Here is a 107,385-nt window from a genome sequence, read left to right as displayed (position 1 = left end):
GTTGCAAGATGCTTATTGGGTGATTGATTGCAAGAGTGATTAGGATAATATCCCAGGGTTTTGGCATTGTGGGCAGAGAGTAGTGCTGTACAAGCAGGGTGGGGGGGGTAGGGTGGCTGTGTTGGCAGGGTGAAGGAGTGGCATGTTGCTGTAACCATCTGGTCCTCTGTAGCACTGGTAGTGGAGGCCTCCAGCTGCTTTGGAAGTTATTATACACACAAGCTGGCATGAATGAGGAAGTATGGAGAAACAAAGGAGCATAAATCATGCACTTAAAGGATTTCCACAAAAGGGGTTCTCGAGTATCCTACTGTATTAGCACTATGTCCGGACACCCTCTTTTCTCTTTAAGGTATCTTATTGATGTGATGTCATTGTAGCAGACAACTTTCAAACAATTTCGTAACTTTAAAAGTATGAGTGGAAACTTTCATTTTAGACTACATTTTCTGTGTTGGTGCCAGCTGAGTGATGTTTATCTTGTTTGTGTTGTTCACAATTTGGCCACCAGGTGCAGCATCAGGCCTCTTAGCAGCTCTCTGCTGTAATTAAGTATTGATGCACAACAGGTGTGGTCCGTGATGGCACACAGCATTTGACAGTGATGGATGTGTTTTGTGACCGACGTGATTTATGTGTTTGATCATGCGTTTTGGGACATTGCACATTAAATGTGAATTAGCTTTTGGGGGTTTTATTACTTGATTGATCTCCCTGCGTTGTATTTTTATGTCCTTCATTAAACACATTATATTATTCAAAGGAAGTTACAAGCCGAGGCGTTCGCTTAATTAACTTGTCAAAACGCACACAGCTTCCCAATCAGCAGAGTGGCTTTACTGGAACAGGTTCAGAGTGTGTCTCTCAATTAATTTTTAAATATATACTTCAGGAAACACTACGATCAATAGCCTTCCTCGGAGCAGCAGGGCTTTGGTTTTGGTTTTTATACTAGCATCAGAAAGACATCATACAGCCCTGTTTTTTTCACACCATGTCTTCGCATGCCTCCCTCCTCCTCTTCATCATCTTTGAGGTCTTCGAAGGAAGACAGTGAGGAAGCAGCAGGTGGATAAAATGAACCCAGGCCTGTGTCTTCTACAAATGGCACGCAGCCCAGAGTCATTATCAGCCTGATTGGGCAGACTAATGAACTGCTATTAGAGGGAGAGTGCCAGTAACTTTGGCCCGCTACCATCGTGTGCTGAGCCACGATGACTGTGGCGTCGACGGAGGTTTGGCATCAGAGTTTCAAACCTCCAGAGACACCGTATTTATATGGTTATGTTTAACAGCAGAGAACAATGTAGGTAATCACAATGTTCCTTGTTAAATGCAGTCGTTCATGAAGTCTAAAATGAAGGTTCAATGCTTCTTTTCTCAAAGTTTACCAAAGATTATTTTATTACTTTTAATAATTGTGTCTTGGAAAATGGAAACAGATTTGAATTACATGTTTCGCCCAGCTCATGTCATTCTATTAACTTTTTACATAAAATTGTACTCAAGATTCAATATTGGGAAACTATTCTAATATATTGCAATACATATGAGCTCGTAATCTATAGAGCCAAAAGCAAATGCAGTTAACCATGAAATAATGAAGCAATTTATCTGGCGTGGGCAACTTGTAAATGTGGGGCAAATGCTACAGGGGCTATTCAAACTTTTTTGACATTATTAAAGTTATTTGATTATTATTATTTTTTTTAAATGTGTTCATCGTAAGAAGAAGATGTTGACATTTATAGAAAAAAAAGTTAATAGTCCAGTAAAAATTAGTTTAAAATTAATGTTTTCGTTGTCTCTTTAATATGCGCATATCTTTGTGTCATCCTCAAACAGATCGAGTGCAAATGTTTTTACCAGAACACTTTGTCAACTCCGGCTGATTGTCTGCACTGTCAATTATGTTTGTGCTCTGAGTAGGGCTTGTACTGCAGGCACTGCAAAAGCCAAAGCCTTGTTATGCTCTGATATGGAATATTAAACTCAATCACTGGATTAATGCGAGGTACACTAACCTAGTGTATAGGCCTACTTGCGCTTGCACAGACCATTAATAAATACTTCAAAGTCTCAGTGATTATTTGGCTCAGGACAGCAACCTTGAAAGCTTTAGGCTGGTGAATGCTCTGTGTTTGATGCACAAGGTGGCTCAAGCTTGCTAAAAGCCTTGATCCAGAAAATCTGACACGATCTAATACACAGGTGATCGTTGGTTTGCTATACGATTTATTAGTAAAATAATGATGAAAATAATCTCAAACATATGATATAGAAGTTAAAATAAATGTATCTTTATATTTGTATTTCAATGTGTTGTTTATCTACTATAACAATGTGCCCTTATTGGTGACAAAATGCATCATTTAGAAATATGTAATCTGATTTGGATTCAAATGTATTCATATTTGTTATCGCCTGTGGAAACCGGCTGGATTAGGGCGGAAGGCCTACTGTGCTAATCTTAACAACATTGTAGACACAAATTGCAGAACTTCACCAACTGATCTTCGTCCAATCCCACACCATATTGTATGGCGCTTTCATATCTCCCATGGAAATATTCATGGAGATGCCTGGAATAACCTCCATGAACCCAAAAAAAAACAAATTAACTAAACTAAATATATTTGCCCTTTTGGTTATGCAACCATGTATGTCGCGTAGCAGTAAAGACTGGGTGAAAGAGAGAGGCATTGATTTATCTTTGCCAGAGAGTGCTGAGGATGATGCGTTGTTGCCTGTTTAGCTTCACCACATTACTCGTCCCCACGGACTGGCTGTCAGGTTTGAGGCACAGAACACATTTATACACCCTCCGCCATTAACACCGTGGTTAACTGGCGTGTTCCCGCCTCGCCTGATTCACCGCATGTGTTTAAAAAGCCCCACAGAGGCGCATGGGCCATTAGGCACGGCGTCAAAACAAACTGTCCCCTTTTGGTGCTTTAAAGAGCGTTTCAGGCTCCCCAAGGTTGCAAATATATCCTAAAAAGTAACATCGAACTGCTGTGTCATTGTTTACTTTGTGGCACCATAGGATTTGAGCGTGTAAAGATAGTGATGAGTGAAAATACTTTTTAGGATATGTGGATATAACTGCATCTTCAATTACTGTTCTCACTAAAAACGTAAACTCCACCATAAGTACCTGATTTTTTGGGAGAAACTAATAAGCAGAATTGGCTACAATCAATCATAATCGATCCAATCACTATTTGAGTTGCTAGCAGACTATGTGTGGCCTGTTATTCCACATTTGACAGTGATTTTATCTTTAAAGTAATGTAATCTAATGCAAAGGTTGACTTTGGCCTCCAGAAATAAACCCTGAGTGTAAATGTGGCAATTGATTTGGTGAGCATGGGGTTTAATGCCACTAATGAGAAAATCAATGTTTTATGCATTGTTTTCATCTTTCCTCAGAGATCTGCGTAAATCAATGTCAAGATATTCAGCTGTATGTCTAGAAGTCATCTTCAGGTACTGCATGTGAATAGTGAAACAATAATCGAGTTTGTTGTTGTTTGTTGAGCCACTTGAATGGGCCCAACACTGAGTGATCAACCATCGCTAAAGTCTCCCATGTATTCAAATATTCTATAGCTGTTGACACGTGAACTTGAGGACATGAAGCATAGATCCTTGTTCTCCACAGCAACAATGTCATAGTGGGTTTGCCCCCCCCCCCCCCCCCTTATCTTAATGGCATCCACTGCTATCGGGAGCAGCAGGGGACAATCGACCTCTTCCATTGCTTTATCAGCAGCGCTCCCCCCCCCCCCCCCCCCCCCCCCCCCCCATACGATTGATCTATCACCCTCTGCTATCTATCATCTTGTTCCATTGCTGCTATGCTTTTGCATCAATGTTATCCGATCTGCACTTATTTGGGGAGGAGAATTTTATTTTTATCTTCTTTTAAATCAAAGTAAAACCTTTTAGTCCTGGTCACAAAGACTTAAAGTCGAACAGACCTTTTTGTGGTTCTTTTGACGCGTGTAGGCTACATGATGCACGCGTATGGGCCTGCAAAATGTGGACCGCGAGGGACGTATTGTTTTGCTACGGGTTCTTCTCCTTCGCCGATGTCAGCAATGTGGTGCTATGAACTCATACCCCGCTGTGACAACAGTTACTTTGCGAGGAGATGCTGCGCAGAGCACGGGGCCTGAGGTCAGATAAAGAGGCTATGGTTTCGCCTCCTCACAGACACTCACTTTTATTTATTTTTTAAATGGAGATTCATTTGTTCATCCCCTTGGACCTTGGGCACGTCCTCTTGCTGAGATAATTTTATGGATTACATTGAACAAAAAATGATATCAGTGGGAGTTCATGGCGCTCTGGATCGTAATTTGTATAGGATTTTAGATGGGTGTTTTGGGACTCAAACCCTTTTGCTCAATGTGAATATCAAGTGGCACTTTATCGCAAGTGTGATCATGCTTCCTTCGCAGGAAATACACATATGGCTTCAATGGCAGAATCACACTTTAATAATATCTCACCCAAGTAGTTAGATAAATGCTGCCCTCTACAGGTAAAGTCAAGCAGAGATAGGCATCTACCTGGTACTGGTGCTGGTGCTGCATCTAGTTATTCCCGTCATACCCTAGCACTTCCCGTCATATCCACCCCCATTAATACTGCTATCAAAGTTGTAGCTCTCAGGCGCCACGAGAGTTTATCACCCTGCACCATGCGCATATTCCCATAAATATGGTGACATGGGAAGAATAAACCTTGACTGAAAAAAAAATAAACAACGTTGTGTTTTGAGCGGGTCCATAATGACACGTTTGTAAATCGCAAAAGCAATGCACTTTCTTATGTTTTTGTTATTGTGCTCCTGGTTATCGCTGCCTTAATAAACAATGAGGCATTCCGGCAGCATGCTGTAATTGCCTGGAGCCCCCAACAGTGGCTGAGTAATTACACAGACAGAGAGGAGTATATGGCTTCATGACTGTCACCATTTAATGATAATGGGGCACAACTGCGGTCAGCTAATCACAGCGAACTGGCTCGTACAGCTCGCCATGCAAATGTGACGTGACTGGAATACAGAGCAGCCGCTCGCCCCCGCGGCTACACCACGCCGCTCGCTCGACAGGAGACCATGCATAATATCATTGTAGAGCGTGACCCATCGCCACCTGCAGGGCTTTGATTAGTGGCGCCGCGGACGGACAGGTTTAATTTTAGATAAACTATATGGCTTATGTCTGCCGGCACAGACCATGCAGCACAGGCCTACTTATGTGTGCATTGTCTCAAAGTCGCATCGGATCTTAGAATCCTGTGGAGAATGGCACAACGGCAACCAACTCATCATAGCAACAAAAGTTGTGCACAGTAGGCTACATTTGGCCTACTGTTTGGTTGCTATTTGCCCTACTGTATTTTTTGTGATTCAGGTTTCTTAACCTGCAATTCTGCCTTGGATTAGGATTAATGTATTCTTACAGTTGTTACTCAAGTGTAAACTGCACTTTCAAAGAACAATACCAAAAGAAATACTAAAGGATCTGCGCAAGTTTTAATATGCCTAAAATAATAATTTGATCATACCGCTGACCATGAACACCTGATTCATATAAATCCTACTTCAAATCATCAAAGTTAGTTGTAATGTCAACAGAAGTTACCTCACACAGTATCACAATATTAAGGATATGACCAATTATTTCAAATGCTATGCACTTTTAACTCACAACCCACTGCCGTTTTTTGTTCATATACTCCTAAACTGTATGGGGTAACTGGCAGTATGACAACAATGTATGTTTAGAGTGAGATGCTTAAAAACGCAAACCAGTGGCTCTTTCTTTGATTTATAGAAAACAGTGATTGTCCGCCTACCTATTTCTTTATTGAGGGGGAAGGACGTTGATGATCGAACAGATCTTGCTGTTTTTTTTGCATAGTTCACTTAAACGATGATGTTTGTTGCATTGTCCTGCGTACTACGGTGACGGTTTCGGGCGCCCTGGCGATTGCTCCCGCGGCCCCTCCGTTCTCCGTTTGTTTCGTATATTTTAATTGACTAATTAAGGGCGCCACCAGAGGGCGCCCCCAACGCATTTGCCGGTCGCCGGCCCTGAGTGGTCACTCATAACCCATAATTGGGGTTATGAGCGACACTGTCCAACGATGAGACCTCTGTGAAAAGCGTTTAATGCTTGTAAATTTTCTAAATGACTTTAATGCAGTCAAGCAAAGAGGTGAAACCTTAAAAGAGGTTGGCCTTTCACCCTCGCTGTCCAAAGTCTCGCGTGAAACGGCGCCCTCTCCTGTTCATTTAATTTCCTGCAAATTCAAAGGACTTTGTCAAAATAATAACGTCACATAGCTATAACAGGTATATCTCGCGTAGATATATATCCATGTATTGACCAACTAATTAAATTATTTGTTTGTTTTTTTGCTTTGCCCTTAGTATAAGACTATTATATAAATTCCCACGTGTATAGAAATTAGCTACTCAAATCGACAGTGAGTTCAGAACAATCGGTGGAATACATTGTTCATGATTTGCGTACTATTTCAAATTGGCCGTGGTTAATAACTCATTAACAACGTTTAACAACCAAACGCCCAACTTCACAATCAGCCGGAATCTGCCACTTTAAAACCCATGACGGCGGTGTTGCACTCTGGGTACAACTCGTCTTCTGGCCAATCACGTCAATGTTGTTCTTGCGTTGTTAGGGAACTGAGGAAGTTTCTTCTTTTTCAAATGACATATAGCACTATCGATCTCGTTACTTTGCTCCTTCGAAACACGTCCGCATTCGATTGTGTTTGATTAAAGGCACGATGTCCTCACCAGATGGACCGAAGGCGTTTCGAGAACACAATCAGTTGAAGGAGCTGAGGCAGCAGAGTGAATGTTTGCAGCAAGTTTGTAGCACCCATCACACTGGCGGTAGAGACCATGGACACGGAGAACACCCAGATGCTGTTGGCTTTATTGAGGGGACTCGTAGACATATAAGAACGAATCCCGCTAAACATGCCGTAAGTTTCGCGGCGGACCTGACTTCAAGTCAAACCATGACATCACAAAGCAGAGAAGGTGAGGTCATGAATGGAGACAGCGCCCTCTCCTCCAGATTATTCATCCATTTACAGAGAGGCATGCAAATAGCAGGATTGGGTCATTGTTCAAATTCTGTGAACACCATGAATTCAATACAATGTAAATTTTACACCCTTGTGTCTAAATGGAGAATAAAATGAAATTTCTGCTATTTTGTCAGTCAATAATCCACCACCACCACGTCACGATAGAGACATGGAACGGGTGAGTACAAACTTTTGTTTTGTTGTACCTTTGTACCACTAGATGGTACTATAGACATCAGACATAGACACTTGAGACATGTCCACACCTAAATGTAAAAATAAACGATGCCATGTTTTTGTTTTTATAGAGGCCGGCTGAGGTTAGCGTCACATTACATTCTCCTGAACAGGATGAGTTGACTCACTCAGAAAGTCACCACTACATGCCACCTTTACTTGGATATGATTGGATAGCAGGTAGGCCTTCTCTTCATACATCTCTTCTGTGATATCTCTGGCTTCTCTGTGCACATATGCATACAAACGCAAGATTATCTTCCTAGGAGTCCTGGATGCGGAAAGTTGTTCGATGGAGCGCTCTGAGCAGTTCTTCACTAACCTGCGTACATTTCGATCCATGAATAATGACGAATGTGTCTCCAGGCGGCCTGTGAGGTTAGTTGCGTGAATTGTGACTGCTCTAGTCCCGGATTATGCCGCTTGAGGTCAATATTGTCTTCACAGATGGATACGTTTGTATATTGGCTCTTTTATCGTCTGCTTAATAGATTGTTGGAGGACGGCCCATCTGCCCAGCTGCTTTTGACGGACAGGGACAACACGGAGAGCACCACGGACACCCATCAATGTATGTTGGGTGCTGGAACTCGATGTAATCCCTACTTCCTGGCTCCCTTTACCTTTCTTCCTTACCTCAGTAGATCGTTCCTTCCTAACTTTCTTCAGTGGGGTTAGGGTTATCCGTTCATTCACAAACTGCCTAGCCCCCCCCCTACCTTGCCGACCTCCTCCATCACCATGCCCCCTCCCGGTTCCTCAGGTCCATCTCTGCCAACCTGCTACAAGTTCCAAGGACTGAGCGACGGATTTAGGGTGATCGGGCCTTCTCAGTTGCTGCCCCCACCCTTTGGAATTCACTCCCCTCCCACATCAAAGTCTCTCCAACCCTCTCTTCTTTCAAATCTGCCCTCAAAACATACCTTTTCACACTTGCCTTCCCCACCTAACTCCCACCTTATTCTTCATGTTTAACCTCTGTTTTTCTTCTATTCCTAGTCTGTCTTACATAGTTTTGTTAAGGCAATATGTAAAGCGTCTTAGAGTACCATATTAAGCGCTGTATAAATTTAATTTATTATTATTATTATTATTCATTCATTCCTACATTCACCACAAGCCAGAGTTTAAGTGTGCCTGCCCCCCTCCTCTCTCCAGGTACGTTCTGTTACAGGATCAACAGCCGACTATTCCCTGTCCCCCTGGACCCTCATGAATGTTGTCCAGTGTGCAGAAAACCCAAATCCACTGTTCCCCACACGGCCACCCAGCCTGCATTAGTCAGGTAACTATGATGTCAATATGCTTAGTGGGAGTTTACCCTGAACTTTAGCACCTGATTTACATTGTGTGTTAAAGTTACCGTGGCCTCATTATGCTCATTAATTTAAAAAATGGGAGTTACCCTAACCCATTAACTTACAATCACGTACTTAAAATCCATAGACAAAAGTGTGTCCCATTTGCAACCATTTCTGTTTATAACAAGGGTCATTATTTTCTGGGCAATAACTATTACCTGATTATTGCCTAATCTCTCAAAAATCAGATTTTAATGTTGCCTTCACTCCAGCATTCCGATTGTTTGTCGGTGTAACATGTTCTGAACTTTTCCTGACTATAAAATTGTAATGCAGTTAACATTATTGGCACCAATAACAACCCTATCTAGTTATAATTGTTAATAGTTACGGTTGTCCAATTGATCTTATAACATTGTTGCCTAATAAGATGTATATTTGTTTTCTAATCAGGGTCAGCATCCCACACTCCACAATCGGGCCAGCATATAAGTATAAAGCCCATCGCCGTTGCAGTTTTGATCCATCTGATAGTTTGGGCTTACCATCAGTGAGTGATGTTTTTATTATTATCATTATTTCTTTATTTTACTCGTAGGAGTTTGTAGTTACCTTAATCATTCCTTGATCAAGAGTATTATCACTTTGACCAATTGGACATGTTCTCATTTATTCTAATGGCATGCGTTGTTCTGCTCTGCCCTAGCACTGTCTGGCGGGCTGGGCCAATACAGGCCAGAACAAAGTACCAGAGGCCGATAATCTGGATCTACGAGGCAATCTCAACGTGAACAAAACCCCTGACCTCACGCAGACTGAGATGGTAAGAACGTTGACGAATGATCCTTGGTCAGAGTTGGGAGAGTGATAGACTGATCTATTTATTGATAAAACCTAGCAATACTTTTAAAGACAATAGTTGTTGTAATTGTAATTATAACGTTTGCTAATGGTGTACACTTAGGCCTACTACTTGTAGGGTAGTGTAAAAGTAGAAGCTGTTTATTGGCTTTAAATGGATCAAGTAATGATTGAATCTACTGGCTGATCTAATTTAACAACATGCTTATCCAAGAGGCCAAAACCTATTTTATTTTATTTGGAATCACAGTTGATATGGTGTATGTCTTTCGTCAGGACTTTCCACTGTCGGGGGTGTCTGGCTGTCGGCGTGGTGACCAGACGACCACTGTATCACGACTGGCTCGATACAGCTTCCAGCACCTCTCCCCCAAAAGGAAATACATGCGTGATACATCCTTCCATGTGTACTGATTAACCTCTTTCCTTTGATTGTTTTATTTCAGATGATGTGTCACTTCAATTCTGTTTTACAATCAAACTAGCACCATGGTATATGTCTTATGAAATATTTAGAATCTATACACAATTTAGTGTAGATCGTAATTTTGTAACTATTAATTAAAAGGTTAAATACCAATACTAGCTGCCATATGCGATTGAGTATTTTTTTTATGGCCCTCTGCCTCTATCCTATCTGTTCTGTATCTGAGAATAACACAAGTGGTGTCTGAATATTTGAAAATGCATGATTAAAGTAATAACCATAGTTCATGATAACTTTTGAATAATTTGGGTGAGAATGTGAGATCCCATAAGTCAAATAGAAGGTCACTTCTGTTTTTAAACTTCCCTTTTAACAACGCAGGGAAACTCACGAGTTTCATAGATTATTTTAACCAAGTAGTTGTATCCCTGCATCGGACTCAACGGAAGCAAACCAAGACCCTGAAGTGTGTGCCAACACACTTCCTTTCTATAAATCACAGAGTTAAGAGGTTCATGCTGCCTTTTTATAGTGGCATAGTAGGCCTATATATTCTATGTACAATGAACAGAAATATTCACTTATCTTTTATTCTAGATTTAATACTTATCAACGTCCTTGAGTTGCTTTGCTGAAGGATTCCGATAGGAAATGGCCTTCCTAGCAGAAGTGAAACGGATGACAAATTGACAAAAAAGACAGATAACATTTGTCATCCACGGACTTCTGTTTATACCAGAGTACATGGGTTTACCAAAACATATCTTGTGGGACGATTCTGACAAATAAAGAATCATCGGATACATTCTCAAATGTCGTATCGGTATTATACTATTATTTAAAAGTAATGCCTATACTTGAGATCGATAAACGTATCCAGATCAACACATACCGATTGTAATTCAATAAAGTTGTTAAGTTAATGCCTGTTCTGTTGCACAGATAATCCTCTTATTTAAAATACTACGTTTTAATTGGCCTATGGTTTAAAGGTCACGTTCTGGCAAAACACTTTCGGTTTCTGTTTGGCCTGTTAGGATTTTTGAGAGGGAGTCATTCCTGAGTGCCATTAGACTGCCTCTTGTACTGGCTGGCTTTTGATCGCCTAAACCACGCCTCACCGAACCAGTCGGTGAGCCGACTTCACTACACGAGCAGATGCAAATCGCTGTGTTGTATTTACCTTGACGAGAGATGAGGGGCGCAGCAACGCTGGTGGCTGTCCTGTTGTCTGCTACCACATATCAGGTAGGATGTGATTACCTGTTTGTGTGCTAGTTATCTCATTTGTTATATATCTCTTGACAGCTGGGATGTACGCAACTGTGATGTTCGGTCATATAGTCAGAGGTTTGCAATTACTGACGTTGCCAATTCAACAAAAACGACTAAAGTTAACGCTCAAACCTTTCCTGAAACCTTCACTTATTTTGTCAAGTAAAGTTTGCCCTAAATGTATAATGTATCCTGCCTAATGCTGTGGGGTTTTATATAGGCTTCACTTGAACTAGGCCTACTCATATTATAATTCACTGAACATAGCCTAACCCAGTGTTTTCAACCGTTGGTGGTCTGTAGGTTTGTGCGCTGGATTTGTTTCTTGGTTTGGCCCCATTTACAATAACGGAAAAAAATATTAAGATAATCAAAAACATATATTAAGCATTATGTTCAGTAACGTTTTTTTTTGTCTGAATAAACACACTAGCATAAGCAGTGTAGCAGCTATAGGCAGTCCAAACTAACCTTGAGGGAGAGTACACTGTGACGCGCTTAGTTAAAATAATTCAGTTCTTCTTGGTTTGCGTTCGATCATTTATTCATTAAAAAACATGTAAAAATACAAACTGGTACCAGTTACTGAACTCTCTCTCTCTCTCTCTCTCTCTCTCTCTCTCTCTCTCTCTCTCTCTCTCTCTCTCTCTGTCTCTGTCTCTGTCTCTCTCTCTCTCTCTCTCTCTCTCTCTCTCTCTCTCTCTCTCTCTCTCTCTCTCTCTCTCTCTCTCTCTCTCTCTCTCTCTCTCTCTCTCTCACCTGACATAGCCAATACCTCGGAAAAGGTAGTCTGACGTGTATGTAAGTCAAAGGTTGGGAGCCACTGACCTGGCCAGCTGCCAACATCTTGTCTTATTTAATATATTAGGTCAATCTGTAAGTGTACCGTTTCTTACACAATGCCATGGACATTTCCTAGAGAGAAAATTGTATACAGAGAGAAGGCTGATCATATAGCCTACTACTCGTCTCGTAGCCTCCTCTTTTATAGCAATAAAAAAATAAAGTTTTGGAATGCAGCCAAAGAAAGTGGGAAACAACAATGTACTTCCTCTAGTTCTATTGGGGAAAAGAATGTCGCTTAGAGGTGTGTCTTTATCGTCAAACTATGAACATTTCCTTGAAGCAACAACACTCTGGGCCGGACTCACACTTCTACATCAATTTCCTGTTAAAGAAGGCATGCAGTTGCAAGTGGTATTGCAAGACATTGCTGCTAGTATCAGACTCGATACAGAGCTGATTCTAACCACATTGTACCTCCTCCTAACCCTGTGTGTGTGTGTGTGTGTGTGTGTGTGTGTGTGTGTGTGTGTGTGTGTGTGTTTGTGTGTGTGTGTGTGTGTGTGTGTGTGTGTGTGTGTGTGTGTGTGTGTGTGTGTGTGTGTGTGTGTGTGTGTGTGTGTGTGTGTGTGTGTGTGTGTGTGTGTGTGTGTGTGTCTGCGTGCATGTGTGCAGAAATACAATGTATAATTCTGCCCTCAAGTTCAAGTTCTTTATTAATTCAAATGCACGACAAACATGCAATATATAGGGTCCATTGCTGGCAATGGACCCTTGTTTTTTAGGATTTGTTTCTAGAAATGCAACTCTTAACCAAGTACCATAATACAGTTCTCTGTTTCTTTATGTCGATGCAGGTTGACTCTAAGGTGCCATATCAGCTCACCTCAAGTAAGCAATGTAACAATGTGAAGGAAGAATACCGTGCTCCAATACCAATGGCTGATTGGTGCTGCAGTCGGTGTCCCCCAGGTAAGAGAATAACACCACGTACACACACACGCACACATGCACACACGCACATGCACATGCGTTTATCACCAAAAATCAATAATTAAAACACAAACACACGCTCACACACTGAATCACCAATGAGAAGGAGTCCACTAATTCATCATACAATCTGCTGATTGTAGAGATATCAATGCATGTCAGTGCACGTTGTGGAAAGGTAAAAAAAAGGGTGAGGATAATCAGCCATATGTGACGTCATTGGGATTGCATGATAAAATTCCCAAAGAAACAGCTGAAATGCTTTGTTTTTATTCGTTCATTCCTTTAACTACATAAATAAAACATCATTTGGCACTATATGTGAAAGGAGATATAAGTGAAACATGTGTAAACAAGACTAATCTGAACTAAATCGTCTCTCAATGAGTTGAAAGCCTTTATAATAACTCTTTGACACAATGTATCTTTAGTTTATGGAGATCTTGGCAATGGAACTACATCTTCTACTTCAATGTCCACAAGAAACACCAATCCGTATACACTTCCTTTTGATTGATGAAACATCCACATGCTGGTGTTAACCTTTGATAACCCAGCCTCACGTGACAGGTGGTTAATGTGGTAATTTTCTTGCAGGAACCATGCTGAAAGTGAGCTGTAATGAAACTGCTGACAGTGTGTGTGAACCTTGTCCGAGCGGTCAGTTTATGGAGAAATGGAACTATAAATCATCCTGCTTTTCATGTCGTGAGTGTCGAGAAGGTGGGTGATGAGTACATATCTTATCATTCCCTAATAGTTCAACACTGGCTCAACATTTATGACTTCATTTTAAGTTTAAAGACTTTAGCGTCAATTTGTGAGAAAATATATCGAACCACCTCTGTCCGACGGACTTTATAGAGTTCTGAATCGTCAGAAAAAAAACGCTTTTTTCTTAGGTGAATGAGAGCGAAAGTTACCTGAATGTTTGAATGTTATTCATTTCCAACCCCATCTACCGCTGTATGTAATATTTAAAAAATACATGTCCATTCAGATGCCGGTTTGCAATATTGGCAAAAATGCACTACCAGCAAGGGCTCCAAGTGCGCGTGCCAGCCTGGATGGTACTGTGAAACAGGATTTGTAGAGCCCTATTGTGCAGGTTGTGAGAAATACACTTTGTGCGAACTTGGTTGGGGAGTCTCTGAGCAAGGTACAGTGGCCTGCTATTTTTGATTCTATAAAGTACATCAAAAAATTACATCCAGACTTTCTTGGTGGCAAGGTTAAGACATGTAATCTTCACGGCTAACTGTGAAACTTCTTTCATGGATTTCAGGGACTGGAGATTCAGATGCATATTGCTCACCTTGTCTTGATGGAAAATATTCTGACGTGGTCTCTCACACTGAATCCTGCAAGCCTCATACAAGGTGAACAATACCACCCGTCTGCATAAGTCGTGACTGCTTAATTGCATGAATCTCTAACTGCGATCAGGTTTCTTTCTTTCCTTCGTTCTTTCCTTCGTTCTTTCGTACTTTCTTTCTTTCTTTCTTTCTTTCTTTCTTTCTTTCTTTCTTTCTTTCTTTCTTTCTTTCTTTCTTTCTTTCTTTCTTTCTTTCTTTCTTTCTTTCTTTCTTTCTTTCTTTCTGCCTATTTCGTTTTATGTTATAGCCTGCCGTAAAATTGTATCAATTGGTTAAAGAGACATTTAATATTTTCAGCCATTTCAAACCGAGTGAACACATAATGATACCGGCAAACAGGAATACAGTTAGAAGATTGCTAATCTCAATAGCTCATTGATAGCCAATTTGGTTCAGTCGTGTTTTGCATATATTTCTATGTTTGCCACAGGATGTTAGGTTTAGTTAAAGGAAGGAACGAATAATGACGAATTAGGCTGTTGAGAACTATAGCAATAATCTTCGTGCATGGTGATGCGTCTGTGACACAAGAACGGACATTTTATTGCATTTCTGTCTGGTCTATATTCCTACATTTGAGAGACAACTACTCGCTCCAAACAGTAACCAGGGCTAAGGTCACCACAGCCCACATGGCCCACGCTTTGGCCCAACCTCTGCACAATTTGGTGCGTTTGAAATGGTAATGACAACTCAAATCAGCAGGGCATGGTTTAACGCAACAAGGCCAAATGTGCTGATGGAAAGAAAACGCCTACCGTCTTCTATCTCTCTCAAACTCTCTCTCTTCCTCTGAAGGTGTCAGAAAGCTGTGGTGAAGCAGGGCACTGCTATCTCAGACACAGAGTGTGAACCGACGACGTCCGTATACTCCAAGACACCACAGAGCCCCTCAACAGAGAAACAGTCTAATGTGGTGGATACAACTGCCTCTATTGTGGAGTATACAACCTCCGGTCTATTAAAGAGTTCAATTCCAATGAAAACCGACTCCACGTTGACTCCCATCCAGTCGGCCCTTCCAGCAACTAAAACGGCAGCAAGCACTGGTGTAAAACTAGGTTGGCTTATTGATTTGATGAAAATAACAACTATAACATTGTAATCGTATCCCTTTTTGAAATATTAACATGTGTGTTTCTGTGTGTGTGTGTGTGACTAATACAACAACTGTATTAGTTACAATTGTCGTCCCTAGTGTCATCAGCTGTGTTTTGCTCGTCATCGTCCTGGTTATCCTGGTGCTGTGGCAATCTAAAAAAATCAACAGGAGAGGTAATGCTGGATGCTGTATGATGTAGTCATCCTTTAGGTTTTAACCATATTCAAAGTTCTAACCTGGGGCGATTCTAGGTTCTGACTTTTGGGGGGGCTCAACCCCAGGAAGCCACAGGGGTATATGAAGTATAAAAAGTCCTGTCCAAGATTTTTTTATTCCACAACCTATATTTTATTAGTTACTATGCTGTTGTATGTCTAAGCCAAAAGCTGGCAGTGTCAGCTAAATAATGCAGTTCTGAATCACTAAAGTGATGAAAGGGAAAAAGACTATTTGGATGAAGGAATAATCAATGGATGTGAACTGTAATAACAGATTTGAGGTATATTACATTTCCTTTATGTAAGTTTCACTCAAAAATTACCATATTTCCCCCTTTTTTTTATTTACACAGTTACTGAAACACATTGGTACAACATGTACGAGATTAATAATATGAGAAACATACCACTATTTCGGGAGCAATAAACTATGTTGTCTCACTGTCAGGGACCCATACATTTTTATAAAACTTCTGATGCAAAAAAAAAGGGTGCTAATTTTCAGTTAAAATAAAACCGCTGGCATTATTTTATAAGCTGTGGGCGTTTTCATTGCCATAACAACGTGAGCTAAGTACAACATGTTCTAGACTATTGACTCTCAATTATTTTCTGTCATTCCCATAGGAGACGGATATTTTTTCACGCTCTCCCTGAATTGAAATAGCCTACTATTGAGAACCTGCTAATTTTTATTTATTTAGATTAGAAATTATCTGAGATAACATCTGCAACAACTTAAAATAATTTCCAAGTTCAGTTTATTAACTCAATTTGTAACATTTAAACAAGACTGCTAAGTCTGTGTGAATCTCAAAACAGAGAAACAAGAGCATATGATTCACTGGGGTTTGCATTTAATTACAAATATTTTTAAACAGTAAACATTGGTCACAGCTTGTTCCCTTTCAAAAAAATTAATATATGTTCATCTTTCAAGCATGAATAAAGACACCAAGTCCCTCTGTCATGACTCTGTAAGATCATAATTCTTGTAAAACTTCTGACCCTTGGTATTATGTTTATTTAAAATAAAATAAGTAACTTATTAAAATAAATAAATAAGACACATTCCCGTCTGCCGCTCGCAACATGTTGTACTTGTTGATTAGCTCACGTTGTTATGGCAATGAATACGCCCTCAGCTGATAAAATAATGCCAGCGATTTTTTTCAACTGAAAATTAGCACCCATGTCAACTTTTTCTGCTCCTTGCACTTTATCATGCTTATCATGCTACGCAGCATTACAAGCCCCTGCCGACTAAACATGAAGCAATTCAAGAGGAGGCATAGATAGAATCGCCTTGTGGTCAACTGTCATTTAATGGTCATCTGACAGATTATGTCAAGGTTTTAAAATGATTATTATTATTATTATTAGCTGGTCATGTTATAACACAGCTGGAAATCGTGGATTTTCTGATAAAGACTAGCAAGCCTTTTTGACAGACAAAACAGCAGAAACTATGTTAAGTGTGCTCTTGCTGCCTTTTTGGTTTTGTCAAACAGGAGACGCCCTGCCACCAATCAGAGGTTAGAGATTCCTGCAGGAAGGTTGCGCTCGAATTCACTAGCCCATTTGTGCCTGTTCATTACAGCATCTATTATCTCATTGCTTGTGTAAAAAAAAAGGTAGAATATTAGATTTGAGGACGAAATGATAGGGCGGGCTAAGGCAAGTTTTGGGTGGGATTGAGCCCACACAAAAAAGGTCTAGCTTCGCCACTGGTTCTAACTCAATGAAATTCTGACTTTTTGTTCTTGAGTCGATAAGACATTCAATTATTTGTACATAAAATCGGATTGAAATTTTGTTTGAAAATACAAATAGATAGTTATATATAGGTTGAAAGATTTTATGAAATGTGTTGACATTCCATGAATACCAACTGAGATTGTGCTGTATACACTATATTTCAACATCAACTAGCTGTCTCTATCTGTCAAGTACCAACTCATTGTTCCTTCCTCAGGAAGTCAAAAACACACTATGTTGACAGATGCAAATGGAAATTCCGAGATGGTTGAAAGCGTAAGTATGCTGATTTCACCACTACTTCAATGCACACATGATTATTTTGTATTATGGAGACTGTGACCTTCCCTCCTCTTCTGCCGGCAGATGCATCGCAAGAACGCTTTGGGTGCTCAGATCACATCAATGGCTGCTGAATCCCATGCACTGCTGGCTTTGATGGATACTCAGGAACCCTGGACTGGCCACAGTAATGCTCCCGATAAACCTTTTGCAGGAAGGAAAGACCCCCATGTCATCAAATGTGATTCTTTAGTGTAACAATAGTACTGAATGACGTTTTTGATTGTGACACACACAAGCAGAGGGTGCCTTTAGGCCAAGGTCAAAGTTTCTGGTTGCCCCTGGGGCACTAGTTAATACCCGTAAAAAAGAAGAGGTAAAGAAACTGATGCACAATTATTCCTGCACTATATTGCATATTTATGCAACCAATACATATCACGCGCCGTTGCATTAGTGTCTGAATTCCCTCGATGGTTATTCTCCTTATAGCGTCCTGTATACTACAGTCTGTAGGGAATGAGGGCACAAGAGCAACAATTCCACTGACTCCCGGGCCCGGGGGCCTCTGACTTCGCCCTGCTCCCAATGTCAACGTTGGTATCACTTTGCACGCAGCAAAGGGCTTCTGCTGCTGCCTTCCCCCGTCCCTCTTGTGCGTCAAACGCTGAGTCAGTCCAGGAAGATGCTGACCTCCCCATGGGGCCAGAAGTGGAGGGCTCAGGCACCAGGCAGTCTGGCTGTTGGAGAACAGTGGTGTTGGTTTTAACCAAATAAGGGGAAGTGCATGTATTTTCTTTTTTTACTTATTTTTTTACTGTGCAATAAGTTCTGTTGTTTTCGGGTGAGAGGAGCAAACGTTTTAGCAATGTATTGAAGGACTCATCAAAAGTTAGGCATTTCTTAGTTTTGTGGCTGAAATAAGTAACCCATGCCTTTCATTCCCGGCAAGGAAGCTACTTTTTGTACCCATGTTAGATGATGGTGACTTTATGTGTATGTTGATATCCAAGACCTCTGTAGGTGCCAGATGAGGTTTGCAACCAATGCCAAAGACACCATTCACCATTGTATTGTACCAGTGTTGTATGGAGATGGTTGGTTTTCCTCAGGGCTTAAGGCCCCTTTTTATTTATACTAATTTTTTATTTTTTTTTAATTTTCCCACCATAGCTATGCTTTTTTTTACTATGTACTATGTCCGGCTTTTTTTAAATGGCTTAAGATTGCAGTGTGTACAAGGCGAAAGCAATAACTTAAAATTAGGCAATTAATTGTTGTTGTTGCTTAGCCTCACCAGTAAAATGACATCCTTGACTGTGTCATTCTAGACGTTAATGTATTTCCTTGTATTGTGTCTTGGAGTATTTACGTTATGTATTTTGTGTGTGTTTAGGTTTGTGCTTCCATCAGGGGTCTCATTGTACAACTGCTGATTGTAGTAGTAGATTTTTATTTAACATGGATATGACAATATCATTGGACGAAACCAGATGCATTGTTTTCAGTGTATTAGCATAAATTCTAGTTTTCAACACCTGTCAACAGGAGGCTAATATATATTTGTACAGTAAATAAAGGAACAAAGACGCAGATAAGGTGCACGTGTATATGGACCATATACCTATCTATAGTTCATATTCATGAAATGTATTGGCAGGTTCTCTCTTTGGACAATCGCGCCCCCTTCTGGTTCATAAACCACTGTGAATTTGATATTAGCATTGTTTAGCTAATCTATATGAGAAAGGTTTGCATGAAAACTGATCATGTTATCGGCCTATAAATTAATATAATACACTTAAAATGTTTTTGTATAAACGGTTGCAGCGCATATCAGATGCCGTACAGTGTTTTCATTTCATTTAAAGAGCTCAAGACCAGAGGTAGTCAGCTGAGCTCAAGAGCGAGCGATGGGGTTGAGTCTGCGCCGTACCATTATCGGGTGAAGAGAGGATCCACATTTCCAAGATTTTCAACTATTGAATCCACACTTTATTTTACAGAAGGAAGAATATTAATTATTTATGTTCTTTAATATATTTTTAACATATACATTTTGATAAGGTACTCGTAGTTACCAGTATTTCTAAACATTATTTATGGAAACACCCATTGCTCGGACAGTTGGTTTGTTCTGTTGCCGCTGTTTGTTGTTCCTCTTCCTGAAGGAAAAATCAAGCGCTGGGACTGCCCGTGTCGGCATCTGTGAGCTGGTGAGTTGAGTTTATTTTATTGTTTTTATTGATGACTGGTTGTATAATTTGGTTGAAATAAAGTATTTTGCGGTACCAATGTTGCCAGTTAGCCAAGTGTCTTTACTGTCAAAAAGTACAAAAAGTGTTTTTCCTTTATTTAGTGCCTGGCATCTACGTGTTGTGGTCCGTAGAAAGGTGGTGTCGTGGGTTGGCTCAGATGTAACATTACACTTAGGAAACAGCAAGGTGCAACGCGCCGGTTAAATTGCAGTCTTGCTAAAACGGGGATAAACGTTTGACGCTTCACGATTGGAAGCTGCTTACTCTTTTGAAAATACAATACTTGTCGTTTTGAGGAATTTAGGAATCTGTCAGTGGTCAGGACAATGAGAGCAGGAGAGGTTAAATGCGGCAGGTGCTCTCCTAGCCTTCTGTATGGGACAGGGTTTCAGAAGTAAAATATGCTATCCTTTCATGGTTTTCATGATGCTCTTTTACTTCTGGAGAAGGACAGTGTCAATCAATTGTTACGACCTTTCATTTAAATAATGTCGCTGCAAGTTTTTTTTATATTCATACAACCATAACGTGAATCGAAGGTATCTGAAGTTTGGATCCACAGATCATCTGACATTGCCTTGACAAATCGCAGTGAACTTTAAATTCTCTAGTAATCCTTACTTCTTAATCCATTTAATGGTAGCATACTTGTGGAGTAAAAATGAAAGACATTAAAGCTAAATAAAATAATAAAATCACCAATGTTGAAAGAAACGACATGTAGGTTAAAACAACGCTAAATTATGTATTCTACTTTGATAATATCAAAAAGATGAATTTGCAATAGCTATGACTTCCTTAAATGACTTCCTCATATGCAATGACATGTCATTTAAGGGATGGATCAGCTTACCTACCTTTTTGTTTATATTCTCAGCAGAGCTATTAAAAAGGAGAAACCCCCTGATTCTCCAGAAGTCCAGCAGTCTACCAAGACCAAACTCAAAGAGCTGCATAAGAAGCCAAGGCTATTCTGCATCCGGTAGAGCTGTCTGTTTTAGATGCGACCCGCTCTCTGCGTTTGCTAATGGCTTGCTGTCTGAAGGACGAGCTGCTCTGTTCCATCTGCCTGAGCATTTACCAGGACCCGGTCAGCTTCGGCTGTGAGCACTACTTCTGTCGGAAGTGCATCACCGAGCACTGGATCAGACAGGAGCCCCACGGAGCACGGGACTGTCCGGAGTGCCGGCGCTCCTTCCCTGACCCGCTGCTGTCGCCTAGCCTCAAGCTGTCCAACATCGTGGAGCGCTACTCGGCCTTCCCGCTGGACGCCATCCTCAACGCCCAGAGGAACTCGTACCCCTGCAAGGACCACGAGAAGGTCAAGCTCTTCTGCCTCAGCGACAAGAGCCTGGTGTGCTTCTTCTGCGACGAGCCGGCGCTGCACGAGCAGCACCAGGTGACCACCATCGACGAGGCCTTTGAGGAGATACAGGTCAGTGTGGGGACTTGTTTTTGTGTTATTTTCCTTTTTCTTTCGTTTTATCACCTCAAAAACCTTTTCACCTATTCGGGAAGAGAATCCGCAGGGAACTCACACTATGATATTATAATGTTAGTATATGTTTTAGTCCCTGGGTCATTTGTATTCGATCCTGTATATTTTGTGTGGTTTAATGTCGTGGTTTATTTAAGGTCCTCCATTACATTTTTTATCATATATATATGTGGCGAAGCGGAACTGTTTTTTCTGACTGGGCTTATTTAATGTTATGCTGACAGGTCGAGTAAAACCCCTGGTTCCAAGTATTGGTTCACTCGCATTAACGTAGGTGCATCATTGATGAGCCATTTACCTTGACAACTGCTCCAACAACATTTTTCTTTGAAGGATGTTGGCTATCAAATTTCAGGTCATGTAGTTACAAGAAATGGTAACGCAATTGTGGGAGTACATTTAAATTGATTTGCTTCAAAGACGGAACTCTCATCGATGCCTGTACGATTAATCATCATTCCAATGGACACACCATGGCAGTTACATTACATAACGTTCTATGTGTTTATCTGATGGTTTTGCGACAGTGACAGCATACATTTTCAGAATCATTTTGAGTACATGAAATCAGCAAAGCCACTGCTATTAGCTGCAGCAATTACTAAGTGCCACAATATAGAAACAGCAGACCGAATTGTATTTCTTTATTTGTTTTTCATAAGACAAGATGCATCCTGAATAGATGAGTTTTCAGCCTGCGGCAGAAGACAGGTTGGGTGTCTGCTGCCCTGATGTCATTGGGAAGGAGTAAGCCATTTGGCACTCCTGTAGCCTAGTAAACGGCTTCCCGTAGTGTGGGAGAATTCGGGAAGGTTGTAGTCCAGCCGGGAATTCGGCATTCTGGACTACAGCAGGGGACGAATGGCACATGCAGGCCTACCAGCGGGAAGTTCTAGGTGCGAGAGGACAAGTGCCAGGAACAAAACCTGGTTGGCCTTCTGGGTGAGTCGAATAGACGTATCCTCCTGATGTCAAACAGCCGGAGTCTGCAGGAGCGGCTGGTCGCAGCAATTTTGGCAGCGAAGTGCATCTGGTCATCCAGGGTGAAACCAAGATTCCCTACCTTCTTAGTCGCAGCCGCAGGCGCGACAAAGTGGTCGATATTGATGGAGAGGTCTTCGAAGGGAGATGCCTTCTCTGGAATGAGGAGCAGCTATGTTTTGTCGTGGTTGAGCGTCAGATGGTGTGTCGAAATCCACTGGGAGATGTCGGCCAGACGCTTAGAGATTCATGCTTCTACCTGGGCTTTAGACCGGGAAAAAGGACCGAGTGGGTCATCTGCATAGCTGTAGTAGGAATGGTCATGTGGTTGAATGACAGAACCCAGTGACCAGGTTTACAGACGGAAGGGGATGGGACCCAGTACAACCCTGAGGGACCCCAGAAGAGAGACTAGAAGGATGATCAAAAGGCTGATATGTTGGCTATACCATTCAGTAACTTTATTGTTATCTTTTTCTCAGAATATTTCAAAATCTGTTCGTGAACCATTATCCAGAGCTTGAATTTATGTATTCGGGCCGGCCTTTTTTTCAATTGTATTGCGCAAAAAAGTCTTATTTTCTTTCAACTGATCGCCAACTAAGATACTCTGCAGCTGTATCATGGCCAACCTTGTAAGGGTGTTTTAGCAAATAATAAAACCTGGTCCACTGCTCCAATGGAGGACGGCGGGGCAGAGGTTTGGATAAGAAACAGACCAACATGTTTATGGTTAAAAGCGCTTTGAACATTTTGGCGTGTTGCTCGACTCCCCAAACCAAAGTCGGGAAAGGAATGGGCTTGCATTGTAATCTGTAGCTCCTAAAAAATGCACACAAGATCTCTATTAGGACAGAACACAATACCGTATAAGTACCATGTTTTTGTGCAAATATTATCAGGTCATCAAAGAGGGTGGGAGACTGCATTTGTACGAAGTCATATTTGCTTACAATTCTGACTGCATGTTGGAAACCCGAGAAAAGGTCAACACTGTTAAATCTTTGTGAAACACAATTAGGTCTGTTGCTTTATTTTTGGACGGAACAGCGATATGCTGCTTGGGAGTTATTTTCAAGGCAGCGATTTGGCATTATCTGGTGCGGCGGGAGGCTTCTGCAGTGAAGCCCGGCAGCGGGAGTTCATCTGCAAACAGTCATGTCCCACCCCCCCCCCCCCCCCCTCTGCCCCCCAGTGAAGAGCTTGGCACACGAGCACTTCAAGTACTTCTAGGGCTTTTCTATGCAACTTCTTATCCAGCCCATTGGAAGACTAAGTTGGAGATAAAAACGTTGTTCTAAATGACTTGTGACACTGTTGGCACCTGTTGAAGTAGGAGCACAGTGAAACGAGTTGGCAGAGGTGTTCCCGTTGTAACTAAGTGGTCCCCGTATTGAAGGTGTTGGATTATTATTTTTTGTACAAAAAGTTGAAGAAAGAGAGGGATGGGATGAGTCGGGATCACTCACGAACTTAACTCTTAATACTACCGTGCATATTCTCTAGACTTTTGTTTTTGATCTACTTCACGAATGGAACCTACAATAAACTGGAGGCAGGTTCTGTTGCTTGGCTGGGGCCAAGCAACAGAACTCAATATAGGCAGGCGGAAATCACCAGATGTTGGCAATGTTTTTCATTATCCCAAATGTTGGGTGTTTTCTATGTCAAAAAGCCTTACCGACCAACATTCAATTCTAAGAAACTATGGAGATAATTGCTGTTGTTCCTCTATTCTGGTTTAGAAGGTAGTGCTCTGTTTATTGATTTCTGCCGTGTGAACCTTTTTTTTTTTTCTGAGGAGAAAACGCTTTGTTCTTGTTTACACATATAAACCATCAAAGCAGAGTCTGATGCACGTTGTTTATAATAAACCTTAAGACTTTCACAATTTACACCATCGCCCACACCACTATGCCACTTATTCTTCTCACCATCCACCATGGGTACAGAATGTATATATATTATATAGAATATCACTAGTGTATGTTGATGTTGCGGATACATATGCATATGCACACGTATCCGCAATATCAACAGGCACCATATTCACCCTGGTTTGGCTTATTGTTTTGGATTACAATGCAGATCCGTGCAACAGTGCATGCCAATAGAATAGTGTATCGCTGCTATCTATTTAGAAGCACGGTCCAAGCATTACAACTCGATATTCGTGCACGCTGAAGATTACATTTGCACAGCCAGTGTTCTGTATTCCCCTAGCGCAGCTGATGCTCGGTTCTGCTGTCGTGAGCCCAGCTGTGGCGCGGCGACTCAGCCTTAAGTGTGTGTTGACATTGCATTTGTCGGACGGCGGCTGATGAATCCAGGCTTTGGCTTTCACTCTGGCAGGGTGTAATCTTCTTAGCCTGGCATGCTACTCCCCTGACCTCTGACCCCTGTGGGTATCGCTTTGCCCCCCCCCCCCCCCCTGATTCTGTCATCCTTTTGCTCCCAAGGGAGCATCTGAGGCAAGAACTGATGCGTCAACCTCCCCCCCCCTCCAGAGTTAGTGCATGTTGACACAACTGCGTCTGCACGACAGGGACTTTCTCACTATAGAGGATTTAAATGTGGTGCATGTAAGCTTTTGTTTGTGGCTCTTCCATTTGCTCAAGGAGAGAGATTTTGTAATATTAGGTTTTGACATGTGTGTGACAAGTTAAACCCAGACACCTCAAGAATCCACCTTCAGATCATTTGTACTTGAGTTCAGTTGTGAGTGTTATTATGTTTGTACTACAAACAAGGTCTATTTTTGGAATCCCAAATGACTAAATGTAATCATGAGGACTCTTGATTGTCATGGTTATGAGTGTTTTACAGAGGGCTTGGAGATGACATTGTCAGCATTTCCATTTCCCTAGGAAACCTCTGTTCCTGTTTGCCATGTCATTAACGGCTAACTCCAGAAGGAGTTCCAGTCCCTCGCTATGCAAACGTATACAGTCGTACTCCACAGTGCGATTGCAAAACACTATTACTGATGTTCAGGCATTGTGGACCCATGTGAATTACGCTTATAGTGTAATTCACAATTAGTATGTCAATTACAATTCAATAAAAAGGTTTTAAAATGGTATTTTACAGCCCAATTCCTAGTTTGGTTTAGTGGAGTAAAATACCGGTCAGGGTTGTTTGCAGCAGATGGCTGCACTGCGCTGATGGTTGAACTCCATACTCTGTAAGGCTGTTGATGTAGGAGGTCAATCTGAGGGAGCAGCTGTGACTATACTCATGTTGAAGGAATGCCTTCATACCGCGAGCTGGAGTTGAGGAGCGAGCAACTAACATTGAGGCTCTTTGTGGAGCTATTTGATGATCTCGCAAGTTCACATTCTGTTTATCGTGCAGATCAATCTGGCCTTGAGCCAGTTGACAGCCTCTCCCAAAAATGTGGAAATGATATTACAATCAGCAAAATGGAGAGGGAGTTTCAGTCCATAACGAAGCATGGTGCGCAGCAGTGTGCTGAAAAACAAAAACAACAATGGCGGTGCCAAAGGAAGAGTAGAAAATGACAGCAATTAACATTTGTCAGAGCAGATGTTTTTGCCTTGCTTCTTATCAAATTTGACAGCAACATCGGAACAAGAGTGTCACTCGGTTATTCAGTCTGACTTGACTGGAGTTTTGTGAACTGCCTAAGACCTCGCCCATTTTCGAAATTCAATTTGCTGCCCAGCCAAGGTCAGACCGATGTTCATCGCCAAATGCACGCTTGAATATCTGGATGGTCACACGAGACTAACGGGTAGCAGTCCTTCTGTGAGCAGGCTGTGGTTCGCTCTCGGTCAGAGCTCCACCCACACAGTTTCCTGCTGGTCTGTCCTCAGCACACAGGGACCTTGCTGCTGCTCAAAGGGCAACTTCAAGGGCAGGGCCTACGGATGCTTCCTCTTCCGTGGTGTAGGCCCTGGTCACCGTCCCCCAGCCGCTCCGCTCCTCTCCACTTTGCACTCTTGGCCTGTCTATTCTTTTATTTTAATCTCCTTCTAATTCATAAGGTATGTGCATCGTTGAATGCCAACGACGTCGCTCTCACACACATTTATTTCCCACACACGCATACACGTGTGCGCCGACTACCAAATGAGTAAAGCCATCTCGCCGGTCAGCCAACGTGGCGAGGCAGGGAGTGCATGCATAAACAGAGCTGTGGGGAAATGCAGATGTGTCATGTTCTATTAAAAGGGAGCTCATCCATTTTCTACCCTCTTCTGGAAAGATTCAGTGGTGGTGGTGGTGCTGGTGGCGCTGCTGCCGCTATCTCCTGGGGCGTTCCAGACAGAGAAGGACTGGCCTAGGTACTGCTAAAAGTCCCTTGTGCCACCCTTCCCTCCCCTGTTTGTGGACACATCACAACACAGAAAACAACCTATAGTCCCCCGTGCCGTTGCAATTCTACGTTATTTTGTGCTCTGTAGATAGAGTTGATGACCTCCGGTTGTTAATGTTTGGTAAATCATATTCTGTGGTAGTACTGTGGTGCAATACAACCGGTTTTTATCAGCTTTTTTATTCTGCGTTGACTACATGGTTGCATGACTCTTTTATTTGATCTGCCTGTTTATCTCCATAACTTCAGCGAACCAATTATTTTCCATCTCTCTCCGTTCTTGTTCTATTGTGTATGCGAAGATCAATATTCCAACCAGGCGACGCCATTGAACCTCATTGAACGCTCGCAAGATCTGTAAACCGTGCGATGACTCATCCCCCTTTTAGAGCGCATTGTACCCTTTTTAATGACAACAATGGAGCCGTTTCAAGCTGTTCCACCTGTGGGGTTGCCATGTTTGCTAAAGAGAACTGGTCTAGGCAGGCCAGGGAGGCGGAGATGAGGGCTTTCTAGGTCATCGTGATCATAAGCGAAAGTGGAAGTAGGGATGCAGCTCGTGATGGCTTTTCTTGTGTACTTTTATTCAGCCTGTTACTGGTGACCTGCACCAGTAGTAATGTAAACCGACCTCTGATCTTGGTTTCCATGAAGACTACATACCAACTGGTATTCCAAATGTGAATAAATAACTCTTTGATCGCAGATTGACATCTACAAAGTCTAACCTTACTTTCCAAAAATATACCTATTAATACATGATTAGCATACATGATTAATTGCAAATAACTGATTTTCATTTTGCCCTGGCAGGGACAAGGCTCTGGCTTCCCTCTTGTTAGATAACTCTGCCCCAGTACATTGCCAACTGGTTGGATATGACATACCATTCAAGTTATGTTAGGATCATCAACAAAAGATTAAAATATATATATATATGTGTGTGTGTGTGTGTGTGTGTGTATATATATATATATATATATATATATATATATATATATATATATATATATATATATATATATATATATATATATATATGTGTGTATGTATATTACAGGATGGTAATCCACAGAGAATATTAGCAATTTAAGTCAATTTATCATTCCACCTTTTTTATTTGTGGTTCAAATTTTCATTGCCTTGTAGTTTTCCATGGCTGCCTGTTCTGTCATGCAGGTTAGATTCTAATCATTCTGATTGGCTCTGCATAGCCGGTCCATTGGACTTGTTACTCCGTCTACAACTGTCTTCCCTGATTAGCTGGGGGTATTAGACCAGATTAAAGAGCATTGTTCCACGGTCCAGGGAGAGGGGCCAGTTCCGGCCCATATAATCACTTGTAATTCCCTGTTTCCATGATTCGCTGCAGATGAATTAATTAGACGTGCTGCTGATAAGAGTCTTCTTTTAGTGCTTCCCATCAGCGAGACTCAAATCACATCCTTCAAGGAGCCTGCTCAACGGCAGCAAGAGGAGACGCAAGGAATTTTGAAGAATGTGTGTTGTTTTTGGTTTTACTGCCTTTCTATGCCTCCACGTGTCTTCATGTTGGGTTGCCTCATATTACTAAGCAACTCGTAGGAAGTCTGACTTTCCCTGCCCTCTTTCAAAGCATTGGCTCCTGCACAACCATTTCTGTGTGGACTCCAACCAGACATCACCTGCATAGGATTACTATTAGAAGTTTAAACTTAAGTTTTTATTATAATCTTATATTTAATTGGGTATCCCATGTGCTAAAAATGAAACGCAATCAAAAGGACCTAATTACATCAACACAGGTAAAAAGTTATAATATTGATGATCATTAGAAAAGACAACAAAAATCAGGTAATGCATTTACATGCTTTCTCAATGCAATCTCATTGATGTGTTTTCTAGCTTAAGCTAAAGACCTGAAGACCATTGGATCCAAAAACATCGAGATAAAAAATAATAATAACATCTTGGTAGAAGAAAGGCACATGGCTGCGCAGTCATTTAATCATTTGAACTTGTATTTGTATAATGTTCCTGGTAAACACGATGACATACGTACTAGGTCCAAATTCACAAACCAATACTATTTGTTCATACGAACCAGGTTTAAACAGTTGAAGCCCTGCAGTGTCTCATGGGATATCGTGGCCGTTTCATCTGGTTTCCGTCATGTTGGAGTGGAACCACGCGTTCCCAGGGAATTGTCACCTACCAGTTCTGCTCCTTTGTTTATATTTTACTAGCTTTTTTTGGCTTGGTTGCCAGCACAGCCCTAGATGTATAATTGAATAGTAATGCGTGGATGACTGAGCAAGAATCAGCAATGACTGTTGTCAGTCTGTAATAATATGTTTGTGTACCATATGAGGGGAAATCTTACAACCCAAATATTTAATTTAGCAGCATTGTCCCTCACTCGAGGGATTGAGATAAAAGTTGATGCAGACATTTTATTTGGCCGGCTAGTGAGGCTGAATACCGGCCAAGTGTTCATAGAGACGCATGCACCCACACCGGAGCATGTCCTATTGATTTTTCAGTGTGCCAAATGTAAAAGGTTGACAGAGAGAGCTATTCGACTCCCAATTGGTCCCCGGGGGACATGTCTTCTATGAGGTGGTGGGTATGAATCATGAATCAAGAATCAAGAATCATCAGTCTTGTTTTCTCTTTTTCCAATAAAACAACTTGTTGACTTTCCAAGGATTGCATAATCCTAGAGGGCGTTCCTCAATAAAGATGACATGGCCAGGTTTTGGGCTTATGTGATCCTCTCCCTACAGTCAAGCAGATCTGAGGGTCATGTTTGGACTGTGTTAGCTGAATAACAAACCTTCATGTGTGCTATTTCATCAAGCCGTGTTGTGATGGTGTGCAGGCTAAATTCAGAGGTTTAAGGTTTGGCTGGAAGTTTACCTGAATTATCTCCTTCTCTACTTATAGCCTTGAGCTGTTGACCACTTTATTTAGTGATTACAAAAGTGATGCACCGAGAGCTGCTCTGTACAAACCTAATATGTAATACAAGATGAACAAATTCCAGCCCACCGTCGCCCCTAAATTCCTCTTTTATCAGCTGCCTGTAGGGATGATGCATGTCCCCCCCCCCCCCCCCCCCCCCCCCCCCCCCCCCGTGTTTCAGGCCTAGCAACGGACCCCCTTATGATTAATGGCGTCTTGGAGACGTGTTCGTAGTTCTGGATACTGCTGGTGAAACCTCCCTCGCTTTCGGCTCCACTTGGAAGGAGTGGCTATGAAAGCTATAAGAGATTCAGTAAGCGGCTGCCTTCCTCGGTGCCCATGCAACAAGTCCCCCCTGCTTACCTCATTTTCATTAAGCCCCTCACATGGGCTCATACCAATGCCACGTCTCTGGGCTTGTTCTTCCCTAATTATTAAATGTACCGCGGGACCTGAGTGACCCGGCTGTCATTTTAAATCCTGGTGGCTCTCCGTGGGTCCCACGTCCCCTGACTTCGGCTGACTGCTGTGCTAATGGTCCGACAACCCCCTGCCGCTGTACCACATCCGTTAGTGCATGTTCTCATTGTTTTTGCAGCACACGCATGTGTGCCCCCCGGAGCATCACAGAGCAGCAGAACGGAGTGGAAGCGCTCCACGGTGCAGGTTCTTGCGAGGACACCACGACCTCCCTCCCTGTCCTTCGCTGTTCTAGAGCGCGGAGCGGGACGTTGGTAACATTCATCATTTACGTGACATGGCCTACATTTCTGCGGCCGGGGCTGGCCGGTGGCAGTGAGGCGGTGGTTCCTTTCAGAGGGGCTTATACAGTGCCTTGATGTCTGCTGTTAATATCCACAAGCTCCCGGGCCGCACTTCATTATAAGCTCCGACAGCTGTCGTCGTTTTCAATGTCGTTTTAATCATAATAATTAATTACCATGCACCACCTGGGGCTACACCTTGGTCCCACCAAATGAAATATATTTGTGCTTCCCCTTTTTTTTTTTTTTTTTTTTTGCAACGTTGCCATTGGTTTATTCATTGGTCGTATACATGCTTCGTGTTACTGTTCCACGTTATCTGGAAAGCAATCCGGCTTAATCAATGATAATCCCTTGTGCTTTCAGTGTGTTATTTGGGCTCTTCAGCTTCTTTGGTTCTACCTGATCCAGCTGCCTTGTCAGCTACAAGAATGGAATGACAAACATCAAGGCCACCAAATCTCATACTTGGTCGAAAGAGATTTTTTGGGTGCATTTGTAACCTTGTAGTTCTACCATCGCCTGTCAACAGAAATGTCTGTGTAGACCTGTGGCAGTGATGCTCTGCCTATCGAATGTACAATGAGGGGGCTTCCAATAGAGCTTGCTGTGGATAGTTCTTCCTATTCAGCTGTACTGATATTTGATGAGGACATAGTCAATGTCATTCAATTATACTTATATTTTTGAGAACACCTAAAAAGTAAAGGGGTACAACTTAAGATTGGGTACCTTGCCACATCAAATGTATGCTATTACTGTTCTGCGGTTCAACTGTACCCTAGCATATAGGCCTTGTTTAGACACAAGAGTCTGCGGTTGTATCGTTAGTGTTGATTAACATTAGCCGACTGTCAGACAGTTGCTCTTCTGCTGCTTCTTGTGCAGGCAACTGACTGCTGTATAGTTTTAGGAAGCATACAGTTTCCAAAAGAACCGTGCCTCATTTATGACCCAATATTCTGTATTTTTACACTTTTTTCTTTTAGTTTCTGGGTCACAGATATTGCACGTTTAAGTTATTTCAACTCATTTTCTGGGGTATCAATATGCATTTGAAGATATGCTGATGATTCGCATGTAGTTCCTTACATTGGGCGGCGGGTTTCGTTATCTTTGAGTTCCCTTCACTTCCATCACAGCGTCTACCATGAACCAATTATTTTGTTTTGAAGATCGTAATGACGGGCCTGCTAGCTTCACTGATTCATACCAGGCATGTAGTGAACATATATCTACGTCAAGGGACTATGTCGTCTGTGATTTTTGTCAGCATAAATATATTCCATCGCATCCCCATTCATTCTGAGTAGCTATCTTTAATACATTATATATGCTAGGAAGTCCCATATAAATGCTTTCACTTTTTTAAGTCGTGGTAATATCAAGTTGAGCATATACTATATCATAGTGGCTTGTTGCCTGTTAGAGGATCAACCCTGGTTAATATTTACTGAGGCGGGGGGACAAAAGTAATAAATCAGCTCTGCGGAGTTGCACGAGTGGGGATTAATAATTAAACATGTATATTACCAACCTTGGAGTTACTCCGTGATCACTAGAGTTCTTGTAGAAACTGACATATTTTAGAAAGCAGCTGTACTTCTCTTCCCCGAACGAACGGAGGCCTACCGGCAGAGAGGGCTGTGGCCTTGGTTGGGCTCGGCTGGCTGCCTCCGGCTCTGCTCTCTGTGGGCCGATCTGATGGCAGCTGCTGCAGCAGCATCAGCATCATTCTACCCAGAGCTCTGGGCGGATGCTGGGGCAATAGGCCCTGAGCTGCTCTGGGGTGGTGGGTGGTACAGCTCCGGCGCTGCTCCAAGGGTCCTCTCCATGAGCGCACACTGGCACATTTCCCCGTGTAAACTCATTTTGTTTTCATGTTTGCCTTGGTCCCCGTGAGGAGGTGATTGCCTCAGGTCCAGAACCATTGAATGTACCCCCCCCATTCGGCCAAAGGCTTACCTAAACACAGTGCCCCCATGCTCCCTATAAAATGCACATGGAAATGTGTTTTTAGAAACAAATTTTTTTTCTGCTACTTGTTTGACTCAGCATTTGACTTTCATCCATTCAATGAGGACATGCGCACGATGTTAACAACTATTTAGGAAAGTCATGTCAATATTAAGCTTAAACTCCCAACGGTGGCTGGCATTTTAGATTCCAGTCCAGTAAGACACAGTTTGCTTCCCTGTAAAAGCAAGCCAGCCGGTAAGGACAATAACCGAGGGCTAATACAGCTACGAAACATTTATTCCGTCCCGTGCATGGCCTCACACAAACCCTTCCTCCACAACTTAAGAATGTTACTGAGCCTGATTATTCACCTTGGTTCATTCACTCTGGGTAGTGATGGTCTGGTGTCAGCTCAGTCGGCATTAAATGTTAAAGAAAATAAATCTTGCCCCTCGAATTGCCATGACCATGCACGGGCCGGATTTCAGCTGCGACCCCCACCTGTGTGTGTGTGTGTGTGTGTGTGTGTGTGTGTGTGTGTGTGTGTGTGTGTGTGTGTGTGTGTGTGTGTGTGTGTGTGTGTGTGTGTGTGTGTGTGTGTGTGTGTGTACATTGGCTTAGTCTTATTAGAAAACAAGCCACTGTGTATGGAGATTTCAGTGGGAGATTAGGGTCTGTCAGCACATAGACTTTAATCTCTAGTTTCTCTGCGTGCTGTTTGTATTACATTCTCTGCCTGTTTGGGAACTCATGCTCCATGCTGGGTTAGCTCCAATCCACTGAAATAAGGAAATCGGAGCACGATCTCAATGTATCTTCACTAATAAAGCAAAATGAATTGAATACATTGTCTATGCAACTTTTTAAGTATATACAATACATACTCTTGTCTATCTCCATGTTCTTCCTGTATCTTTGTTATCCTATTAGCTTGAGTTGTTCACTCTCTATCCGACACCTGGAATGACCGACAAATCCACATTCTATACTCACAAGTGACACCGATACTGTGTGTGTGTGTGTGTGTGTGTGTGTGTGTGTGTGTGTGTGTGTGTGTGTGTGTGTGTGTGTGTGTGTGTGTGTGTGTGTGTGTGTGTGTGTGTGTGTGTGTGTGTGTGTGGGGTCCTTGACTTGCAGTAGGCCTTTGTCATCCCGGTGGTGAGTCCTGTCTCCGGGTAAGTGGGTGGTGTGAGTACGGTCGACTGAATGACAATAAGGCAATAAAGCCAGGTTAGCGGAGGCGGCTCTGCAGCTGGCTCCCAGCCCACCATCACCTCCCAGTCTACGGCACCTGACACTATCACGCCCTGGGCCTATGGAAGGTCAGGCTTTACGGTGCTTGTGAAAGACACTCACAGGGTGTTTGTTGAGTGAGTTAAGGCTCCTGCCGACAGGTTGGGTAACCCTGTGATAAGCAAGTGAATTCTGTGGTGGGTTTGCATTATTTATTTATTTTGACTCAGGGGGAATATTTCCAATTCTACACGCACAGGAGGTTACCTATTCAGAAAACCTTGAGCGTGGCCTTTGACGAGAGTTTTTCTAGAGGTGGGTGTGTGGGAGAGATTTGAGGCTTTTCATTTCTCAGGCAGCATGTTGTGTGCTTCTCGTCTATATCAGGGCTGGCAGTTTGCAGCCAATATCCCTCCTTTACCTCCTCAATGAGCTGCTGAATTTAATAAAGGTCGCAGCTGTGAGGAATGTTGGGGAATTTTAAGCCGTGAATGAATATTTGGAGAAAATCAAGGATTTTTTCTTTTGCAACGGGAAGAATAGGTGTGTGTGTGTGGATTGATGGAGTCTTGAGGTTTAGAATGCCACAGCTGTGTACCCTGCAGCGGGACGCTCTGCAGAAATGTCAGATCAGAACACGGTTCGTCGGATGAGACGGCGGGGCGGAGCACTCCACCTACACTCAGAGCCCCCTGATGAGGTGGGTTATGTCGAGTTTAGACCGCCCCCTCCTTCATTGTAATGCCACATAATGAAGGTTGGTGGGCCTGCGATGCAGCTTTGCTATGGTTTATATTAAGTATTAGCAATGGCTCCCAGAGTCGCAATAAATTCATGAAAATGGCCCCATTATTTTTAAATATCACCCCATACAACACACTATATTTCCACTATGGTTAAATTGCTTGCACTAAGTATACATGTAATTGTCATTTATATTGTCCTTTCCGCTGTGATTTAGAGAAGTATCTATACCTAATGTAGATTCGAAAGATGTTTCAAATTCAAAAAACACTTATCTCTCTCCGACAAAAGGTTACTAACTATTTGTCATCTTAACAAAGCAACCCCCCCCCCCACGCTGTAGTGAAAGTGAAACCAATATCTGAGCAGGCTTTCTCCAGGACGAGCTTATCGGAGATTGAATGCCGCAGAAGAGCAGCATGTGTTCTCTGCCAGTGTGCCAGGACATGTCTATCTTAAACCATGGGAGCATTCCATCACCTCGTGCAGACAGGAGCCGTGATCTGTGGCGAGTCTGCACATTCTCCTGCATTCTCCACACTGCACTCTCTCTCTGTATCCGTATGTTTCTCTGTCTTTCGGTTTGTTTCTATCAGTCTCTGTCTCTCTGTATCTATCTTTCTCTGTATCAGTCTATTTCTCTCTCTCTGTCTTGGTCGCTGTCTCTGTAATATTAGCATGTAAAGTCATACTTCCCCACCCATACGCTGGACCATTATTTTTCCTTGTGCTCTGTCCTTGAGAAACTAACAGGGCATCTTTCTGCACATGTTTTCGCTGGACCATGCATTATGCATAATTTCTAATCGAAGAAACCGTTTTATGTAACTTATGGACATTAACTCGAATGGCACTTGATTACCTCAACCACTGCCGATACCACCTTTTAGGTCCCATTTAAATTCTTCAGTTCCAGTAGAATTGGATGGGTTTAGGGTTTGTGATAATTTTGGTGAATAAATTGATTTGGAGAAAGGTGGTTCAACACTAGTTGTCTGTAAGGGTGTCCCTGTTTGATCCAGAAGGCTAGGCGGATTAGATAGCGATTAACAAGTTCTGTCTTGAAACTATAAAGGTAAAGGTGCCAACCTGTGTTGCACATCCTCAATTCAAATGTCCCCGAGCTAAACGCTACATGCGAGACGCCAACTGCCAGAGCTCCGTCAGTCACTCAGCGAGGCTACACGTCAACATTCAAGCCCTGGAATCAAATGGGTCAGGCTGCACTTAAAAGTTGTGTTCAGTGGCCCGTGTTCTTGCAGGGCCTGCATGGGCGCCGCTGTGCTGAGCCTGGACATCAGAAGGCACCTATAAGAGCCCGGGGGGGCACCTGGAGGGAGATTCTCTTGATGTGACAGCAGCTACCCCAGCTACCTGGCGCAACCGGAGACTCGTTCTACCGGCCTCTGCTGGATGACGATGCGCTGTGTCTGACCCTGTTCATTCCATGCCTCTCGCTAAAAATCTAAATTCAAATTTAACGTTTTGGGAACTTCCATGGTCACATTCGTGTCCAACCACATCATGATAACCTACCACTACTCTTTGAATAATGTATAGGTCTACCTGCGTTTGTGTTTGACGGCTGTCATCCATTTTAAATGAGAAGTAAAGCCCTCATCGGGTGGTTGAGCTGCTGCAGAGCCCGGTTCCCTTCGGATATCCAACATGCAGTTATTAGTCAACTTGGAGGAAGAACCGTAATAAAGAGTGTGAAGACATAATGCAATCATTTTCATACGGAGCGGGATAAGTATAATCCCATCGCTGCATTGCAGCAGCCATGCATCTGGAGGTACATATTAACACCAGGTGTGGCTACTGCAACCCACCCAGAAAAGAAACCGATGTGCACCAGGTCTGTGGTTCTCTGTGGGCCCCTGCCCTCTCCCCGGGGTACCTCAGCCTGTTTATATCAGGGTTGGGGACGCGACCACTGGGCTGCTGGCGCATCTCTAAATAGATCTCACCTTGATCAATAAGTCCATAGGAGCCTGTTAGCTGGAAGGTATCAGAGGAACCTCACCCTCCCGCGGCGCCGCAGTGACTCTGATCTCCTGGAGGAGGGCAACCTTCAAGAGTCCCTGGGGAGTTTGTTGACCTCCCATTACAGCACAAATGATCTGCAGAGAAAGACGTCACTCACACCTGCGTGTGTGTATGACCCTTTGCTATGGTAAATGCTAAAGGGACTGCATTTATATAGCGCTTTCATCCAAAGCGTTATCAATACTTCCTAACATTCACCCATTCATGCACACGTTCACACACCGACGGCAGTGTAAGCCACGCAAGGCGACAGCCAACTCGTCAGAGCATTTAGGGTTAGGTGCCTTGCTCAGGGACACCTCGACACTCGGGCAACCTCGCGGTTACAAGCCAAGCTGCTCTCACTCCTGAGCTACTGCCGCCCCCCGCTATGCTATGGAGATTTTTCTCTGTATTGTATTACATTACATATTTTTGAGATTGTGAAGCTGATAATGAATGGAGGTCACTCACGGAGCACAGCGCGGCCCGAGCGTCATTGTGTATGTAAGGAGGGGACGGCGGGGGCGTGCGTCGGTGCCAGATGCTGACTCGGTGTTCTCTGTGTGCGCTTTTTGTCTTGCAGAGGGAGATGAAGGAGCAGCTGGCCACCCTCCAGGACAGCGAGCGAGGACACACCGAGGCCCTGCAGCTGCTCCAGAGACAACTCACCGAGACCAAGGTACCCGCCCCCCCTCTTCCGTCGGCGCCGGAGCGGCTCGACGGCTCGCAGACGGGATGTTCCACTCGTTTAGCCGTTTAATATACGCTCACAGGCGGTGCCGCCGGATTGATGGGAGAGCACGTGGTTGCCAAGCCCTCCCCACAGCGACACCCCGTATCTGGGGCCGGGTATTAGAAGGGAGCCCGTCACACTGTAGACCTGGATAGATGGATGGGTGGGCGGGCATCAGCCGGAGCGCTGCAGAGGAGCAAGGTATTACCAGAAATAAGCAATAAGGTTTCTCCCTGGGAAAAACACAACGTAAACAACAATCCTCTCTGAGAGAGCCGCTTGACGGCCGACTCACAAATTGCTGTGATGGGGTGGGAATGTAGAGCGAGAAGTTTCCAATGCAGCCTTTTTAATCACTCTCCCCCTCCATCTTCTCGCACAAATCTGAAAATTGGTCTATCGAGCGGGTCTTTAATCTGTACTTCTTGTTTTAATCAGCAGAGAGAGTGAGCCTCCAGTCAATACGTGGCAGCCTCTTGCAATGCCCCTTAACACCCACGCATGTGTACACACACACAGGGCGCACACGCACACTCGCATGCACATAAAAGGGCACACACGCAAACACACTCGCGTAAACACACACACGCATGCACATACGCATGCACATGCACGCACACAGGCACACATTTCTCAGCCGCAGATCTTGTCGTTCTCCTGTAGCGACGCTGAAACCATAGAGCAAGGGCAGCTGCTGGCTGATTCTGCCGTCAGTGGTATTTGTCATTCTGGAGTGCATCTGCTCTCTCTTTTTATTCTTTCTTATTTTCTCACTCTCTGTGTTTCGCTCCTGCTCTCGCTCTCTCTCTGGCTCTTCCTCCCCTCCTCCTGCTCAGCTCTACCTATGTCACCATAGCCCTGCTCCTGTTTGGTCAGACTCTGTGGACACTGCTGCAGTGCAGGACACTCGCAGCACACCAGCCAACCAATAGGAAGCCAGACCTGTCCGCTGACATTGAATCAATCCATCTCATTATGGGGGTGCATCATTTTATTTTGTGTGGGGTAAAATTGTGCGTGCGCACATAAAAAGATGCTCGGCATTGGAAAGTCTGGGCTCCCTTTGTGTTTAGGGGAGCTGACCAGACACTATCCTGGTGCATTCAGTCCTCACTGCCAGAACTGCTGCAGTCTCACAGGTTGCAGATGTTCAGCGTTCACATTGTGTCCATCTTGTAATAGGGAAGGCATGTCAACCTGCTGTACATGCAGTTTATGTAGGGTCTTTTGAGTGGTTGAAATGGAATTGTGTTATTCTTCCTCTTTGAAATGAAAAGGGTTTAACGATACACCCTCGCGTTCAAATGTATTTTGAGGGGTCGGCTCTGAGGTTCAACCCACTGATGCTCTGACCACATAGGCTATGCGATCGCAGCGTCCCAGGTTCAAAGCCGATATCTTGACCTATACTACACGTCATACTCCCTCTCTTTCATCCCATTGACCTGTCTCTGACTACTTTCCTATCCAGAGGCAAGCTTCTCTACAACACCAGGCAACCAGTGCTGCAGTGTTGGTTATTCTGGCCGGCCTTGAGAGGGACTCGGTAAGGAAAACATTGACGTGCCAGTACCCCAGGGGGATTCTCTCCCCATCAGAACAGGCTGGTCTCATGGTGTCTGTGGGCAACCACCACATCCGTGGTTCCCTTGTGCAGCCTGGCCAGACAGCAAACTGTTCAGATAGACCGGCTCCTGTGTGCGACATACAGACAGACAGACGGGTACATGACCATTAGGGCTTATGCAATATAACATTTTAGTGATATGAGGTCAGATTTGGTCAGCTACTGATATTCTCTGAACCAAAACCATTGTATGGTGGTCCCATTGTTGTCATCACCCTAATGAAAGTTGACAATTTACGCACGCACACGAACGCACGCACCACCAAACCACAACCTTCTTCCTTCTATTAGCGAGCCATCAATCCTGACCCGGGGAGACAGCTGGGACAAGGGCCACCTTACCTCCCCGGCTGCCCTGCCTGTGGAGGAAGGAGCCATTTTTATATGTCCTGGCTGTCAACGAATAAGAATATCTCCCTGCCCTCTGGGAGCTGAGCCAGGACTCCGGAGACAGGCTATTTGACAGAAATAGATGACACTTTCTCCTTTTTTTTTCCCCCACCTTTTTTTATTTCTTTAGGGGTTAGTGGTGCAGAATACTAACGAAACATCCGTGGCGTAGTCGCTACACCAGAGGGACACGGAAAGCCTAATCTGGAACCACTGGCACAGAACGGCCCGTTTCCTCTATCACACTGACACATTTTAGAAACGCATCTTGAGAGATTTTGGGCCTACATGTTGGGCTGTAGTTCATGTTCAGTCTGAACTGAAGTCGCCCGTGCCGTCATTTTAATTGAGTGGAGTCTGGTAAACAGCTTGCCCTTCTAAGCCCTCTGTCTTGTTTGGCTTCAAGACAGACGCTGATCAGATGATTAATTCCCTTTTTAATGTCAAGCATCCCCATTTTTTTCCTCTTTTGGCTGCAACTCAAGACTCTCCCCAAAGGAAGTCATTGTATCTGTCTTTTGAAGTTCATAGCACCATCTCTTCATTCCCCAAAACAGCTTGATCCATAACGAAACAATATTTACTTAAAAATAAACAGCTGCCCCATCTTTTTCAGTGAACAACCCTAGTTGTGTTTTTTATTGTGTGATTGCTTTTTAATTTGGACCCACAGTTCAGGGAGTGGGGGGGGGGGATTGACTGCAAGCGATGGACACATCAGAGTCAGCTAAATACTGAGTTGGTTCCCTTGTTTACACAGGGCCACGCTGAAAGTGAGTCTTGCCGTATGGAATCAATATGATGCCGTGGAGCAGCATCTTTAGATGTGCATCTTAAAACCCCTCGAGTAGCCCCATTATTGTGGTGTACAGAGGTCTACCTGCAGCCTTGATTTCACGCCTCTCTCTACCCGCTCCCTCTGAATTCCCCACAAAAAGTTATTTTTGGCCTCAGCATGTTATAATTTATTTTCCACATGTGCCTCCATAGTTGCCCACTCTGCATTCTTGTACATTACATAGCGCTGCTGTCACAATGCAGATATTTCAGTAAGGCGTACAGTTTGCACAGCCCTATTGAGCACACACCCCCAAACCTTCTCTTCTCTCTCTCTCTCTCTCTCTCTCTCTCTCTCTCTCTCTCTCTCTCTCTCTCTCTCTCTCTCTCTCTCTCTCTCTCTCTCTCTCTCTCTCTCTCTCTCTCTCTCTCTCTCTCTCTCTCTCTCTCTCTCTCTCTCTTTTTCTTTTTTTCTTTTTTTTTTGCAAAAGACTCAAATGTTCGAAGTTCACCTACACTCTCCATAGCCTACCCCCTTACCGCCCCACACCCCTCTCTCGCACTAATTGTACGTTGTATGTCCTGGCACTTAATGTACGCACTTATTGTCTGTTGTACGTCCTTGCATTTAAAATGGTACTTAGCATTGTGTAGCATCTTATCCTAGCTATCATTGTTGTATACAGGCAAGGGTTTAACCTAACAATTATGAGTGCTTGGCACTTGTATGTCACTTTGGATAAAAGCCGCTGCCAAATAAATGCCCTAAATGTAAAACCTCTCCCCTCTCTTTCTCTCCTCCTCCAGTCCTCGGCCAAGAGCCTGCGTGCCACCATCGGCGAGGCCTTCGAGCGCCTCCACCGCTTCCTGCGCGAGCGGCAGAAGAGCATGCTGGAGGAGCTGGAGATGGACACGGCGCGCAAGCTGGCCGACATCGAGCACAAGATCCAGCGCTACAGCCAGCAGCTGCGCGACGTCAAGGAGGGCGTCCAGATCCTGCAGGAGCGCCTCCACGAGAGCGGGCGCCACGACTTCCTGGAAGGCGTGGCCACCACGTCTGAGAGGTGCGCCACCTCAACTCCCTCTGTCCAAACATGATCCGTGGTCCCCCATGGTCCCTTAATACCTCTGTGTAAGAGGACATCCACGTGGCTACGCAGAGACCTGTACGACTGAGAGGCCTGTAAGACTGAGAGGCCTGTACGACTGAGAGGCCTGTAAGACTGAGAGGCCTGTACGACTGAGAGGCCTGTAAGACTGAGAGGCCTGTACGACTGAGAGGCCTGTAAGACTGAGAGGCCTGTAAGACTGAGAGGCCTGTAAGACTGGGAGGCCTGTAAGACTGGGAGGCCTGTAAGACTGAGAGGCCTGTAAGACTGAGAGGCCTGTAAGACTGAGAGGCCTGTAAGACTGAGAGGCCTGTACGACTGAGAGGCCTGTAAGACTGAGAGGCCTGTAAGACTGAGAGGCCTGTAAGACTGAGAGGCCTGTAAGACTGAGAGGCCTGTAAGACTGAGAGGCCTGTAAGACTGAGAGGCCTGTAAGACTGAGAGGCCTGTAAGACTGAGAGGCCTGTAAGACTGAGAGGCCTGTAAGACTGAGAGGCCTGTAAGACTGAGAGGCCTGTAAGACTGAGAGGCCTGTAAGACTGAGAGGCCTGTAAGACTGAGAGGCCTGTAAGGCTGAGAGGCCTGTACGGCTGAGAGACCTGTACGGCTGAGAGACCTGTACGACTGAGAGACCTGTACGACTGAGAGACCTGTACGACTGAGAGACCTGTACGACTGAGAGACCTGTACGACTGAGAGACCTGTACGACTGAGAGACCTGTACGACTGAGAGACCTGTAAGACTGAGAGACCTGTTGTACTCGGAGACCTGTGCTCAGGGACCTGTGGGCTCTGTACTCTGAGACCTGTACTCCGGGACCTGTGCTCAGAGACTTGTACTCAGCCGTTAGGCTTGTTGCAGATGTGCGTGAAGATGGCAGTCCTCCCGGAGCAATATCCACCCTTAAAATAGCCTTGATGTTACTGTGGGCCTCAGGGTAATGTCTGCTATCTTAGCCTTCAAAGGATCAGCAAGGATTTGCCTGGCTCAACGTACACAAATAAATTCTACACTGATTAAAAAAACGAAAACAATCATTGGTTCAACAGGCAATCTATTCCTATTTTGACGTATATAATAAATAAAATGCAAGACGATGACAGTGGAATATTAAAATGAAACATGACCACTGAAAGCATTTATGTCTAGCAATTAGCAACCTATTAACATAGACCTGCTATGCTAATAAGCTATAGTGGACTATCGACATCTCTGCTGCAGTAGGATGTAAAAGGTTTAAGTCATTAGTGTGACACTGCAGTTGCGGTAGGAGAATCCTCCTTCCTCAAAAGAGGCCCACTGACATTTTGAAGAAGGTGCGCAGATGAGCAACAGCTTGGGCTGATCCTTGAATCGGTTGTTATCCCACCTAGACTGGGATTTTTCAGGCGGTGTTCAATTAAAATGTCTTCCTATCTTTTAGAAAGCTCTGTGGTGGATTGCGGAATAGCCATTGTTTTTCCCTTTTTAAAAGCGACTGGTGTGATGGAATTGGCAGTGGAAAAGGTGATATTATTGGTTTAAACAATGATATATTAATCCTGCCGGCACGGCACAGATTTAAGAGGTTAAGAAATATTGATTTAGATTTTAGGTATAATATCACTGAACTGTAGTTTCTGTTGAAACTGAATTATAACGATTACTCTCTACATTCAATAAAATCTCCACATTCCTGTCACAGTGGGTTTTAAATCACATTTCAGGTAGGCATTGAGGTAAAAGCCAAACAAGCACACAGGGAGCCGTGAGTAATTCTTATTCATAAAAGACTCCATTGATGTTCACCTCAAGCTCCTACCGCCGTACAAAACATCTGCACAACACTGCTTCACACAATTCTAGCTGTGCCTAGTGATCAGCTGCCTCGGCTGCCGCTGTACGTTTTTAGAAGCCCATCCTTCCGTCCTATTAGTTGCTCTGAGGACTCTAACCACCTGCCTCCCCACTATCTACGTGGGCTCCCGTGGGAGCATGTGATGGGATTCATGTCAGGGGGAGCTGATGGTGTAATCACAGTTCTCCTCCCATCCTCCCCACCCATAATAATCTCCCCTCGCTGTCAGAGGGAGGATCAGGCCAGATGCAGCGTGGCTCAGAGAGGCGGAGGGAGAGAGAGACTGAGGGAGAGGGGGACTGAGGAAGGGATTTAGCTACAGGGAAGGCTGCTGTGGTAAACAGCATCTGGAGGAGTCGGGCTGAGTTGTGTGGAGAATGACATTGAGGCGTGTTTCTTTCTGTCTTAGGATCAAGGGGAAGATCCACGAGACCAACCTGACGTACGAAGACTTCCCCACGTCCAAGTACATGGGGCCCTTGCAGTACACGATATGGAAGTCCTTGTTCCAGGACATCTCCCCAGGTATAGGATGACTGCACCCGCTGCAACACTACCGTACACGAGTCCGGCAAACGCATTAGCTGTGGAATGTGGTGTGGAAGGGCCGACAGACAAGGATGTCGCGCAAGGGGAAAAGATATGGAAGCGCACACCAGCAGAAGCCTACATTGGATTGGGATGAAGTCTTTTTGTGTGGCATGAAGTAATCCTGGCTTGTATTAAAATTTCAGAGACGCTTTTGAGCTCTCACTCACACAATTGTGATGAGAAATGGCATCGGGCCCAGCATGGCCCAATGCAGTGAAGGGAGAGATGCCTTTCTCTGTGTGGGGGAGTCTCTCTCTCTCTCTCTCCCTCTCGCCCCCCTCAATCAATTGGCCCCTGTGTAGCCCAGGGCCAGCCGGGGGTGAGACGGCCCGGCTTCAGGGCCTCCCCTGCCTGGCTGCCAAATGGAACAATTGGTTCCGATCCATCAGCCGACGCTGCCAGGGAGACGAGACAAAGGCATTCCTCCCATCATGCCTCTCCGTGATGGGTCTTGGCGGATCACTGTCAATGCTCAGGCCGCTGCCACACATGCAGCATTAACGGCAAGAAGAAACAACCACTGGCGTCGGATGCAGTGGTTGTTTTTTTGGCAAGTGTGCTCCTGCAGTGCACACTTGTGTGCGTGTGAAACAAAGAGGCACTCAGGAGAATGAAACTAATGAGTGGAACGTAAGGCACACCGGTCGTGTCATTGGCCGCGGGAGACGTTGTCCTGCTCCCTGGCTGGCGGCCAGACTACCACCCTCACCCCGCCTGCTGCCGTCGGACTCCCATTTCTGCCTGCTCATGGAGATGAAGGGGATGTGGACCTCCAGGGAAAGGCCTCTCTTGTTCCAAATCGTTCCTCAGTCCATTGTATTTCCAGGAACGTGTGTGTGTGTGTGTGAAACGGGTCTCTATTGTTTTGCATGACCTGAGGCCAAACCTCCACAGAAGTGGGGGGTGGTAGTGTAGGCTTGCTTGTCGATGGCAGGTAGACCCCCCCCAACCCCCAGCATGACATGTCTCCCCCACCCGTCTCCATCCCTGGCTCTCTGCACCGGTCGGGATACCTGGCCCAGTGCAGCAGCACCTGGCCCGGTGCAGCAGCACCGGGCCCTCGGACAGGAGGGCACTCCTGTGTTGCTGGATGTTGGGTCATGCATAATGAAGGGGTGAAAGTACATGCATGCACTGACATCCGAGAGTACGTTAAGAGCTGCTTATAGCCGTGCACACACTCACACAAAAGTGATTCTCTTGTGTCAATTTCCTGGAACAGGAGAGGCTGGTCGGCAGGGCGTGTCCCACTAATAAGCCTTCACTCATCACTCACCCAAGGCCAAGACTGGCCATGTGCTCCTCCTGCTGGCTGCTGTACACTAAACCTATTAACCCTGCTTTCCTCCCCCATCTCCCTCTCATCAGCTCCCCTGGAATAACATCTTCCTCAGTGGGAGTGCTTCACCGTTGGATATAGAGGCAGAGACAGGAAGTGTACAGATGTGAATTCAATCATGTCATTTCTGTCCCAGGACCCAAAACAAATATGCTGTTGCTCCATCTTTTTTTTTTACTGCATTTTTATTTTGTTACCACTCCGTCATATACACTTTTGACTTGCAACCTGATAACATTTTTCATGTTTTTGTTTATGAGGTGCAACGTCTTGTCAGCAGCATCTATGCTCTCTATATTATCTATATCTGCTTCATCTGTCAAGAGACGTTATCTTGCAACAGACACAGAGCATTTGCTTATCCGACACACAAGGACCGGAATCACAAGTACTAACTGCATTCTGAGGACAATATACCAGCGCTTCTCCGCTCCTACCAGCATTTCTTGCACAGTGAAAAGAAACAGACATTGGAAACATGTAAAAATAGTTTGCTAACGAGACAAGACGCATGCATGCTGCTCGCATAGCCCCTCATGAACACAAACGTACGATCACATTCAGTACATTTTCAGGCCTTACCCTTTGAACACCACTCTTTTTAACCCCAGATCCGCCCCCCCGCGGTATCCAGGCTAAATGCTCCTCTCACCCCTCCCCCGCTCAGTGCCGGCGGCGTTGACCCTGGACCCCATCACGGCCCACCAGCGGCTCATCCTGTCGGACGACTGCACCATCGTGGCCTACGGCAACCTCCACCCGCAGCCACTGCAGGACTCGCCGCGGCGCTTCGACGTGGAGGTGTCGGTGCTGGGCGCCGAGGGCTTCGCCGGCGGCGTGCACTACTGGGAGGTGATGGTGTCGGAGAAGACCCAGTGGATGATGGGCGTGTGCGGCGAGACGGTCAGCCGCAAGGGCAGCATCCAGATCCAGCCCAGCCGCGGCTTCTACTGCATCGTCATGCACGACGGCAACCAGTACAGCGCCTGCACAGAGCCCTGGACGCGGCTCAACGTCAAGGCCAAGTTGGAGAAGGTGGGCGTGTACCTGGACTGCGGCAAGGGCCTGCTGGTGTTCTACAACGCCGACGACATGTCGTGGCTGTACACGTACCGGGAGAAGTTCCCCGCCAAGGTGTTCCCCTACTTCAGCCCGGGCCAGAGCCACGCCAACGGCAAGAACGTGCAGCCGCTGCGCATCAACACTGTGCGCCTTTAAGAGCCACGCACGCACGCACGCACGCACGCACGCACGCAGACGGGCTCGCGCACACACATGCACGCACACACATCAACGCGCACATGCATACATGCGTGCGAGAGCGCCCGTGCTGAAGATCCGCTCTGCCAAAAGAGTTGGTTGTGTCGCCAATGGAATTTTCAGGAAAATTTGTTAAAAAATTAAGAAATATGTAGAGGTAAAAGAAGTGATTCAAAATAAATAGTTTAAACAGGGTGTGTAAAGAAGTGTGTTTGGTTTTGGTGTTGGTTTGTTTTTCGCGTAGTGCTGCTTTTAATGACTGTGTGCCGTCGTTGTTTCCTGGGACCTTTTGGAATTTCCCATGCCTACACTTACGGCTGGGCTGTAATTACGAAGCAGGGGGCACCACTGAAGGTGGGAGGGGGGGCTAGACCAATGAAAGGTCTGCTGTCTTTGTTCAAAGCCCAGCTTGAGCAGTCAGTCCCCTGTGTCTTGCTCCTCCAGTCTGGCTCCTGGCTGGAGAGACCCGGGCTGTCTACCTGCCACCTCCAGGCCTAAGGACTCCGGGGTCTTCTCTTCGTCTCTGTGCTGTGCAGTGGGCTTTAGCTGTGTCCGTGGAACGTGTCCAACCGGCACCTTTTTATCCTCCTCTTCCCAAGGCTTTTTTTTGTAGCCACAGTTCCAGCGAGTCAACGTACGCTTGACAAAACCTGTCGGCACTTTACTTCTGCCTGCGTATACCGTAAATTATTATGTTTTACCAAAACAACGAAAAATGATGTCACTTGTTCACGGTATCCCAAGCCTTTTGCTACGACCACCTCGATGTGCAGTAGTTGTTGTTAGTGACATGCGTGACGGTTACGGCTACAAGTGTATGTTCTTTGTGTTCACCAATGGTGATCCGTGTCAGATTTTAAGAAGAAAAGACAAGTTGAATGAACTGAACTGAAATGTCCTTAAATAGATTTCTCACTTTCTAACCTTTTCTTTCTGTTATTTTTTATTTTTGCTCCCCACGTCGTCTACTCGTGTGTGTAGTTTGTGTGAGTGTGTTTCAAGGGAGCAAAGTGGTCAAGAACTACGCTGCTATTTTGGGATGTGGAAATTAGGTGTTGCATGTCTGTCAACATAGTATTTATCCAAGATGTATGATTTTCCTTGTGAGTAACCTATTGATTAGTTATCGGTTCAGGTATGATTGGGTTCCTCATGAAGTACCCCTGTATCTCTTTGAATCGATGTAGAACTCAAGTACATTCCAGCCTGTTTAACCTGCTTCCCAATGTGGTCTATTTATGATTTGTGATGGGGCTGTTATCATTAGTAATACTGAAGCACTCAGTAGTTGGCCATCCAAAACTGCAATTGCTAACAAAAGTGAGATTGTACTCGTTATTCAAAGTTTGTGAATTGAGACCAGCAAATTCAGCCGAACCTTGTTTGTTCCATGCAGCATATGGTGGCTGGATAATTGATTAAAGCTGCATAGTCCGGCTGTTATTGGCATCTACATGACTGTGTGTTACATACAAAAAAAGTGTGACTAAATATGACATCTTTCTGAGGCTTTGTTTATATCTCACTGCTTGGCCTTCATGCCAAAAGAGATCTGTTGTTCACAAGCCTTTCAAGTGTGTGTGTGTGTGTGTGTGTGTGTGTGTGTGTGTGTGTGTGTGTGTGTGTGTGTGTGTGTGTGTGTGTGTGTGTGTGTGTGTGTGTGTGTGTGTGTGTGTGTGTGTGTGTGTTGGGTTCTGATATTTGGGGAGGATGGGTCAAACATGGCCAGGAATCGAAACTCCTACCAGCCTTGGCTGCCTGCACTTGATTTAAAAACAAGCAAGTCCCTAGTTGTCTTCCTCACATTTACCTGAACTAGCTGAAAGTATGTTGGAAAGAGAAAAGCATTCTGTTTGAGCAGGCCTGTCAACACAGATTTAGACCAGAAGAATTCCTCACCTTACCACTGCGTTTCTATGTCTGTGTTTTCTCATTGCCATGCGATGCCCTGTTTATTTGTATTTGTTGTATGCTGTGTTAATGGGACTTAATCATGATATGACTGGTCTGATGGTTTGCGTTTGTGTTCAAACATGCTGGTATAATTAATGAAACGAGATGGCAAAATAATCTCACCATAATATTTAACATAATTGGTATTAATTAGTATCAGACAGATGAGACAATCGGTAATGTATTCAAAATGTCCTTGCTTCGTTCTTCCAGCCATTTTTTTTACAATGTCCTGTGTGTTAAGATGGATCACATATATCTGTTATCATGCAAATTGAATACTAGTTATTTGCATTCATACGTGTCACATGGTATGTAGGCCATCTCTCCTGGTACTTGACCTATTAGCGGATGTTTCTGTACAATTTGCATAAAATATGAGATTAGTGTGTGAGGATGAGGTGGGGTGATGGCCGACGACGATGAAATTAAAACTATGGATGACTGCAAAGATTGTGTTTGGATGATGGTCGCAGTGCACCCATTGCCGTCAGGGGTTTGTGTGACATGTTTTAATGTTCTACAATAAATTACTGCGAAAACCAAACGTGTGTGTGTGTGTGTGAGAGAGAGACTCCTACTAAGGACGCAAGACAAATAGCTTTTTTCGTTGGGTGTTTTCTCTGAACGTGTCAATAATTTATCCATTTCCACGCCATTGGTTATCAGAATCCATTTTGTTTTACTTTCATTTTCTACTCATTTTAATCTTTCCATTAGGTGGTGGCTAGAGTGACTCGTGTTAAACCCATTAGCGCTGAGCTATAAAGAGGCTGCAAAAATCACCGTCACCAAATTCGGGAGAATGATCGATGGGTTAACTTCAGACCAATTAGACACGATCCATTTTTAATTGGGAAATGCGTCGAAGATTAAGCATGTGATCCCTGCAAAAGCTCAGGCCATACGTCCAAATCATGTGCACTACAGAAGTTGGACACTAGAGGCTTCTTGAGTAAGAACGCCTCGCCCATACCATAAGTCTCCTTTAAGTGACACACTCTGTGCTATTTAATAACAGAAACACACTTGAGTTACCGCTGGAAGCCTGAGGGCAGGCGGCCTTTGCTATGTTCGAGATGCATCGAACACCACCCTCACTCGTCGTTTTGATCCGGGTGCTTTTCTCCCTGTTTTCTCCCCGCGCTCTGCTGTAATTGACAAGCGCCGTTGCTACGGAATTCCCCCGCGCGCGCGCGCGCGCACACACACACACACACACACACACACACACACACACACACACACACACACACACACACACACACACACACACACACACACACACACACACACACACACACACACACACGGAAAGCGCCTGTGCGCACACACCCGTGTGCTTTCCTCTAAGAATGTGTCCCTCATGAGGCAGGAATGTAAGCCTTTACCAAGATGTACTAAGTTATATGTGGTTATGAATATGAAACCAATTTAGTCTATTTTTAATATTAGTATGGATGCAGTTAATGGTTTATTGTCTGTGGATTAATGGGAAGTTATGCAAATGACATGTTTGCGTCCTTTATTCAACAAAGTGTCTAAGATATGTAGGAAAAAACACCCTATTCGTGTAATTAATGTCAACTCGTTGAAATAAGTGTAAGAAGCAGGCCACTTATCCGTTATTATACACAGGGATTAATTCAGTGCAATTTGAAGGTAAATAATGGACTATGTGCCTACTTGATTCTGAAATGAAGTGTAAAATTCCTGCACCGAATACTAATATCTTGCCAAAAATAATAAAGTGCCTTCATTTAGCTTAGAATCCAGACAGACCGTTCAAAGGCATGTCACTTTATCTTTCTTCTGACGACCTTTCGATGTCACAATGGTGGAAGAATTTAAATAGGCCTAATGTTTAACCAAACGTTGTGCCGCTAATGCCTTGGTTGGTGCTTTTAGAAGTCTTGCTCAAACTTGGCTTTTTAGATGTGGTTGGAGTATATGTCTGTACATGTTTGTACAGTCATATACTCCCCCCCTCCTATTTCACCCGAAACATTTCTCTATTACAGGTCCTAATTGAGCCAACGTTTTTGATGATGTATAATTGTCGGGAGGTCTAGGTCTGGACATGTTACTGTATAAGGGTGCCCTCTAGTGTTAGTCTTTTAAAACAGTCCCTTTGTGTTGACATTGTATAAGAGAGTGTGCCACTGGGCGTCTGACATTAAAAAGGATACAAATGTTTTTTATTTTACTTTATTTTCTCATTGTTATATTTAACAACGAGGTATCATTGTTATATGATGTCTAATTGTTAGCGTTCATGGAGCTTGCACAACATTGGAACAATCAGCAACTCTGGTTCAGTTAAGTGTCTGTCTTAGTGCAGAGCACGCCTCAGCCTGTCTCCTAGCAATATTCGTAGCTTGTGGCTACACTAAACCAGCTTACCAGGGACTTGGCTGCTTTGAAGAGTTTTATTTACAATTGACATCTAACAACCCGACCAGCTGTTGTTCCCCCCCCCCCCCAAAAAATCCACCTAGTTTTCCGTCCACATCCACCCACCAAAAACAAAGCGTGTCCTTAAAATCCAAGCTCTGAAATAGTGGTGTCACAACGTCCTTAAAACAGTCGACCTGCCCTCTCCCGACCGCCACTGTGCTAAGCAGGTCTCCAAGCAACCTTCCGCCACGGCATGCATCGTCTGAACCAGCAGCACGTTCACACTGAGGACCAGAGGCAGCGTGCACAGGGAGAGCACTCCCACCAGCCCTGTGGTGATGATCAGCCCTAGGCTGGGGACGACGTGCTGTGGCCCAGGCCTCCTGTGGCCGCACTGCGGCCCCAGGCCTCCCTCCGTCTCCCGGTCCGGCCCTCGCCGTGGATCTCTGGGCGCAGACTCCGGTTCAGGCAGGGCGGGATGGGAGCAGTGAGCCACTGGTGCCTCGCTGGGCCAGCCGCCGGCCGTGGGAGCCATGCAGCTGCTGCTTGTTTCCTCTGGGTCAACAGACCCGAGCTCCGGCTCCACTACCAGCCAGGGCTCAGTCGTCGGGGACAATGGCCTGACAGGTGCTGGGACAAGGTGCTGCCAACGGCTGCTCTTATTGTTGTTGCTGTTTATGTTGTTGTTGTTATCACCCACATCTGTGTTGTGTTTATCCCGGCGCACCCAGGCAGCCAGCTCCACAGCCAGGGAGAGCAGCAGCAGTAGGCTGAGGACGGCTTCCCCCCAGAAGGGCTCCACGGGGAAGGGGAACATTCTGGGCAGACAGGCGCTGAAGGAGCCCCTTGAATGTAAACACTCGGCGACCCACAGCTCCTCCAGACTCCGCCCGCTCCATCCCACACACAGCCCCGACACCATCCACACAGCGAGGCAGCACAGGTAGCCAATAGCGTGGCTCAGCTGCTTCCATTTCCCCTGCCCTCTGTCCGCGTCAGCAGCACCCAGTGGGCGCGCGTCGCCCTTCTCCGAGGCTACGCTACTCTCTAGCACCTCGCACCCTACGTCATCCATGCTCTGGCAGGCGGCGCCGTCGCCGTCGCACGCCCACACTTTTCTCAGGGCAATCTCCGCTGCAACCAGGGGCGTGGCTAGGAGCAGCGCCGCCGCGTAGGTGTGTCCGAGGAAGAGTAGGAAGCGCAGGGCGATGAGGTCGCTGTGAGGGGCCAGCTGGGGCGGCCAGGGATCAGCAGTCCACAAGAAGAGGAGGAAACCTGCCGAGCACAGACACAACCAGGCTGTGACTGCGAGGGGAGGAACGTCACATGCAGAGCGGGGGGATATTTTGCCTCGTGGCTATACGGTGTTGGGTTCTGAGTCAAAAAAGGTCCAGGGTCTGGCCTTTGGCCTCTTAAGCAAGCCACACCCCACCCGATGCCTAAGAACAATGGTAGCGTCCAAAAGACAACTAAAACACTTAGATAAAAGCCAACGAAAACTAGTAAAGTGCATACAAATAAAATGAAGTAGAGTGGATGGCAGTGGACTGGAAGACTGGAAGACTGTTGTTTGGTGTGCAGACGCCTACCTGTGACCAGGATATCTGTGAACATCAGCAGGCAGCAGAAGCAGAAGCTGATGATCCCCGGGATGGCAGACAGGAAGAACAGGCTGCAGGCCAGTTTACACACTCCCAGGACCAACGCACCCTCCAGCACTCCCGCCATGGCTACGGCGCAGTCACAAACACACCCACAAAAAACAAAAAGAGGAAACACGAGAAAATAGTCACACAATTAGCCCATAGACAAACCACACAACACACAAGCCAACATGTCTACGTGCTGCAACATGTAGTAATACGGTTTAGACTGTGTGCTGGCAGGTCAGAGGCAGCTTACCTTCAGTGGTTCACATCATTTGTTTGTAGACAAAACCCTACCCAATCAATATTTGTTTGTGTACATTTGCTTTGGACCCTGAACAGCACCTCCACTTGCGTTGCAATTATTTCTTGGTGCCTCACAATAAATAGTCCCACAACGGGGTTGTATACAGTATCTTCTACAATTCCGGCTATTAAAATGTGATGCATTGCACACTGTTTGACATTATCATCCAGCATCAAGAAGAACAATAAAAACGTCCTCTAGTAGGGAACTCAGCAGAGAGCCTCATACAAACTCTGTTGCCATACCATGATTCCCACGGTATTTACTGGTCTTTTGGCTCTTTATGTAAACTCACGCAAACACAACATGTCATCAAACTCTGACATTCAAACTCCTATTGGACTGCAGTGCTCAGCCAGGAAAGTGTTTTCTACATGGAAGGTCTATGTTCTCAACATTGCCTGTCAACATAACAGCTAGGCTGATACTTTACTGTGAAAATAAGTGTGTGTGTGTGTGTGTGGTGTCTGTGTGTCTCTTACCTGTCCTCACAGGAGCCTCACAGAGAACGGCATGTCAATATGAACCTCAAATGGTTCATCCTCTTTCTTCCCATCCCCTTCGCTCCGCCCTAATACCCACCCCTCAACCCCGCCCCTAAACACACACACACACACACACACACACACACACACACACACACACACACACACACACACACACACACACCATGGTGTGTGTTTGTGTGTGTATTTCTGCTGTGGCTGCACCTGGCCTGGGTTAAGGTGAGAGCACATATGCATTGTGGAGGGTGTGTGCTATTTGAGAACAGCACTGGGAAACCTGTCCAACAAGAACCGACACTGTGCATAATGTGTGAGCATGCACGCTTGCATGTGTGTATGCATGTGTGTACGTTGATGTAGACATAGTAGTAATTTAACTATAACATTTTGGGAAAATATCAAGTTGTAGTTGGATAAACACCTACATAGTTTTGCAGGTGCCTTACCTATAACCAGGGCCGCCGCTGGCCGTTTCGGTCCCCTATGCGGGCGGAGGGGGGGGGGGTTATACAATTAAGAACAAACAACGGTGGGCCTCTTCATAACTTATTTACATATTTTTCATTCATTAATGTTTTTTCTTTTTTGCAAACCTCAATTTTTGGTGCCCCCCTCAGGTACTTGGTGCCCTACGCACTCTGCGTATAGGGAGCGGCGGGCCTGCCTATAACATAATGATTGTGCGCAAACTACTCAATAGGATTACTCTGTTGAGAGGGTTCGAGTAGCCAACAACACAGCACTGCCATCTTCTGCTGAGCTAAGCATAGAGCATATTAGATGATGCTTTGCAGTCTGTTTTGGTTTTGAAGCAGCTGGTCGGATTAGACTTCATATCATTATGTAAATGTCCATCGCACTCACAATTGTGATGTTGTTGAAGTACTAAACGTTGATTTAAATATGTGTAATTATTTAATATTTGTTGAAAGAGTGCGTTTTATCAACACATTTCACAAGCATTTCACATTTTTCGCGATTTTCTAGTGAAACAGTTAATCACTTAAATGGCCATCTACTCCAACACATAAAGCTTAGGTGACCATCTTGTGCGATTCACTGCACAACACCTGAACTCTGTTCAGGTGTTGCAAAATAATTCAATACGTTTGCTGTTCAGTGAACAGCCAACGTTTCGTTTGAATTATTATCAAAAATGTAGTTCTAATGTTAGTACAATGGTGGGGATTAAGGAGTCATATAGGTTGCATAGAATGAACCACATTTCAAATGTCCATTTGGTTACCCCAAAACGGGCTAAACAGTTTGCTGTGAAATCTTTCAACCTACTAGTGAGCGATGCGGCGCTTGCAGCACCCAGAAGTGAACAGCAGGCGACCCGGAAGGTCTGAACTCCGACTGAAGGCGAGCAGTAAAAGAACCAGCAAGCTTTTATAATTTGTATCTTCTATCAAGGGTTCAGGTATGTGCTTCTGCCTATGCATTTATCGTTGCTATTTTAGCCATGTGTGCATCATGCAGTTGTCAACGCTTCGTTGTGGATATTATTTGAGGAATAAAAAGTTGAATTTAAATCATGTTTTTAAAACATTATATACCATGAAGACTGCGTTTTCTCCAGTAATGCGAGCAGGAAGATTGGAATACGCTAAATTAAAAGGACAAGCAGTTATTTTAAAGAGTGGCTCGGAATGCAGCTGCAATTATGATAACGCAATGCATTCTGTAAGGCATGGTGATTGTTGTAGGAAGTGTCCAGTTTTTTTCTCTCTCTCAAGCCGGGCTATTCAAATCTGCAAATCAAAGTAAACAATCATCCCTACACTTAATGCAAATAGACGGGTGACACACCCGAGTGCAAGACGATCATTTGAATACATCAGGCTATACATCTTGTATAATTTGGGATCTGCAGAATATGGCGTCCTGTCCTTATAAAAATAAGACAGGCTGCCATTTTTGTTTTCCTTTTGTCTGAATTTTTTAATAAACTGTCTGAGAATGTGGGAGAGGCTGTGAGGAGAGCCGATGGGAGGATTGTATGTGTTTGGCGCTCCACGATGCTTGATTTAAGATGCTGCCGAGTGTTGGTGTGCATTTGTTTTCTATCTGTTGTGTAGATTCATGATATGGTTTTTCATAATAACCCTTGCATTGATGGTAACTATAGTTTTTGACGCGTTTATGTCGATCTGTATTGAATATGTAATATAGATAACTATGCATGCAGTTGGTGATTCGTATAAGTTAAATACGTTAAATTCACGTTAATATGACCGAGTTTTACACGATGTTAGTGGGATTTTGGAAATTGACATACGCCTGTAGTCAGACACAAAATTAGCATATGTATAAACTCTCCTATAGGTGGATTTAGTGTAGGCTATCTATTGATTGACCTATATTTATAGCTTTTTGGTGATAGATATTGGTATGTGGACATTGGACAATAATGTTATTATATCCTCCAGACAAAATGCTTAGTGCCACAAATTATTTCATCATTCCCTTAATATAAATGCATACAATAATCCATATAAATACTTGGGACAGACAATAAAAACAACTTGTCAAAATCAAATCTAGTAGTCTATCAGTATTTAGGAACTTTCTCCTCTGTCAACAGTACGAAAAAATAAAAGAAAAAGGTGACCACTTTATGCAGCTTTCCTAGTTCATTTCATCCAGAACGGTCTTAACCTTAAATATCCCATCTGAAACCCTGTGCTGCAAGTCGATTCCCACTACAACGAGTCAACAGAGCTAGATAAACATGGCATATTGGACCCTGTTGATTCTTCTGGTCTCTTCTGGGACTTCTCCCTGGAGGCACAGAACCTCCAGGAAGTGAAATCGACACCCACTGGCATCACTAGAGAAATATTCTGTGGGGTTTACGCGCGTACCCCTGGACATATCATTTTTGTTTCTCTTGGCTCAAGGCTACGGGCGCTGCTACGCTTCTGCTAAGTCAAACAGACTTTGGAATGGCAAATCGTGCCAAAGAAGGCAATGCAAAATGTCATATAAAGAAAAAAAAATTGTATAATGAAAGGCCATGGAAAGAAACAACAGACCATGGAAGGAGATATATTTTGAGCGTGCAGCATTGTCTGGCCTGGGCTTTTTCAATAGATCAAAAAATAAATGTATACGGAATGAATTCATTTTGATCTCCATTTATGTTACGGAAAATATTTTTTGGGGTTTTCGTGTCGTGAAATATTCATAGCAAGCTATAAGCCACAAATGAACTGAAAAAACCAACATAATTCTTGCCACCATCATTACCCAACACAGTAATGTGTGCGCTACATAACGGCCTGTCTTTATCCAAGTTACAATTTATTTCATCACTGACCTCTTGGCAGAGTTAATACGTCATCAAGGTCTTTGTGATGCTGTGTTTCTAAGGTAACTCTTTTAGGGGAAAACGAGTCCACCTACATTGGCTGGTAAAGAGACGAGGGACTCCAGGGCCTGGATAAGGGTCAGGGAGACCTGGTGAAACACTTTAGATAACACTTTAAAGTATTCCACAACTAGCCTGTGTAATCTTTCAAGAGCTAATCTCTACAAAGAGAGTAACACATATGGTCGTGGTAAGAAATCCCAAAACAAAGGGCAAAAGCAACTCACCTGGCAAAAAGGTTACAACATTATATCCCTGTATTACAAACTGTAAAGTCTTGCTTTTCAGAATTTTGATCTGATTAAGTTATTCCTTAAGACAAATGCATGAATGCAACTGTCCGCATTTTGATTGGAACAACTTGTTTAATGCAAAAATAATAAGATTGATTTTTTTTTTTCTATTTAAATCTATCAAAAAACTTGCAAAGGGAAATTCAGAGACAGAATTACAGATGGTATTAGATAAGATAAACAGCCGCTGTGCCACAAAACGGATGTTTAACAAAACATCTCACAAATTGCACCAGAAGCATGCTTGCCATTTGTCTAATGTACCTCTGAAATGTCTGACATGAATAACTATTTATCCTTATTAACATGCCATTCATATTTCAGAATGGCTGAACCTCGCTTTAACAACCCCTATTTTTGGCCTCCACCTCCTTCAATGACTGGCCAGGTAGGATTCAGGAGTCTATGTTCAATTCATTCATAAGTGAGAAACGATGAACCAAAAAAAGCAAAGGAATTAATTAAAAAAACGACAGTATATTTGTGTTGCTAGGATGTTTTGTATAGAGTTCTCCCGCTTTAACTGTGCAGACCTTGATTCCCAGGAGGTCAAAAACAATTCAAGTAACAACCAATAGAGCACACACATACCAAGACCACAAAACTGATGGCTATTCTCTTGTCACAAATGTTGCTCCCTGCCTGTCAGCTGGATAACCTAGTCTTGATCAATAAAATCAAGGAGCAGCTGATGACGGAGAAGATCAGGGCCCAACACCTGCCGCCCGCCGCCGTCCCCTCCCAGCAGCCCTTGCTGGTGCAGACGGACGGCGGCCAGCACGTGATGTCCATTCCTAAAGCCCAGCAGATGCCGGGGCTCCACCCCCACAGCCCTTCCCCACCAGACATTGCCCTGCACGCCCGCCCCGCCTCCAGCTCCGTCTCAGGTGCTCCTGCCCCCCCCCTCCCTTCAATCCTGCAGCCATCAATGTCCTTGCCACGGGGCTCTGATTTGTTTTTGTGATTTGCATGAGATTTAAAGATTTATGGAATGTCTTTAACATCCGTAGCTGCTTTGTATGTGATCACAAAGCTCGGTGGTTAACGCTGGAGTGTGTGTGTGTGTGTGTGTGTGTGTGTGTGTGTGTGTGTGTGTGTGTGTGTGTGTGTGTGTGTGTGTGTGTGTGTGTGTGTGTGTGTGTGTGTGTGTGTGTGTGTGTGTGTGTGGGGAGTCTTGTGGGTTTCCTCCTTCATGCTCTGGGTTCCATATACCTCAATACATGTTGTTGTACTTGTACTCAAGTAATGTTATGGTATCTAGCATGTTAGGGTACTTCACATGATAGGGTACTTAGCATGGTATGTTACCTAGCATCTAATGCACATGGAATGTTACTTTACCCGACATCTAATCCTTCTTGACGCGTTAGGGTACTTGGCATGATAGATTACCTAGCATAATGGAGTACCTTGCATTTTTTGGTTACCTAGCATGTTATGGGACCTAGCACGTTAGAGTACTTGGCATGTTATGCTACTCTAAAGATGGTGATCAATCAACCCATTCATGGTATAATCTGGATCTTGGCAGTGAAGGCATTTTGATATATGAGGTCCTTGTCTGGTAAAATGTGTTTGTCTAATGTTGCTCTTCTTCTACAGGCAGAATCCTGGGAGACGTAAACTTAAATCTGGATGACAAGGCCGCTATCAAAGCCAGAGGATTGTGGGAAGACTGGCATTTGCGTCAAATCATTGAACAACCTTCTAGAACAAACCACCTATCAGGTAAACTGGTCATATTACTTAAACCAAGTAGTTTGGTACATTAGATTTTTATTTCAACATTATTTAATCAGGAGCGGTTGACTCCACACAAGCTCCTCTTTGTAAAAACAACATAAATAAGTTAGTTAATAACTAAGTACATGATGATACAGTGAAAATAGAGATAGCCCAATATGTTTTTTTCAGGGCCGATACCGATACAGATTATTAGTAGCCAAGGGGGCCGATAACCGATATTTTGAGCCGATATTAATTTACAGAAAAAGGGAATATATTGGCGTCAAAATTTTGAATAATACAAACTCCAACACTTAACTTCATTTAAATGCCTTTAAGCATATGTTTAATAAAAACAACAGCTTATCAGATTTGCAACATAACACACTTTAAACAAATAAATGGCTCCCTAAAATGTTCCTGAACTGAACTGAGATGTTAATCTTTTACAACTGAAACAGTTTTTTTTTTTACATCTGAGACAGTTTTCTCTCAGACAGACGGTGCTTTGCTGTCAGTTTCTCATGTGGCGCACACACACACACACACACACACACACACACACACACACACACACACACACACACACACACACACACACACACACACACACACACACACACACACACACACACACACTATTCTCTAGCCATCCCCTCATCGTGCTTCCCTGTAATAAAACGAACTGAATTTTACTCTCTCTAACACACGCACACATAAACACTTCTTACTTTTATCACTGACTATTTCCCTATCAATATTATCAGGAATATTATCAATATTGTTTCAAGTGATTAAACCGTTTACAAACACTAAATAGCCTACAGCATCTACACATTTAATAATCAGTGTTTATCATAGGAACAGACAGCTGCTGCTAACGTATTGGGCCTCACAGTAACGTCAGTAGTCGTGAGTTGTAGAGTTTTGCTACAGTCTGCTGAGCGTCTAGAGTAGAGTTTAGATTTTCTGCCTGAGCCCGAACCCGACACGATATTTCCCACCACTGTCCTCGGGCCGGGCCGGGCCAGGCTTTTGATCGATGATTTTTTATTTGTTTTTTTGGCCTAATCTGAGGAGAAATCTATGCCATAAACAGAAATATTATGGGCCTTTATTACACTGGTCTTCTCAAGGCCGTGGAACGCTCCGTTCACTTGCATGGGTAGTAGTCCGGTGACTTGTCAACCCCAGCGTCTTCCGTTGCTAAGCGACGTCACCGTCTTTGCGGACAAATTATTTGTCTACTGATCAACACTACGAATGCTGGTAACGAATAAATTGTAAAAAGACACACCATGTGAAGTTATTTTTTCGTTTTGGCAAGTAGCCGTGTAATGAGCGGGATAATGTATAGAACGTCGCCGGTCATTATCGAAAATAAGCCCCATCAGGGCGAAGCAAGACACCTTCGCTGCGCGTCGGTGTACTGTTCGCCCTGTCGGGGCTTATTTTCCCGACAATGACCGGTGTTCTATACATTATCCCTTGCATATATATTTAGCTTAGTAGGCCTAGTAACAAATGTGTACAAAGTTACATAATGTATTAAAATAAATGTAGGGTTGAAATCGGGCTCGGGCTCATAATTACAGTTAATGTGTCGGGTCGGGCCGGGCTCGGACAGAACGTGCACGGGCTCGGGCCGGGTCGGGCTTGATTTTCTGGGCCAGATCTAAACCCTAGTCTAGAGCCAGAGAAGGAGAAAGCGGACCACTGGGCTAACGTCACGCTAAAAGCTAATCAGCCTTCACCTTAAAGCCGGGTTCGAGGGGCTCCATGGTTACGCAGTTGGATAGCGCATTACACAGTTGTAGAAATATAACCACTGCTTAACGTGCTTACCTGCAATAAAACTGGACTGAATTGAGTTTATTAGGTTTTAACTCTCTCCCTCACACACAGACAATCAGCAACCTTATTTCGAGTGATTAACGGACTGCGAGCGAGCAGACTATCACAGACTATTTCCATATCAATATGGAAATAGTCTGTGATAGTAGAAGTCTGTGTGTGAGGGAGAGAGTAAAAACCTAATAAACTAAATTCAGTCCAGAGCATGTTTCGATAACGTTAATGGGCTCACAGTAATGTTACTGTGTGTGAGAGCACTCTGCATGCACAGCTTTCACTGCTGATTGGCTGTTACCCGTCGTGGCTCTGCGTGTAACCAGAGCGTGTAACCAATCAGATGGTGCTGTGGGTGGGACTATGCTGGAGACAGCGTAATGACAGCAGACAGAGAGGCGCGGCTGCATCAGAGCCAAAATAACCCCGTTTTAAATTAATCTCTTATCGGCCGTCGGATAAAAAAAAAAGGCAGATGCCGATATGCGTCAAAATGCCGAATATCGGCGCCGATAATCGGCCCGGCCGATCGGTAGATCCCTGAAATAAACACTACAATAAGCATTTGCAAACACTTTCTTCCTTAACGTTTTGAATAAAAAATGCTCTGAATTGATCAAAATGTATGAGAGAATCTAGATTTATAGATACCTGCAGTCCATTCCCAGAATATGCACCAGATATACTAAAGGCAGTTTTACCAAGATCTGAGAAACACTTTGGATTAATTTGATCAAGAAGAAACCCCCCCTTACCTTTCTTATGCAATACAATAAAGATTCCCCTGAGGCATGCTCTGAAGTCCCGCCCACTCTCTCTTTCCAATAATGCACATGTGGAGCATCCTATTCCAGGCGCTCTGTCATCGGATGGGAACGCCTGCGATTGTGGTCAGACCTAGCATGGACACGAAGAAAAGCATCTGTGTCACCCTCTGAAATGCATGCTTTGAAAAAATTAATGTATAAGCTAATTGTTGAACCCTGCTGTTGTATCTCAAATATGATTGATGTTCCTAAAAGAAGGAGAAGATGAGAAAACGTTTTGAGATGATTTTAGTGTGCTTTTTGACAATTTCCAAAATTTGACTCTCCGTTATGTTCACCAAAAAGGCGTAGCGTTGGCATCCAGAACGGGCAACCTCAATGCCTCTGATGTCATCACGCCCATCACGCCCACCTCCAGCAGCCAGAGCCGGATGGGTGGCGCCTCCTCGCCTCACCTGAACTCGGGGTTGGCCGGTTGTCATGGCATGGAGCCCATCAAAACCAACGGGGGCCTGGCCGGGCTTCTCGGACCCCCACCCAAGATGGAAAGAGGCCGTAAAAAGATCAAGGCGGAGAACGGGAACTCTCCACTTCTGGTGGTGCCCTATCCTCTACTGGCCTCTGGAAACGACCAGTGTGTCTCCTTCACAGCCAAAGAGGGCAAGACCTACAGGTACTGGGGTTTGTGGGGTCGGTTTTGATTTTGTACCCACAAATGCAAGTACGTTTGACCTTCCTTTGGCCTCCCGTCAACACAAACATTACCACCGAAAACACAAAGATTGTGATCCAGGCCACAGTGGCGATTGCCTGGAGACCATTCTGATCACGTGACCTTCTGTTTCACCACAAAGGTTAGACTAAACCTCCTGTCGCCCACACAGGTTTCCAGAAATTAAAACTTAATCAGGGCCCAACAGGAACTTTTTTGTCAACATTAGTATAGTAAACCACTCCATATGTGCAGTTATTGCAGAAAAAGAATCAATTACAAATATTAAACAAGTGCAAGATTATGAACTAGCGGACCTTCTCTACTGGATTGTTGCACTGACTGGCTCAAGTTCAAGTTCAAGTGTTTTTATTTGTCACATACAATAAATTGAAGTGAAATGTTAAAGGGTCAATGCTCCACACTGTGCAAAAATAAATAAAAATATAAAATAAATTAGTTAATTTACATAGATAAAATAAAAAATGTAAATAAAATCAAATTTAAAAATAAGGTGTTGAATTAAAAATTTGAATTCAAGTGTCTCACTGCCTGTGGATAAAAACTTCTCTTAAGTCTCTCAGTCCTTGAGTTAAGGCTTTGTAGGCGTCTACCCGACGGCAGCAGGGTGAAGAGGCTGGCATTGGGGTGTGTGTCATCCCTCCTGATGTTTTTTGCCCTCGACTCCACCCTCTTGTGGTAGATGTCCTTCACGTTGGGTAGGGACGCTCTGATAGTCCGCTCAGCTGAGCGCACCACCCTCTGTAGGTTGGCCTGGTCTTGAGCGGTACAGCTTCCGTACCAGACGGAGATGCATCCTGTGAGGACGCTCTCTACGGCTGAGGAGTAGAAGGTCTTCAGGATGGAAGGGGAGACCTTGAATTTCCTCAGCCTCTGGAGGAAGTACAGTCGCTGCCTAGATGACTTTGTCACATGTTGTGTGTGGAGGGTCCAGGTTAGGTCTTCAGTGATGTGCACACCCAGGTACTTAAAACTAGGAACCCTCTCCACAGGCTCCCCGTTGATGATGAGGGGGGTGAACCCGCTGTCCTGCTTCCGCCGGAAGTCCACCACCATTTCCTTTGTCTTTTTTATATTTAGGGCCAAATTGTTGGACTGACACCACAGTGCTAGTTCTGCCACTTGGTTCTGGTAGGGCTGCTCGTTGTTATCAGAGATAAGACCCAGCACCACAGTGTCGTCTGCAAATTTAATGATGGAGGTTGAACTTCCGGAGGCTGTGCAGTCATAAGTGTAGATGTTGTACAGCAGCGGGCTCAGAACACAGCCCTGGGGGGAACCGATGTTGAGGGTCAGCGGCCCAGAGGTTACACCACCCTCCACTCTCACCACCTGGGGGCGGTCAGTAAGGAAGCTGAGCACCCAGTTGCACATTTGGGTGTTGATCCCCAGCGACCTCATCTTGTCGATCAGGCGGAGGGGGACTATGGTATTGAAAGCCGAACTGTAATCAATGAACAGCATCCTCACATAGTTCCCCCCCCCCCACCATCCAGATGAGTAAGAGTGGTATTTAGCAGGTTGGAGATGGCATCGTCTCTGCTTCTGTTTGCTTTGTATGCAAACTGGAGGGGGTCGAACGAGTTTGGCAGGGAGGTGCAGATGTAATTTTTCACCAGCCTTTCGAAACATTTCATCACTGCAGAGGTCAGGGCCACTGGACGGTAATCGTTCAAACATGATGGTTTACTATTTTTGGGCACCGGTACAATGATAGACTTTTTAAAGCAAGATGGGAGGACAGCTTGGGCCAGGGATGTATTAAAGATCATGGTGTACACTGGAGCTAGTTGGTCAGCACAGGATTTAAGGACCCTTTCAGGGATCTGGTCAGGCCCGGCAGCCTTTTTCCCATTTACCCCTTTGAACACCCTCCTCACATCACTCTCACTTACTATGAAGGGGGGTTTGGTGTTATTCCCAAACATGTCGGCCATGACTGCCATTGAGTTATGATCTTTACTCTCCATCTCAAACCGTGCAAAGAAAGTGTTGAGTTCATCAGCAAGGGAGGGGTCAGAGCTACACACCGAGCCGGCCTTGTTCTTAAAGTCTGTCATTATTCGCAGGCCCTTCCACACACTACCGGGGTCACCAGCGATGAAGTCGGCTTCCACTTTGTCCTTATATCACTGCGGTCAAGTGAGCCGCCATTCGTCCATCCGCGGTTAAGCCAGCCGTCACACAAAATCTTCGTGCGCCTCTACTCTAAACAACCTTTGTGCGGTATCTCGCAACGTTCTCAAAATAAAAGCCTTCACGGTTGTGTGTTTGTGTTGATCGCTGCAAACGCTATCGGCGTGAAAACGTCCACAACAAAAAAGGGTTTTCAAAGGACCAAGCATGCACGTGAGGTTTTCAAAGGACATTTTCCCCGAAACTATACAGTGAAATCATGTGGTTCCTTGTGCACAAGTAGTCGGGACAACAGTTAGTATATTCATATTCATTCATGCAAATTGCATTATGTTGGCACTTTGAAGTGAGCTATAGACAAAATAATACATAAGTTCCAGCACTGACTGACATGACCATACTAAGTGTTATACTGACTACTGGTACACAAGTAACCATGTGATTTTACTGTATAGATTTTGAGAAAATGTTCTTTGAAAACCTCACCTATGCAGTTTGGCCTATGCAAATTGCATTATGTTGGCACTTTGAAGTGAGCTTTAGACAAATTAATAGATAAGTTCCGGCACGGACTGACATGACCATACTAAGTGTTATACTCACTACTTGTACACAAGTAACCATGTGATTTTACTGTATAGATTTTGAGAAAATGTCCTTTGAAAACCTCACCTATGCAGTTTGGCCTATGCAAATTGCATTATGTTGGCACTTTGAAGTGAGCTTTAGACAAATTAATAGATAAGTTCCGGCACGGACTGACATGACCATACTAAGTGTTATACTCACTACTTGTACACAAGTAACCATGTGATTTTACTGTATAGATTTTTAGAAAATGTCCTTTGAAAACCTCACCTATGCATAGTTTGGACTATGCAAATTGCATTATGTTGGCACTTTGAAGTGAGCTATAGACAAAATAATAGATAAGTTCCGGCACAGACTGAAATGACAATAGTAAGTGTTATACTGTCTACTTGTACACACGTAACCAAGTGATTTTACTGTATAGATTTTTAGAAAATGTCCTTTGAAAACCTCACCTATGCAGTTTGGCCTTTGCAAATTGCATTAGGTTGGCACTTTGAAGTGAGCTATAGACAAAATAATAGATAAGTTCCGGCTCTGACTGACATGACCATAGTAAGTGTTATACTGACTGCTTGTACACACGTAACCAAGTGATTTTACTGTATAAATTTTGAGAAAATGTCCTTTGAAAACCTCACCTATGCATATTTTGGCCTTTGCCAATTGCATTTTCTTAGCACTTTGAAGTGGGCTATAGACAAAATAATAGATAAGTTCCGGCTCGGACTGACATGACCATAGTAAGTGTTATACTGACTACTTGTACACACGTAACCAAGTGATTTTACTGTATAGATTTTTAGAAAATGTCCTTTGAAAACCTCACCTATGCAGTTTGGCCTATGCAAATTGCATTATGTTGGCACTTTGAAGTGAGCTATAGACAAAATAATAGATAAGTTCCGGCACTGACTGACATGACCATAGTAAGTGTTATACTGACTACTTGTACACACGTAACCATGTGATTTTACTGTATAGATTTTGAGAAAATGTCCTTTGAAAACCTCACCTATGCATATTTTGGCCTATGCAAATTGCATTATGTTGGCACTTTGAAGTGAGCTATAGACAAAATAATAGATAAGTTCCGGCACTGCCTGACATGACCATACTAAGTGTTATACTCACTACTTGTACACAAGTAACCATGTGATTTTACTGTATAGATTTTGAGAAAATGTCCTTTGAAAACCTCACCTATGCATATTTTGGCCTTTGCCAATTGCATTTTCTTAGCACTTTGAAGTGGGCTATAGACAAAATAATAGATAAGTTCCGGCTCGGACTGACATGACCATACTAAGTGTTATACTCACTACTTGTACACAAGTAACCATGTGATTTTACTGTATAGATTTTGAGAAAATGTCCTTTGAAAACCTCACCTATGCATATTTTGGCCTATGCAAATTGCATGATGTTGGCACTTTGAAGTGAGCTATAGACAAAATAATAGATAAGTTCCGGCACTAACTGACATGACCATACTAAGTGTTATACTGACTACTGGTACACAAGTAACCATGTGATTTTACTGTATAGATTTTGAGAAAATGTTCTTTGAAAACCTCACCTATGCAGTTTGGTCTATGCAAATTGCATTATGTTGGCACTTTGAAGTGAGCTTTAGACAAATTAATAGATAAGTTCCGGCACTGACTGACATGACCATACTAAGTGTTATACTGACTACTGGTACACAAGTAACCATGTGATTTTACTGTATAGATTTTGAGAAAATGTTCTTTGAAAACTTCACCTATGCAGTTTGGTCTATGCAAATTGCATTATGTTGGCACTTTGAAGTGAGCTTTAGACAAATTAATAGATAAGTTCCGGCACTGACTGACATGACCATACTAAGTGTTATACTGACTACTGGTACACAAGTAACCATGTGATTTTACTGTATAGATTTTGAGAAAATGTTCTTTGAAAACTTCACCTATGCAGTTTGGTCTATGCAAATTGCATTATGTTGGCACTTTGAAGTGAGCTTTAGACAAATTAATAGATAAGTTCCGGCACTGACTGACATGACCATAGTAAGTGTTATACTGACTACTTGTACACACGTAACCAAGTGATTTTACTGTATAGATTTTTAGAAACTGTCCTTTGAAAACCTCACCTATGCAGTTTGGCCTATGCAAATTGCATTATGTTGGCACTTTGAAGTGAGCTATAGACAAAATAATAGATAAGTTCCGGCACTGACTGACATGACCATACTAAGTGTTATACTGACTACTGGTACACAAGTAACCATGTGATTTTACTGTATAGATTTTGAGAAAATGTTCTTTGAAAACCTCACCTATGCAGTTTGGTCTATGCAAATTGCATTATGTTGGCACTTTGAAGTGAGCTTTAGACAAATTAATAGATAAGTTCCGGCACTGACTGGCATGACCATAGTAAGTGTTATACTGACTACTTGTACACACGTAACCAAGTGATTTTACTGTATAGATTTTTAGAAAATGTCCTTTGAAAACCTCACCTATGCAGTTTGGCCTATGCAAATTGCATTATGTTGGCACTTTGAAGTGAGCTATAGACAAAATAATAGATAAGTTCCGGCACTGACTGACATCACAATACTAAGTGTTATACTCACTACTTGTACACAAGTAACCATGTGATTTTACGGTACAGATTGTGAGAACATAACCATAACCTTTGAAAACCTGTGCATGCTTGGTCTTTTGAAAACCCTTGTTTGTTGTGGACGTTTTCACGCCGATCTAAGAATAAGAATAATCTTTATTGTCATTGTACAAGACAACGAAATTTTGTATGGAGCAGTCCTCCTCCAGTTGCACAGTTCTATAAATAAAATAAATAAAAAATAAATAAATAAATAAATAAGTATCAGCAATATATAAATATATATATATATATATATACATACACATACATACACACACATACATACATATATATATATACATATATACATATCCACACATTAATAAAATACGTATATAAATAAAATGTTTTAAAAAGTCCAAGTCCTGAAGTGCAATAATGTGTGTATGAGATGAGATGGGGAGTATCAGTGTGGCAATAGAGTGGGAGTGGAGTTTAGCAGCGTCACAGCTCCATGATATAAACTGTGCTGCAGTCTTGTAGTGCGGGCGGGCAGTGTCCTGTATCGTCTTCCTGAGGGCATGAGAGTGAAGAGGCAGTGTCCAGGGTTTGTGCTGTCTCTAAGGATGCCCATAACCCTCCGAGTACAGCGGGTCTGGTAGATGTCCTCCAGTCTGGGGAGCTGGGTGCCGGTGATCCTCTCAGCCGTCTTAATGATGCGCTGGAGAGCTTTCCTATCATCTATGGTGCAGCCAGAGTACCATGCGGTGATGCAGTATTTGAGAACTGACTCGATGGCTGACCTGTAGAAGCTCACCAGCAGCTTTTGTGGGAGACATGCCCTCTTCAAGCACCTCAGGAAGTAAAGCCTTTGAAGTCCTTTCTTGGCCGTCGCGGTGGTGTTGACGGTCCAAGTCAGGTCATGGCTGATGTTGACCCCGAGGTACCTGATGTTCTGCACAACCTCCACTGTCTCGCCGTCGATAGTGATGGGGTGATGGACGAAGGGCTTCGTCTTCCTCCTGAAGTCCAGGATCATCTCCTTTGTTTTTGCTGCGTTGAGGATCAGGTTGTTCTCTCGGCTCCAGCTCACCAGGTTCTCTACCTCTGTCCTGTAGGCAGCCTCGTTGTTGCTTGAGATCCTGCCTACCACCATGGTGTCGTCTGCAAATTTAAACATGGTGTTGGCCTCGTGGGTGGGTTTGCAGTCGAGAGTGTAGAGGGAGAAGAGGAAGGGGCTCAACACACAACCCTGTGGTGCACCGATGTTCAGGGTGATGCTGGAGGAGACCTGTCTCCCCATTCGCACAGTCTGTGGTCGGCCAGTGAGGAAGTCCAGGACCCAGCTGCTCAGGTGTGTGTTGAGGCCCAGGTGGTCCAGCTTGGTGGCAAGTTTATGGGGGGGGATGGTATTGAAGGCGGAGCTATAGTCTATGAATAGCATCCGCACATAACTGTCACGCTGGTCAAGGTGTGTCAGGGTAGAGTGGAGGGCTAGTGACACTGCGTCCTCCGTCGACCTGTTTGCCCTGTAGGCAAATTGATGGTTGTCTAAGGAGGGGGGGATGCTGTTCTTCAAGTGCCCCAGTACCAGACGTTCAAAGCACTTCATCACCACTGGTGTCAGCGCCACTGGCCGATAGTCATTGAGGGACCTGATGGCTGATTGTTTTGGGACAGGGATGATTGTGGCTGTCTTGAGACATGTGGGGACGGAGGCCTGCAGCAAGGAGGTGTTAAACAGGTCCGTGAGCACCGCAGTCAGCTCCGCTGCACAGTGCTTCAGAACCCGCCCTGGTACTCCGTCAGGTCCAGTAGCTTTCTTGGGGTTGATGTGCTGCAGGGTCCGTCTCACGTCGTGGGGGCTCAGAGTCAGAACCGGTGGTGAGGGTTCCTGCTGTGCCCGCATGTTGTCACTGTTGTCAGTGCGGTCAAACCTGGCAAAAAAGCAGTTCAGGTCGTCAGGGAGGGATGGACTTTGAGCGTGTGTGGAGCTGCTGTATCTGGTAGCGTTCGCAGCGATCCACACAAACGCACAACCGTAGGTGAAGGCTTTTACTTTGAAAACGTTGCGAGATAACACACAAAGGCTGTTCAGAGTAGAGGCGCACGAAGATTTTGTGTGACGGCTGGCTTAACCGCGGATGGACGAATGACGGCTCACTTGACCGCAGTCTTATATCGGCACTTTGCAGCTTTTACGACCTTCCTTAGGCCATAAGCAGCCACTTTGTAGTCCAACATGTCCCCCGTAGTAATCCCAACATTATAGGCAGCAGTACGCGCTGAAAGTGCTGCCCTGACAGTTCCATCTACCCATGGCTTCTGATTTGGGAAAACTTTTATTTTGACTGATGGTATAATGTCATTTACCAGTAGGTGTATGTAGTTCCCGACCACTTCCGCAAACTCACTGACGTTGTCGGAGGACTCCCGGAACATTTCCCAGTCAGCGTTGTCAAGCGCGTCTTGCAGCAAGCCTTCTGATTGGTCATTCCAACGTTTTACTTCCTTAGTCACCACAGCTTCGTTAAGGATCTTTTGCTTGTATTTAGGGAGAAGGAAGATGGCAATGTGATCGGACTTTCCGAATGCAGGCAGGGGGATAGCCTTGTAGCTGTCCTTGAACGGAGTGTAGCACTGATCCAAGGTGTTGTCTCCTCGCGTCGGGAAGTGGATATGCTGATTAAATTCAGGCAGGCCCCGGGAAAGTTTGGCTTTGTTAAAATCACCGAGAACGATGATAGCAGCTGCCGGATGACGATGTTGTTGTTTGTTTATCACCTCCTGCAGCTCGGATATGGCAGTATCTGTGTTGGCTTGTGGGGGGATGTAAACCGCGGTGGTGATGATTGCGGTGAACTCACGGGGTAGATAGTGGGGGCGGCACATAATGGACAGATGTTCCTGATCGGGAGTACAGCCCTGGGAGAGAACGGTAATGTTCCTCGGATCACACCACTTGTTGTTAGTCATGAAACAAACTCCTCCACCCTTGGACTTTCCGGACTCTTCCGTTCTATCCATGCGAGCGATGGAGAAATGCTCGGCGGGTGTAACAGAGTGATCCGGGATAGATGGGGACAGCCAGGATTCGGTAAAACATAAAATGCTACAATCTCTGACGTCACGCTGGAAGGCAATCCTTGCTCTAATATCATCCATCTTATTCTCTAGAGACTGGACATTTGCTAGCAGAATACTGGGCAAAGGTGGATGGTTTGCCTTCCTCCTCAGTCTGTCCCGGATCCCCCCTCTTCTCCCTCTGTGTTTTGACCGTTTCCAGGGCTTGTCGCTATTACTGTGACCGTCAGTTGGTCGGAGAATCTCAGCTGGAAACGCCGACTTGCTGTCAAAAGACTTGCTAACAAAAAATATGCCGCACTGATCCCTTATTTCTAAAAGCATTTGGTGATCATATGTGATCATACTAAAAGTCACATCAGTAAAAAAGATTAAATATAAAAAAAAAAAAAATAGGTAAAAAGCACAGTCTAAACATAGAGACCCTAACGGCGTCTGGACACAGCCGCGCCGTCACCATGGCAACGAAGGGCTTTTTCCGTCAAGGCAGGTCCATTGAAATCTATGTGGGTTGCTAGAGGTCCAGACTGATCCATGCTGCGAAACAAAATATGAGGTCACGTGGTCAGCATTGCCTCCAAGGTACCAAATCGCTGGTATGAATGAGCAACACGTTGCCACGAAAACTGAATTTTTCCTTTTTACTAGTATGCACATGGCCTTCAACAGTTCAGGTTACAATAGAAGAAGCTAGTTTGTAAATCTCTATCTGTTGTGTGTGTGGATCTGTTCTTGAATGTATGTGTAAATGTGTATTCTTTGTAACTCTAGTTGTTCTGTTTTGGATTTCTCTTTGCCCTCATCTTCCACAGGTGTAAAGTTTGTCCGTTGACCTTCTTCTGCAAGTCCGACATGCAGATGCACTCCAAGACCCACACGGAGGCCAAGGCCCACAAGTGTCCCCATTGTACCAAGTCCTTCGCCAACGCCTCCTACCTTGCACAGCACCTGCGCATCCACTTAGGGGTCAAGCCCTACCACTGCTCCTACTGCGAGAAGTGTTTCCGCCAGCTCTCTCACCTGCAGCAGCACACCAGGTAGGGCTGCTCCATTATGGAAAAAATCATAATCACGATGACTGGTCATATTTATATCATGATTATTCAATTTATTATTTTTGAGTTTGAAAACACAATGCATTTATTCTGCAGTTCTCTCCAAAAAAACACTTTGTAACTGAGAACTTTGAAATTTCGAAAATGTAAAAATCGAAAATAATTTACAAAAAAGTATCCAGATGTTCATTTTTGCAATTTCTCTGAAATAATTAGTGAATTAAACAAAATACTGAAGGATAATGAATAAAAATCGGTTCAACTCGATTTTATGAATTTCGAGATCATCCTGGCTTTAAAGACAAACATACCCAGATAAAATAAGCACAGAAGATACTTGTTGTCATAGTGCTGGATTATGTGCCACAGTCTATGTTTGTGATTTGTTTCATACATTGGGATTATTCTTTGGAATGCTAGAGGATATTAATGTATATAAAACAAACGATGATAGCACAAATTTCGTTCCACTCAAGTCCTTGTGTGAAATGATTGTGTTTATTTCCTCCAGAATTCACACAGGTGATCGGCCCTATAAGTGTCTTCATCCAGGGTGCGACAAAGCATTCACTCAGCTCTCCAATCTACAGGTAACCATCGCCAAAGATAGAATCATTCCCACCTCACACAACTCCCATTACACTATTAATTCATATTTCTCTAACTCAATTGTATGAATGTGCGCTGTTATTTTATAGAATGGGTCACAACATGACAAGGAATATTAAACACAAGGATAATTCAAAATCCCACAGGATAGAACCCAAATGAGACTCTGTGTGTCGCTGCACAGAAGCTGCAATAATAAACTAATCTTGTGATCCTCTTAAATTCAACACCATTTATAGTAGGTGGTTTTGTTGCATGATGTGTTCTTGGTTCACCTTCTGTCGCGCTATCCTGCAATGACCCACACAAACTATAAATATAAAGCGTTTGTGTTTTTTGATGTTTTCCTCTCACCAGTCTCACCAGAGGCAACACAATAAAGACAAGCCCTTCAAGTGTTCCAATTGTTTCCGTGCCTACTCTGACGCTGCGTCCCTCCAGATCCACCTGTCTGTACACGCCATCAAAAATGCAAAGGCCTACTGCTGCAGCATGTGTGGCAGAGCATACACCTCTGTAAGTTACCCCCACCCCCCCAGCCGTACTCACTTGAAGCTATTGCATGCAGGAGTCAGCTCTCTGTGTGTGTGTGTGTGTGTGTGTGTGTGTGTGTGTGTGTGTGTGTGTGTGTGTGTGTGTGTGTGTGTGTGTGTGTGTGTGTGTGTGTGTGTGTGTGTGTGTGTGTGTGGCTTTTTGTATTATTTGTTATAAGGGGTCCTTAATCCATTAGGAACCCTATTGCATTAGTCAGTATTTCCTCCTGACAAAATCGTCCATATTGGCTGCACAGGCTGCGGCTCCGGGGCAGAGCGTGTGGAGGAAATGCTAGAGTGTGCAGGATGTCATGTTTGAATCAAACCGCAAACAAACGTATTGCGAGACATCAAATCAAGTCCACTTGGATGCATGCATAAGGCCATGCTCGTCATATGTAGGACCCAGTTATCGTTGCTTGCCACTATATTTATTTGATGTATACCTTTTTGTTTTGTTATAACCATTGTTGTTTGGTTGTTCTTAGTTTTTGTCTTTGTTTTTGTGTGTTGTCTTTAGTGTTGTTGTTGATGTTGTTAAGAGCAGTCCTCTTGCCCCCCCAGGAGACCTACCTAATGAAGCACATGTCCAAGCACACGGTGGTGGAGCACCTGGTGAACCAGCAGCACTCCCCACAGCAGAGGACCGAGTCCCCCGTCATCCCCATCCGCATCTCCCTCATCTGAGACGCATCCCCTCCCTGCCTCTCTCACTCTCTCTGGCACTATCCCTCTATGACTGTCTGTCTCTCTGTCTCTCTGTCTGTCTGTCTGTCTGTCTGTCTGTCTGTCTGTTGCTCTCTGTGTCTGTCTATTTGTTTCTGACTGTCTCTCTCTTTCCATCCACCTATCGCTCTGTGTCTGTCCATTTTGTCTGTCTGTTTCTCTCTCTCTGTCTCTCTATCTGTCTGTCTCTCAGGGTGCACTCACATTAGGCCATCTGGCCGTGGCCGTTGGCCGTTTTCACACCTAACCGTGCTCAACTGGCCCCACTGTTCTCTGGCCTGCACTCACACTAGGCCATCTGGCCGTGGCCGTTGGCCGTCGCAACTGTGGCCTGGCCACGGTAGGCTCTTGTACATACGTCATCACGTCGTAATACGTCATCACCAAACGTCCGCTGAATGGACCATAATAAAGTCTGCTGCCAGTCAGAGTTTTAACAACAATGGACAACAACGCAGAGAACACAGTTCGCACTTTGCTAAGTCTGTTGCTTATTTTGAAATATGTTTACCGTTTAATGGGAAAGAAGGCTCGTCGCCTTTATTATGCCCATGGTCGTCGCATGGACTATACGTCATCCGGCTCAGGTTGCGTAGCCGTGCGTGTGCGCGTGTCGGCTCATTAGCATCTGTACCTTAGCGGCCCGTACCGTAGCAGCACACCTCTACCAAGTGGCCAAATTGGCCTGGCCTGGCCAGACTGGCCACACTCACACTGGCAGGTTTGAGCACGGTTAGGTGCGAAAACGGCCACGGCCAGATGGCCTAGTGTGAGTGCACCCTCATTGTGTCTGTCCCTGTCTCACCAGAGACCTCTCCTGTGAACTCCAGCCCCACCAACCCTTCATTCGTCCTCTTCAACCTTAATGTTTATATATATATCATATATATATATATATATATATAAATATATTTTGTTTTTCTTTACTTGCCAGATTGTATAGTGTACCTTTTTATATAGAGGTACTATTTTAATAAGTATACCATTTTTTGTCTTTCTTGCTGTGCATATATGGTATTATTGGGGATATCCAAAGATGAATATAACAGCACTTTGAGGCCTAGAAATGATAGGCCTAGAATTTTTAATCCTACCTTATAGAAAACAAATCTATTGCTCTAGGCAGCTACCTGGAAAGTGTCTCAATTCTGTGTAACGACTTGTGCTTTTGATATAGTCCTCTCTTGGGTAACTTTGAGTCAAGCCAATGCAAACACTATATTTGCATCAGAGACCTTGTCCTCATCTCCGCAGTTCGAATAGGAAGCGTTTATATCAAGTGTGTTGATTTAACCTGTGCCATGTTTTCATGTTACACCTTTTATTTTGTTTACTTTTTGTCGCAATGATATTCACATCAAGTGTTGGTCAGTGTTGTATCAAAGTATTCTCAGCACCATCTTCAAGTGTCTCTGGTTTGTTTCAAAGAGCCCGTCTTTGGTTTACTTTTTGCTCACACCTTCAGTTGTTCTGCGTTCCGAGTTGTTGCCAGCCTTACATTCCAGTATTACTGTCACAGCGAGTGTCAGAAACTCTTGTTCTCAAAGAGTTTTTTCATCTGTTGGTTTAAAAAAGATGAATCAAAGAGTTAAACTCCCTGAATTTTTTTTGTCTATTGGCCCTAACCAGTATAGCCCCTTGGCAAGTCATCCTAATATTTGATATTTGTGTTGTTATCCATTGAATGATGCACTTAATGTACTTTTAATCCATATTGTACTTAATTGGGTGTGCGTAGTAGAAATGTTTTGGCAAGAGAAAAAGGTAACTTCAGTAATGTCATATATCCAAGAAGCAGACTGTCTTCTGACTTTAGGAGATCAGAGAGTCTCATACGGCCCGTTCTCACATAAAGACATGGTCTCGTTATGTAAAGATGTTCATATTCATTTTTTCCGACATATTTATCATCATATTGACATATTGTCATTTTATATACATCCAAGCCTTAACTTAATTACAGTTTAGGTGTTCTGTGTTTGTTGGTAACTCTTAGGTTTTTTTTTCTGCCTTCCCCAGCATGTTCCATAGCCTCCTGTAAATAAACTAACTGTTAACTTCTTTTTTATAATAAATAATTATAGAATTTCAAGTCTTGTCCAAGGTATTTCCTTGTTGCTGATATCAGATGTGAGATGAGGAGGATTTAAAGGGGCATGAAGGAGTATGCACACTGTATATTTCTCCCTTGATGATTTGTTTTCACCACTAACAACCTGTCCAGGATCTGCCTCCTAACGAAGTCTCTGTCCCAGGCGGCCAACACCATACTCCCCCATAATGCACCCTGGCTAAGATGACTCCTCTATGAAAAAGGTCTATCGGGGTACAGGAGGCCTAGTCTCCTCCAGGGGGCGCTGCGTTAACGGGAACGTCAAACACTGACTGAGTCATCGTGCTTGGGGGACCGGTAGGACCCCGCCATCGTTGCTTGAAACTTTAATTTTCTTCATTAAAGTTAGCAATTCTGTCTGAGATTGAGATAGCCTACAATGTGTTTGTTTTTAACAATTTGAAGACGATTATTTATGGGCAACCATTCGTCAGGGTGTTAGCAGCTGCTTATGTTTGTCAAATTAGTAGGCTATCCTCATTGGAAAAAGATGGGAACCTGTTTAAAGAAAAACATTGAAGGATGTTTGATTGTGGAAACATTTATTTGACTAATTAATGGCTAGTTCATATTCCTTTATAGACCTGCATTTGATTTGCCGGTACTTACATGAAGCATTTAGAAATGGACCTGTCTTTCGACCCCTGGTACGTCAAAGATAGCAAAATAAAATAGACGATTCAAAATAAATACATAAAAAATATTCTTGAGTAAAGATTGTATGAGTTATTATCTGAAAACTAGTAGCATACCATCTTGTGTTTTCTATTATTGTGTTGGCCTAATAAACACACTGACCTTCTTGCAGAATTAATTGTGTATATAGATGCTAGGCTACAATATTTATCATTATTTTACTGTGCATAGGAGGCGGCCAGCGAAAGGTCTTGATAACCTGCTACTGGTAGCCTACACCTTCAAGGTAGGAACCACCTAGTTATTTGGTTAAGAGACAAATCAAACTTGCATGCTCTCAGCCCTCCCTTTCATTTCTTAGAGCTGCAGCCTCTATTCGTTGCCTTCATATTTCAGTGCTGGATCTATAAACCATAAACAGGTGAGTTGTGAAGGTTTCGTCTTTGAACCTTTATCTACTATTTTGTTAACCTGGACGATGCTTCCTATTCTGTCTTTTGCGAGGCGTTGGCGTTTGAACGTTAAGTCTATTTCTCATAATGACCCATAAAACGAGGAGTAGCAACAAAAGGTGTAACATATTTTTAAAGCATTAATTTATTATACTATTAGGCTATAACTCGAGTCCCATTTAAGAAATTAGAATATGCGAGCGTATTACTTTTTCATAATACAAAAAAAATCTTGAAATCTTAATCTTAAAATCTTGATAAATAAATTGAATATGAAAATTTAATTATCAATACAAAATAGGCCTATAGGTCTATAATGAGTTAACAGAGATGGAGGTGGTTGATCTCCACACTCCTCTTCCAGATGGAGATTCTTCCTTCAGATTGTTTAATCAGTATATACTGTAGGCTGATTCCTGCAGAGCCCTCCTGTGGTGAAATGGTGGTAAAGGAAATGTGTGTTAATCTGGAATCTCTGTTTAAAAACCAGGTGCACTGTTCATATAGCCTACCGTAGCCACAGATTACCAAACTCTACCGGATTACCAAATGTTGGATTCATTCAAGCAGGTTTTATGCAATGAAAAACCAGTTGGTTATTGAAATGAACACCAATTACTCATTTGAAACCATGGAACGTTCAGTACACAAATTTATAATATTGTGTTACACACCAGCCCAATGAGCTATTGCATATGTGCTTGTTCTATTGCCACTGTTTAATTTTATGTGACATTCATGTGTCATTTACACAAACCCAGATGAAGTTTAATCACTTCAGTAATTTACTAAATTAAAGATAAATAATTGAAGACAGCTTTTAGCCAAATACCTTCTCACTTTTTGCCATGAGGGTGTTACCTGCTGGCAGCTGAACAGCCGTGAAGTGTTTTGAACTTGTTTTAGAGTAAACTAGAGGCGTTTTTCCACTAAAGGCCTACTAGACTGGTACTGCTCACGGCTTGGCCCCTACAAACGCGTGGCCTCGATCGTGTAATCCCCACCGCACTGCAAGACGCGGTCATTTGCAAGAAGTGAATTGAAGCACGTAGGCTACTATCGTGTAGGCTACGTGCAGCAGAATCCCTTGCCTTGCTGGCGGTTGATCGCAGGGCGTGTAAAGGAGAGGGACAGTCAACTTAACAAGCGTCTCATTCCCAATAACATACCGTTTATAAGTCTTTATTCTACTAACATTTTAGAGACAACTTCACGCTCTGAACAGGCGTCACCGAATATTTCGCACGCTTCTGGCCACTATACTGTTAGGGTGTAGGCCTACAAAATGTGTTTGAGCTGTGGTGTGTGTGTGTGTGTGTGTGTGTGTGTGTGTGTGTGTGTGTGTGTGTGTGTGTGTGTGTGTGTGTGTGTGTGTGTGAGAGTGTGTGTGTGTGTGTGTGTGTGTGTGTGTGTGTGTGTGTGTGTGCGCGCGCCTGCCTGCGTGCGTGCGTGCGTCTGGCGTGCGTGCGTGCGTGCGTGCGTGTGAGAGAGAGAGTTTGTATGTAGCGCATGTGTGAAATAAGTGTGTGTAAGGGAACGGTTTGTAAATAAAAATATGGGATGTAGAATATGTGGAAAAATATGCAAAAATATGAATTTGCTGCCTACGTTGCGCATGAGAACTGTGTTTGTGTGTATGTTGTGTGTGTGTGTGTGTGTGTGTGTGTGTGTGTGTGTGTGTGTGTGTGTGTGTGTGTGTGTGTGTGTGTGTGTGTGTGTTTGTGCAGAGAACGTGGAAAATGTGCGTGCCTCTATCACACCCAAAAAGGATACCAATCACCTATACTTACTGAAGCCTATGAACACACACATCCACATAATAAAGCCCCCTCATCCTCATCCTCATCGTCATCCGCTTATCCGGGGTCGGGTCGCGGGGGGAGCAGCTCAAGCAGGGGGCCCCAGACTTCTCTTTCCCGGGCCACATTGACCAGCTCTGACGGGGGGATCCCGAGGCGTTCCCAGGCCAGTGTTGAGATATAATCTCTCCACCTAGTCCTGGGTCTTCCCCGAGGTCTCCTCCCCACTGGACGTGCCTGAAACACCTCCCAAGGAAGGCGCCCAGTGGGCATCCTTACCAGATGCCCGAACCACCTCAGCTGACTCCTTTCTAAGTAAAGGAGCAGCGGCTCTAATCCGAGTTCCTCACGGATGACTGAGCTTCTCACCCTATCCCTAAGGGAGACGCCAGCCACCCTTCTGAGAAAACTCATCTCGGCCGCTTGTACCCGCGATCTCGTCCTTTCGGTCATCACCCAGCCCTCATGACCATAGGTGAGGATAGGAACGAAGATCGACCGGTAGATCGAGAGCTTCGCCTTGCGGCTCAGCTCTCTTTTCGTTACAACGGTGCGGTAAAGCGAACGCAATACCGCCCCCGCTGCTCCGATTCTCCGGCCAATCTCACGCTCCATAGTACCCTCACTCGCGAACAAGACCCCGAGGTACTTGAACTCCTTCACTTGGGCTAAGGACTCATTTCCTACCCGGAGTAAGAAATCCACCGGTTTCCTGCTAAGAGTCATGGCCTCAGATTTAGCGGTGCTGATCCTCATCCCAGCCGCTTCACACTCGGCCGCCAGCCGATCCAGTGAGTGCTGAAGGTCACAGGCCGATGATCCAATGAGGACCACATCATCTGCAAAAAGCAGTGACGAGATCCTCAGACCACCGAACTGCAACCCCTCCCCACCACGACTACGCCTCGATATCCTGTCCATGTATATAACAAACAGGATTGGTGACAAGGCGCAGCCCTGGCGGAGACCAGCACCCACTGAGAACGAAACTGACTGGCTGCCGAGGACGCGAACACAGCTCTCGCTTTGGGAGTACAAGGATTGGATGGCCCTGAGGATAGACCCCCTTACCCCATATTCCCGCAGCACCTCCCACAGTTTCTCCCGGGGGACCCAGTCATACGCCTTCTCCAGATCCACAAAACACATGTAGACCGGATGGGCATACTCCCAGGCCCCCTCCAGGATCCTTGCGAGAGTGAAGAGCTGGTCCGTAGTTCCACGTCCGGGGCGAAAACCGCATTGTTCCTCTTCAATCTGAGGTTCGACGATCGGCCGAACCCTCCTTTCCAGCACCTTGGAGTAGACTTTACCAGGGAGGCTGAGAAGTGTGATACCCCGGTAATTGGCACACACTCTCTGGTCCCCCTTTTTGAACAGGGGAACCACCACCCCAGTTTGCCACTCCTTTGGCACTGTACCCGACTCCCACGCGATGTTGAATAGGCGTGTCAACCATGACAGCCCCTCAACACCCAGAGCCTTTAGCATTTCTGGCTGGATCTCATCAATCCCTGGGGCTTTGCCACTGCGGAGATGTTTGACTACCTCAGTGACCTCCACCAGGGAAATTGACGACGAAACACCATCAACCTCGAGCTCTGCCTCCAACATAGAGGGCGTGTTATTCGGATTCAGGAGTTCCTCAAAGTGTTCCTTCCAACGTCCGACGACCTCCTCAGTTGAGGTCAACAGAGTCCCATCCTTACTGTACACAGCTTGGATAGTTCCCCGTTTCCCCCTCCTGAGGTGCCGGATAGTCTTCCAGAAACACTTTGGTGCCGACCGCTCCATGGCCTCTCCGAACTTCTCCCACACCCGCTGCTTAGCCTCCGACACGGCAGCCGCTGCAGCCCTTCGAGCCTGTCGGTACCCTGCAACCGAGTCAGGAGTACTCCAGGATATCATATCCCGGAAGGCCTCCTTCTTCAATCGGACGGCTTCCCTGACCACCGGTGTCCACCACGGTGTCCGAGGGTTACCACCCCTTGAGGAGCCTAAGACCCTCAGGCCACAGCTAGCCACCGCAGCTTCAGCAATGGAGGCTTTGAACACCGCCCACTCCGGCTCAATGCCCCCAACCTCCACAGGAATGCCAGAAAAGCTCCGCCGGAGGTGTGAGTTGAAAACCCGGCCACCAGGCGCTCGCCATCGAGCCCCCCGTCTGGGCCTGGCTCCAGACGGGGGCCCCGGGCTTCCTCCGGGCCGGGTCACATCTCCTCTTTTTTCGTTATTCATTGGAGTTTTTGAACCATTCTTAGTCTGGCCCCTCACCTGAGACCACTCTGCCATGAGAGACCCTACCAGGAGCACAAGGCTCCAGACAACACAGCTCTCAGGTTCACAGGGACACGCAAACCTCTCCACCACGATAAGGTGACGGTTCCAGGAGAAAAATAAATAAATAAATAAAGCGCATAACAAAAATTACTAAAACACCCATGCACACACACACACACACACACACACACACACACACACACACACACACACACACACACACACACACACACACACACACACACACACACACACACACACACACACACAGCAAGCATTATGCCTTCTATTTGTAGATCTTCTGACTTAGTTTACCGGTGCTTATCTGAACGACATGATCGCTGTCACTAGATATAAAGAAACGTTGACTCTCACTCTGTGCTATTCACTGACAGTAAAAATAAATAAAAGTGTTATTGTATGCACTGCTGTTCATTGACTAGCTCCAGCGCTCGTTGCTGCTTTGCTAAATGATAGCAACTCTCCACTCATTCCATGCATTTAATTGGCTTTGACCGCCATCAGTTCTCTGCAATTCCTCATTCGCCCTCTCACGTCCGACAGGTTCGAAATTATACGGCTGTGGGCCAACATAAATGTTATATATGATGTTTGTGAAAGGAAGGAGCTCGGTGCACTAGACTGACAAAGGTGAGAGGGGGTGGGGTTGAGAGGCAATTTTATTGCCATGGCATTGGTTTATATATGGCACTTTACATAGGGGCTTATCATCCGATAGATAGCGAGGAGGGGGGCCAGCCTGCTGATAGGTGGGAGAACAAAGACGCTCCAGAGGAGAGGAAACAGAAGAGAGAAGAGTGTCCCTGGCAGAGGCGGGAGGCATGAGTGAGACGAACTCTGGTGAGACAAGATCTGATAGGACAGAGGAGGCGAGAAAAGAGGGAGCTAGGAAGGATATGGAAAGTATGTGAGTATATGAGGGAGGTTCGCATTGGTAAAGTCACACACCCCTGCTCGATCCCTCCGCTCAACTACCTCAGCTGGACGTCTGGTGCCGCCATCGCTGAGAGCAAGCAAAGGTCAATCCACAAAGTCACAACTTTTCCCTGTTTTGAGACCTCAGTGGTGGAACGAGCTCCCTGCCGATGTCAGGATCGCAGAGTCGCTCACCAGCTTCCGCAAAAGTCTCAAAACTCACCTGTTCAGAGTTCACCTCGACTCTGAATAGCTACCCAGCCCCTCCGGCCACCATTGTACAGTATGTTGTATGTCCTGGCACTTAATGTACGCACTTATTGTACGTACTTAATCTACATTGCAAATATTCATAGTACTTAAGTGTGTAACATCTTGCTGTACACGGGGAATGGGTTAGCCTAGCGATTGTTAGTACTTGCACTTGGCTCTAGGACCATCTTTACTGTACTGACAGCGATATATTGTTTCACTTCTTATGACAAATGTACTTATTGTAAGTCGCTTTGGATAAAAGCGTCTGCTAAATGCCCTAAATGTAAATGTAAAATGTTGGCAGTTTGAGAGGGGGGGGGGGATAAGAAGTGGTCAGGCATTAAACGATCCAGAAAGGTCGGCATGGAAAGCAGTTCTTGATGAATATGAGATAGCTATCACCTACCCTAGCTTTAACCACAAACACAGCATTTGATTTATTGCTTGTTGTTCATTTCTACAACCCAAATACACCATTAATTGTAATTGAAAGAGAGTAACATGTACGCGGAAATAATATTGGAATTTTTGTCGTAATTATCAGCGGTTGAAGAACAGGTTTTGCCTAGATCAGCAACACCGGGCAAGAGGTCGTCTTCCTCTCAGGACAGAGCGGTCTCATACCTGGGCCCAGGAGGCAGAGCTGGCCCTCTGGTGGTGGGAGTCATAGCCATGCTTCTGCAAGGCCCAATCGTCCGTCAGAGCCTGTCAGGTGGGCTTGTGCTTCTGCAGCCTATCTCTGAGGGGGAGTAAATAACAGAGGTGAGGGACTCGAGTCACATGACTTGAGTTGTGTGGGACTCGAGTGGCAAATTTGTGGACTTCAATTCAATTCAATTTTAATTGTATAGCCCTTAATCACCATTACAGTCTCAAAGGGCTTAACAGGCCAAATATTTATGACAGCCCCCTTTACCTAAGCCCCCACAAGGGCAAGAAAAAAAGAAAAAATTAGCAAGGAAGAAATCTTGAGAAGAAACGCATAGTAGGAGTCCCTTCTTCCAGGGATGGTCAGGAGTGCAGTGGGTGCCATAATTGACACACAGGTAAATACATGCACATCATATTAAAATGGTGATGTGGTGCTGGCCGGTTAACCATGAGGAGAGTCCAGGCATCCAGTCCAGTCATCGCAACACGCTAGAGCAGACAGAATAGTGAATTAGAACGGAAAAGTACATAGTGGGAATGTATACTGTATTAACAAAAGCACAAGCATTCACAGAGTGGTCTTCACTTCGCATCTGTCGTTTTCACACTCCTATGTTCCAAATGCGAGATTGTAGAGGTGCGTTTTGAGCTTTCCTTTGAATAGCTCCACAGAGTCAGCTTCCCTGATCCCTGGTGGCAGCGTATTCCTTAGGAAGGGGGCTCGATAGGCAAACGCTCTCTGTCCAGCCTTTTTCTTTTTAACCTTCGGCACTGAAAGAAGGCCGGCTCCCGAAGACCGGAGGGACCGAGAAGGAGTATAAGGAATGATCAGGTCCTTCAGGTAGGATGGAGATAATCCATGCAAGGCTTTATAGGTTAGCAGCAGCACCTTAAAATCCGATCTGAAAGTTATTGGTAGCCAGTGCAACAGGTGCTTGACCTACATTGATAAAAGACTCGACTTGGCTTTGTGTTCATGACCTGAGATTTGCCTGAGACCGGACATAGATGACTTGAAAGTACTTTCCTCAACATCTCTTGTCATTTTTGTAGATTTTGAGAAGTTATGTTTTGATTCTAAACATGATCGGTGATTTCTAAACATTCATCGAACATCATGTGGGAAATAATAAAAAAACATTCATCACTCAACGATATGATTACGTTTGATGATCTACGTGTTGCACAACTGCTGATTTTTGAGGTTGAGTCAATGCAGTCTTAATGAAGACTGCATTGAACGCATTGGCTTCACCTCTCACTGGCGGTCCTTTGGTGGAGAGCCAGGGAGTGACTGCTCCTTCCATAGTTTTTCTGGTTGTGCCCCCTCAGCGATTTGAAATTCTTCAATTTCTCTGAGGGTAACTGCCATCTTCCCAATCCCACCTCTGACACCAATGTGTTTTCTGTATCATTCTCTCCATCTGAAGGTACAGTTGACCTGTGAACTGGAATAACGTTTACTCTCGCTGCAAGGGTCAGAGAGACAGGTTTCAGAGGCCACAATGAGGTACTATCCTTCTTTATTCTGCTGCACTTTAAACCTACACCGTTACTGTCATTCAGTAAACAAAACCTTGTATAATCTTGGAATAGATGGTGTTACAACTATTTAGCATTTATTGAGGGGATTATCTTCCCGTCATGTTCCAATGAAATTATCTAAATGAATTATCCGTTCAATCTATCTTAATCAAAGTACAAATGTAACATGGCAAAAAACTACTATTTTGTGTTTCAGGATAACCCTAGTATAGGTAGACTGCAGAGTTAAACTATTTTCTTTAATCAGCTGATAGCAAATGTTACAAATTTCAAATTAAAATGGTCCGACTAAATGAAATAATAATGTTTCCCTTTTGTTTCCTGTTTCACCTTTCACCTTTCTTCAAGAATACCCTTTGACAGGAACAAATATCTTATGAGATGGGTCCTCTGTATCCTAATGCTACTCTTCATTATTTACTGCACTCCTTCCACTGTCAGGTGAATCCACCATCTTGTCTGTTCTAGATCGCACACAACCAGAAATTTGTACAATATGAGCATAAGAGAAGCACAAGCAAAATACACAGTTTTTATAATCATGTGTTGGTTTGATCAGTTTTTTGAAAAGGCAGATCCCTATTAATACTTATTTTAGAAGGAGAAACCTCTTGGATTGCAGTACAGACATCACCTTAGACCTTTGGTAAGTGCTTTGTGTTACATGATGTATGGGATAGTGTACAGCAAGCCAGCGAACTGTAAATAAATCAATAATTTGACACAAAATATAACAAACTAAATTATTGTATTGATTCAAAGGAGACATACTTGGGTCTTTTCCCAACAGGTGAATATATGAGTTCCAGAAAACATGTTTTTGGAAAAAAAATACTTGCCTACCACTATTCCCCTCTGTTTCAATCCCTTCAGAATGCGCTGTTTCTGGTGTCTGTAGCTTTAATGTAAATGAGCTGCTGCCAATTGACCAATGAGCAGTCAGAGTGAACCACAGCATGGAGGAGAAGTGATTGTTACTGTTTGTGGACTCCCGGAGCTCTATGTAAGGGATAATGTATAGAACGCCGGTCAATATCGAGAAAATAAGCCCCGACAGGGCGAACAGGACACCGACGCGCAGCGGAGGTGTCTTGCTTCGCCATGAAGGGGCTTATTTTTCGATAATGACCGGCGAAGTTCATTGTAAATAAAACAATTTATTACAATGTATTTGTTACCAGCATTCATAGTGTTGATCAGCAGAGAAATAGTCCGCCCAAGACGTCGCTTAGCAACCGACAGCGCTTGGGTTGATACATATCCCGCTTATTACATTGACAAGTTACCGCACTACGTGCGGAGTGATACCAAAGGCAAAAAGTCCTTTTGTTTACCTTGACAGCGGTCATTATTCATCCGTTGCCAATGAATTATCAAAAAATAAGTGACCGCCGGAAGTTGTGAAGTGCCCATGCAAGTGAACGGAACGTTGAAAAGACCCGTGTAATAAATCTATATAATATAATAATAATCATAATAATAATAATAATCATAATCATGATAATAATATTATTATTATTATTATTATTATTATTATATAATATATGGGTAAATATATAGAATATTATATATAATATCACAGCCAAATATCACAGTCTCGGATGACATTATGACTCATCAAGACTGCGTCTGACGTCTCTGGTAAAGACTCGTAGTGGGGGTTATTTCGGCCATGGTTGAGAAGAATTTGGGGAAAGGAACTTTGGCCTTGGCTCTCTGAAGTCCATATTGAACCGCGACATGGAGGAGAATGGGATTTTACTCCCGGAGCTGAGGTGCCGGACTGCCACCGAGCTCCCACCGAAGGAGCTGCCGGACTGCCGCCAGAGCTTCGGCGGTAGTCCAACAGCTCCGCCGGACTCCCTTCCAGGCAGTCAAATGCCAACTGACTAGTTTAGGAATATCCCTGACCCTGCTTCTGAAATGCGCAACCATCTCCAGCCAGCGCTCGTCCGCTGGTCCACAAAATCACAGCTAAGCTCTGATTGGAGGGGGGTGGGGAAGTGGGAGGTCATTTTTAATTGTGCCCCCTTTCTACGCAGGAGGGGCGCCGAAACTGACTGGCTCGTTGGGTAACTGTAGGCGGGGTACTTTCAGAAATGCATATCTCATTCAAAAAACCATGTACAGACTTTTTTCAGAGTTTGAGTGCGTGTGGGAGCACCAGAGACCCAAAACCCAGGAAAAGGGTGATTTTCATATGTCCCCTTTAAAAAGATTTTATATTTTTCCAATCTTTTAGACGGTTGGAAATAGCATCCTAAGCAGTGGTCTGTTACTCACAGCAGCTGCCTGTTAGAGTTAAGAGACTGAATGCTGGGATTGACGACTCACACTTGAGTCCACAAAAATAATCCCCACATCATATCACCCCTGCTTATTATCACACATGCTTTTGTCATTAGGTCACAGCACTCAAACCCCGCCCCCCTGGTGTTTTCAGGTACAGAACGGATGTTCAAACACACACAAGCTGGGGAGCTCCCATCATGTGGGATGGCATATTCCAGGCTGATCTGTACGACCAGACTCACAGGACAAATCGATCGTCTGTGGCGCTCACTGTGTTCGCCGTGGGCAGGTGGGTTGGATTCCTGAGACTAGCTTTGAGTCCTGGTGGAACGCATGATCTGTCGAGTCCATTTCATGGTGCTGTAGGTGATTTTAGCGCTATATTATTTGAGTGTAATAAGCATAATTTATTCTTGATGGACATGCATTCTGAGAATGGACTGCGCCTGCCTCTGTATGAGACGATTTCTATTTTTAGACAGCTCCCGGCATGACTTCATTAGTTTGGGGAATCTACGCTGTTTGTTATCACAGGTAAAAAGTTACTCCTCTCAATGGCGTGCAAATGAAGCACGTTAAGGAACAGAGAGGCAGCACATGTTCATTTGGTTGTTTAATTTAAAAATCTAGTTTTTTTGCTCACTCTCAAATCTTACTACAGCAATTATAATGATAACATTTAGTGATACACTTATTCAATGATGATAATATAACTTCTTTAACTAGTACAACTACTATAACTATTACCAAAAATTACCAAAATAATTATAATATAACAATAATACTGATATTATTATTGTTATTATCATTATTATCATTACTATCAAATAATTATAAAGACTATCGACTTTCTATTAGTATTCATAATTGTACAAAAATACTACGGTTTGTTTATTATAATCATATAAAAATCTTGTTTCCCCCTCCAAGGTACCTGGACGCCTACCTCGGGGCCTTCCTGAACTCCTCTGAGCGTCACTTCATGGTGGGTCTCCCGGTGAGGTACTACATATTCACAGACCTGCCCGAGAAGGTGCCTGACCTCCAGCTGGGCCCTCAGCGAAGCCTGGAGATCATCAGAGTGGAGGGCCACTCCCGTTGGCAGGACATCTCCATGGCCCGCATGAAGACTATCGCGGACACCATTGAGTCTGTCATCCGCCACAGCAGCACCCACGTCTTCTGCATGGACGTGGACCAGGTGTTCACGGCCAGGTTCGGCTCGGAGGCTCTGGGCGACCTGGTGGCCCTGCTCCACGCCTGGTACTACAACCTCCCCAAGGTGCTGTACACGTACGACCACAACCCGCAGTCCAGCGCCTTCATGGTGACGGGGGACTTCTACTACCACGCGGCCGTGTTCGGAGGCTCCTGCGCCAGCGTGAAGGCCCTGGCCGAGGTCTGCTATCAGGGGATCCTGCGGGACATGGAGAACGGCGTGGAGGCACTGTGGCACGACGAGAGCCACCTCAACAAATACTTTTGGCTGCACAGACCCAGCAAGGTGCTCTCCCCAGAGTACTGCTGGGACCCATTCATTGGCCAGAAGAGCGACATACGTGTGGCCAGGCTACTCTGGGCGCCAAAGAATTACAAAGAACTGCGCCCCAATGTCTAAATGGGAGACAGGGAGTGTTTTATTTGTTGTGATGTCATTGGGAAGCATTTTAAGCTTTATTTTTTATTTTTTAAGAAATGGACAAATGTTATGGCGTATAGCTATTTCTTCGAACAGTCGATAGAGGGCTAAAGCCCCATTTTCTTAGCGTGTTTAATCCCATGCAAATAATGCAAATAGAAAAGTTGCTTTGCTTTTACTATGAACACAGCTGTGTGAGTGTATGTGGATGATGGCTGGTTTAAGAAAAACTAAACAAAGCCAATGTGTGCATATAAATACAAAAGATGACACAAACAAGAGGTGACTATAAACAATCCTATCATTCCACATTTCTTTGAAAAAATTTAACGGCCAGATATTTCCTGCTTCTTCGTGCTTGTTATTGCAAAATGGATCCAGTAGACGCGTGAAGTGTGTTTGCATAGCCGCATCTGATTGGCCGACGGATCCGGCGCTGCATGAAAAGTTGAACGTTTCTCAACTTTTTGACGCAGGCCACGGAGCTGAATGGACGGGCGGACCCACAATGCATTTCGCGAGCGCCGCATGCAAAGTCAATAAGATCCGTCGAAGGACGGAGGTAGTGTTGGGTGGAACTTGGACCTTCACTCCAGCCAACACAGGTAGATCGTGTTCTTGTTGTTACAGATGCAAACCTAAACTTTCATAGCCACATAAAGACCCTTATAGAACATCATACTATCACATTTAAAACATAGCAGGAATTAAACGTTTTTTTCATGACCAAACAAGACTATAAAGACTCTTCTATGGTTTAAGTTTCAGTAGGTTTTACTTCTTTAAAGCAATTGGTTATTCCTTTATCAGGGCTCAAACATTTGGATTGAAATTAAAAAAATCGTAGATTTTGAATTTAACACTGAATTTAACACAGCCACAAAAATTTGCCTAAGAGAGCAATCTGTGTCATCTGTGTCAACTGTCTTTATCAGTTGACACAGATGACACAGATACATGCAGGGTTCCTACACATTCATTATCTCCTGAGAAAGAAGGGCTACTCAGATGATAACAAAACTCAACAAACAAGACTGCTGATCGCTACAGGTGCCTATAGGGATGAAGGGAATATGGGGGTCCGTACCTCATGCAGGCACTCCACAAGAGTTGATGGATGAACCGGGGACAGCGATCATGCGATCTAGGAGAGGTTATCAAATTATAATGGTAATCCTCAGTGATTTGTCACTGTGAACTCCAGCCACTAAAGAGCCACCAGAGAGAGAAAGAAAGGGAGACTGACAACCAATAGCCCTGAGGTTGAAGTAGGCACAAAATAAAAGGGTTTAGAGGAAATGTGTGTGTTTGTGTGTGTGTGTGTGTGTGTGTGTGTGTGTGTGTGTGTGTGTGTGTGTGTGTGTGTGTGTGTGTGTGTGTGTGTGTGTGTTCACATATATGAATCCAAATTTGGAAAAGGAAGAAATCAAAGAGCTAGTTTTTAACCAGCCCTCCCCACTCGACATGTATTATAGTCTACCAAACCTTACAATAAACTGGTTTCCAACATCACCAAACTGCGTCCTTTGTCTTGGACCAGCAGAAGCCACCTAGGTGGAGTGTAGCATATGCATGCTACATACGCATTTACTATTTTCTAACTAATTATGTATCTAATAATTTACAAGGCAAAGAAAAGTGTCTGTACAGGGATGGTAGAGTTTGGTGGTGGTGGTGATCGTGACCAGGGGGGGTGTGGGGATGGATGTTTTCACTTAAATCTTTCATTTATCAGTACTTTTATGGATAACATTTCTAAATTTAACGAAAATTGCAAAGATTATAACACACGCCACACACACACACACGCACGCACGCCGCACACACGCACACGCACACACACACACACACACACACACACACACACACACACACACACACACACACACACACAGAGAGACACAGATTGAGAGGACTCACTACAACTTATTGTATCTACGCACATAATACAAGCAAAACATAAACATCATTATACTTTCTTTTTTTTACAAAACAAACTCCACACAAACACACACACACTAACAACTAACAAAAAAATAATTCACACACAATACAAACTGAACGGAAACCGTGAAAGGAAGGAGCTCGGTGCACTAGACGGACAAAGGTGAGAGGGGGTGGGGTTGAGGGGCGGTTTTACTGCCTTGGCTGTTAAGCTCACGTGTTACTTTATATAGGTGCTTGTCATCCGATGGGTAGGGAGGTGGGGGGCCCGCCTGCTGATAGGTGGGAGAACAGAGACACTCCAGAGAAGAGGACACAGAAGAGAGAAGAGCGTCCGTGGCAGAGTCGGGAGGCATGAGTGAGACGAACTCAGGTGAGACAAGAGCTGATAGGACAGAGGAGGCGAGGGAAGAGGGAGCTAGGAAGGATATGGAAAGTATGTCAGTATATGAGGGAGGTTTGGCAGTTTGAGAGGGGGGTGGGGGGTAAAAAAAAGAAGTGGTCAGGCATTAAGAAACGATCCAGAAAGGTCGGCAGAAGAGCAGTTCTTGATGAATATGAGGTAGCTTTCACCTACCCTAGCTTTAAGCACAATCACAGCATTTGATTTATTGCTTGTTGTTCATTTCCACAACCGAAATACACAATTAATTGTAATTTAAAGATAGACACGGAAATAATTATTGTAATTATTGTAATAATTATCAGCGGTTGAAGAACAGGTTTTGCCTAGATAAGCCGCAGCGCGGGTACAACGTCAGACTTATTACTTTGGGCAAGAGGTCCTCTTCCACTCAGGCCAGAGCTGACCCATACCTGGACCCCAGCAGCAGAGCCGTCCCTCTGGTGGGGAACGCATTGGCTTCACCTCTCACTGGCGGTACTTCGGTGGAGAGCCAGGGAGTGACTGCTCCTTCCATAGTTTTCTGGTTGCGCCCCCTCAGCGATTTGAAATTCTTCAATTTCTCTGAGAGTAACTGCAATCCTCCCAATCCCACCTCTGACACCAATGTGTTTTCTGTATCATTCTCTCCATCTGAGGGTACAGTTGACCTGTGAACTGGAATAACGTTTACTCTCACTGCAAGGGTCGGAGAAACAGGTTTCAGAGGCCACAATGAGGTACTATCCTTCTTTATTCTGCTGCACTTTAAACCAACACCGTTACTGTCATTCAGTAAACAAAACCTTGTATAATCTTGGAATAGATGGTGCAAACAACTATTTAGCATTTATTGAGGGGATTATCTTCCCGTCATGTTCCAATGAAATTATCTAAATGAATTATCCGTTCAATCTAACTTAATCAAAGTACAAATGTAACATGGCAAAAAAACACTATTTTGTGTTTCAGGATAACCCTAGTATAGGTAGACAACAGAGTTAAACTATTTTTTTTAATCAGCTGATACCAAATGTTAATTTGAATACCATTTCAAATTAAAATGCCCCAACTAAATGAAATAATAATGTTTCCCTTTTGTTTCCTGTTTCACCTTTCACCTTTCTTCAAGAATACCCTTTGACATGAACCAATATCTTTTGAGATGGGTCCTCTGTATCCTAATACTACTCTTCATTATTTACTGCACTCCTTCCACTGTCAGGTGAATCCACCATCTTTTCTATTCTAGTTTGCAGACAACCAGAAAGTTGTACGATATGAGCATAAGAGAAAAATACACTGTTTTTATAATCATGTGTTGGTTTCATCAGTATTTTGAAAAGGCCGACCCCTATGAAAGCACATTCTAGAGGGAGAAACGTCTTGGATTACAGTACAGGCATCACCTTAGACCTTTGGTAAGTGCTTTGTTTTATATGATGTACAGCAAGCCAGCGAGCTGTAAATAAATAAATAATTTGACACAAAATATAACAACTAAATTATCATATAGATTTAAACGAGACATATTATGGTGTTTTCCCAACAAGTAAACATATTATATGAGTTGAAGCTATTTGCTGGAAATAGGTTTTAGGGAAATAAATCTCGTCTACCGCTTCCCCTCTGTTTCAATCCCTTCAGAATGCGCTGTTTCTGGTGTCTGTAGCTTTAATGTAAATGAGCTGCTGCCAATTGACCAACGAGCAGTCAGAGTGAACCACAGCATGGAGGATAAGTGATTGTTTCCGTTTGCTGACTCCCGGAGCTCTATATCTATATCTATATAATAATAATAATAATAATAATAATAATAATAATATTAAATATATATTTATATAATATTATATCTAATATCCCGGTCAAAAGCTATGTGCGCCTTGGATGACATTATGACTCATCAAGACTGCGTCTGACGTCTTTGGTAAAGACTCGTAGTGGGGGTTATCTCGGCCATGGTTGAGAAGAATTGGGGGAAAGGAACTTTGGCCTTGGCTCTCTGAAGTCCATATTGAACCGCGACATGGAGGAGAATTGGATTTTACTCCCGGAGCTGAGGTGCCGGACTGCCACCGAGCTCCCACCGCCGGAGCTGTTGGACTGCCGCCAGAGCTTCGGCGGTAGTCCAACAGCTCCGCCGGACTCCCTTCCAGGCAGTCAAATGCCAACTGACTAGTTTAGGAATATCCCTGACCCTGCTTCTGAAATGCGCGACCATCTCCTGCCAGCACTCGTCCGCTGGTCCACAAAATCACAGCTAAGCTCTGATTGGAGGGGGGTGGGGAAGTGGGAGGTCATTTTCAAATGTGCCCCCTTTCTACGCAGGAGGGGCGCCGAAACTGACTGGCTCGTTGGGTAACTGAAGGCGGGGTACTTTCAGAAACGCATATCTCATTCAAAAAACCATGTACAGACTTTTTTCAGAGTTTGAATGTGTGTGGGAGCACCAGAGACCCAAAACAACACCCCAAATCCCAGGAAAAGGGTGATTTTATAATTTTGGAAATAGCGTCCTAAGCAGTGGTCTGTTATTCACAGCAGCTGCCTGTTAGAATTAAGAGACTGAATGCTGGGATTGACCACTCACACTTGAGTACAGATCAAGGCCATGTTATTAATGTTAGATAATAAAAATCCCCACATCATATCACCCCTGCTTATTATCACACATGCTTTTGTCATTAGGTCACAGCACTCACACCCCGCCCCCCTGGTGTTTTCAGGTACAGAACGGATGTTCAAACCAACACAAGCTGGGGAGCTCCCATCATGTGGGATGGCATATTCCAGGCTGATCTGTACGACCAGACTCACAGGACAAAGCGATCGTCTGTGGCGCTCACTGTGTTCGCCGTGGGCAGGTGGGTTGGATTCCTGAGACTAGCTTTGAGTCCTGGTGGAACGCATGATCTGTCGAGTCCATTTCATGGTGCTGTAGGTGATTTTAGCGCTATATTATTTGAGTGTAATAAGCATAATTTATTCTTGATGGACATGCATTCTCTGTATAAATGCTTGTGCGTGTGCGTGTGTGCGGCGTGCGTGCGTGTGTGTGGCGTGTGTTATAATCTTTGCAAATTTCGTTAAATTTAGAAATGTTATCCATAAAAGTACTGATAAATGAAAGATTTAAGTGAAAACATCCATCCCCACACCCCCCCTGGTCACGATCACCACCACCACCAAACTCTACCATCCCTGTACAGACACTTTTCTTTGCCTTGTAAATTATTAGATACATAATTAGTTAGAAAATAGTAAATGCGTATGTAGCATGCACTCTGTATGAGACGATTTCTATTTTTAGACAGCTCCCGGCATGACTTCATTAGTTTGGGGAATCTACGCTGTTTGTTATCACAGGTAAAAAGTTACTCCTCTCAATGGCGTGCAAATGAAGCACGTTAAGGAACAGAGAGGCAGCACATGTTTATTTGGTTGTTTAATTTAATAATCTAGTTTTTTTGCTCACTCTCAAATCTTAGCTACAGCAATTATAATGATAACATTTAGTGAAACACTTATTCAATGATAATAATATAACTTCTTTAACTAGTACAACTACTATAACTACTACCAAAAATTACCAAAATAATTATAATATAACAATAATAATGATATTATTATTGTTATTATCATTACTATCAAATACTTATAAAGACTATCAACTTTCTATTAGTATTCATAATTGTACAAAAATACTACGGTTTGTTTATAATAATCATGTAAAAATCTTGTTTCCCCCTCCAAGGTACCTGGACGCCTACCTCGGGGCCTTCCTGAACTCCTCCGAGCGTCACTTCATGGTGGGTCTCCCGGTGAGGTACTACATATTCACAGACCTGCCCGAGAAGGTGCCTGACCTCCAGCTGGGCCCTCAGCGAAGCCTGGAGATCATCAGAGTGGAGGGCCACTCCCGTTGGCAGGACATCTCCATGGCCCGCATGAAGACTATCGCGGACACCATTGAGTCTGTCATCCGTCACAGCAGCACCCACGTCTTCTGCATGGACGTGGACCAGGTGTTCACGGCCAGGTTCGGCTCGGAGGCTCTGGGCGACCTGGTGGCCCTGCTCCACGCCTGGTACTACAATCTCCCCAAGGGGAGGTACACGTACGACCGCAACCCGCAGTCCAGCGCCTTCATGGTGACGGGGGACTTCTACTACCACGCAGCCGTGTTCGGAGGCTCCTGCGCCAGCGTGAAGGCCCTGGCCGAGGTCTGCTATCAGGGGATCCTGCAGGACATGGAGAACGGCGTGGAGGCACTGTGGCACGACGAGAGCCACCTCAACAAATACTTTTGGCTGCACAGACCCAGCAAGGTGCTCTCCCCAGAGTACTGCTGGGACCCAGTCATTGGCCAGAAGAGCGACATACGTGTGGCCAGGCTACTCTGGGCGCCAAAGAATTACAACAAACTGCGCCCCAATGTCTAAATGGGAGACAGGAGCTGTGTTCGAAATCGTTCCCTATCATGGATGTAGTGCACTAAATAGGGTGCACGCCATTTTGTAGGGTGTTCGAATTCTCAGTGGTCCACTATATAGTGGACTTAAAATAGGGTACATACGATGTACCCTACATGTTACTCCCGTATACCACAATGCAATGCGGTCGTGTTTTCCCGGAGGGGAAAAAGAAGCTGAATAACCACGAAAACGAAGGGTGTGTTCGAAACCGCGTACTTGCTTACTGCTTACTACCTACTAAATATTTGGCTTACTTCTCGAATCCTTAAATAATGATTGAGTAATCCATTTGAGTAATCGACGTTCAGAAGACCGTCCTTACTTAACCACCTCAGATGACGTGAATCAAATGACGTGTCAATAACGTACCGGCCGGGCGCCGTTAATAAATATTATAAATAAATATCGTCACCCTCTTAAAGTAATGGCCTAAGTCATATTTTCAAGTTGTTCAGAAAACAGAAAAAACTGAACCATATATAGAGTATATGATATTTATGAAACATTTCAAACACAAAGGTTATGACAATAGATTACTATTGATATACAAATAATGATGTCAGCCAATTGTGTAACATAGGAGGATAAGATGACTTAGGCCAATTTATGAACATGCCTTTGTGATTTACTAAATTTTGAACCTGACTTGGGCCGAATTAATTCTGGAATAAGTGAGGCAAAACAGTGCATTTCTTTTTTTTCCCACTACTGTAACAGACCATGAGGAAGGGTAGGCCTATGTCACTTACCAGTATGGAACGAGTCCTGCATCATGGCAATAACTTCACTAGCTTGGTAGACTTCCTTTTTTTTGGAAGTGGCCGCCATCTTGAAACGCTCATAAAATTGCCTAAGTCACTCTTGTCTGGTGACTTAGGCAAAATAAATTGGCCTAATTCACACTCTTGACATAGGCCATTACACTAAACGGGTAGGATCACATGATCTGTTCAACTGAGGATGTTGGGGATTTTACCAGAGGTGGCTAGCATCACAAAGAGCTGATTTAGGCAAGAAAATCATTTTGGCAAAAAGGTGACTTAGGCCATTACTTTAAGAGGGTGACGATATATAAACGTCACATTTAACGTCACAGTACATCTTCAACCTAAGGATTTGCGGTGATATGTTAAAAACAATTATTAAACAATTATTAAAAGCACTGCTGCTGCGGCTCCCCGTTTAGCGCCATTGCTTTCACTGTTCTTTTGAATAGACGCAGTGCATTCTGGGGCAGTTGAGTACGTCTAGTAAGCTGGCGATGCTTACTCAAAATCTTTCCGGAAGTAGAAGACATTCGGATACTACTCGCTTACCTAAAACTCGCTTACTACGTTCTGCATACTCAATTTGACGTCATAGTTAGTAGGAGTAGTAAGCAAGTACGCGGTTTCGAACACACCCTTCACATTTAATGATGGAGTCTCCGGCTTTCGTTTAGAAATGTCAACAATTTATTTGGGATTTAAACAAGGAAATTTAACATTCAACATCAATACAACCTCCAGCTTTCGTCGTGAGTGACCGGTTTGTTTACATGATGTTGGCGCATCTGTCTGCGTCACACAAATACCCGGCGCATTTACTGACGCAAATGACGTTTAGAAATCTTAAGCGTAGTGTCCGAATTCTCGTTTGTTCGTTCCCTAAATAGTGCACTATATCATGAACACTATATAGGGAATAGTGAGTGAGTGGATAGGGAACGATTTCGAACACAGCTCCTAGGGAGTGTTTTATTTGTTGTGATGTCATAGGGAGGCATTTAAAGATTTTTTTAAATAAATGCTAAAATGTTATGCTGGGGTGCTGTTTCTTCGAACAGTCGATAGAGGGCTAAAGCCCCTGGTTCTTCGCGTGTTTGATCTCACGCAAATAATGCATTGAGAAATCAGTGTGCAAAGGTTAAACCGGCCATCCCCACACACACTCAAAGAGAGATCTCTCTTGCATGGCAATATGGAGCACCAGCGCTTGTATCATTATCTACAAGTGATGCACGAACTAATGTGTTTGTTGAAGCCTTCTCTAGATTGCTTGCACTCACTTTGACCTATTTAAAAATATATATATATTCTTTCAGCTCTAAAATTAGAACTTAAACTGGGTTGAACTTTAACTCCAGCCAACACAGGTAGATTGTGGTGTTGTTGTTACAGATGCAAACCTAAACTTTAATAGCCACATAAAGACCATCACAGAATCCTCCTATCACATTTAAAACATAGCAGGAATTAAAGGGTTTTTCCATGTCCATACAAGACCATAAAGACTCCTCTTTAAAGCAATTGGTTATTCCTTTTATCAGGGCTCAAACATTTGGATTGAAATTGATAAATCTTAGATTTTGAATTTTACCCAGATTCACAAGCACAAAGGGTGGCCAAAGAGAGCAAGAAATGTAACAAAATAGTTGTATCTTTATCAATTGACACAGATACATGCAGGGTTGCTAAAAAATTCATTATCTCACGAGGAAGAAGGGCTACTCAGATGATAACACAACTCAACAAACAAGACTGCTGATCGCTACAGGTGCCATAGGGATGAAGGGAATATGGGGGTCCGTACCTCATGCAGGCACTCCACAAGAGTTGATGGATGAACCGGGGACAGCAATCATGTGATCTAGGAGAGGTTATCAAATTATAATGGTAATCCTCAGTGATTTGTCACTGTGAACTCCAAAAACTAAAGACACAAAATAAAAGGGTTTAGAGGAAATGTGTGTGTGTGTGTGTGTGTGTGTGTGTGTGTGTGTGTGTGTGTGTGTGTGTGTGTGTGTGTGTGTGTGTGTGTGTGTGTGTGTGTGTGTGTGTGGAGGGGGCTGTCTGCAAGCACACAAACAGCCCAACCCACACATACACTCAAGCAGGTCTCTAACATGGCTCACCCTCGACATGTATTATAGTCTTCCAAACCTTACAATAAACTGGTTTCCAACATCACCAAACTGCGTCCTTTGTCTGGACCAGCAGCAGCCAGAGTGTAGCATCTGCATGCTACATACACATTTACTATTTTCTAACTAATTATGTATCTAATAATTTACAAGCCAAGAAAAAAGTGTCTGTACAGGGATGGTAGAGTTTGGTGGTGGTGGTGATTGTGAACAGGGGGGTGGGGATGGATGTTTTCACTTTGATCTTTTATGTATCAGTACTTCTATGGATAACATTCTAAATTTAATTAATAATTGGGTCGAAATGTGTTCGAACAACAATAAGTTAAAGTTGAGAACAAATACGGAAGAGGTTCTGTTTGTACATTTTCTCTCTACGTAGGCAACTAGGGTCAAGCGTGCACACGTCTCGTCCACCAGCCGCCGGAGCTCAGTGCCATGGGGGTCTCAGGGCCACGGCCAGCCCGCGAGACCCCTCATCCAGGTCCCATTTCAGGCGCGGACACTTCCCCTGCCCCCTTAGCGGCCATCCACCTCAAGATGCAGAAACAAGCGTGCGAGCCAGCGACCTTCCACTGCCAGCGGGAAGCTAGAAGAGCACCCATAAGCAGGGCGTCATGGGCGGACTTCTGGATAAATCTATCATATGACTTTATGATCTTCGCTAGATTAGATGTGTGTGTGTGTGTGTGTGTGTGTGTGTGTGTGTGTGTGTGTGTGTGTGTGTGTGTGTGTGTGTGTGTGTGTGCGTGCGTGCGTGTCTGTGTGTCTGTGTGTCTGTGTCTGTGTCTGTGTCTGTGTGCGGGCGTGTGTCTGTGCGTGCGTGCGTGCGTGCGTACGTGTGTGTGTGGAGGGGGCTGTCTGCAAGCACACAAACACAAAAACACGCACATAAACACACAGCAATGCTTGGTTTGAACAAATTCATGTTAGTCCACATGCAGCTGTCCCCTTTACCACAGATCTATGGTTTACCCTTTATCTCGTTTGGCAGTCTTTATCCAAAGCCCCTCTGAAGCGACTTTGTCAAAAGGGAATGATTCAGATACATGTCAAACACATTATGCTGAAAGATATAATACATGACTGTGGACAATGGGGATCAAACCAAGCTAAAACAATATCCTGTCTAATATTATTCAAACAAAATTTTCTTTGTTTGTTTGTTAGTATTTCTTCAGATCCAGAATAGGGGAAGGGTTGTAGTTAAGAAGACATACAGGAATGCATACACTTGTTTTTTTCTCTGGCAGGATTTGCCAATTCCAAAGAGACTCTTCCATTGGCTGTGGTGGTGCTATGCTGCCCCCATGTGGAGAGACTGGAGAATAAAGTTAGTCCGATTTTAATGTTTCATTGTGTGTATTGTTTCCTTAAAAAACAATTTAGAAATAAATATAGAATTACAAAAAAATCTTATCAGTAGTAAATCCTCAGTACTAGTAACATCTTCTTTCACAAATAAACGGTTATTAATTATTAATACAAATTATTACCCATTGGATTGTTCACTTCCTGAGCTTCAAGTGTGTGATTTAATTAAGAGCTTATGTTAACTCCCTTCGATGTTCAGATGATGGACATGTGAGCCTATCTGATCTGTGTTTGTTTGGGTTGCTTTGGGTGTCGTTAGGTTCCAATACTTGAGAGCGTCCATTTCAGTCGTCATGACTAACAGGCTTTGACGAACAACTGGTCCGGTGCAAATATGTGCATCTATGATTATAATTGTTTTACATCAGGATAATGACACATTTGTAATCAGGGATTCACTAATCTCAGAACAAGACAAGCAAGTGAAAGCATGAAATAGGCCTGTGTCACATTACAAATAATAGACTCTTAGTAGACCTCTTCAGGTGGTTTACAAGGAAACGCAGGAGAGGTTGTGGTATTTTTCCTCTATGGTCCTCAGTTCCTCATTTAAAATTGTTTGTGCATTTGGGGAAAACTGTAGGGGGGTAGCCTAATATCAGAAGTTTCCATAACGCTGGAAGGCAAAAAGTTTTGCCAGCTGTAGCTTAGTTTAGCCTTCTAAATGTCTGTATAAGACCAGCCTCTCTGTTTGCGACTTAAAAGGCAACCCCTTGGAAACAGTTCCCCTTGACATTTACACAAACCTTCTGAACATCAACACACACACACGCGCATGTGCAAGTGCAAGCGCATGCACACATACAATGTGCCTTCATGCATGTGTGCAAGCAGGCAAACACACACACACACACACACACACACACACACACACACACACACACACACACACACACACACACACACACACACACACACACACACACACACACACACACACACACACACACACACACACACACACACATGTAAAGATCTTTCCAAGCTTGATTGTGCAAGCTTCCTTTGACATTGAGTATAGTTGCTCACATTTTCAAGTAGGCCTAACTGTTACCGTAGAATTACACTTAAGATGGTATCCGTTATTCACTTATTTAAGTTTAAGTTCTGCAGTGGATTTTCGGGTGTTGAATGGTGGAGGTGGGAACATAAAGGCAATAAAGACAGAGGCTGTGTAGAAAGTGTAAAATAGATTGATTGTTCAATGACCTCAAGTTGGATTTTATTTTGATGAACAGACGCATAGCAAGTTTATCATAATGCAAACAACATCGGCTCACCTATACAGCACTCCCAGAGACAGTCATACTCTGCTGATGCAGTAATACGATCACTCCATCATAACTGTAAACATACTCTGCCCCATCGCCAAATAGTCTAAACAAACCACAGCCATCTAAAAATGGGCGTTTTTTGTGTTGTGCTCTTCTTTCACTACATTTACTGAGTGAGTTGTCTAGCAGAACTATTTTGGGGTTTTTAGTTAGTTGTGAACCTCAAAGTTAGGGGGAGGGTTGGTTGACTGGAGAGGAAATGGGTGTCGAGGACTCCTCCTATAAGCTACCCTGCATTCCTCGCCTGCTCCTCTGTGGATTTGGTAGATAGAGAGAGAGAGAGAGAGAGAGAGAGAGAGAGAGAGAGAGAGAGAGAGAGAGAGAGAGAGAGAGAGAGAGAGAGAGAGAGAGAGAGAGAGAGAGAGAGAGAGAGAGAGAGAGAGAGAGAGAGAGAGGAGACAGAGAGGAGAGAGAGGAGTGAGTGTAGTGAGTGACCGCAGACAGGAGGAGAGGACGTGAAGACCAGCCACGGCCCGCAGCAGATGAACCCTCACCGAAAAGCAGGAGTCTCCCTTTGGTAGGCCACAGCGCTTCAAGAAAAGACTGTAAGGGTAAGTTCACATAGGACCATTTTCATTTTCATTTCTTTTTCACCTTGGACCATTTTCATTGTGCACCATTGAAAACCCATCCCGTTGCGCATCTAGCGATTTCCAATATTTGACCTTTAAAAGTAAAAAATATATATTTCTAGTTTGCTTTCCAAATAAGTGTATGATTTAGAAACTCAATGTAAGGAATGCTGAACATGTGGACATTCTTCAGGTTCAGGCTGTGCCAAGGGGCCTCTTATACTTGCCATATGCAGAGCATATGGGTAACAAGAGACATGCCTCTCAAAGCTGTCATTAATCTCATAGAGCCATGGGTAGTATCGCTCGTCTGCCCAGGGGAGAATAGCCTGGACAACCATGTGGGAATGGGGAACACACCTACCCCTGAATGAGTATGCGTGTGTGTGCGCGTGCGTGGGTGTGTGTGCTTTTTGGTGGTGTGTTATCTTTATAAACAAAGAGCCCCTTGGACTGATTATTGTCCGTCATTGAGGCCAAAGTTAAGATACAAATATCAATGTTAGGTATGATTGAGTCCATCAGTGGCGCAAACATTAAATTATACATGTAAAAAAATATCTATTTTTCAAAGTAACAGTTTTCATTATGTTAACATTCTTTGGTAAGTGAAGAAGTCTTGCTACCTCATCCTGGCTATGGAGTTCTCTTTCAGGAGAGTTGTACTGGCCATCTACAATGGAAAGAAAATAGGATTAATGAAAATGACCCCTGGAGCTACCAACCTCATTCCTTCTGGCTGCCTTGCCACTTTCAGAGGAATATTTTTCCAGAGCGCCTTTGCCTGGGGTGATCAAATGTAATGTTGATTACACTTCCAGTGTAACGTTTGCCCGTCTCAACTCCTTTGGTCCGACCACAGCGAAAACGCTTCATCATCATCATACGACATCCTTGTTTATATAGAGAGCGCAGGACTTGGGGTTGGATGATTGGTCTGTGTGTTTCTGCTGGAGCTGCTGATAGGGCTAGAGAGGAATTCCCAAGTCAAACACGCATGATAGATGAACGGAGATAGTCGCTGTGCTGCAGACCCTTACAAAGAGCGTCTCGAGGGAGAGATGGGGGGCGGGGGGCACAAGAGGGGGGCGGGGGGGGGGGGAAGCAAGTCTTTTAGTTCTCTGCTCCTGAGCTGAAGTGGCGGAAACGGACATGTATGGCTGCAGCAGAAAGCAGTCCCAAGCTGGGAGAGATGTACTGTATAGTGAGTCACCGAGCAACTATCTTGGTCCGCTAGATACAGTTTATAGACCCGCACATTCTCGGAAAATAGTTTTAATGATGCTGGTTTCATGAAATCCCATGTAACCCACAAAGCGGCTATTGGTTTTGTGAGAGTGTGTTGTTGAACCATAAAGAGCTGGAGTAAGTTAATCTGTGAATGTGTACACGTGCACACAGACTAGTTTATATATTACCATAACAATGTGTGTTTTTGGGTGTGTGTGTATGTGTGTGTGTGTATGTGTGTCTGGGTTGTGTCTGGGTTCGTGCCTGCGTGTCTCTGTGCCTGTCTCTGTGTCTTTGTGTGTGTGTGCGTGTGCGTGTGTGTGTGTGTGTGCCTGTGTGTGCACGCGTTTATGTGTGTGTGTATACAGAATCAGAAGGTGCCCCTGTCAGCCATCATGGTCCTGCTGCTGCTGTGTGTAACCGTGATGCACCTGGTCACTCTGGCCCTGCTCCTCATCGCCACCCTGGAGAAGGTGAGTACTACAGCCGCCAGCACCACACACTTAAGTATACACCGTACACTGCGCTTTTGTTGTTGACGCTTTATTTCATTGTTTATTGATGCATGATTAGATAGGTAGAAGAGTTCCATTGTTAGTCACATCAAAGAAAGAAAGATTGTAGAAAACCTGCATACTTAGTGCGCTTGTGGCTGTGTGGTTTTCCTTGATGCATTTGGAATGGAATTTGGAACAGGCATTCACTTGGTAGCTGAATCGATAATACATATACTGTACATCACAGATGTAAAAGTTTTCCTCTGTTTAATTTTCTCTCTCTCTTTGGCTTGTAGTCCTGGTGGGTTTGGAGCGATTCGGAAGTCACAGACCTGTGGTATAAATGTTTTCATGATAACACAACCGATGAGTGGTTGTGCGCAACTAATGAAATTGGTAATTTTTTTCTTTTGTATATTCAGATGCATGTGTTTAGGTTGTGTGTGTGTGTGTGCGTGTGTGTGTGTGAGTGTGCATATGCAGGGGCGATTCTAGGTAGTGTGGGGGCCCTAGGCAGAGGATTGTTGACGGGGGGGGGGGCTGGAGCGATTGTTGACGACGGGGTGGGGGGTGGGGGGGGGGGAGCGATTGTTGACGGGGGGGTGTGGAGCGATTTTTTTTTTTTTGGCTCTCCCCCCCGTGGCCCGGGGCCCCCAAACAATTGCGGGGCCCCAGGCAGTTGCCTGGTATATGCATATGTGTGTGCATGTGGGTGTGCATGGGCATATGTGTGCACGTCTGCATTGGTGTTTGCACATTCAAAACTGTGTAAATATGTCAGGCTGGTTTTACCTTCGCTCAGCCTTCAAAACATACGCAGGTAAATATTAGATGTTTCCCTGCTCTTCCAGACTGGCTGCACTCTATCCAGGCCCTGATGGTGCTTTCAGTGGTTCTCTCCTCAATATCCTTCCTGGTGTTTGTGGGTCAGCTGTTTACTTTGTCCACTGGGGGGCTCTTCTACCTCACAGGCCTCTGCCAAACCTTCTCAGGTCAGTAGTCAAGCAGCTGATGACTCATAACACAACCTTCTACCTTGTATTAATGTTTGAAAAATCGATGAAGGGGTTGAACATTCAGGGACATGTTTGATTACCTTATACTCTCCCCTTTATGACTGGGTATAGAATGATTGATAGGGCTGTGATAATTGCATTAATATTTCCCCTCATTTCTTCTCTGGGATGAATAAAGTACATCTTATTGTGCTTTGAATGAGAAATTGCTACTGGACGTGGAGGTGATTGGACAGTCTATTCTAGAACCAAAACCTTTATGTTATTACTCTCACTCTTAATTGTCAGAGATAGACTTGCAGTCTCTGGCTGCTTTGGATTTATCAACTTGCGCCCTATATAGTACACTTTTACAATGTTATAGTGTCGTTTCGAAATGTGATTGTACAAATATGGTTCCCTATATTTTGTCCCATGAGGCATAGCTGTTTCCTTGTCAACAGTTTCAACTTATATGCAAATTTGTATATGCAAATTAGCTACCACAGAGTGACATGACAACATGTTTGTGGCGTCAACATCTTTGTCTATGTGACCACTACACGTTATGCCAATGGATTGACTGTGCATAGTTTTTGTTTGAATTTCTCCTAAACTTATTTCCCAAATAGTGTACTGTATAGTGTTTATGTAGGGGATAGGTAATGAGGGCACAAGGGAGCCAAGTCGAACAGCCTTAGTGTGATTTTTCTCTATTACAATCATGTGTCCCTCTAGGTTTCGCCGCCTTCGCTGCCTGCCTTATCTTCACTTTCCGGCGGAAGGAGATCCTGGATGACGTCAGAGATCTGAGCACGGGCCACTTCGGCTACTGCTTCATCATGGCCTGGGTGTGCGTGCCGCTGCTTCTCCTCAGCGGGGTCCTGTACGTTCACCTGCGTAAGAAGCAGTAGGACGCACACACACACACACACACCCCTCCCTCAGAACCTCCCCCCCCCCCAGAGGAAAGTCTTTCAGAGAGAGTGATGTGATGCTCCTCTGTTTCAATTAATGTTTCATTCAGAGACAATTAGGATACTCTGTTTCTCTTTGGTCATGGAGATTCACCGCATGAAGATGTTCTCTGTGTTTGTATTATGATATACACAAATGCTGACTTTTGGTGGTGTTGTGCACCTGCCTATTTTTTCAAATTAAATTCTACAAAAAATATCAAATACAGCCCCTGAGGTGTCACTCTTCTCTTATTTGTTTTCATGCCCCGAAATATAAAATTGAAGGTGGTGTATCATTATATTGTGCTGAATGGCTCAATGGTATGTTTTGTGTTGTGTTTGTCTTACATGCTGCCTTAGTCAGGTGTGTTACAATGGCCTTTAAATACAATGATTCAGAGAGCTCGGTGCAATCAATAGCACTCGTGATGTTGTGCAATACCACAGACAACCTTTTTGGTGGAGGTGTTTGCAAACTGCCAAACAAAAAAATGTAGAATAACCCCACTTATGGCTGACTACCTGAAAGTGGGACAAATATTTAAAACACAGATACGTGTGTGTGTTTGTGTGTGTGTCTGTTTGTGTGTGTGTGTGTGTGTGTGTGTGTGTGTGTGTGTGTGTGTGTGTGTGTGTGTGTGTTTAATATCTATGGAAGTAGTGATCCCTTCTTGATGATTACAAAATAATCTTTCTTTAACTAGGTAAAAATTTGGCTGATGAGGTGATCAGGAAATATGCAAAATTTCTTGTAATTGCTCATACCTGCCTGAAAACAAACCTACCAGTCAGGAAAGACAAGTCGGAGAACTGTTGAGCCGTGAGTAAATGATGACACTTGGATACAAAAAATACCACTGAGTTAAATGACAACCACAGAAAGGCATCACTACTTCACACAGCAAGGTTGAAGGCACAATGCGTAAGTCAGAATATTTGAGTTGTGTGTTGTAAAGTAGTTCCTTTTTGGATATGTGACGAAGACTGTAGTGGGGATGGGCGGTGCTTGGGTTGGTCTAAAGTGCATGTGTGTTTTCAGCAGCTGAACCGATCAGTCAGCAGCCTGGCTGGCCCAGCTTGATGAACTCAGACAACAGGGAGAGTTAAGGAGTGGGATGTAGCGTATCTAGAGCAAGAGGACAGACACACACACAAACACACTCCTCACTCACGACTCGGAAGCTTACCGGCGTCTATTGGATCATTGTTTCTTTTTTTAAGAATGCAAGGAATGTTTTTTTTTTTCTTTAAAAGGAAATATCCCACACCTAGTGTGTGTCAGGGAGATCACAGAAGTGGACCACACGGCTAGATGGGAATACGTGAATTTTTCTGGACGTTAATCTTGAATCAATTGAACCTGACAGCTCACCAAAGGAAATATAGGAGGCCTTTCTTTATTTAAGCTTGACCGAACGGATGATAGAACCCTGCCTCTAGGGAAAAACAGATCACATTTTCAAGTGTCAACCAAGAATGCTGCAGCTGCACCCTGCTGTTCCAGTGCTGATTCCAGAGCCAGTGGAGCCGTCGACCGGCAGGTGAACCGGAGTGACTTGGTGTCCAAGGGCAGTCAGTGGGTGTCCCTCTGGGTGCAACAGTGTGACTCTCTTTGCGGAGCCGCACCGCACCACCACCAGTGCAGGAGGGGGTGTGTGTGTGTGGGGGGGGGGGGGGGGGGCAGGGGGCGACCATGTCCAACTCCCACCAGCAGAGCCTGGACGAGGAGGCCGTGTTCCTACCTGTCACCGAGGCCTGTCCCGAGTTCCTCCACTGCGAGAGCGAGCGTCTGGCCGTGGAGAGGCTCATGAGCGTGGGCCCCGCGGCCTTCTATGCCTGCCTGGGAGCGGAGAATCTGGGCGGCTTCCTGTCTCAGGAGGAGGTGAACCACATCAGCGGATGGGCGCATGACTACACCGTGAGCCGGACGCAGGCGGTGCCGGAGTCCAGGGGGGGGGGGGAGGAGGAGAAGGAGGGCAACGGTGAGGACGGCGGGAGCTCAGCGGCACGATGCCTGTCGTCCTGCTACTTCCCCACTCACTCCGACGTCCCCGCCCCCTGTCTGGACCTGGGCTGGCCCGAGAGGAGCATCTGGCCCGGCCGGGACTGCGTCAAAGTCCTCACCAACCCGCCGGAGGAAGGGCAGCCGTCCATCAGAGAGATCGTCAGAAGGCATCTGCAGCAGGCTAGCCAGGTAGACAATGAGACCGAGAGGAATGGTGTTTGTATTTTTTCGTTGAAGAGTGAAATTGAAGTGAAGAGAATGTGGATTGGATCGATCTGATGTTCAACTGAGATATTATGGGATCAGAACATCTCTGACGATAAGGGGCGGCCTGCCAAATCTCTGCCCTCACAGGTTATTGCCATAGCAACAGATAGGTTGACGGACAACGTGGTAATAGGTGACCTCCACAGTGCTGCTTCTCGAGGGGTCCCTGTTTATATCATACTGAATCAGAGGTCCACGCAGGAGGACTGCACACCCAGCATGCTTCGGCATCCGGTAGGTCGCACATTGACAATCCTAGACATTTATGAGATGTTTATGAGATTAAAAATTGAATTTATAGGCCTAGCTCTTTTGCCAGGACTTACCAACCCAGGTCACAATGCGAATGGAAATATTTGGAACATAGAAGAGAAATACTAGGTTCTGTTGAACAGAGATTACCACTATGAACAAAAACACAACAATAGCCATCTTTATCCATCGATAAGCTTGCCCAGTGACTACTCACGTAACAACGTCATTACAACTAATTTAAGACACACCCACGTTTGACAGGTGCAGACACTAGATTCGTAGGCGTAGGCACCTGTCAAACAGTGCAGTTGTTTTTTTAAACATTGACATGGTCATGCTAAGAATGTTAAATTCACACGAAGAACAGGTTGCACTGCATTCATCCTGAATGTGTAGGACCCAGAGAGAATGATCAGGTAAACGGCATTCTGAACATTGTTTCATTATCATTCATACAAAATATACTTGAGCCATACGTAAAGTGCAATGTTTGACTCAAGTCTTTGTATTTGATTGATTGGTTGACTGCCCCTCACAGAACATGCAGGTTCG

General features: G+C 44.3%; 8 protein-coding genes across 16 annotated transcripts in view; 7 read left to right on the top strand and 1 right to left on the bottom strand.

The window, feature by feature from the left end:
* Positions 1 to 6,690: 6,690 nt before the first annotated feature.
* On the top strand, positions 6,691 to 10,776 carry miip (migration and invasion inhibitory protein). 2 transcript variants are annotated; one of them, XM_030373729.1, is made up of 9 exons: positions 6,691 to 7,087; positions 7,272 to 7,315; positions 7,446 to 7,554; positions 7,641 to 7,752; positions 7,866 to 7,969; positions 8,533 to 8,659; positions 9,129 to 9,225; positions 9,382 to 9,498; positions 9,813 to 10,776. In XM_030373729.1, exons 1-9 carry the CDS (start codon positions 6,829 to 6,831, stop codon positions 9,948 to 9,950), a joined length of 1,107 nt encoding a protein of 368 aa, XP_030229589.1. In that variant the 5' UTR covers positions 6,691 to 6,828; the 3' UTR covers positions 9,951 to 10,776. The 2 variants fall into 2 exon arrangements, with proteins under 2 accessions (XP_030229589.1, XP_030229590.1); XM_030373730.1 differs by having other exon boundaries at positions 7,866 to 7,945; positions 9,813 to 10,253.
* A 221-nt stretch (positions 10,777 to 10,997) lies between these two features.
* Positions 10,998 to 48,664, top strand: trim62.1 (tripartite motif containing 62, tandem duplicate 1). 4 transcript variants are annotated; one of them, XM_030373725.1, is made up of 15 exons: positions 10,998 to 11,211; positions 12,879 to 12,993; positions 13,612 to 13,737; positions 14,015 to 14,173; positions 14,300 to 14,393; positions 15,189 to 15,451; positions 15,570 to 15,665; positions 17,686 to 17,744; positions 17,835 to 18,126; positions 18,243 to 19,966; positions 20,886 to 21,443; positions 37,084 to 37,179; positions 40,835 to 41,091; positions 43,384 to 43,499; positions 45,572 to 48,664. In XM_030373725.1, the coding sequence occupies exons 11-15, from the start codon at positions 21,036 to 21,038 to the stop codon at positions 46,120 to 46,122; spliced, it is 1,428 nt and encodes a 475-aa protein (XP_030229585.1). In that variant the 5' UTR covers positions 10,998 to 11,211; positions 12,879 to 12,993; positions 13,612 to 13,737; positions 14,015 to 14,173; positions 14,300 to 14,393; positions 15,189 to 15,451; positions 15,570 to 15,665; positions 17,686 to 17,744; positions 17,835 to 18,126; positions 18,243 to 19,966; positions 20,886 to 21,035; the 3' UTR covers positions 46,123 to 48,664. The 4 variants fall into 4 exon arrangements, with proteins under 4 accessions (XP_030229585.1, XP_030229587.1, XP_030229586.1 ...); XM_030373727.1 differs by lacking the exons at positions 10,998 to 11,211; positions 12,879 to 12,993; positions 13,612 to 13,737; positions 14,015 to 14,173; positions 14,300 to 14,393 and adding an exon at positions 14,400 to 15,058 and having other exon boundaries at positions 17,835 to 19,966; XM_030373726.1 differs by lacking the exons at positions 10,998 to 11,211; positions 12,879 to 12,993; positions 13,612 to 13,737; positions 14,015 to 14,173; positions 14,300 to 14,393 and adding an exon at positions 14,400 to 15,072 and having other exon boundaries at positions 17,835 to 19,966.
* A 1,645-nt stretch (positions 48,665 to 50,309) lies between these two features.
* On the bottom strand, positions 50,310 to 53,062 carry LOC115557282 (uncharacterized). Its single transcript, XM_030374975.1, has 3 exons — positions 52,950 to 53,062; positions 52,104 to 52,244; positions 50,310 to 51,789 (listed from the first exon to the last, which is right to left on the bottom strand). The coding sequence occupies exons 2-3, from the start codon at positions 52,240 to 52,242 to the stop codon at positions 50,684 to 50,686; spliced, it is 1,245 nt and encodes a 414-aa protein (XP_030230835.1). The 5' UTR covers positions 52,243 to 52,244; positions 52,950 to 53,062; the 3' UTR covers positions 50,310 to 50,683.
* Positions 53,063 to 54,272: 1,210 nt separating this feature from the next.
* znf362a (zinc finger protein 362a) lies at positions 54,273 to 73,232 on the top strand. 3 transcript variants are annotated; one of them, XM_030374974.1, is made up of 9 exons: positions 54,273 to 54,396; positions 56,964 to 57,027; positions 57,328 to 57,526; positions 58,242 to 58,367; positions 61,325 to 61,652; positions 70,934 to 71,158; positions 71,688 to 71,766; positions 72,143 to 72,301; positions 72,883 to 73,232. In XM_030374974.1, exons 2-9 carry the CDS (start codon positions 56,965 to 56,967, stop codon positions 73,003 to 73,005), a joined length of 1,302 nt encoding a protein of 433 aa, XP_030230834.1. In that variant the 5' UTR covers positions 54,273 to 54,396; position 56,964; the 3' UTR covers positions 73,006 to 73,232. The 3 variants fall into 3 exon arrangements, with proteins under 3 accessions (XP_030230834.1, XP_030230832.1, XP_030230833.1); XM_030374972.1 differs by having other exon boundaries at positions 57,289 to 57,526; XM_030374973.1 differs by having other exon boundaries at positions 57,322 to 57,526; positions 72,883 to 73,231.
* An 8,955-nt stretch (positions 73,233 to 82,187) lies between these two features.
* Positions 82,188 to 88,363, top strand: LOC115557156 (alpha-1,3-galactosyltransferase 2-like). The gene is made up of 3 exons (XM_030374763.1): positions 82,188 to 82,227; positions 86,124 to 86,292; positions 86,934 to 88,363. Exons 1-3 carry the CDS (start codon positions 82,188 to 82,190, stop codon positions 87,619 to 87,621), a joined length of 897 nt encoding a protein of 298 aa, XP_030230623.1. The 3' UTR covers positions 87,622 to 88,363.
* Positions 88,364 to 89,831: 1,468 nt separating this feature from the next.
* LOC115557381 (alpha-1,3-galactosyltransferase 2-like) lies at positions 89,832 to 94,658 on the top strand. The gene is made up of 6 exons (XM_030375149.1): positions 89,832 to 89,959; positions 90,635 to 90,708; positions 91,101 to 91,193; positions 91,303 to 91,389; positions 92,695 to 92,832; positions 93,723 to 94,658. The coding sequence occupies exons 2-6, from the start codon at positions 90,704 to 90,706 to the stop codon at positions 94,408 to 94,410; spliced, it is 1,011 nt and encodes a 336-aa protein (XP_030231009.1). The 5' UTR covers positions 89,832 to 89,959; positions 90,635 to 90,703; the 3' UTR covers positions 94,411 to 94,658.
* Positions 94,659 to 100,394: 5,736 nt separating this feature from the next.
* Positions 100,395 to 104,880, top strand: emp3a (epithelial membrane protein 3a (MAM blood group)). Its single transcript, XM_030374657.1, has 5 exons — positions 100,395 to 100,604; positions 102,224 to 102,328; positions 102,649 to 102,748; positions 103,204 to 103,344; positions 104,086 to 104,880. The coding sequence occupies exons 2-5, from the start codon at positions 102,251 to 102,253 to the stop codon at positions 104,259 to 104,261; spliced, it is 495 nt and encodes a 164-aa protein (XP_030230517.1). The 5' UTR covers positions 100,395 to 100,604; positions 102,224 to 102,250; the 3' UTR covers positions 104,262 to 104,880.
* Positions 104,881 to 105,119: 239 nt separating this feature from the next.
* The window catches only part of fam83e (family with sequence similarity 83 member E), a 5,087-nt gene continuing 2,821 nt past the window's right edge, over positions 105,120 to 107,385 (top strand). The window contains exons 1-4 of one of the 3 annotated variants that reach the window (XM_030374650.1): positions 105,120 to 105,228; positions 105,346 to 106,500; positions 106,666 to 106,812; positions 107,372 to 107,385. The exon at positions 107,372 to 107,385 is cut by the window's right edge and continues 111 nt beyond it. In XM_030374650.1, coding sequence (XP_030230510.1) covers positions 106,000 to 106,500; positions 106,666 to 106,812; positions 107,372 to 107,385 — 662 coding nt within the window. In that variant the 5' untranslated portion in view covers positions 105,120 to 105,228; positions 105,346 to 105,999. Of the gene's footprint in view, positions 105,229 to 105,345; positions 106,501 to 106,665; positions 106,813 to 107,371 lie in introns of those variants that run through there. The other 2 variants (XM_030374651.1, XM_030374652.1) reach the window with 2 other exon arrangements.

Source organism: Gadus morhua, chromosome 13 (assembly GCF_902167405.1).
Source record: "Gadus morhua chromosome 13, gadMor3.0, whole genome shotgun sequence".
NCBI classification, from domain to species: Eukaryota; Metazoa; Chordata; class Actinopteri; order Gadiformes; family Gadidae; genus Gadus; species Gadus morhua.
Note: the sequence above shows the minus strand (reverse complement) of the source record. Positions and strands in the feature narration are given on the sequence as shown.

Bases quoted from the DNA above. Each gene is read 5' to 3' on its own strand.
- miip (XM_030373729.1), top strand. From the start codon at position 6,829: ATGTCCTCACCAGATGGACCGAAGGCGTTTCGAGAACACAATCAGTTG. The intron at 7,555-7,640 runs GTAGGCCTTCTC...TTATCTTCCTAG, and splicing joins TGGATATGATTGGATAGCAG to GAGTCCTGGATGCGGAAAGT. The intron at 7,970-8,532 runs GTAATCCCTACT...TCCTCTCTCCAG, and splicing joins GTTGGGTGCTGGAACTCGAT to GTACGTTCTGTTACAGGATC.
- trim62.1 (XM_030373725.1), top strand. From the start codon at position 21,036: ATGGCTTGCTGTCTGAAGGACGAGCTGCTCTGTTCCATCTGCCTGAGC. The intron at 37,180-40,834 runs GTACCCGCCCCC...CTCCTCCTCCAG, and splicing joins GACAACTCACCGAGACCAAG to TCCTCGGCCAAGAGCCTGCG. The intron at 41,092-43,383 runs GTGCGCCACCTC...TTTCTGTCTTAG, and splicing joins GTGGCCACCACGTCTGAGAG to GATCAAGGGGAAGATCCACG.
- LOC115557282 (XM_030374975.1), bottom strand. From the start codon at position 52,242: ATGGCGGGAGTGCTGGAGGGTGCGTTGGTCCTGGGAGTGTGTAAACTG. The intron at 51,790-52,103 runs GTAGGCGTCTGC...TGTGCTCGGCAG, and splicing joins CACAGATATCCTGGTCACAG to GTTTCCTCCTCTTCTTGTGG.
- znf362a (XM_030374972.1), top strand. From the start codon at position 56,965: ATGGCTGAACCTCGCTTTAACAACCCCTATTTTTGGCCTCCACCTCCT. The intron at 57,527-58,241 runs GTGCTCCTGCCC...CTTCTTCTACAG, and splicing joins CGCCTCCAGCTCCGTCTCAG to GCAGAATCCTGGGAGACGTA. The intron at 58,368-61,324 runs GTAAACTGGTCA...TTCACCAAAAAG, and splicing joins TAGAACAAACCACCTATCAG to GCGTAGCGTTGGCATCCAGA.
- LOC115557156 (XM_030374763.1), top strand. From the start codon at position 82,188: ATGCTTCTGCAAGGCCCAATCGTCCGTCAGAGCCTGTCAG. The intron at 82,228-86,123 runs GTGGGCTTGTGC...ATTAGGTCACAG, and splicing joins CGTCCGTCAGAGCCTGTCAG to CACTCAAACCCCGCCCCCCT. The intron at 86,293-86,933 runs GTGGGTTGGATT...TCCCCCTCCAAG, and splicing joins ACTGTGTTCGCCGTGGGCAG to GTACCTGGACGCCTACCTCG.
- LOC115557381 (XM_030375149.1), top strand. The intron at 91,194-91,302 runs GTGAATCCACCA...TGGTTTCATCAG, and splicing joins TGCACTCCTTCCACTGTCAG to TATTTTGAAAAGGCCGACCC. The intron at 91,390-92,694 runs GTAAGTGCTTTG...TGGTGTTTTCAG, and splicing joins GGCATCACCTTAGACCTTTG to GTACAGAACGGATGTTCAAA.
- emp3a (XM_030374657.1), top strand. From the start codon at position 102,251: ATGGTCCTGCTGCTGCTGTGTGTAACCGTGATGCACCTGGTCACTCTG. The intron at 102,329-102,648 runs GTGAGTACTACA...TTTGGCTTGTAG, and splicing joins TCATCGCCACCCTGGAGAAG to TCCTGGTGGGTTTGGAGCGA. The intron at 103,345-104,085 runs GTCAGTAGTCAA...GTGTCCCTCTAG, and splicing joins CCTCTGCCAAACCTTCTCAG to GTTTCGCCGCCTTCGCTGCC.